The sequence below is a fragment of the Vidua chalybeata genome, chromosome 1 (assembly GCF_026979565.1).
Source record: "Vidua chalybeata isolate OUT-0048 chromosome 1, bVidCha1 merged haplotype, whole genome shotgun sequence".
Classification (NCBI taxonomy): Eukaryota; Metazoa; Chordata; class Aves; order Passeriformes; family Viduidae; genus Vidua; species Vidua chalybeata.
This window is the reverse complement of record NC_071530.1, coordinates 42,714,607-42,852,041: the sequence shown is the minus strand read 5'-3', so window position 1 is coordinate 42,852,041 and position 137,435 is coordinate 42,714,607. Positions and strand designations below refer to the sequence as shown.

The 137,435-nt window shown below is 40.5% G+C and overlaps 2 protein-coding genes across 6 annotated transcripts; one reads left to right on the top strand and one right to left on the bottom strand.

Moving 5' to 3' along the window:
• The first annotated feature begins 32,521 nt into the window (after positions 1–32,521).
• CAPN7 (calpain 7) lies at positions 32,522–64,576 on the top strand. Of its 5 annotated transcripts, none has more exons than XM_053954737.1 (21): positions 32,522–32,686; positions 36,673–36,781; positions 37,427–37,584; positions 39,764–39,831; positions 40,910–41,110; positions 41,513–41,599; positions 42,271–42,397; positions 42,723–42,808; positions 44,465–44,558; positions 46,111–46,257; positions 47,881–47,987; positions 49,524–49,644; positions 49,899–50,043; positions 51,551–51,650; positions 53,300–53,435; positions 53,871–53,946; positions 56,185–56,330; positions 57,062–57,124; positions 59,525–59,655; positions 60,836–60,928; positions 61,009–64,576. In XM_053954737.1, the coding sequence occupies exons 1-21, from the start codon at positions 32,585–32,587 to the stop codon at positions 61,151–61,153; spliced, it is 2,442 nt and encodes an 813-aa protein (XP_053810712.1). In that variant the 5' UTR covers positions 32,522–32,584; the 3' UTR covers positions 61,154–64,576. The 5 variants fall into 5 exon arrangements, with proteins under 5 accessions (XP_053810712.1, XP_053812286.1, XP_053813930.1 ...); XM_053955529.1 differs by lacking the exon at positions 32,522–32,686 and adding an exon at positions 35,766–35,795; XM_053956311.1 differs by lacking the exons at positions 60,836–60,928; positions 61,009–64,576 and adding an exon at positions 60,218–60,829.
• Positions 64,577–65,695: 1,119 nt separating this feature from the next.
• On the bottom strand, positions 65,696–116,900 carry SH3BP5 (SH3 domain binding protein 5). Its single transcript, XM_053959194.1, has 9 exons — positions 116,772–116,900; positions 114,527–114,589; positions 104,341–104,469; positions 85,292–85,456; positions 77,135–77,265; positions 73,224–73,266; positions 71,071–71,290; positions 67,833–68,093; positions 65,696–67,147 (listed from the first exon to the last, which is right to left on the bottom strand). Exons 1-9 carry the CDS (start codon positions 116,850–116,852, stop codon positions 66,966–66,968), a joined length of 1,275 nt encoding a protein of 424 aa, XP_053815169.1. The 5' UTR covers positions 116,853–116,900; the 3' UTR covers positions 65,696–66,965.
• Between the last annotated feature and the right edge of the window lie 20,535 nt (positions 116,901–137,435).

The following is a 137,435-nucleotide window of genomic DNA, read 5'->3' as shown; positions in this document are numbered from 1 at the left end:
TCTCTCCCCAGCTGTCAGAACAGAATGTTACTCACTGCCCAAACACAAGTTCAAACTTGCTTTTTCCTAGAGGAGTCAGAGTTGTATCTAATCTCTGATGCTGTTCTCATCAGTGAGAAGGGTCCATCCTGAATTGCTCCAGCTGTTGGAACTGGACTCCAGAAACTAGAACCTCTGCATCCCTAGGTATGTCTCTGGCATCATCTGCCATATAGTGACAAGTCATAATGTACACTGCTTCACATGGAGAAGCAAATACTCCTGGGTAATTCCACATGAGCATGAAGAGGCAGTGTTAAGTGGAAAGGTTGCAATGGGGGAGCTGTACATCAGGCCTGTGGTAGTAGGAGGCAGGAGTATCAAAGTGGTACTGTAATACCTTTAAAGCGAAGTGAGTCTGCTGCTTTCTTCAGGTCTTCCAGTGAATCATCCAGCCCATCTGAAAATACTAACAGAACCTGAAAGGAAAGGGAGCAATGACAAGTCAATTGTAAAGAAACTGAAAGTTCAGTCTTTGTAAGAATTACAGCTCACATTGAGAAATGGCTATGAGATGGTCAAATTGCACTACACTGTGGTAGACCTGAAATGTTTGCTGGAAAATGGTAGAGAGGAATAATGAGAACAGAACACAAAAGCCTCTCGTCCCTGATAGCACATCCATTTGAGGGATTTTTCTTTCTGAATATAGCATAGCTATTATATCTGTCGTCTTAGCATGTGAGGTAGGAGACAAATTCTTTTCTAACTTACCCATTGAAAAATTTTCTCTGATGTCTGAAGAGTTCTCTTATATGTGAATGTGGAGGAGAATTAAGAACAAATTCTCCCATTGGCTCCTGTTGGTTGTCAACTGAGCCACACCAGGAAGCGCATCCTCTCTGGGTCTAATCCTCCCCCCATGCAAATATTTATGTCCTTTTGTCCTTCCACACAGGCAGGTCATCACCCTTCTCCATTCTCTGCCCTATGTTTCTTTCTTAAGACATAAGGTTTAGCTCACCTCAGGATGCTAATAATTTGTATTGGATACATTTCCATCTTTTCAGGCCAAAGAATTACAGTTAAGTTTCTTCCAGTATGAAGGAAAAGCACAGTTTCTTAGTTCCCCTTCAAGCTACCAGTCTCTTCCAATTTCTCTCCACCAATTCCCTCTTCAAATCAACAGAAGACTTCTCAGGTCCCACTCACAGAGTGGATTAGTTTGCCCAGAAAGAAGCTGCACAAATAAATTGTGTCCTATCCCCAATGGCAATGACTTAAAAATCCTCCTAAACTCTCTGACCAGCAAGTGCACAAGCACAGCTAGAGCTTCTTCCCTCCTACCCTTCATATTTTACATTCCCTATGCAAGGCACAACTTTGACCAATGCAAAACCTGTTACTTCCATTACGGTAAATTTTTCCACAGGTGACAAAAGCAAATGAAGTGATTGCCACACCAAACATCCCACCTCTGTACTAAAGCAGCTAGGAGACAAGAATTTAAGCTGGAACTAACTGGTAAGTTACCAAACATACAATAGGGAGGCACTGGTACAAACTCTGTGCTTGCTCAAGCACCATGTGATACAGCGGAGAGCTGGACCATGGATGGGTAAACTCATCACAGATTGTTAGAGACAACGCTGTAGGCCTGGATTTGGTTGTTTTTTCTATGATCTTTCAATTTTAAAAACATGGGGAACAGGGAATGTGGGGTTTTATTGCAGGCATTATATGTAAATATATGTAAAGATATGTTATTATGTTTACAAATAATTTGTTTATATCAAGCTCTTGGTGGAACACATCCATTGTTGAAAATGCTGGAATTAGGTCCAACTTTTTTGCTACTAAGCAAGCATATAACAAAGAAAAGAAGAAATTCAACCAATAGATAATAAGTGTGTTTTATAACTAATAATCTTTACAGAACAAGCATGCTGTTGCTCAGGATCCTAGGAAGATTAAATTGTGATTTCATGTGCATTCTAAAGTCTTGTACTTCCAATTTGTACATAAACAGTGTCAGAGAAGAATATTAATCCACTGGTAAAGTGCTGATATATGCAGCATATTTATTTATAATAATAATGCCTAAGCAGAAAGAAGCCTTGCTTGATATTGATCTTCAGAACTGGCGATTAGGAGAAAAAAAACACTGCTTTTACTTTTATGTCAAACCAGTTCTTTCTCTGAGACTCAAAACAAGCAAAATCTTATGTGATCATGTTCCCTGTTCAGACATTTTAAGAAATCTTTGGAAAAAAACTCATTAAATAAACTTAAATTGGTGAGTCAAACATACCTATGCAAATGCTGTAAAAAATAGAACACCAACTTTCATCTGAAAGCAGAGGAATTTTTAATACGGTTTCCTCACTCCATGCCAGATTAAAATTGGTGTTTCATAAAAGTGAAAATAAAGTTGGAAGATGAAACCCCTTATGTATTTAGCAAGAACTAACCAGTCCTTCTTTAGTAGGAAGGTCTTCCTGCATGGAGACCTTAGTAAGTGCTAATATTCAAACAGCTACTACAGGACATATTCAGTGCTTTACACAGTCAGTGCCTTATCAAGAATAAACTGTCAAGGCATTGACCCTGAAACACTCCAATGAGATTTGAATTTCTTGAACTCAAGTTGAAAGAATCCCCATTCATTTCAGGAGAGATTAGATGAAGCTTTATGCTTCTCTCTTCACCTCACTTCAAGGTGGATAAATTAACTGCAGCATCTAAGTAGAATTTCCTGATCATCAGTTATCTGTAAGTAGAACCCAGCTTTGTTTTTTGAAATTATTTGACAAGATAATGACATGAATAAACTTTTGTAAACAAATTTCTCAGATGACCTTTTTCTGGGACTTCTGTTTTGAGCTGTCTCCATTCTGGACAAAGATACAGAATCAGGAATAAGAAAGTAATTTCCTTTTAGGAATAAGAGTTCCTGAAAGAAAACTACTTTCCACTGCCCAAAGTACAATCATTCCATGGTAGATATAAGAAGGTTATCTGTAGGAATACTCATCACATGTTCTGGGTACCATCTCACTACAGGAGTGCCTAGGAAATTGGAATTGATATATCAGGTTATATCAGGTCAGCAAAATAACAGGAAGTTCTATATAAACTTAAGAAAAAACAAGGGTGACTGTGCACTGGCACTGGTTGTCTGGAGACATTGTGGAGTCTCCATTCTTGGAGATACACAAAAGCCATCAGGACATGGCTCTGGCCAGCCTGCTTTAGTTGACCCTACTTGAGCAGAGGGATTGAAGAAGGTGACTTCCAGGGATTCCTTCTAATTTCTACCATTCTGTGATTTTGTTTATTAGCATCATCTATTCCTGAACTATTTTTTGTCTTCCTGCAGTACTCAACATCAGAGTCTGTAAATATTAAACTGCCTAATTTTTCCAAGATATCTGTTCATACCATTAAGTTACCTTAACTTTAGCAGAGGTCACATTAAAGAAGTTCTCCTCAAGTGCCTGCAAAAAGTCTGCATTCATGTAGGTGTCCACAGTGGTCTGTGCACCTAAGAACTTCTGGATGATCTCTTCATTATAGTCTTCAAAACCAGAGTCAAAGATTAATTGTTTGCTCTGTGCCAATACTTGGAACTTGAACCCAATTTCAACTGGAGCATTGCAGCTGGTATTTGGCAGTGATTTAATCTGGAGTAGAAGTCTAGGAAGGAATGCTTGCAGTCTCTGTTTCAGAAGCATTGTAGCTGCTGGCTGCACACTCCTTGAAATATCAATTGCTATAGAAAGATCTATATTGCATTCTGGAAAAAAAAAATATAGGAAACAGGGAACTATAAACATACATTCTTTGTGATCTTGTTTTCTGTCAGAATCATGGAACAAAATTCAACATAGTAGATTTAAAGCCAGAAGTAAGAATCAGTGAGATAGGTTTTCCATATACATAAAACATCATCAGCCCACACCTTTCAGTGTGGCCATATGAACTTGCAAATACTAAATTACTCGACACTTGCACACTCCCAAACTGCAAAACATGTCTGTTCTCCAGCTGCCCAGTGTCCTCAAAGGGCCTACTCTTGAAAATGTCTCTATGAGCTTTGCTAGCAACTGAGAATGTACAACACAAATTCCAGTTGTGAAGAGAACCTTAATGACTGACTGTGCTTTGTCACTTTGTCACAAGACCAAATGATACATGTAAACAGAACAACAGGCCAAAGAAACAAACATGAGAGAGAGAGGCAGCATTGCCTACATGAAATATCATAACCATTGTGAAAAACAGCTGCTGTAAGGTGATGGCTACCTCAGTTATGGAATTGCTTGAATTGTTCCTTGTAATAACAACTAATAGTATGACGTGGTTAATTCCTCCCCCTGTCCCAATCATCTTGCCCTCATTAAAACCTCAGCTAAACCACATGGTTTCTTCTTCTCTACCTTGATTATTCATTTCGCATGTTGAATTTTATTCTGTGATCCTAGATGCATTATTATTCATTGTTGTACCTCTGCAAGGAAGTCATAGGAATGCAATTTTAGCTGTATAACAGCACTCTACCTAATTTTTTCACTCATTGACTCTGAAACACTTAGGAATCACAAGATTGCTTTCTGTGTTTGCTAGTTTGGGCTTATTCCTATTATTCCACATAATTTTTCTGAGTTTTCCCTCTCTAATGAAAGAGATAAATGTGTTCAGTTCTTTAACCAAATACTTCTAGAAATAATGTCATCTCAGAGGGACCATGGTTATGTTTCAGTATTTTCACTTGTGGTACAAACTGCCCCCTAGAGGGTATGATCTGCCAGAAAGCAGTGTGAAAATATTTGAATGTAAAAGGTCCCATTGAACGAGATTTAATGGCTAAAAATATCTGACATTCAGACCTCACAGCAACATCAAAAATTTATGCTTCTAATCTTTTTAGCTCACAACAGAACAATCAGTCAAATATATCTATACATGCATACATATCTACACATACATGTGAACACAAAATCTAATGGATATTTCTTTCAGCATGTGTTCTTGTACAGCACACAGAGTATGTATATTCACAACAAGATTCTTTCAAGACCTGGGTCTTTTTAGTCACACAGTTTGGAGGCAGTGTGAAGGGTAAGCATGAACTCAGCAATTTTGTCCTGACAATTGGTCAGCCACACTGCTCAGCTCTTTAAACGTTCTCTGTAACGTCCTCAATGTACCAGCAAGAACAAAACAGCAGTAAATAGTTCACTTTTAGTGCTACTATGCTGTGCACTAGAATGTGTAAAACACCTGCTGCTGGGTATTCCATACCTTGTTGATAATCTCTATTTATTTGCAGGAATAAACATCTCTGTGTTGCCAAACTCTTTTTCTCACCCCCTGTTCTCCTACAAACATCCACATTGTTAAACTGTCCTATCTTACTGCTGTAAAGGTATCTTTTTTCTCCCGTCAACATGCTGTCCCTGAAATGCAATTCTCTAAATTGAAAAATCTGTCAGTTTAAGAGAAGGTGACTGGAGAAAACGGAATTAATAGATTTATTACAGGAAAGAAGGTCAGTGAATATATTAAAACAGATGACACGACAAGATAAAACAGGCTTCACAGAAAGCTGATCTTCATTTTATGAGACAAATTTATGCAGATCTTTGCAATAAATACGTGCATCACTGAGATGAAACCCAATATGCTTTCCTTACCTTCTCTCCCTCTAAACATGTATACCTGTGTATATATATATATATATATAATATATATATGCTGTATATAATATATATATATGCTGTATCTCCCATTAAATCTCCCTGTTCCCTGCCATGAAACACCAGGAGGTGCTACTGCGTCAGCTACGGTCATACTGCTGCTCCATGGCAGCACATTCCCTTCCACAGCAGCCCTCTCTCTCTGCTTGCAGGAGCCAGGGAATGTTTTTTCATCTGGAAGTATGCTCAGCTCTTGATGGAATAAAGAGTGGGTGGAAGTAGAGAGCTCATACTGAATCAGGCCCAGCTGTTCTCTTTGCAAACCACCTGAGCAGATATAATTCACATGGATTGCTTCTGTCTTTAGGAAGAAAGGTTCAGCTCTTCATTTGGCCCCCAACACCCTGGCAAACACCAGCCAGTTTTGGGGTGTTCAAGATCTCACTGGCCTAGGATGCATGAGAGGCTCAGCTGTTGTTACAAAATGCCTTAGGCAAGCAGTGTGGTCATCCCAGTGCTCCTTTCTCAGTAAGTTTCTGATGACAAGGGGAATGAAACCTGGAGGACTGGGTTTGATCAATTTTATGGCATAACAAGGAGAACAAAGATCATACATCCAACACGTGTAAAATATCGCCTCTATGTGAACAGAACACACAGGAACTTGAAAAACAAGGAGCTTTAAAGGACAGTCACAGCCCCTATAAGAATGAGCAAAGAGAGAAGAAATGCTCCAGAACTGTCTCTTCTTGCCATACCCAACCAACGCCATACACTTATGCTAACCAGAAGAGATCAGCTTTTTGATTTGTCATGCACTCCATTTTTCTTTTTTGCAACTTAACAAACACATCTACAGTATTATCAAACTATATAGCTGGCATGAATATGCAATGATAAAGAGCAACTGTGTATGTTCTATACTTCAGTCTTCCCACACGATAAGGCAACTGGTAATACAGCACCAAGTCAGAATAAACTCAGACCCAAAACCAGCATGTAATATTAGATAGAAGTTGCTATGTTAACTAAAGGCATTACTGAACCTTTATTTTCTTTGGGGTTGGCAGCCTTTCATGCTGTGTGGCATCAAAGCCATTGTTGCCATCTAAGAGATGTAGTAGGAGATTCCACTTTCTGTTTCTCAACTAGGAAAAGCTTTTTGGTAGCACCTCAGAATTACCATGGATTTACTGTAGACATCTTGCCAATACCTCCTACGTATCCAAGGATGGATTTCCTGACACCCTCTCTGCACAGTGCCTCTGTGAGACTTCAGTTTTCTTGACAGACAGTGGCTACTGACAGTCCCACTGAAGCAGTATGGTAGATGGCAAAGCTATGTTTCTAGGAATTCATTCAAATCACTGAATTGTCTGTTTCCCTCTTTTTATTAAGATATCTGCTGGGGGCATCTGCTCTGGCTCCTTTCAGACATTGAGGAACTATGAATATGAGGGCCTAATGTGAAGCACTGTCTCACTTCAGAAGCTATTTACCATAGCAAGGAGCGTAGTGGCTCTTGACAGAAGCAAAGTACAAGTTGTGAGTTGCAAACATGGGCAGTATTCTTTGGTAAAACCATTGCACTGCTGTGCAGTTAGCTCAGGTACTTTTATCAGGGACTGCAGAAAGCAATGTCAATATTTGTCATTATACACCCAAAAAAAGGTTTGTTCCTTACCCTGACCGGGGAGATGTCTGCATTAACAGACCTGACTGACATTATTTTTGATGGTTTTCAGTGCAGCAAGATTTTCCACTGTGAACTCTCCCTGCATCATCATTAAAACAGCTCTCAAGAGGGATTTTATCATCCTTATGTTAGCTTCAAAGTCATAGATCCCATTGCTCCTTAAAGCCATTGCTGCATCCTCTACGCTCTCAGCAGAGTACTCACTGAAAAAGGCTCTGGTCAAGCCTCTTTTTGGCTACCAGCACTTGCTATGAAGTGATTCTCTTAGTACTGTTTTGTGGCTCTGCCCTGTTTTGTTGCCTTCTTTTTTGTAATGTAATTTTTGTATCTTCAATGAGGAATCATTTTTGAAGTTCTTTGTCCCTATACTCTAGAACCTATCTACCAGGAAAACAATGTTTGTCAAGCTTTCCTGCTGACTGAAGAAATATGTTGCAAATTTCCTCTTTCCTTAAAGGTTGTGTAATCTAATAGAAAAGTAATTTTGAATCCTAATTGCTTTTCAGAATCCAAGACCTATTGGCCTTTTGCAGAAAAACCCTCCCATCTATTCTGCTAAATTGTCATCACCCACTAGCTCCTTCTTTTCCCCTGTTTATCATATGGAGGGCTGGAAGATACATCCTTCTGCAACATCATTCATAGGAAAAGGAAAGATGCTGAAATCCACAACACAATTTTCATTCACAGTCTGCTCAGAAATTATCTGTTGCAAATGCATATTAAACACTTCTGTATGCAAAACACAACCATTGGAATATGTTGGCCTGCTCTCTCTCAAGAGAGCAAAGGAAAAGTTAGTCATGCACTTTGAGTTCCATTCTGCATGCATACATTACAAATTAATATTTATTTTCTGAGGGGAAAAAATTAATTCACATCAACTTAAGGAGTACCAAGCACATTTCTTTGTAGTAGGTGTGAAACTCATGTGTTTCCACAAATTCCAGACGCATATAACACTAGCAGAGCATGGATGGAACAGTCATTATTTCCTCAAATCGACAGTCATGTAGAAATATCCTGCAACTGGGCAGAACACTTCTCAAATAGATCTTCCAGAAGACCTGACTACCAAAATGGAACTGCTAAATGGAACTGTGACTTATCTTGCTTTTGACAATCTTACAATTGTAAGAGCTTTATGTTACTTTTGCAAATATGAAACCTTAGCATGCATGAACAAACACAAAATTTAATGAGCTGTTGCAATAATTTTTGCATTTTTTAGGAAAGCTATCCTATTGTAGTTATAAGTTTCATAAAAACTGACCACATTATTCCTAATTATAATTCATAGTTAGAAATAAGTTTTCTTCAATTCTTCATCTCCCACTAACATTGGGTACAAATGGAAAAAAGAAATATTGCTATCAACTTGAAGAATAATTTCTTTAGTGTATTACCAGACTCCTCTGCCTCTGTTGAGAAGGTGAAAACACAGAGAAGAAAAAGTGGTTTCCAGGCATCCATTTTGAAAACCTTCCTAGGGAAAAAAAAATCAAAGCCAAAGATATAAGAAACGCAGAGCATAATTCCCTTAAAAAGAGGCTTTTAATTGTGGAGGAACAGGGTAAGTGCCTTTTATTAACAACATGCAGGCTTTCTAGCTGTATGCAATTTAAAGTAGCACTTTAAATTCATAATTTTTCCCCTTAGTTTTTAACATACAGGCTTTGAACACAGAGCTGTAGGCATTTGACACTGATGTACAGCATATAACCAAAAGGAACAGTTCAATGCTTCGCTCTCACGATCATGCTTTGTTCTGATTCACACATCTATATTTACCATGATCTAAAATTCAACTAAAAGCAAGCTATTCATAGTGTAAGATTAATGGGAGTTATGGCTTTAAGATTCCCTTCTAGCCTTGAAATTTCCCACCCCCACATCAATTTAAAGGAAAACTTGGTGGTGTTATCTACATATGATACACATAGACAGAATAAGCACTCATTTACAAATTAAATATACCAGTGGGCCAGTAATAAAGACAGTATAAAAACCTCCCAAAAGCCAAAACTCACTGCTGTGGATAATGGGAATTAAAATCTCTCAGAAAGTACAAAATTAAGGCATGTTGAGCTTAAGCACACTAAACAAATGAGAACAAAACAGCAGTGTATAACTTTCTATTCTTGGACATAAGCACACTTGATTCTGCCTTTAAGAACTCATTACACTGTTTATATTGTATCTTAGATCTGCAAAGACAACTTAGTAGAAAGGTTACAACTGGTCTAACATTATAGCACAGGGCTCAGTCCAGGTTCTTAGGGTAACAGCATGTAATATTACCCTAGGTCTAGTAAATAACAAAAGGCAATGAATAGAAATTATCTGATTGAATCTATATTCTAACCTCAGGCAAGAGCAAAACTTCATTTCCAAGTTTTGCCACATCAAGCTGCACTGAAGCTCTTGAAGAGTTCCTGGGAACCCTTGGGGGAAAAAGTACCACATTTCCTGTATTTCAAGACATTTATCAGATACAGGCACTTTTCGCTTTTATTACAACTGCAGTAACACAGAAATTCCAGCTGCAAGTGAGGTCCCTATGCAACCAAAGAGGTTCTAGGTATTATGTAGTCCTCAACAAGAACAGAAAGCAATGCTTGGGTTGGTGCATTGAGGAAACCTCCTTCATGCCTCTGCACACCACAATTTTCTTCCATAAGCATTACTAACATAAAGGAAACTGTTTTGCAACCATTTTGCATGCCATTTTTATAATTAAATTTTATCTTGAATTTAATTCATTTTTCTGCATATATTCCTGAGAGTTAATGAATCTCTTAAGAGTTCCCCTTGATCACTTTGACAGAGATGTAATCCTGTTATCTACTGGCACCACTACACCTAATTATATGAGCCTATTTTTTAGATGTTAATAAGCTAAAACTTTATACAGAGAGACAACTAAATATTTTCATGCTAGTCCCCCCAAAAAATAATGATTATTAATTTTCATTACTGTGTTACAGAGTTCCTGCTTTGATAGCACAGTTATTATGCCAGAGCAGCATTAACATCTTGAACTCTCTTGTTTGAATAAATTGCACACAGATCTGTAGACCCAGCTAGACATGTACTTACTCAAGGGCAGATAAATAAGCTGCTGCCAGTATTTAAAAAGCCTCCAATTAGTGCTTTGCTCTAGAAATTTCCATGACTATGAATATGTGAAAAACTCAAGAGCACCAAATAGCAGCAAGCCTCCAAGGTATATGTGCCTGCTCACACACAGATGAATAAAATACAGTTGGTGTTTTAGCAAGGGGCTAGACTTTCCTCCATTATGTAAATATTCAGATATCATACCAAAATCTAGCTCTTACTATCATAATATACAAAATAATCTGTGACTGTTTAGCTATGCAACTATTTCCATGCCTCCCAACAGCTGCAGTCTCTGCCTCCTTTAGCTTCTTCCAGCCCCACAACTCAAGAATGTTCCCTTAGAATGTTCCTTGCTCTTCAGGTCAGATACCCTAAACCAGAAAAATCTCTGCCACTCTTCCTAAACAATGAGTGCAGATGGGAACCTATTTACCACTTGCTTTGGTTTTCCCTTAATTAGTCCCTGCTGACATCAGGCAGCTTCTTTAAATACACAGAAACTCTGCAATTTAGAGACATGTGCAGACTGATATTCCTACTTGTACTATTTATTTTGCTTTATCTTCACACACAAAATTCCAATCATACACTACAAGCTGCACAGATAGAGGTGAATTAGGCCTTCTTCAGAGGTAAATTAGGTATTCTTCATTATTTACTAATGCAAAATGAGAAGTAATTTAATGGAAAATTCACATCATACAGCTAGCTCATAGATACTATGGATCAAATAGTAAATAAACTCTCAGAAACATGCAGTACTACAGAGCATTACACTGGCAATATCATAATTCTAAAATTTATTTGAATGTAAAATAGTATATACAAGGTCTTAGCATAATGTACTTATATATGCATATCGGTAGTTGCTTATATAAATATATATATAAGCATAATTATGCAAGATGCTAAGGCAGCAATTCTCCAAAATCAAAGACATCTTTCCACTTTATATTAGGAGATAAGATTTAAAAATTATTGGAAGTCCTTTTATAACAGTATAAAATAATACATATTTTAAAGCTCATTTTACTGACAGCATTGTTACATATTTGTTCCAAGAGATACAGATATATGTATATAAATCTCAAAGGAAGAAAAATATCAACAGTACTCCTGAATCCTTTAAATGCTTCACAAAGATTACTTTCCCATATATTTTGTTTTTCTTTTTTAACCAACTAATGTTCCAGTCTTATCCTCAGCTGCTTCAATGTTTTAGGCAGCTAAAAAAGTCATTCTGTAGAATTTTGCTGCCAGAGCCAAATGCACTCTCAAATGATAATATGTGTCTTAAGCATGCTGTCAAAAGCATGGAGATCTTGAAGCAACATCTCTTTTTCACCTATGATTTATAAGCATCTTGCATACAGGATTTTCCCTGCACACCTGACTGGGAACATTTTCCCTCTTGTGTTGGTATATACTAACTGAAGGAACACAATCTTTCTCGTTTTAACTTAAAATCTCATCTCTACCAATGCAAATAAATGTGATCATGTAGTTTTTTCCTACCTACTGAAGTATTCCAGTTAGATTACTTCAACTTCTACATCCTGATTTCATTCCTTCTGAAGTCTTTGAAATAAGATCAAGTCCTGGAATACAGTGGAGAGAAAGCTTCAACTTACATGCCCCATTTAGTTATTTCTTTCCTTCACCATCTCCTTTTCTCTCACAAAAGCAAATTTAAAGCCTGGTTTTCAACTGTGGAATTTCCTGGTTTCACCAAACAGTAAAACAGGAGGAGTCCATCCCACTCTCCCACCTTACCACTCTCCTCATATATCCACGTATTGAACTTTAAACACTGAGAAATCAGAGTACCAAAAGAAAGATAAGCGTTGCTGTAAACATAATGCAAAATACTTTCTAGGTGTCAGCTCTTTATCTAAAGGAAGAAATATTTTTTAGTTATCTCCTCTCTACAGTCACATATTTTTTCCTACAAGTACATTATCTTTTTGTTAGCGCTGAAATGTCTCAGGAAGAAAGTTGCTGCTTTACTCATGGCAGGTTTCCCAGAGAAAAAAAGATTATGATCCTTAATGATTCCAGTTATAATCACAGGGCAGGCACTGATTCAAGAAAGGACACCCTTGGTGACTTACCTGACTTAAGAAGTCAGTGTGAACATGAGGTTCAGTATGTTTCAAGGAGTGGCTTTGTTTAGAAGGACATGCAGACACAGCTGGAAAGGATGTGGCCACCAAGACAGGAACACCCCCACAGACAGACGTAAGTACAGACAAGCACACAACCAGCCCATGAGGAGTCTACTGACTGACACTAAAAATCAGTTTCATTTTAGTGATCAGTCACCATCAAAATCAGTGTCTGCCTGTCTGTGAGCAAATGGACTGTATGATTATTTGCCAACTTCATTTTAAAGAATGAAGAGACATAATGATTTTCCATTTCAGTATTTTATGCACCTTTTATAAGCCTATTGCATATTTTTCCATTTCTGAGTAAAGCTTAGTAATTAGCACATTATGATCCTGTAAGTAAACATTCCTTATCATTCATACTTCTCTTCCTGATGGTTTAAACAGAACAAATTGCAATAAGTACCCATTAATAAAATTTTAGAAATAGACGCTGGTATCCTGGCAGTCTCACACACTTCTTAACCTACCATGAAATTAAAAATAAAATTACAGTTCCTCTCTTCAGTCCAGAAGATCCCTCAAAAACAAATCTTCTGTCAGAGAGCCCACTATTTTTGACATCTCCGTATCTGAAGTAACTATACCCTTTTAGCATCCCCTGAAGTCAAATGGGTTGAACGTATCAAGTAAATATGTATATTCCCTTAGGATCAGGACAATTCCCTCAGAAGTCCTAAGCATTCTCTAAAACATCTTTCTCTATTTTACACACTTTCCATTTGCTCAGGATGAGCAACCTGCAATTCCCATAATGCATGATAACGAGACAAGCAGAGCTGTCCTTGCTGCCTGCCAGGTGTCAGAAGTAAAACTTCTGTAAGACTCAGATAACCAATTTTCTGACACTGTTATGTTGCCTGCCCCAACTCCCAGTACTTTGCTTCAGGGCAATCTTCACTGAAAAGTCTGTGGTTTCCACTCATAAAGCTATTTTTAACATAGAATAAAATAAAACAAATGGCTGAAAACCTCATTAGTTGAAAATTAAATCTAACCAGAATACTTAAACATCTACCTAAGACCACAGTTAGTTAATCTGAGAGCCTGATAAGCTTTCACTTCCTCACTTTGAACACTCTGTAATTAGCTATTTACTAATCACATCCTAATTTAAACTCTATACTCAGCTGGAATTAATTAAAGCTTGCCTCTAAGTCATGAATTCAACTAGACTATCCCAAGTTGTCAGTAATGAACATAACTATGCCCATTACTACAGCTTTAAACATTCATGTTTTAGTTTCCTCGAGAAAGAAGTCAAGCTGAAGGTTACATTTCACCTTTCATCTTAGATGGGGAAAAGAATTTTAAAACCAAACCCAGTAAATGGAGCTGTGAAACTTAACAGTCTTTAACCCTTGAGTAAAACAAGTTCTTACCTAGCAATGACTCATTTTGACCCAGAACTAGTTCACTTTCAAACTCCTAAACACTCTTTTTTTTGGCCGCAATAAAAGAAGTACAGAAGGGACCCTCATACAACAATTTGGGACTGTAACCAGTAACCTGTATATACATATTTCACAGCCAGGTGAATGTATCTTCTACCAAGGGATTTGTTAAAAGGGGTAAAGGAGGTCAAAATAGCTCCTTCATATGGTGGAGTAGTTTTCCCACATCAGAAAGTTCTTATGGAACTAGAGATGCATTTGTTATTGTTCCACTCTCCCTTTCCTATCTGTTCTGGCCTTAGACTTACCTTGCTGTAGTATCATGTCAGTATCAAAGAAATATCATGGCAGTGCCACAGATAAGTTTGTTTACATACAGAAAAGAGTATAAAAGTGATCAATAAAAAGCATTAAAGCAGGAAACCAAAACCATTTCACAGACCTTGTAAAATGGGCCAGCTAAACCTGGAGGATGATACAAGTAATTTTTCATATCCTTGCCGGTCCCTTTGACTGGAAAGTACACAAATGTCAACAGCATAAAGGCAAAACCTTACCCACATGTGCTTCACTGACTCATTTAGTAAAGGATATTAAGTGAACTAAACACAAGCATTTCATTCATGAAAGCAGCTTCTCAAAGCCAAAAGTTCTTAAGAAAACCAGCAGATGTGACTCTCCTACTTCCAGGAATATTGAGTGGGAAAGCATCCTATCCACAGGAGTAAGTACTCAAACTCATCTGGAACAAATTAATTTTATAACAATTCTTGTTTTAGAATAAAAATAGTATAAGTCCCCTCATGCTGAACTACCACAAAGTGGGGAATTTAAAATTGAGGACACAGTTTGTATGCAGCATTACACAATTTTTAAACCATCAATTATTCACTAACATATGCTAGATGTACCTTTGAGATAGGATTCTAAAAATAGAAGCTTCTTGGTGGTGGCAAGATGCAGATTCTTGCTTTATAAAAACTTAATGCTAGAAAAATCTTACCTTACAATAGTCAATAGAAGTAAAACTTCTGCCAACACACTTGCTTAGAAACCCCACCTAATTATCCTTTCATTTCTAGTGCTGAAAATCATGCATTTTTACCAGAATCTATCACTTTTGATGGCAGTAAAATAAGAAGCTAGGAAGAATCAAGACTTTTGCTCGTACATATCTTCACAAGACTACAATATCACCCATAATTAATTCAAGGCTCATGTTGTCTTGTCAAATGAAACATCTTTGTAAAATGAACAAAGCAAAGAGACATACACATTTCTGAAGCATCCTGATATTATTACTAGGTGCATATTTTACTTAGAATAATTTGGAAAAAATTTTGATTATCCAAATGTTCTTTTCTTATTCATTGACATGAAGGAGATTTGTTTGACTGAACTGTACCGTATTTGGATTTGAATGTGTGAAAGAATTATGTAAATGATTGTATGCAGGCCAATTAGAGCTGAGTAACTTATGTGGCAATCACATTTAAAACTGCAGCTGTTGTGAAACCAATTAAAATTAAACAGCATGTTTTATATACTGCCATACCGGGAGAAAAATCCATAATAAATTCTGGAAAGTAAGTGTGGAAATCTGACACTTTCTCAGGTGTCTGCATGCCTCTACAGGTAACTTAGAAAATGTGTTTTGTGATACTCGCCATGCACTAAAGTCACAATGCAGCAGATAAAATGTAACTTCATCCATATGCAAACATTCATTAATAATCCTCAGAAATGGTATCTCGCTACAGCAGACCTTGAAAAAACAGGTTTTGTGAGGAGCTAAGAAACTTTAAAATGTAGCTTCATACAGAATCAAAATAAGCCAAAAGTTCCAATTTTTTCCCTGAAGGCAAAAAAATTTAAATACAATTTGGCACCTCTGAAGTGTTGTGTTTTCTCAAAAATCAGTGTTCTCTGATTTTTTTTTTTTATGCTATAATGCTAGGCTTTTAAATGCTGAAATGAGCTACATCACACTTGCAAAATGAGGGTTTGTCATACGCAATTAGTCAGTACTACATAGGACTATTTTGGCAGATGAAAGAATATCACTTGAATCTCCAAACTACTGCTGAAGGTCTTGGGTTCTCTTCCTTCAAAGCCTTGTCTCTGATGTTCCAATCCAGCAAGAATTGTGCACATGAATTCTTTCATCACATTTTTTATATTGACAATGCCCACTGAAATTCACTTCATGCACACTAAATAACCTATGTAGAAAATGTATTTTGAGATAACATACAATTAATAATAGTAATGGAATTTGGCCTCTACAGCATCATCTACAAAAAGAACCCTCTGTTTCCCTAGGACCACACAAAAGAAAACAAGTATAGCATCAATGTTTTTTCCCTGAGCACTACTAACATTTCCTGGACAAAATTTCAGTTCAAGACTACCATATGCCTCTAATTATTTACTGATTAGAAGTCTTGCATGAGCCATTATGTTTCTACATTCTAATTTTGCTTTGAAGGTTGTAGGTTCAGTTCAGATGCAAAAGGGCTTCTAAACAAATGCTTTTACTTCATCTGGTGTCAGGAAAGCTAAAAAGAAGTGGAATCTTGCACACTGTCCTGCACAACATAGTGATACACAGATAATTTAATTGCAGTTCAATTTTTAAAATATGCTAATTACTTCCAAACACTGCAACCAGAGCTCCTGGGATCTTCTGAAAATTGAGAAGTGGGTCAAAATACCACCCAGAGAAACTGGCCTCAACAGACAATAAAGTTCCCTTCAATGAAAGGGAGACAGCAACCACTATGTTACCAAATTTATTTGGGGTCATCGTAGGTAAGAAAAATGCTTCTTCATGTTACAGAAATGTTTGAGATGTCTCAAACTTAAATGGGAAAAAAAAAAAAACCATTGAAAGCTCAATTGACCACATCAGAGACATTGTGTTTCCTGTTCCCTTCAGAAGGGAGTCTCACCCATCTTTTTTCTTTATGGAAGCAGTTTTGGTGCAGACAGTAGAGCAACTTAACCTCAGGGACACCTCCATGCAAGATAATCATTATCTTTGTAATTGTTCACTTCCACTTGTAGAGCCTCACACCTGTTGTGCAAGGGCATCTGGAAAGTGGGGGACAGAAGGCAAGGCCACCTGGAAAAAATGGGATTTGTGCACATTCAGGTTCCTTAGCTGGTCTTATACCTGATCTTCTCTTAAGGGGCATTCAAGTGGGCATTTTCCCTTTGGACTTTGGAATTGGGTGACATGACTGGAGCACTTGTTAGTGAAGACCAAAGCGAAAAATGTTGTTGAGTATCTCAGTTTTGTACATGTCAGTCACAGACAGGTCCCATTTCCCACTAGTCAGGCAGGGTCATCTCATGTCAACTGTGTACTACTGAGTAGGTACAGTGGGGCTGCCACTGAGCCTCATCCCGAATTACCACAAACTGTGCACCTACAAGGGTGCAGTTTCTTTCTCTTCCTTTTTTGTCCTAAGTACCTGAAGAAAAAATGTTATTTTTCATTTCCCTAGCCAGGTTCAGTTCCAGATGTGTCTTGGCTTGCCTGATTCCCTCCATGCACCCTGACTTTTTCTCTTCAGCATTTCATTTTATTTTCAATTTGCTTTAACCTTCAGCTGTGCCATCCATTTTTTGTTGTTGTTGTTTCCCTAGGAAACATCTTCTATGTATCACACAATATTAAAACCCATGCAATTTTGTTCTGTTTTATAGCCATCAGGTGTCTCAGGAAAGACAGGCAGTAACTTTGCTTTTTTTTTTTTTTTCCAATTTATTTCCTATTCTACATATCCCTTGGGATAGAAATCAGCAAAGAACCACAGACTTCATTAGCAAAGTTTACAGTAGATAAGGATCTGGTGTACAGATGGGGCTTTCATTTCAACCTCTGCAGTAATGTCTTCCCTTAGAAGGAAAAGGAAAAGCTATTGCACTTAGACTGCCTGGCACACGCAATGACTAGCTATTGTAAGAGTGATTCTACGGGTCACACTGCTTTAAGATACAAGAGAAATATTTTGCTTTATTTCCAGTAAAAGAGAGGTTTAGTAGGAAAGTCCATCCCTTCTGAACATAGTAACTGGGAAAGGTGTAAAAGCCAAAAGAAGGATGAGCTAATAATGCCATGGTAAGCAAGGCTAATGCTAAGGCTTATCACGTAATAACATTCATGTGAGTAATGTGAGTAACGATTCCTGCAAATCAATCCCTGCTCCAATCACAAGGAGCAGGGATTGGACTACATAACACCAACTCATGGGGCAATCGCCCTGTTTGGGATTTTTTTAGGGATGTAGTGGCTCTAAGTCTATTTTGTTGGACCTTTTACTGAAAAATTTATTTCAGGCATCAAATGTTTTGCTAGTCTCTCCTGCATTTGGGGGTAGGGAGCCCACTGGCCAGAATATGAGATGGACACTGCTGAATGTTTGCTTGATCCATCGCTCAAACTAAACCTACTTGCAGAATACCTGAAAAAGTTTCTGGATCATCCTGATCCTGTAGCACATCCACATGATGACAGTACACAGGTAGTGTACTTAATCCTGTACAGATAAAAACTCTTCACTTCCTAGGAAGGCAAGAATTCTTCATAAAAACAAATTTTAAAAACCTGACTTTCAAAACTTCTTACAAATATCTCGGGCTCAGTTTACAACCCTGCAGTGACATCTCATGGCTCCATAATAATTCCAGCAGTGAACATATGCTGGCAAACACAGACAAAACTGAGGAATACAAGTACCTACATGTAGAAAACTGGGTAGCTGGCATTGCTCTGGGATGATCTAACCCCATTAGTTGGCAACACCAGACTCATTTATCCTCCCAAACAAACCTAATACAAAATAGTGCCTGTTACAGGGTACTTATGTCTGTTTGTGCACTGGCTCACATCCCATATCAAGGATGCCAGTTTTAAATAAAAGGATGGAATGAATGTGGAAAATAAAATTACAAAAAACTAGGCAGGTATTAGTGAAGTTAAAGAGCAGGGTAAAGGAGCAGCAGTAGCTGCTGGAAAAATTGATTCCTATCCTTCCAAACACAGACAAGCTACCATGCCAAGAGGTTGATGCCTTAGGTAGCCACCTATTTCAAGGAAAAAAAAAAAAAAAGACAGTCTCAGTTTAAGAAACCTGGAGCCATCACATTAATATCATTACAGGGAGCTTTATACCTGCATTGCAGAAGAGGTGAATTAATTCCATGTATTAATACAGTTGAAATTTTCTTACAAAGAAAAACTATTAAAATGCTCAGTCAAAACTGAGGACTAAACCCATTCTAGTCTAACCAATCACTGCATCTGTATACCTTTTCAAAATGTAATGCAAGATAAGTCTTTATTCATTAATAAACTCTAAGCACAATATATTTTCCAGGTCAAAAGAAAACTACTATATAATTTATTCTCTCATGACGAATAGCAAAGCTTTTAACTACGTCTCTTGGGAATCCATTTTGGGGATTTTTTGCATTGCTGGGAACATTAAGGTACTTCATAAATGGAAACAAACCAGGGAGGTGGAAGGAAAGCAATAGGCAGGTTTACCTCATTGTAGCTGAGGGTAGTTTTTGAGCACAATACAGTTTTTGTGTAATTATTTTTAAAGGGATCAGACTCAGGCTTAAGGTGAAAACTCCATTGTCCCAGCATGCCACCCGTGCATCATTCATTTTTTACTCCAGTGGCTTAAATCTTCATCATGTCTTCAGGATCTTGATCTGAATGTGTGTGCACTAGAAGAACATACAGTGAGCTCTAAATAGGCTCTATTTCTGTTTCATTAATTTTGTGATCTACTACAGATATTAGAAAGTCTGAGTACTTCAAAACAGGAAATGCAAAAAAGTAAAACTTCTAAAGCTTTAACATTCAAAAGAAATAATATAAACTTTAAGGCTATAGATTCTGCATGACCTCTACACTCCTGGCTTTTGACACAGGTCCTTACTGAAGTCAAACCTTGCTGTGGCAATTTTGGTATTTAGTGAAAATTACTTGGATTTCAAGCAGAGGACACATGAAGAAAATCCTCAAAGACACACCCACCTTCCACGGAAATATGCTTTCCTCCTCTGACAAATACTAGTTTTCATACAAAACAAAGGAAATTAGAACATCTGGCAAAGTGAACTCTGCTATGTTTCTAAGAATGGAGAGTTCATTGAGATCTATTATAAACTGGAATACTTCCCACTTGGCTGGTACATAAAGATGAGATGAGATGAGATGAGATGAGATGAGATGAGATGAGATGAGATGAGATGAGATGAGATGAGATGAGATGAGATGAGATAAGATTAATAAAATGTACACAATTTCACACCTTTACTACTTCTCTTGATTTCCATTTATTAGTTCATAACATATATCACTCTCACCTAAGCATTGGTTTTCTTGGGTTTTACTTCTGTTCTTGTGACATACTGTTTGGTTTTGAAGATTTTGATCTATTGAAGAGCCTAACTTCACTGTAGGATGTCATGAGACACAGAAAGAAGCAGCAATTTTTGCATTTGACTGGACAACACAGACCCTTCAAGCCCATGTATTTCTTTTCCTGCTCTTTTTTTTTCTCTCATATGATCAAATACCAATGTCTCCATTGAAGTAAAGTAACAGTTTTTTCAGAGATCAGCAATAACTCTGCAGATTCATCTAAGCACAAAGCAGGATATAAAGGATAAACAAAAGGTATGGAAAGAGATCCAAGCATAAAATGACTATGCAGACTACTGGAGAAAATAGACAACTGAGGAAAGATATGATGGGTGTTTATAAAGCCATAAGCAACTTGGAGACAGTGGCTCTTCAACAAAAAGACAGGATGTCAACTGAAGCTAGATGCTGGCAGATTCACAGCAAGCAAAAAGGAGGCTCAAGTACTGGGTGCTGAAGTTGTGGAATGCTTTGCAGCAGGGTGTTGGGATTGCTAAAACATCAGATGTGCACAAAGAGCCAATGAATTGAAAGTAAATAAATCAGAGGGCATTAAAAATCCACCTTTTATCTCTAGAAGTCTCTGATCCTAGAATATTACTACCTTTCTGCTGGGTTTTTTTACTCTTCTCTCACATAGACTTTCAGGGAGAGTGGAAAAATTATTTGAAAAAAAATTTGATGAACCAAGGATTGGTTCAATTTTTTAATGAAAAATTTATCTTCATACAGAACACAATGATTCCTCTTGGGACTCCAAGATCATTGCAGAGAGCCTGAAGTTAAGTTCTAACAACAAGATCCACTTTAAAAAAGTGTACGTGCACGTCACTTGTAAAACACAGCAGAAAGACAATTTCCTGAAAGATACACTGGGGATGTTTTGCCTAAAACAGTTATAACTTCCAGGCTGCTCCAGTTCCAGTTCTAAGCTGCTTCTTTGTTTCTAGGCAGCAAAACAGTCAAAGAAATGTTCATCCACCAATACTGTTGGAGGTCCAGTTCTGTTTTCCAGACAGTGCTCACTGCCAACTTCCTTGCCTGCAGTACTTTAAAAATAAAGCAAGCACAGGAATTGTCTTAGCTCTTAGGGACCTTTTCATATCATTATGCTGCTCACTTGTCTGAGGCAGACACAATTTTGTTGAAAACGAATACCTTATTGCTTTTAACCTTGACAAATACAATGTATAAGTAAAAACATAATAAAAATGAGACAGTCACATGCAAAGCCACAACCATGTGGAAAGGTTATAGGATATGACAGCCAGATCGGAAGTGACATTTCCAGGTCATGGTTTTCTGTCCTTAATTCCTTCTGATTGTACTCAGCCATTTTATTTTGGTAACTCAGAGCAGACATGCTGCAACAATGCAGATTATAAAACCCACTACATGCTAGACTTTATTCAGTGTTGTTTTATCACACAGTTAAATCCTGCACAATGGTCCCATAGGACTAAAGGGAGACTCTGTGCAGAAGGAAAAAAATAATAATTGGGTTTTCATTTGAAATATGGACTAGATTTTTTGGCATGCTATTTTGTATTAATATCTGGAGAGTTATAGTTAGGTTAAGAGATTCACATGCAGTGTACCTATAATTTCTCTTGTTCCAGCTGTACAAACACTTATCCCCATGAACAACTTAATCCTAGTGAAATTTTCAAGGGTAAAGTAAAAGTTTAGGATATGCAAAAACTGAATGAGGTCCACCATTACATACACATTGGTGTCCTCAGGACTCCAATGTCATTATTTTTTTCTGCTGCATTCCTATGCAATATAAATGGCATTACTTTACCACTCATCATGGAATCTGCCTGCTGTCTGCCTAATAATTGCTTAGAACAATGTGTGTGGCCTCCTTCAAAAATACAAACTCAAATAATGTAATTTGATGATTGATGAAATCATGTCATTTGACTTAAAAATGGAAAAAAACTGTAGTAAAAACTGATTTGACTGAGCACAAGTGTATTTATGCACACAGGGAAAGACTGGAGAAAGCTGTAGATGTACACTTGGTATCTAGTCCAAATGCTATCAGATTAGTTCTCTGCATCAATTCATGAGAAAAAACTTTCTCAGAAAAGTGACAATTACCAAGATGGGTCAAAATTATCTTGAAGGAATTGTACTCCATCCTCCCATTACAATTATTCTGAGCAGTTTTTCCTCATTCCTTCATATACATTTCCCCATTCCGTCATACACATTTATTCTTTTCACCTAGATTTTATAGCTTAAGGACATGAAAATGTTTTTACCACAAAGCTATCTCCAAAATTCAGTCAGATGTCATTAATACAGTAATGAAGTTCATTCATGAAGGAATAGGTTCTTCAAGCATCCAATATCGTGCTCACCCTGCAAGACAGTTATAAAGAATATGGTTATTTGATGAAATCCTGCAATAATGTACTTTAATGGAAAAGCATTACTTTAATTAAAGCAAAATTTTAGCTTTTAATTAGAGTAAGCACATCAAGCAAAATAATTTAATTTTTACAGACCAACTTCATTAGCAGTATTGGCAGGAGGATAAACTACCCAGTCCTGCATCAAACCATCTTACTTAAAAGCCACAGAAACTATTTCTGTGATCTCCAGGATTTCCCAAAAAATCAGCCTCCCCACAGTCCACTGAGATGACCTTCTTAATCAAGTCCAAAGGATATGAATGTTCTTCAAACTTTCACCATTGTTGGGCATTTCCATACTTAGACAGGAGTTGAAATTTTTTTTAATTGAAATTTTGAAATTTTGAAATTTTTATAGATCTATATTTATTAGAACTGTTAAACTTGCTAACAAATCAGAGAGAGAGCAATCAGAACCTGAGTACAATGTGAGATTTGGGGGCAGGTGGGTGGGAACATAAAGAATGTAGTCAAGAGAGACCAATCATGCACCTGAAAGACACAGTCTCAATTAAGAGTATGACATGCAAACAAAATTACTGTTTGGGAAGGTCAAGTGCAAACTCAATGAACAGTTGCCCCATGTACATTATCCTCTAAAAGACAATATGCACAAAGCAGTTTTACCTTCTCACTGGTCTCACTATTTAGTATTGCTTTCACACAGTACTTGGCACAGCATAGCTGATACACATCAAGTTCAGAAATTTAATTTTGCTGGTAAAATGGCAAAAATACGTTCTTACATGAACCTCCTTCTAACAGGAGAAGACAACACTCTTAATATCCAGACCTTCATGAGAGCAGCAGCCACAGGAACATACAAACTGTACATGAAGGACAACCCACAGGAGGCATCAGTGGTTTCTGACCTAAGCCTCCTTGATCACCAACAAGGATCTTCAACAAGGGTCTTCCCTGCTAGATTCAGCAATTACCAGCTGAGGCAGCAAGGATTGTTTCCTTCTGCAGCTGTGGATTTAGTTTAGCCCAGGGTACACTCTGCAAATAGAAGAGGGTAACTCTAGAAAGGGAACTTGAAATCCATGTGTCCTCTATCTGGGTCTTGTTACCCTCCAACAGGTTTTCAGTTGTGCCTTGCAGTAACAAATCCAGGCCAAATCAATGCCTTAGTTTTACCAAGTTGCCTGTTAACAGATCTGAGGAGGAAAAATCCTTATTTGTAATAATCTCTTCTTTCTCTTCAAGCTGATCCCTTTATGAATATACTGGGGTATAAAGAACTGGGTTTTGGTAGTGGTAGTGGGGTTACAGAAGTGGCCTCAGTGAAAAGAGGTATGGGGCTGCCTTGTGTCAAAAACAGCTGACCCAGCAATAGACCCACTGCACACTGAAGCCAAGCCAGCCAAAGTTTGTCACACCTGTCTGAAAAATATTTTAAGAAAGGGCAGAAAAAACTGAGAGGACCAGTGTATGGTGAGCAACAAGGTCACAGTAGGAGGCACACCATGCTGGAGCAGGGACAACCCCAAAGGGAGGACAGTCAGTGGAGAACCCACAGCTGAGCAAAGCACACAAGTAAACACAGCAAAAGAATAGAGAAACAAGGAGCAGCAAAGAGGAATTGTTACATATTGACCTCTAACTCCTGCATCATACATCATCACCCTCTCTTAAAGTTCTACATGTAACATGAGGGGAGGGGAGGTATCTGGAGTGAAGTTAAGCCCGGAAAAGGGGGAGAAAAAGTGTTTTCACAAAGTGTTTAAATGTTTGCTATCTTTGTTTCCCAATGCCCAAATCACTAACTAAATGTTTATGCTAATGGGCAATAAATTAATTTAATTCCCAGCTGGAGTCTGTTTTGTCAGCAGTAACTGGTGAATGATTTCCTTGTCTTTATCTTAACTCATGAGTTTTCTCACTCTGTTCCTCTCCTAGTCCTGTCCTGTTGTGGAGGTAGAAGTGTGAGAGCTTGGCTGCCAGCTGAAGCCAACCCATCACAATGAGGAATGTGTCTAGAGTTCTAAATTTTTAATTACCTGGGAGTAAAAATTTGACAGTATAACAAGCTGTTTCAGTAAAGGACTTACTTGATTAAATTCAAGTTTCTTGTAAATAACATTATTCATGCTAATTAAAATGCCTTCATCGGAAATGAGAAAATAAATAGCACTAAAGAAACCTTTAAAAAACACCCATCTCACCCAATGCATAGAGTCATAATTTTTCTTCAAAAAGGTAATAAAATATCAGCCAATACTAACCCTTTAGGAGTTGCTTCTGGTAAAAATTTGATATCCTATAAAGAATAAGGCTTTCTTTACAGAAATGCTTTTCAACAGATGACAGAGAGCCATTTGAGCATCTATTTTATAACGTTTCTGTCCTTGAAATTGAGAAAATTAACTAGGACTATGTTAAATATTTTGATACATTATTATCAAAATATATTTCTCTCTTTTCTTCCCTCTTTCTATAATAAGGATCACAGTCCCTGTCACCATGACTGTTTTGAAACAGATGCCACAAATTACAGCCCAGAAAACTGAGAACCAGTGTTTTAAAAGTGTAAGGAGGAACATTTTGCTTTTAGAAAGTTGTATAAACAAACAAATAAATTTTGGAAGACTGCAATGATCTCTGTTGAAACTGTGTTACATACTAAAAAAAATCTACAGAAACTATAGTAACACAATTTTGTATTTCATACTGCTATTTCTCTAGTGTTTGGGGGACAGGGGGACCCAATATTTCTGACCAGTCTGACTATTGGATGTTTGACTATAAAAACCAAATCTAATTCTCTGTGAGGGAGTCAAGAAAACTTCAAAACCAAAATTAACTCAAGCAACTTTAACTACACTCATAGGTAAATCAGAGTAAAACTAAAAATGTATTTTTTTCAATTCCTGTTCCTTTAACCATACAAAAAATTCTAACTTCAATCTAATCGTAGATGGACACCTAGTGGCATAATATAATTGATCCCTTTATTCAAATAGTTTCATAAATCCAAAGCCCTATGAATAGAAGGGATTTCTACCATATTAAAAATTAAAATATCATATACAAACTTAAAGGCTTTATTTTCACCTATGCTTTTCCTGACTTCTTATTTTCATAGAAGTACCATCTGCAGCAATCAGAGGTCTGGGTTCATATTCAGAAGCCTTCCATCAAGGAAAATTTAATTTTGTAGCAAAAAGACTTTAATATAACCAATAGGTAGGGGTTCAGTCCTGAAAATACAATACTTAGCCTATGTAACAATAAATTTGTGGTACTTTGCACAAAAATAAACCAAGATCACTTAAGTCTGTTTAAGAAAACATTTTATGCACTGGAGAATATAAACAGACTTGCTCTGGAGCAGCCAAGCAAACCAGGCCCATAAATATAGATGTAAAGAGTTGCTCCTACATAGCTGAAAAATATGGGCAAAGTTTCCCTAAATTATTGCAGAATCCATTTAACACTTGTGTATATGCATTCAACAAGTTATTGATGAAACAGGTATTGCTATTTAAAGATGTTATGAACAAACAGCAGCCATCCTTTAGTGAGCTATTTTACCTTCCTTAACTTTGTGTCACTTTGCTCCACGCCTCTAAGTCTTAGATCTCCCCAAGTCTTTAAAATATAAACCATCACACGTCTAAAATAAATTAACCTGACATTTACTGTATTGATTCAAACTGGAAAACACAGACCTACAATCTTTTAGTGTAGGATGAAGAGATTATTCAACACACTTCAATTATTAAAATAACACAAATGACATTACGGGGGAAGAGGCCAATGGAGTGATTAGTTTTATTTATTTTATAGTAGTGACAACAACCATTATCTTGCTGTACTTGGAACTATAAAGGAAGAGATTACTTATAGTCTGACTACACATGAAACAGCACAGTCCATGGAAGCAATGACAGAACACTGTCCTGGCTAAGCAATAGTGTCAAAATATGAACAGTACTTCAGGTAGAAGGTTTGGAAAGCAACTTGTAAAAGGAGAGCACTTGGGAAAGTATATCATTCATAAGAGAGAAGAAATCTGGAAGGCAGTTCCATACAGGGGCATTTAAAGTATCCCACACAGTGGTCTTCTTTAACAAGTAGAGGGAAAAGTAACCATTGGTAAAATATATGGGATGCTGATTCTTAAAATTGTGAAGGGGGAGGCCCCTATGGAATGGGAACACAGCATATCCAGCTTCTGTTCTGAACAAAGTGGTCATCTATTGCAAAAATTCACAGGTTACCTAAAAATGGCAAGAAATAAAAAGGAGAAGAGCCAGTGCTGCATTACAGTATGCAATCTGGGAGAAAATAAACCCCCTTGAATTTCAGCTAGTCCTCAGAGATCAGAGGTGCTGGGTGCAGGTAGGCTGAATTTCTGATGATAACCAATTTGGCCCTGTAAGTCTAGTCACATTCAATAAGAACTTTTACAATCACAAATTCTTGACTGGTGCAGTTTATTGGAGCAACAGAAATAAAGATTTGGAGCAGCCATTGATAAATGCACTTATTACATTAGTGATAAATATATCAAGGCTAGCTGGCAATTAACTGAGCTAAATTAACAATTCAAGCTAAAGCAACAAATTCAGCTTTTCACTAAGCTTAACTTCACTGCTAATTAGCTTGGTTTCACCAGAGTATGCTCTGACACAGTCAGAATCACAAATCTTACCAAAAAAAGCTTACCTGTTTTGGGAAGGAGAAAGGAACAAGCCCAACAACTTGTCTGTGAACTGGGGTCATATTTTCATCCTCTCCATGGAGGATTCCAAATGTCAGTGTTATATTTTTGGGTAAAGGGGGGTGGGACTGTAGTAAAATATAACTGGTTGAATGTTGCTACTGTCATAGGTGGGGGGGCAGCCCCTTTCTCATTTTCATATTGATGGGTGTATTTTTTCACATGCAAAGGAAGGATGATGAGAGGCTCTTTGACCTTTGGTCAAGCTGAGCTATGGGACTTACAGAAGAATCAAAGGCAGAATCGAACATTGACACTTCAGCATTGATTCCTCTCCAAAAAGTCAAAGTAGCAGTAAAGGCCCAGTAGTCTGCTTCCATCAGCATGTTAAAACCATACATCATTGTCTCCTCAAAGGACCAGATACACACTTCTAACAAGGCCTGTTACACCTGGGTGAGGAGGATTCACATCTCAGGGTCAACACCCCTGTACAGAGGTGTCAGTGTTCTACTGTGCTTCACTGAGACAACTTTGGGCTGGGAGGCCTCTGCTTCACCCCACACATTATGTTGGTAAGCCTTGCTCTATCCAGATGCAAGACAAGTGTCTCAGCTCACACTGAGGCTCAACCAGCCTCAACAATTCTCCACAGCAAGCCTGGCAATTTTCCACAGCCAGTGATACAAATGGTCTGGTTTGTGACAGCCTGCTACAGAAAGTTGTGCAAGGATCTCTCCTGTCTGTGTATTAAACAGCCTGTGAAACTAAATGCTGTCAAATCACAGGGGAAAAAAAACCACATTAGGTACATAATGACAGATGCTAAACCATCAGTCCTTTCTCAGAAAAGCTGAGTCATTCTGGAGAGTGCTCAGAACTTGGGTCAATGCTAAGCAGTGGTTAAAAGTGCAAATAGAGTGTTAGGAATCATGAAAAAGAATAAAATTATGCACAAGGATACAAAATTAATAAGACAACTCTAATACTGCACACTATTCTGGTTAGTCCACGTCAAAGGAAACATTGTCAGATCAAAAAGAGATTAAATGTGTGACGAAATAAAATAATGGTAGAAAGATATAGTAATGAACACAAAATTATGGGCAAACTACAAAATGTGAGTGATAGGATCATAATTTTTTATAAGAAGGGGAGAAAGGGTGGAAAATGCACTGAGAAACAGCATGGAAGTTGGTTTATTATTTTGGTTTTTGTTTTTTTTTTTTTTTTTTTTTAATGGAATGTTGTACAACAAATTTAAACATTCCCACAAATATTTTGAATGCCAAAATCAAAATGTGCTAAAGCAACAATTACACTAATTAATTGAAAATAAGCCCAGCAAGCAGTAACAGAGGCAATAATGTGAGTTCAACCCACAGCCTATGGGAAGCTGAGACAAAACACTGCTTTGACTTTATCTTGTTCCTGTACGCTTTCAACAGGCACCAACTGCACTCCAGTCAGAGGAATAAAGGACCAGAGTAACTCTTGTTCTGACTCTGTATTGCCTCAACAGAGTGAAAGTAACTGTGGAGGAATTCACAGACCAGATCATATCATAAAGGTTTGTATCTTTGGGGTTTTCAGTGCCTGGGGTGGAGGGAAGCACTGAAAGCATTTTAAAGCATTAAAAAGCTTCGGCTGCAGTCAAATGAAAATAGGGATGGCAATAAGCAAAATTTAGGTAAGAAGCACCACCATCATGCAAATGTCTATCCCTATGGAAAAAATGAGGAGAAGAAGAGGCAAAGAAGCAAGAATCAAAATCAGGAGGCAGAGAGGGGAGCTGGGAGACAGCAAATTACAGCATTATGTGAGACAAAAGGAAAAGAGGGATGAAAGTATCTTCAGAGGAAGAATAAATAAGAATGAACTGATTCTATCTTCTTAGCAATGAAAAACTATGACACAGAAACAGAGACCTGAATTTGTTCTTCTGATACCGCCTCTGCAAAAAGGCATGGGCTTGATGGAATAATATTAAGATAACATATAAAGCTATGATCTTCCCAGAGAATATTGACTGCAAAAGGCAGGCAGGAAGGAAAGCAAGCAAGCATAAGATGAGATTAGGAAGGAAGGCACATAAGGCAAGTAAAAAGTGGGAAGTAAGGGATACTCAGAGCAAATATCACGAAAGGGAAGAAAAACTGAGGCAGAAGAGGACCTGGATGTGGAATTGGGATTTGTGACAGTGGAAAAAGGGATTTAATAATCTTAGTCAGTGGAAGTGGTTTTCTGCACAGTATCTTGGGAGGCAAGAGTTAACTATATAAAAATTTAAATGTCTAGGATATATCAACATGAGTTGAAAGAAATTTTTCTTCCTCATCTACTAGAAAGAAAATGGGCCAATTTTAATATCTGGTTTCAAAAGTAAAACACCACTACATGCAAAAGGCAAAAAATTTATATGTGTGAAGTCTTAGCTGCAGTCATGACCTTAATAACTTACTGTACTTTCTGTACATTTAAAAGCCTTTTGCAGAATTTTAGAGAGGATTAGTAAGAAACAGAAACACACCAGCCATTTAATATCTGAAAAGGGCCAATCACAGTGACCATCAAATAGTGAAAAAATAATTCTTCAAAGTGACATTTTTGATTAGCTGGAAGAGGTCTTAGCTTATGTTACAGAATAAGTGGTTTTGGCAGGTAGATTTAAGTAAGGAACAGCATTATCTGTGGTTTTGCCCAGTTCAGCCTCCTTTTCATCATGCATGTCACTCTGCAGAGTTGTATTTCATCCGTAAACGGTTAATCTGAAGCCATGATACACAAATTAACTTTAGGCTATGCAAGTTACACCACTATGCCTCAACATCAAATTGAAGCAGACCCTGACTGAAACTACTTCTTCATTTTCCTAGTATCATTAGGGAAATATGGAAGAAATAGAGCTTTATTCAGAAAAACCCTTTAGTGTAATGTGAATCTTTCCTGGGCTCAGACAAAAATCCATAAAATATACTTTGAAAGAAAAGAAAACTAAAACCAAGTAACTTTATAAGGAACACAGCCAAATAGGAAAGCTATGAAGTACACAAGAACTTCCCCCTACATGGCAGATCACAAAAACAAAGTTCCTGCTTGCACTAAACATTACTGTATTTATATAAACACAGTTGGTAAAGCACAAAAGGGCTAAGGAAGAGAAGAAGATGGAATGGGAACACTTAACTCTGTACTTAAGAAAATTATAGGGAGAATAACAGATTTCAGTACCTAGTACTCCTGCATTTAGCTACACCTCTAACTAAATCTGTAATCAAAAAACAGGCTGAAAAGAGACACACGAAGGAGAGCTGCAGAACAACTTGCCAGACAGTATTTTTATATCTCATGAAAACAATGCCTTGCAAGAAGCTGTATTTTCAGGCAGAAATAAAAGCCTGTAGAATTGTCCAGGTGAGAAGGAACCTTGTCCAACCTTCTGTGGGAAGAGGAGCATAGATGAGACTAGCACCCTGCCTATACCCTCTTGAAAACCTCCAGCAATGTCCCCAGGGAGGCTGCTCCAACAAATGGTCGATGCTTCTATAAAAATTTTCTTTCTTATCACAAGATGAAACCTCTCCCAGTGCAACCTGCTCCCATTACCCCTTGCCATGTCCCTCCCTTGTGGAGGGACCCCACTTCTCAAGAATCCCACCCCGGGATTTCCCCTAACTGCCTCTTATGGTAGAAAAAAACAAAAGAAAATCCTGAACATCCTAGCTATGCAATCTAGGTTACAAAACTGCTAGCCTGGTTTTTTTTTGTTTGTTTTAATTAGGATCAGTACAATAAAGGTGGGTTTTCTGTTTGCTTTCCACTTTACACCTATATGACAAACAGATGTGCACTGAAAATGCTCTCCTTTAAAGGCTAGAAAACCCTGCCGCAGGGGGATTAACCATCTCCACCTCTATTAAAAATTGAGAAATGGAAAAAAAAGAACAACCCCACTCTGCAACCTCTGGGCTTCAGCTGCTTCCTTCATCCGTGACTAACAACCATGGGAGACAAGGGATGGTAGAGAATCCAGGGAAGTGATTCTTCACCTGTACTCGGCAGTGGTGAGGCCACACCTTGAGTGCTGTGTCCAGTTCTGGGCCCATCAGTTCAGGAAGGACATTGAGGTGCTGGAGTGAGTCCAGAAAGACAGTGGAGCGATGGAGCTGGTGAAGGGTGTGGCACACAAATCCTGGGAAGAGCAGCTGAGGGAGCTGCGGCTGTTCAGCCTGGAGAAAAGGAGAGCCTCTCCTCTCTTCGGGGAGACTTTTCTGCTCTCTACAACTGCCTGAAAGAAAGGTGTATCCAGGCGGGGTCTGTCAGCGACAGGACAAGAGAATGTAGTCTTAACCTGTGCCAGGAGAGGTCCAGGTTGGACATTAGGAGGAATTTATTCACCGAAGGAGTGATTAGACATTGGAATGGGCTGCCCAGGGAGGTGGTGGAATCGCCGTCCCTGGAGGTGTTTAAGGCTGGACTAGTATCACAGTCTGTTTGACACGGTGGTGTTCGGTCATGGCTTGGATTCGACCATCTCAGAGATTTTTTCCAACCTGATTCTGTGATTCTGTAATTTTGTAATTCTGTAATCACCTCCCTGCGCGCGCTCGCCCCGCCAGCGCCTCAGGCAGGCGCGCGCTGCTCCCGCCCACCGCCTCACCGGCCCCGCCCGCCCCCGCGCGCACGAGCACGCGCAGCGCTGCCGGAGCGCGCGGGCGTGGGCGCGCGGTGGGCGTGGCCGAACGAGGCGGACGCAGCGATAGGAGCCGGTGGGCGTGGCCAAACACGCGACGGGGACGACGCGAAGGCGTGGTCAGGCATGGAGGCGTGGCCAGACATGGGGGCGCGGCCGACGGGCGCGGCGGGGTCAGGGAGGCGGGGGAAGAGGCCGGGCGGGCGCGGGGCTGCCGGCGGAGGCGGGGACAGAGACAGGGTGGGCTTCGACGGGAGCTGTCGCTGCTGCCGCCGGCACCGGGAGGGCGCTGGCCATGGACGCCACCACGCTGGAGCTGGACGCGGTGAAGTTCGCGAAGCTGGCGGTGCAGCGGGACCAGAGCGGGCGCTACCAGGAAGCGGTCTTCTACTACAAGGTACGGCGGGGACGCGCCGGTTCCCTCGGGGCGCCGCTGTCTCCTTCCCTTCGCCGCGGGCTGCATGATGGTCTTAAGCTGCGGGAGTGTTCGTGCTCCTCCCTTGGCCCCCCCGAGTGCCGCAGGGGAGTTTGGGCACCCCCGCGGCCCGGCACGGCCCTGCAGGCGGAGAGAGACGCGCTGGGTCAGCGCGGCCGCCCCCGCCCTCCCCCGGCGGGTGTGCCCCGGGAACGAGCTGCTCGGGCCGGGGAAAACGAGGCGGTGCCCGCCGAGACGAGAGCGGAAGGCCGTGCGTGAGCGTCGAAAGTTTGTCAGTCTTCGGAGGAGCCGCGTTCTTCTGGGCGGGTTGCGAAACGCCTTTTCCCTGCGTCCTGTTTTTAGGTGGGAACGAGCGCTTCCCGTGCGCTGGTGTTTACCGACCGGCTTAGGGGTAGCACTGCAGGCACTCTGCTTAAAAAACGGGAACGGGTGCTTGTTCCAGCTGCTGGAGACACAGCCCCTTCAGTGCTTCTGGGAAGATTCATCGTAACCTAAAAATGTCTCTGCCCCGCTGGTTCTACACGTTCATTCCTGGCCTCTCCCCAAGCCCTGCCAGGCCAGAAAGACTGATCAGTTTTATGCTGGCGATGTAGTCGCTGGGCATTTTGGAGAACCACAAGTGGGCATATTGCCGCTCCTGGTGTGCAGCTGGGAGCAACTCTCTTGTACAATCACCAAATAAATAGAGAGGTTTGTGGTGAAATATAAGATGCTCAGCAGTAAGACAGCTTCAGATCACAAGCTATCAGTGATAGGTTTTTAACGTCGTGTGAATATTCTTTCCATTAGTGACCAGATTGGATTGTTTAAGTAGAGTTTCAGGTTGGCGTAGCTAAGGGTATAATGAGGTTGGTTCAGTGTCCTGCTCGATATCTGTAGGCTTACTGCTAGTATTTAGTAGTTTTTGTGCAACCATTAGGAATTTTTCACCGATGTAAATTCTCATTTTGTTGTTTTATGTGTCGTAGAGTTACATTAAAATTCCCTATCCCATTGACTTCTCACCCACGAGAAGGGATCTCTGAAGCCTCTGTTTATCCTTATCATGGTAATCATTCCACAGATTCCATTATCCTGACAAAGTCATTATCTTCCAATAACTTGTTAAAGGATCTTTAGTTGGCCTTTTATTTAATGAGTACAAGGGGTCTGTGAAATGTTTAAAAAGCATAGTGTTAATATCTCGGTGGCCTATGCATGTAAGTGTGAAAGAATAGGAAGAAGAGTTTTGGGTTTTTTTTTTTAACCTAGTTGTTAATTTTGTGGGGTCTAAATTTATATATGTAAACCTTATAGATGCAAACGTTTTAGTTGCCCATAATAACACCAATAAGCTCTGTGTTCATCAGCAGCAGTGTGTGTGCATGGTCTGATAACCATGTGCAGTACTTCTTTAGCACTGTGTATTTCTCCTTTTATGTGGAAAAAATTACTCCGTGCTATTCAGAATGAAAATATCTTTTTGTGCAAATAGTCACCTTTGTATGCTTTTGAACATACATGTGTGTGGAAAATCTTCTTCACATACTGTGTACAGGTGATATTCTTGCTAAGTGGAAAAATGCACCCATGGCAGTCTTGGTGCACTTGAAGCTATGCGAGACAACAGGGTAATCTAGATACCTTTGGGTTTCTGGATGTTGCCTGAAGAATCACTGCCATGTTAGATTATACAAAATAGTTACAAAATGTCATTTATTATTTCAGGGACACTTTATTTATTTATTTATTTATTTATTCCAGCACAGTAGAAGTAAGCTCTGGCCTGTCACCGCCTTTTTTATCAACTGCTCTAAGTTCAGAGCCCACCGGTGCAATTACTAAGCATGTGGGAAAGCTTGGGTACTGAACTGGCTTCTGCAGGAACTTGACCTTAAGGATGAAATATGGAAAATGCTACAGTTGTTGCCATAGAAAACACTAAAATGTGTGAATGGAGTTCCTATGGCTAGCAAGTGTGCTTGGCTTCCTGCTACTATGTAACTTTGATAGAGGCCTAGCGGTGTGCTGCATGTAAGCCAGCTTCGGCCAGTTTGCTAATTAATGGTGCTCTGCAGAAATGTCAGGATCATATTTGGACACCGATGACTTCAGCCAAAACTGCTGAAGGCTGTTGCTAAGTCTGGCTACTGACCAGCCTTTAGCAGCTTGCAGACTGATGATCAGTAGTTTTCTTAGTGTGACTGTGGCATGCTACTTGTGACAAACAGTAGTGACATTAGAGGGATCATGAATGCTAAGTCTGAATTGCACATCCATCTGGTCATTGGAAACAGCTGGCATGCTGGCTCCACAAGCATTCTGTCATCTGCTTCAGTCCTTTGCAGGTTTGGTTTATAAAAGACTTTAAAAGTCTTATAAATCTTTATAAAAATTAAACATCTTTATAAATCTTTCTGTTATATTTTCATTTTAAAACCAGGTAAAACCAATTGTGCTTGAAATCACAGAAGCAACATCAAATATACACTGGTTTTGTAGCGCTGGTTTGGCGATCCATATTTGTTCTTTGCGTCTTATGTAGACCACTTACCTTTGTGATAACAGCACCTGTTTTGTCAGTCTGTACTTGCAGTATGTCACAGACAAATATACCCATCCCTTGAGCACATAACTGTAATGTACTTTTTTCCCCCTGCAAAAAATAGTTGTGTGCTAGACCTTAATGGTAGTTAATTGCTGCATATAAATGGTACTTCTGCTTACCGTTCAGTGGCTGTGGATGTTTTGTGAGATGTAACATGGAGATGGATGCTGGCAGGGAGCACGCAGACTAGGTTCTGTGATGTTTCTCAGTGAAAATTCATGCTGATAACAAATACACTGTATCAGGATTAGTTTTAAGTTTGGGCAAGCTAAACAGATGGATATGGGAGCAAACTGCTAAGCTTGACCAAAATAATGTACCATAAAATACACAAGGGAGCCATGGCCATGGTTCTGTGCTTGCCCTGTGCAGGGCAGCCCCTCTGAGCACCATCTCTGTGAAGCAGCTCTCTAGTTAATCTTTTGCTTTCTGCCTTCCCAGCCTGCCTGCTACCCAACCACCTCCTCTGCTGCTGGTGGGAAGGTGAAAATTGCCAAAAAACTGGGGGGTTTTCCCATGTCAATAATGAGGACAAAACAAGGTTTCTGTGGTCATTTTTGTGGGGTGATAAATGTTGATTCTCTGTATGGTTTGGAGACTGTGTCAGCTCTGGCTATTTATTGCAACCCTGCCAACCCTTACGTGTTTTTCATAAATTCAGTGAAGGGATAGACAGCTTATGCAACTGAAGGCGTTTTTTCTTAATAGATTTGTACAGGATGGAAAAAGCCTTAATGTGGCTAACGTACTGTGCTTCTGAGCCAGAGGCCTATGCTCCCTCCTGAAAGCAGACTTCCATCCAGTGTTTTGTGTACATACAAACATTTAAAAAAACAGGTTTGAGAAGCTAGGAAGCCTCACGCTTGTAGATGTTCCAGATTGGATAGCTTTATCTGGAGTAATAATAATTTAAAAAACACTTTCTATGCAAAAATTCTTGGCATTTGATTTTAAAAAGCTTATATATTTGTTTACTTTCATTATTACCAGATTAAATGCAAATAACTGGAATAGCTACTTTTTTCTCCTAACCTTAAATCCTCAACTTTAAAAGCAAACTGACTGAAAATCTCCTAATTTCATACATTTCTATATAAACAGGCCTAAGATCTGATCTTACAGAACTTCTGAATGTTTTTATAGTCTTATAGGTTGTCCCAGATGTGAGAAATTAAACATGATCTAGCTTATAACTTGAAACTTTTTCTTTTGAGCAGAATTTCCCTGCAGCCACTGAGTCTTTTTGCAAATGTAAGAGCTTGCTTTCATGCAACTCATGGCTGCTGTAGGCCCTCTGTTTATGGTAAGTAATTTTCTAGGCAGCAAACATTAACTTTGTCTCCAATTCTTCTCTCTGCAGGAAGCTGCACAAGCCTTGATTTATGCTGGGATGGCTGGGTCCAACTTGGAAAATATTCAAGAAAAAATAAATGAGTACTTGGAGAGAGTTCAAGCTCTCCATTCAGCAGGTGGGTAAGGAGCTTTCTAATTAAACCTCTGCTTAAATTAATTGAGTGGAATGTTGTTTGCTGCTGTGAAATACATATAAATGGTGTTTGCGCTGTTTTTCTTATTCTGATTTTCTTGTCCTTTGTGAAGAACCACAAATACAATGAGCACATCAGTGCTTTGAATTCTGATACATCATAAATTAAGCAGAGACTGACTTTCTAAGGACTTGGGTGTGGGTGTTCTTTGCTTTTAAATATTCTGAGGAGCCACATCTGTAGAGCAAATGCGAGAAAGGTGTCCATGCCACTTAATACCTTTATTAATGACCTAAGTGTATTGTCATAGGTGATGTATTTTCACAAATGATGCAATATTTTACATAATTAAACATCCTTGTCCTCCATGTAGTATGAAAGAGATTTTATTTACATTATTTCACATCTGAAGTATCCTGGAAGCTAACCACTGCTTCAGGGAAGTGTGATGATGTTTCCTTGCCCTTGCATAGATGTTTTTAGCAAAGTTTAGAAAGATTTTGTTACCAGACAGGAAATAGACATTAGTCATCTGATTAGAGCAACTAATGTTTTGGTGACACGTTCAGGATGTTTTTGCATGTCTGCTGCTGTAGAAGGCTAAAAACTGGTTTTTTTTGCATTTAGTTCAATCACAGAAGACAGACCCTCTGAAGTCAAAACAACAGTTGGACTTGGAGCGTGCTCACTTCCTAGTTACACAGGCTTTTGATGAAGATGATAAAGGCAATGCAGAAGAAGCTATAGAGTTGTACACAGAAGCGGTGGAACTCTGTTTGAAAACAGTATGTTAAGCTACAGGTTAACTTGGTGGAATTATGTGATGGTAAGAAATTCTTCCACTCTCACAAATGACTGACCCTTAAAGGCTGGCTTGAAAATGGAGTACCTGTATTTGTAAAAACTACCTTTTAAGGTTTTTTTGGTTGTTTCACTGTATTTTTTTTTTAGTGTTTCTTCCAGTCTTTGTTATGTTGCTATACAACACTGTAAATTTATGGGGACTTGTCATTTATGTGGGTTTTTTTCTGAACTGGAATATTTTTTGTGTTGATTTTTGCCCTGGAGCAAATACCACAAAAACAGAAATTAAAAGCTGTTAAAAATAAAGATGACTTGCCAATGTGTCAGCTGTATTAATTTCTGACTACATTAAAGGAAGTCATTTAAGGGAAGTTTGTGTGTGTAACATTTTCTGAAGACGTAACAGTCTACTGATGCCAAAACTATCAAAAATACTACTTGATTACTCAAGTGTTTAACGCTAAGGCTGTTATGTGTGAATTCAATTCACACTGAAATTAATAAGGATGAATTGGCCATTACATAAACAATGAAGACTATAATTACAGGTACTGCTTTTCTCCCTTAAGTCCAGTTGCCTTAACTAACTCATTACAAGAAGAGCTCACCATCATAATGTAACTCCACCAAGTCTGTTTTTCTTTCTCTTCTTTTCAATGTTATAATGTAAAAATATTTCTAGGTTATTGAGGATATTATATTACTGTTGCTACATGCTTGAGTAAATCCTTTCCTCTGAATTATGTTAACAGGTTTTACCTAGGCTAAAACCCCTGGTGATACAGTGTAACCAGATCAAGAGTTAGTAGAGCTGCTCTAGTTTTTCCACTTGAGCTGTTGGAGCAGAACACTTTCATTTTCTTACTGCAGCAGCATGCTCCTTTTTCTCTATGTTCCTCCTTCTTGTGTCAGTGCATGCAAATATTACTGAAGTTGGTCTGAAAATATCTCATATTAACAACTGCATTTATTGGGTATTTCATTAGGTACAAGATACTGATGAAGTTTCTTTAAAACTTGACTAGCATATTCTTTTGTTGACATGATGGTAAGGTTTGTCCCTTGCGGTGACCCAAAGGTACTTTCTTCTTCCCAGGATGAAAGGACATTTAAGGGACTCTGCTGTCTTGAAGCTTTACTCCTGTCTTTCTCCTCAGTATATTCAGGGGGAGAGATTTGTTTCTTCTTTACCCTTGAAGTACTCAGCAGCCATTACTCCTCTTTTGTGGCAGATTCCTACACGAGTGTGCTGGTGTTCTATCTCCACTGCTTACTTTCATAAATCTTTAAAAGTCTTTTCCAGCCAGGAACCACAGAGTGTTATTTATTTGCAAATTAAATTAGAGGATTTTTCTAGTTTTTTTTCTTGGGGTGAGAGTAGCTTGCTTTTTGTATCCTCAGTTGATGTCCCTGACCTGGAATAATTGGTCAAGGCACAAAGCTAGAACCTGAAACCTGCTTGTGGGTGCCACAGGAGAAGCCACACCTCATGTTGTGCCTCCTGCAGATTGGTTGGCTGCAGAAGCTGTGCTTCATCTGTAAGGAAGACAAAAGTATAAGCTGTCATAGATGACTTCCTAAATGGGAACAGAAGTTAACACTTCACATATTTGTCACCCTGTCCTAGGTTATTTTATGCTTTTGATTGCAAGTTAAAAATGTTGTTCTTGCATCTCTATCTTGTTTGTTTGAAAACAAACTTATTTTATGAAAATAAACATTTAAATTTTTTTTCCTAAGTTACCATGATCATTTTAACACATGTGGGGAAAAGAATCAGAACACATCCAAGCTCAGCAGTATATGCAGCATTTTGTTATGTCTTCTTTCTGCCAGTAGTGTTTTAATACAAGTAATTCTTCTGGCAATTCTTTTTGTGTATGCACTGTTTTCCATGCTGAAGAATTTTAGACAGAACTTCCATTTTATCAAAATTTCACTACAACAGCAAAATAGTATTTGCTTACATAATATTTTTTATGCTGAGTTTAAAAAAAGAAACAACAAACAAACAAAGCTAAATATTTGCTCATTTCAAAAAGAGAATTGGAAGAAATTGCTAGTTACTCTTTGCTGTAATCTAGAAGTATGACAACTGAGCTTATAAAACATGTTGGTGGTTTTTGGATGTGTAGATTTTTCTTTAATTTTGCACTTTAGGCTACTGAAACCTCAGAAACAGGCCTCCAGTCCAAACTGAAACAACTGGCTCGGCAAGCACTGGATAGGTGAGTACTGCTAATGTTAGTAAGCTGTCAGATTTAAGTGCACCCTCTGAGTTGGATTCTCAGTCTAACATGTCTGTGTGGATTCTGTGTAGACTAAGCTCCTGCAGAGTTCACCTTGGAGCTAGTTGCCAGCTGCTTCACTGCTGAATGTGGCAGCTGTTGTGACAACCCTCTGGGAATCTTGGGACATGCAGAAATAGGAAAGGATTGTGTTCTTGTTAGAACAAATGCAGTACTTCAGGGATATAATCCATAGTACTATAATTGGCCTCTAAAAAAGATGCTGAACTCAGGCTAGCATGAAGTCAAGGTGTCAGTGCCCCTCCATAAGGAAGACAACTTGGAAACTGGGAAACATTTTTCTTTACAATAGCAATCTAATTACATAGGATATGTGTAGTGAAATCTCTGAAACAATTTACACAAGTAGAAGGTCAATGTACCTCTTTTTAAATCAGCTCTATGATGGTGAATACCAGGCTATATTGGGCTAAATTTCAGTATAAGCTGGGTTTTTTCACTTCTCAGTCTGTGTTCAGGAAAAAATCCCAATATTTTGCATGTGTGTGACTATCCAGAAACTTAATGCAGCAGTAACAAAATATGGCTCCTGCATACACAGTGTTCAAGCAGTTGAAAGTCTGGGTTGTGAGAGTGCCCATGGATTTTACTACTATTGTACCTGCTCGACAAAATAAATCTGGAAAGTATGAGAGGGTGCAGATCAGTTTTTTCTCAGTGTTTCAGTGATCTTGTTCTGAGACTCCACATAATGAACACTTACACAAACTCTCCTATTAGCATAATTTAGAGGCAATAAAAATCTAATGAGTTCTGTCAAAAGTAGCTTGTATGAGTTGGAAATGCTATATTTTAATTGATTCAATAACAGAAAAATAAAGAAGTACCAGCATCAGAAATCTATTTTTGTTTTTCAGAAAAAGTAGTGTTGGTCAACTTGGGCATTTGCTCATTCCATTTAACATATGTGGGAACATGAACCAAGAAAATCAATAATTGAACTGTAATTATATTTTTATCACTGTTGTAAAGAAAATGCATTCATTATTTGCTTTAGAGCAGAAGCACTGAAGGAATCTATGTCAAAGTCATCACAGAAAGAAAAGTCAACTGCAGCCAAACCGAATCAGCCAGTCAGAACGTTCTTTCCATTGGGACCTGATTTTTCTTTAAATGATAAACCACAGACAATCAGAGCAGTACAAGCTAGTGAATCTCAAGGTCAGAGATACACTGCAGAGGAGATTGAAGTACTCAGGTAAGTCTAAGATTTTCCAAAATGAGTTCATGGAAGGTCTGGCTCTGAGAGGCCAAAGTGCAAAGTTGTTTTTATAGATTATACAACTGCTACTTCACTGGAAATAAAAGGAGCATAATATTTTATGACTCTGCCTTCTAGTCCATCCAGTTCCTTTTACTTTGATTTTTATTATAGGTGAAATAAGCTAAAAATAATCCATAAAACCATTAACTGAAATTGTGACTTTTGAAAACTATCAAATATATAATGTTTAAGAGGTAGTGGTCTTGTTTTCAGAAGCACTATGTATTACTAGTTTTTAAAAACTTATTTTATTGTTACCTTTTGCAAGTTAATCTTCAGAAGATGATTGATAGGTTTGTAACTCTTTTTTTTTTATGTTTTTCTTCTGACTTGCAGGAAGACTTCAAAGATTAATGGCATTGAATATGTACCTTTCATGAGTGTTGATCTGAGGGAACGTTTTGCCTTCCCTATGCCTTTTTCGTAAGTATGCTTCAGTTACTGAACTTCATTTTATTTTCAAAACCTTTCCATATTTGGTATTTCTGTATTTTCTTTTTCAGGGTTTAAAATTGTTTACATAGGCTTTTAAGCATAATTCAGGCAGAGATATTTAAATATTACCACCTCCTTCTTCCACTTGGAACTTAAAACTTTATTGTAAGCTGACTCCGCTCTGTAGTACTTTTGCACTGTGTCTTCAAGCCTATAAGGATAATATTATATTTGGCTTTTTTGATTATTGGGCTGGGCTGGCAGCTTGAGTCTGCTTTCTGATGCTCCTGCATGCTAATGAGTTTAGCTCGGTTGCCTGTAAAATGCAGGTGATAGCTGTTTCCTCTGTAAAGGGCTATTCCAAGGAAGAGTGATATGTAACAGCTAGATTTTCATTCATAAGCAATAATAATAAGTTAAGATTACATAGCCATAATAGACAAAGACATTTGGGGTTTTTAATGTTTTTGCCTTTTTCCCCCTTAAAAATCCCAAACTTAGAAGCAGTGTGCCTTGAAATAGCTTTTGTTTTACAGCTTTGTAATTGTTCTGTGCATATTTTGCACCATCTACCTGGCATATTTAAGACTGCACATACCATAAAAAGCTCTTCTAAACTGCTATTGATTTTTTCTACTTTTTATCTCTCTTGAATCTAGTGATAAGTGTGGGAAGCTACCATTATCCCCCAAACAGAAAGCAATGTTTGCCAAGTGGGTGCGACCAGATGACATAACAAATAACCCTACGATGATCTATACTGTATCAAGTTTCAGCATAAAGCAGGTAAATTGTTCCCAAGGAAATATGTGTGCTGCTAGTGGTTTTTCATGGGGCACTTCATTGTTCAAAAAGGAATCCCCAGATAGGACAGTGCTTTCCTTGGCTCTTATGAGGTTAAATAAATGGAAAAAAATTTGCTCTGTAGGGGCCTCATTTTGAGCAAGCATATTTTTTCTGCCTCTTTATTAGTGACTTTGCTTCTTTTGGTTTAAGTCCTTCCCTTTTGAAGCAAATTAACTGGCTGTTTTCCTTCCCTCCACACACTGCATTCATCTCTCAGTATCTGAGTTTTTAGTAAATGTTCTTACTGGTTTTCTTTTCTTTATAGACAATAGTGTCAGATTGTTCTTTCGTGGCATCACTAGCTATCAGTGCAGCATATGAAAGAAGATACAACAAAAAATTGATCACGAGGTAAGTAGCTGTTGCTTTGTAAGATCTTTTCAGACTTAATACTGCCAAGCTTTTGCAGTATGTTCTGTGACAGCTGTACACAGTAAAAAACAGCATTTGTTTCACCTTCATCTCCCTTGGACTCGTGGTTTCAACACTTCTAAGCTGGAAGCCAACTTCATATTGAAACAAAGGTTTTAGTCTAACAGTAAAAAGCTGTTAGACAAACATTCCTAATAAAAATTTTGAGTCAAAATTTGGAACAGATTGTGAATTTAGTCAACATAGACTTGTTCAAATAAACAACAGTTTTCAGACATTTATATATGCTCTAATATTCAAGATTTTTTATAGATACTCCTGAAAGTCTTCCCAATTGATTGCATTATGATATAGGTGTTTTGTTTCTTTTATTACTACCAGAACATCTCATCTATCTTTGTTTAATGGATAACCCAAGTTTTATCCAGCCAAGCAGCATTTTATTAAATTTGCTGTCCTGGTGAGATAATTACCATTGATTAAGTTTTCTAGGGTGTAACAAGTCCATGAAGTGGCTCGCTTAATGTACCTGCAGTGTTTTCTGGGGGGGTTTTGGCCTTTGACTCCTTAACTTGCTCAAGATAGCTTTCTTTTTCTATGACATCTTATTCATCTCTAGTTATATGATAACCATTAAACAATTCTTTATTGAATTTTATTCTCCAGCTGTGGATTGATTTCTCTAAGGGGTATGAGTTCATGGAGTTCCTTTCTTCAGGTGCTGTGAGATAATTCCTCAGGGTTTTCTTCTGATACTCAGCCAACACAGATTTAAATCAAAGCCAGCTAAAATCACAGTCAAGCATTCCTTAACTAACTAAGCATAGTTCATTACAAAATTTTTTAAAAATCACAGAACTCTCTAACTCACTAAGCTATAACTTGCTGTCAATATAGGTATGTATATAGACACTGGAGTCTAACTTCAGATGTGCTTTGAGGAGTAAGAAATAGTTTGGCAGGATTTTGTATTTGTTTGGGATTTTTAAAACATAAACTTTATTTATAATGCCTTCTGGTTTCATTTTTCTACTTTGTTTGCTGCTGTGCAACAGGTGGTCCATTTTACAACTTACTGTAGAATTAATGTTAACAACACTATCTCAGCTCCACCCAGTTGGCATCCTGTGATAAATTTGCCATGGATTTTCTGGACTTTGCTAGGATGCTGTTGCCAGACCAGTGTGTGAATGTTTTTTGGATTGTTTTGTTTTAACCTATTCTTTTTGGAACTGAATTTGTATTCTTTTCAAAGTTCTGTACTGCCTTCTCTTTCAAAAGTTTGACTTGTCATTCAGGCAAATATTGTATTTATATCATAGATTTGTAAATACTGCTTGTTTAATCATAAGATTGCTTCTGTTTGAGAAACAGTTAGGTTACTTATGTTCATTTTGCTACTATATTAAGTTGAAAGCTGCAGCAACAGCAGGGCCTGAAAAAATAAACTCTATTTAAAGATGATTGTTTTTACTAAATTTGAGTTGCTCTTCATTAAAAATCCCATATTTCTGTTCAGTGTAAATTCTATAAACAGATTGTGTTAATCCCACTTGTATCATTATGAGTGTAGGTACAGACAAGTCATTTATGTCATAATTTCCTCCTTTTCTTTTTTTTTTTTTCTGTTTACAGTATAATTTACCCTCAGAATAAGAAAGGAGAACCAGAATATAATCCATGTGGTAAATACATGGTGAAGCTTCATATCAATGGTGTTCCTAGAAAGGTAAATTTCTGGGGGGAACTTACTAGTGTTACTGCATAAGTCATGTGTTTTAAAGGCTTGATCAGCTTCACTATGAAGTGCTTGCATAGCAAAAACTTTAGGCAGGTGTTTTTGGAAAGTAGTTTTTAATTGTTAAACCTTTTTGAGATTCATTTTTGGTTTTGAAGTATGCTACCACATACTTCTGTCTGTACTTCTATAGACATTAATACAAGCAGCCTTACATTAAATTCATGTAAAAAAAATGCCTTATATTACTTAATAGAATTGTGAAAACCAAACAGGAACAAAGCTATGTATCCCCTATTTATGAATTAGATGTGCACTCCTCCACTCCCTATTAGAAAGAATTAAAAAATACAGAGGGGGATATCAGGAAGAGTATAGATATGAAATGACCATAGAGGAATAATACAACTGATAACTCTAGCAAGGCCTTGCTCTGCAGATTTTTAGTAAGAGGAAATGCCTGAAGATAAAACTTCACAAACAAGTTCATTTTCTTTTCAGTGTAATAAATAAGAACATAAAATAATGTATTTCTCCACATCATACTTAACTGTAGCACAGATCAAAGTGACTGATGAATGCTTATGAGAGTTCAGAAGCTGAGTGGTCATATTCATAGGGTTGGGAGGTCGGAGAAACTCCTCAAAGGCTCTTAATTGTTAAAATATAACCTCTGGGTTAGGAAGTCCTTGAGCTGCAAAATTCCGGAATCTGAATGTTCCAGGAAAGTATCGTTTTTGTATCTGCCTTGCTCTTAATATTCTTTCCAAAAGATCTCCTAATGGCTGCCTTTTGTTAGGATGAATGGCCATTTGCTCTCCTATGAAAAGGTCTATTCATTCCTGCACAGATAGGATTTGACCAGAGAATATGCTGTGTTGGTAGCCTGTATTTCTAATGGACTGGTGCCAACAGGAAACTAAAACATCTATTCACAGAAACTGTTTCAGATTACTTCAAATACTCAGTAAGACTCTGTAATGATGAATATATAGTACCTAATTTAAAGAAGAAATGTTAATACTGTCAGAGCTGCTGCTTTGTGGTGTTTTTCCTTTTCAGAGAGAAGAAACTTAAATCTCGAACTAGAGGCGATGAAAGTGATATGACAAAATTTGTTTCCTTAAAGATAAATAAATATTTATTTCTCTGCTGGCTACCACACATCATCCATGCTCTAATTAGATGAGGAAAATTGTTAGGCTTTTCTTTACTTTTTATGCTTGTAATTGCATGGAACCTTTCTGTAAGTGCCTTTTGCAGTAGCTATTGCACACTTTATAAGAGTGTACTGTCACGGTCAGTCAGGGCAGCCACTCACATGTCACCCAGTTAGACCACTGCAATCAAGAGCTGGCAGTGGAATTTCTTTTTCACTTGGGCAAACCACTACAGGATTGATAAGAGGTTCCATACATGAGAATAATGGTCAAGTCTGGTTGTGTCTGAAAAGCTTTGTATTAATGAGGATTTTGTTTTATTTTCTGATTACTTTCAAAATACTTCATTAGATTTGTGATGATTTTTCATTCATTTCACACAGGTAATCATAGATGACCAGTTACCTGTTGATCATAGTGGGGAACTTCTCTGCTCTTATTCCAATAATAAGAATGAATTATGGGTGTCACTAATAGAAAAAGCTTACATGAAGGTCATGGGAGGATATGATTTTCCTGGATCAAATTCTGTAAGTATGAGATTATTTTTAAGAGGAAAAAATCCACTTAAATAATAATGGGTAAAATAATTTCATTCTAGTGAAATCAAAGTGAACAGCTTAGGGAGACAAGTTTTTGGTTTGACATTTTCTTAAAGTTTTTTTCTGTTTCTTTCTTTCACAAATATTTTTAGCTGTACTTAATGAAATTATTCCATCAAAATAGAATGAGCAGGACATCTTGATGGTCAAAGTCAATCTTAGTTCTCAGACTTCAGTATTGATGCTTGTGGGTAGGAAGTGTTTATATAGAGTCTAGATGGAGGTATTGGGTGAAGTCAAATTCTCTTTGCCCATATCAGTACTGCTGATTTTGGTTTCTAATTCTCTCAATAAATAGGGCACTTCTCCCTCATTAGGTAATGGAGTCAGCTAGGAAAGGAACAGTCTAGACATTTAGAAGGTCTATACAGAGGAAGCAAGTGCTTTGATCTATGCAAGTTTGTTTATCAGATTGTTCCACTCATCTCCATAAATATGCATTGGGTTTCTAGAATGTGGTTACTAAAGAAACAGTAAACATACATCATACAAGTGACATGCAAGTTACTCCTTTAAAGAGAGATGGTTTGCTGAAGTGAGTAGCCCACATAATTTGGTACTTAGGACGCCTTTCTGATTTTAACTTTATACTATTAATTTTTTTTTTTAAATTCATGGTGTTAATTCATGTCTTGACAATCACATTCTTGGTGGATATTCTTGGCAATCATCAACTCTTGAAAAATTATTATGGAGACAAATGTAGCTTTTGTAAGGGGTAAACATGGCACACATTTTTAAGTGTCAGGCTGCTTTGTTTTGAAGGACAAAAGCTGGTGAGAATAATGGTGTTTTATTACCATTGGCATCCTCTTAACTTGCTATCTGGAAAAACAGCTTGACTGGTGACATTTAATCTCCACCCTTCCTGCCCCCTCCAGTTTCCACTGTATTCCAGCTTCCTTCTGTGATCGGGGTTACTTACAATCAGGCTGTCTTGTACTTGTAATTCCTCAAGTTCCCACACCCAGTGCTGGTTATTGACACTTCAAGCATAGACAGTCTCTGCTTTTGCTTTGAGGAGTACAAAGCAAAAGAATAGGAATTAAGCAATATTTCAAGGAGTTGGGAGATTAAAGCATGTTTTTATGGAAATACATGTCAGTGTCAGCTTTACCAAAAAGAATAAAAAGCCCAAACCCTGAGCTTCAGAAATAAAACATAAATTATTTAAAATGCATATATAATAACAAGGTACCAAATAGTGCTTCTGAATTAGGCTTTAAAAATCTCTAAATCAATGAAATAAATAGAACACATCACACAATTGAGCATGACTGATGATTCTGATATGCTTCCATTGCTCTGGAATTCCAATTTATTTCATCAGTTCACTTTCCAGCTTTTTTTTTTTAAGCTTCTTGGAAATGTTGTCCTTGTTTAATCAAAGAGTTTTTTGTTTGTTAGTCTTAATCTTGACCCTTTTATGTGTAGAGCTGTGTTGTAACTTATGTGTACTTTCTTTCAAGGCATTGTATAAGTTGTGTACAGACATCAAATGTTTATATATGGATTATCTGTTCTGATTTCTTTTGAACACTTGCATTTCAGAATATTGATCTCCATGCACTGACAGGTTGGATACCTGAAAGAATTGCTATGCACTCTGACAATCAAGCCTTCAATAAAGATAGCACTTTCAGAATGCTTTATCAGAGGTAGACATTTGTTCTTTCCTAAGTAATTAAAATGCTTGCTGTGTAGTAGCTGTGTTACCACTGTAAAAGCAGTACAGTCACCACAGATACTTCAACAGCGTTTTGGTACTGCTACAAATTGTGCTTTATAAAAACTCCATGTGCTTTCTGGAAGAAGAAAAATTGAGGTATTGGTGGCTTTGTTAGAACAGAAGATTAAAATACTGGGGAATTTTGTGTGATGGAATTCTTCTTCTATATGTATGAATAAAAAAATAAACCTTTCCGTGATAAAGAAAACAGAATATAAAGTCAGAGAAGAGCAGTTTGGAACTAATATACCAGTTATATTATAACTGGTACCAGTTATAATATATTCCCGTTAAGTGTTTAAAAAGAAGAAAGGTATGTCTTCTGTGTTTTCACACAGTTCCCCAGAACTATATTATATCTGCTGTCCTTGGCAAGCAGATATAATACAGTGTTTCTAATTGTATCGCAAGGTTATGCCCCATCAGTAAACCTCCTGGAGGAGCAGCAAAAGTCTATCAAAACTGAAATACTGGTTTTCAGACCTACCATAGCAGTAGCATTTGATGGTCTTAAAAGTCCAAAATAAATGATTCTATTATTTTGCTTATGGTGAAAGATACAGCTGTAAATCATAAATGCCAGGTATGCCAACTACTTTTATTTCAAAATGGCTCTGTGCAGCCAGTGTCTTATGTATTTCAATACAGTAGAAGGGGGTTATTCTGTTGACTGAAGCATCTGCATCCACGATAAAAGAGTCTTTCTACAGAATTTTTTCAGTTGCTTAGGAACTCTCAGAGCTGTCAACAATTTTTCAGATGTTCCTGTGTTGTAATTTGAAGGTGTAACTGAAGTTAGGATGGGATCTATCCATTGGAACATTGCTGTTGTTCACCTGTGCTAGAGTGAAAATGTGTTGACCCATACAGTCCAGCGATCTTGTTATCTGTCTAGGGACACCGAGTATGTACTTGGATTTTTAGCATAGGCTGGAAACATGTTAGTGTGTTTTCACAACAGTAATTGTTCCAAAATGAACAATTGCTATTTGGAACACTAAACTTGAGTATAAACACCTGCAAAAGTATAGAAGCAAGAACTTCTCCTTCTTCAGAATCCTGGGGGTGTGACAGACTTAATAATTTGCTATATGCAGTCATTTACTTAGTGGTGATGAAACCACATTTGTGTTCAGCTGTAGATCTGTGAAGAGTATCTTAAAAGTGACACAGGCTGAGCTTGAGGTTGATAAATGCTGAATTTTGTTTAGGAAGATATGAAATTATATTAAAATAATAATTTTAAATTTAAACTGTATACTTAATTGTGGAAGAAAAATAGTTCCACTTTTTCAGTTTTTTTCAGAAGTGATTTCTGTTGACAAAAACCCCTATATCCCAGTTTTTATAAAGCAGGGTCATGCTAATGGACAGTGTACAAACATGCTATTGCAGCGTCTGGCAAATGTTAGATTGCAACTTGTGGGATTTAATTAAGCTATTTTTTTCACCTCTTGTTGAACAGATTTCACAAGGGAGATGTCCTTATCACAACAGCTACAGGGGTGATGTCTGAAGAGGAAGGAGAGAAGTGGGGTTTAGTTCCAACCCATGCATATGCAGTCTTGGATATAAGAGAATATAAGGTATCAAATCAAACTGAAGATGTTTTCAAACTCCTGTTTGAAATCTACATGTGTTTCTAGGTTTACCCTAGATGGGTTGCTACTGATTTTTTTACTCTAATGGCTAATATATGTTATTTTGTCTTGGACTCCACTGGGAAATTTCAGAAAACTTAATGATTCTGTGTTTTTGTGATACATATAAAAGCCACTTTCAGTATGTAAAAATTACTGTGACAAGATGAATTGACAATTTTACTTTGTGTTTTTATTAGGGACTTCGATTTCTTCAGCTAAAAAATCCCTGGAGTCACTTACGCTGGAAGGGACGATACAGTGAAAATGACACAAGAAACTGGACCCCAGATTTACAAAAATACTTGAACTTTGATCCCAGAACAGCTCAGAAAATAGACAATGGTAATAAGATTTCAAAAGTCATTATCTTTTCAAATAGTATGGATCTTTGCGGTGTATCCCTGCAGGAAGGTGAAAAGGACTGCTTAAGCTCAGGGAGAGTAAAACAAATACTAGAAACTAAATAGTCCAAAAGTTTAGGAAGTATTTGTGTATTTAAATCTTTCTTTTCAGGTTTGTCTGAGGTTTAAGTAATCTAGTTAAATATTTATCTCAAATTCATTGACAAAAAAGTACCTCCTTGGTTAAGTGTGCTGTCTCAGTATGTGGGAGTTCAATGCAAAGAGAACATTCTGACAATAAGCTGTGTAATTCTGCTTTTTAATATGTGAATGGACTTTCTGTGGGTTTTTTCCCTCTGCAAATTTTCAAATATGTATCGACATGCTTACTGTAATCAGTATTTAAATCAGTCTTTCTGGTGCTGCCTCCACTGCATTTTACTTTCAGAAAGATGTTTCTGCTTTTTACTGTGTCCTAGTTGCTGCCTGCAAATCTCTGAGGGAGCCCTTTTGTTCAGTGCCACTGTTTTTACAACACTATGCCTCCAAATCCATTAGATTATAGCATTTATTGATAAGCCTTATGCAAATGCTTGGTAAAAACTTTTGATTCAAATATAAAAATACCAGCCCTGGATTTGTGACAGTTATGAGATAATAGATTGTTATTTATTTACCAATTCATTTAGTAAGTAATTTGTAGCATCTGGTTGTTAAAATTTTATATGAAATTACCTTAGTAATTCTAATGGAGTTATTTCTTCTAATTGGATTTACACTTTTTTCTTCTTGTTTTTGTGTAGTTATTATTACTGTTTTTTTAGTGCTGCAAGACCTGCAACTGCCTATGTCAGAGACATGATTTATAAGGCTGCTAACATTTTAAAAGTTCATTCCACTAGGAATTTGTTGGTTTGCAGGCACTGTTGTTGGCTGGAGTTGCAATTAAGGGAGCTATGGAGAATTAGAATAAATGCGTGAGAATGTTGCAAAGATAAAGCAAATTTAGGGTGCAAAAACAAGTGACAGGTGTTGGATGAAGTATCTTAGAAATACATGTAAACATACATGTTGGTTGAATACTTGATTGTGCTGGATGACTGCTGAAGTAGGTTGTTGAATTGCAGGAACCTGTTTGACTATGTATTTTATTTTTTTGATTTTAGAAACCTAGGAAAGGGGAAATCAGGTCAGAATCGCCTAATGATGTCTCTTTCAAAATAGCAGATTTTCTCATACCTTCTGCTTAGTGCTTGAGAATGGAGAAGCATTCTGACAGCTTCAGAAAGTCCCTGATAATAAGCAGAGACTAATTTGTTTTTTCTTGCTTTAACTTGGTTTGGGGGGCAAGTTTAAATTTAGCAATTTAGGCAGTGCAGACATTACTACTACATTTTGCAGAAATGTGTACTTATATAAGCTGTATCACTTGCTCAGAAAGAGACTTTTGAGAAACAAGTAAAATCAAGGTATCTGGTAAGAAAATAATAACAGCATTTCCTTTTCAGGCATTTTCTGGATTTCCTGGGAGGACCTGTGCCAGTACTATGATGTTATTTATTTGAGTTGGAACCCAGGTCTTTTTAAAGAATCTACATGTATTCACAGGTTGGTCCAAAAGATAAAATTTTTGTTTCCAAATCTCAGTAAGTGTTCTGTTGTGATGTTTCCTTCCTTCAATACTTCCAGGTTATAGCTAGGGGCTTGAATTCCAACCCTGTTCTTTTGAGCCTGACTTTACACTTTCTAAGCCCAGGCTTTGTTTTTGATTACATCTGTAACATCAGTGGAGCTCAGTGACCCTTGTGATGTTTCTGTGGAACTACAGCTGTGTAACCAGATTCTGACCTCAGTCCAACATCTCCCTATGAGAATAAAAATCAGATTTTTGTGCAGTCCATCTCTATGCAGTGCTCAGACAGTGCTTAAGTGACCTAGTTATTATCTGAAATTAATTTTTCTGGCCACTTGCAAGTGAGCTGTGTGGCGTGTGTTGTCTGTATAGGGTGTGTTCACTGACATCAGGGTAGTTTAACCAGTTCTTGGTTTTAGCAGTTGTAGTTATCATAAATAATCTTCCTTGCCTGCTGATTTGTTTTCTGAGTGTGAGTGTCTCTTACTAAATATCCATTACATTCAGGGAGTTTGTCTCCCAGTTTGGGGATAAGTGTATGTATCTATGTCTTGGTTTTGGAAAGCAAGGGTTTCTATACTTTTCCACTCCACTAGACTGCAGTTTACCACTTCTTCCACACTGTCCCTGCATGTGTTAGCTCTGCACAAACTCCTTCATCCACAGTGTGACTGCTGAGCTTATCTGTAAAGGCTCCTTCCATCTTTGCACTCCAATTATTTCTAAAATACACTGTGGCGATGTAGCAAGATGAGATGACTTGTATGCTAATGTCAGAGCTCACCTACTGTCTGTCTGTCCTTACATTATCAGTGATTGTCTTCCCTCTGTGTAGGGAATAGCTTTAGCACAGTGGCAGTTGCCATAAAATGGAGAGTAACAATGGCGATAATTTGAAGCTTTTTTAATGCAACCTTCCACACATGCTGTTCAGTTTTACAAGTGTGAGAGGGCCAAGGAGACTTAGGAATAGCTGTATACACTTCTGTTTCCAGTGTGCCACACTTTGTGTTCAGTCATCAGCACCTTTTGGTTTTTCTCACTGTATTTTTCTTGTCTAGACAGTTCACGAGGCAGCAGGCAGATTCTGCAGTAGGGCACCTCAAAGATCTTTAACACTTCCTGCAGGGCACCCTTCTAAGCATGAAACAGGAAAAAATTTAAACTAAAAATTGCCTCGGGGAAAAAAAAAAAGGAGGAAAAAATTTGGCAAGTTTTTGAAACCAACCATAGCAGATAGATAAGATAAGATAGATTTCTACAGTTACAAAAGTATAAGTGTTTTTCATTTAATATTGGTGTGTGCATTCATTGCTATGGTTGTGTAGCCCAGGCTGCTTAAATGGTTCAGCTTTTTCTGTGCTTTGTGTGGTTGCAGCCTGTTTGTATTTAACATTTTTTATCATACTTATATTGTGATGAACTCATTTAAAACAAGGTTCTAAGATAATGCTTCTGATATGACTGTGTTATGTAACCACTGCCATAGATTCCAGTAGAAAACTAGGCTTTGGTAACTTGTTACTGATAATATCACACTCTGCCTATCTGTAGGATTTAATGTTCGTTTCAAAGCACAAATTAGTTTCTTACTGGTCTAATGACATGTCTGTATCATTTTCAGTACGTGGGATGCAAAGCAGGGCCCGGTGAAGGATGCCTACAGCCTGGCCAACAACCCTCAGTACAAGCTGGAGGTGCAGTGTCCACAGGGTGGTGCTGCCGTCTGGGTCCTGCTCAGCAGGCACATCACTGACAAGGTGCTGGCTCTGCACTGCGAGCTCTGCCACAGCTTCTGTAAATCTTACTGTATGGCTTTCTCTTATTAGTGTATTACTGCTCTCTTCAGCTGTGTATGCCTGTGGACATGTGGGATTTTTTTAATTCAGCAGGTACATGTACCTCCAGTTGAAACAGAGTAAAATTTGAGCTAAGTGATTCTATTCCACTGTAAAGGGTCTGAAGTAACTTTGAATCCTGGGACCTGAATAAGTTAAATTAGTGGATGTTTGTTTACTTCAGGCATTTGAAAAAGAATTCTGTTGGATATCCCAGTAAATACAAATATCAGATTGTATTGTGTGCTGATGAAAAGGGATGGTAGAAGGTGTACTAGACTCTGATTAAGTATTTATGATGTTTCACAGAATTGCACAATTCTGATTTGTGTTTTTTTGTGGGTTTTGTTTTTATAGGATGACTTTGCACACAATCGGGAATTCATTACAATGGTTGTATACAAGACTGATGGCAAAAAAGTTTACTATCCAGGTTAGTGTACCTTGATTGTCAAGAAGCTGATGTTATAAATAAATAAGGAAGCACACAGAATTTTGTGGAGTGGAAAGGCACTTTTTTCTTTAAAATTAGATGCCTCATTAAGAGGTCAGTCTTTTGAAATCATTGTTTTACTCTGCTTGATCCTACTTAAAGTCTACACTGAAGCAATAGGCCATTCTAAACATGCTGTAAGCACTCTTAAGAGGTCTACATAGTCCTGCTGACACTTATTTCAATGCAACATTTTCTGTATTTTTTCTGGTTATTTTTCAGTGCCAGTAGTTAATGCTTAGAGGGAACAGATGTTGTGTGTTAATTTCTCTGCTAGCATAATTATTTCTTACATTTGTGAAATTATTTAAAGGTCTACAGCTTCCACAAAATGAAAATAATCAGGGTTAATTGTCCCATGAACTTGGTTTAGTAAAGTAACTAAGCAAGCATATGAAATATAGGTGAATACTTCAACATATTTCCAAGTATCATGTATGGAATGGTAAAAATGTTCAAATTTTATCAAAATCTCACTCTTGGTCATTATATGTCAGATTCTTTTCACCTTGAGGAGAAGAGGTTTGCTGTAGCTGTGAAGTAGCCAAGTATGCTTTATTTCAAGAGAGATAGCAGATCTGAAACACAGGCTGAGAGACAGTGTAAAGGTAATGCCCAGGTTGAATGGATAGACTGAAACTTTAAGGTAGAGCTAGTAAGATCATCTTTTTATTTATTCTTTCTGTTAAGTTAGAGATTGCTAGAAATATTCCTTGGAATTATTCAGTGAAGATGCATCCTAAAACAAGTGGGATTTGTCCAGTTGCTTTTACAGATAGGAACCTCTTTAGAACCAGGTTTGCATTCAGGTAGCTGCTCATGCAACAACTCCCTTAGTAGATTTTTAAAGCTTTTTTTCACCAAAGAATTTATGGGACTTTTTGTATTGGAATGGCTAATAAGAATTGCATTTTTCGCATCTGATCTTGTTTAGTGAACTCTGCAGACCAACTCCCCCAGAACCCAAGCTTCCCTGAGAACCCAAGTCTTTCTGTGGAAAGATCTGTTGACACCTGACATCATCTGGTTTTGCAAGAGCTCCTCTGTGAGGAGAAGTAAATGCCCAAGTTGCTTCTGGTGTTCCTGGTAGTTGTAGCAGTGCTTATTTTACATGTGTGTCTCACTGAAAATGTTCTTAAGTGAGCAAACCCAAACACAATTGTATAGTAGAGGGAATTGTTCAATTGTGCTTGAAGGAGACAGCCTAGCAAGACCAGTAGCAAAAACTGAATGATTCGTATGTTGTGTCTTGCTACACAAACTCTTTTAAAAACTTCTGATCTCACGAGCTCAAACTTGTTTAAAACCTTTTTCCATGGAAATAGATTGGTCAAGCTGCAGTATTATTTTTAACCATCTGTTAAAATGAGATGAGAACAAAGCAGCTTAATCCTTTGGCAGCAAGGCCGAGATTTCCCATTCCTAAGCTTCTTATTGTTTTATATTAATCCTTTCCCCTCTCCCATGTTGCTTTGTGGAAGAAAATAAAAGGACCTGATCCTGGGCCTATTGAAGTAATTGGCTAGACTCGGTCCTGCTTCACTGAAATTAAAAGAAGTCTGGAAAGAACCAATTAGAGGCCAAATAACAAATTACACTGTCTAATTATAAAAGCAAACATTTGGGATCTTTCTAAGTACCACATGTGCATTGGTATTGGGATGCAACTACATCTGTGTAATGATCACAGGGATTTGAAGAGAGAGGGACAGAAAGCGTGTGTGATTTAGTTAAAGGAATTAAAATGTTTTGAAGTGTTGTTTACGAGGTGGCCAAAGTTTTGGCAGCTGGCATTCTGGGACTGTCCAGCCAATGGAGAAAGAACAGACACTTCAGAGATTTTCAAAGAGTGCTTAAACGTGCATTATCTTTCTCTTGAAATTTCAACATAATTACAGCAGTCTTCTTTGAGTAGTGACATTGGTGGGAAATGGATAAGCAGTCCTTGCAAGTCTTGGGATTTAAGCTGTACTTTCAAGCACAGAATTTGTGTCTTGTCATGTGTGATGTACCTCTCCTGAAAACAGTAGTTGATGTTAAGACTGTCCTTTCTATGGGTAAATCTTGAGGCTCTCATCTGTTCAGAGCACTCGGGTCTGTTCAGTCTAATCTTAGAAGTTTACCAAGATGGGGGGTTTTTTGGTCAGGGAAAAAAATGTTCATACTTTTCTTTTTTAGCTGATCCTCCTCCTTATATTGATGGTATTCGGATTAACAGTCCTCATTATCTGACCAAGATAAAGCTGACCTCTCCAGGTTCCCATACATTCACCTTAGTGGTGTCCCAGTATGAGAAACAAAACACCATCCATTACACCATCAGGGTATGTGCTGTTGTTTCATAATGAATGTAAGCAATTAAACTGTAAAGTGTCCTTTGTTTTTAAATTTGATAAAAAGGGTATTTCTGAATTAATATTGCTATCCTGGGGAGGGAAGCTGTGAGTGATGGAGCAGAACCACTGGATGATGTTTTTGATGATGTTCTCCATTTGTAGTAACAAAATTTTAGTAACAAAATCAGCTGAAAAATACAATTACTTTCTAGAATAAAAAAGTATCTATGTACAGACAGATCATTCGCTCTCTATGTATCCAAAATAAAACTATTTTAGATCCTGGTTAAGATTTAAAGGTTTTTGACTTCTCTAGGTCTTGACTTAGGATTTGGGTTTTTCTGTTAACTGCTGAGTCAAGTAATGATCAATGCTAGATTTTTTTTCACTGAAAAAAGAATAAAATGCAGATTGTTTCCATTTTGCTTTTTTTTTTGTTGTTGTTGTTGGTTGGTTTTTTTGGTTGGGTTTTGTTTGGTTGGTTGGTTGGCTTTTTTTGGGGGGTGGGGAGCAGGGTTGTTAAGAAAATTAAGTAGAATTATGTCTTAGTCCCAGCACTATTCTTATTTTTTTGAGTCATCTGATGGGTAATACAGACATGTAGTGAACAAGTATCTAAAAATGTTGTGTAGGCAATTCTGCTTTCTTTTAATTTGTCATGATTGCCTTTGAAAAGTGCAAGATGAATGTGTGACCTGCTGCTTCTTTTTACAACACAGGTGTATTCCTTATGCAAGTTCACCTTTTCCAAGATTCCTACACCTTACACCATTTCCAAACGGGTAAAGAAACATTTTCTTTTATGCATCACTGGTTTGGCTTTTCCATATTTGAGATGTACAAGGTTTTTAAATATGTTTTTGTATTACTGCCCCACCTCCACCACAGAATGTATTATTGCAGACATGCTGCAAAGCCTTTGTAGAACAGACCGGCTTTTGGAACAACAACCCATACCCTAATAAGTCATTGCTCTGCAGAAATCAGGTTGTGCTAGTAATGGTAGAGAGTGAAAACCCCCCAGAAGTGTTGCTCATTTCTCCTTGGGAGAATTGCATGATTTTCTTGGAAGAACTCCTGGCATTATGGGACAAAATCAGCAATGCCAAACCAAAGGCACCAGTAGTGAGACCATAAGAAACAAACTTAGGATGGCAATATCACAACACATTACTGTTGCTAAATTTTGCAAAGATACCTCAAGGGTCTGTAACAATTGGAATAAGCACTCCTGTTGCCAGACAGAATCAAGGAAGTATATCCAAGGAAGTATATCCATTGTACATTTCCTGAGAAAGTATATCCATTGTACACTCCCTGAGAATATAGGAACGGGGGAGAGAGTGAAAAAGTTCACTAAAACTAGGTCAGAAGCTCAGGCAGTGTTGGGGCCAGCTGCCATTCGTATTTCAGCTGTCAACATGAGCTGAAGTGTAAATATAGCCAAGAGCTCACAGGATAAAGTAACTTGCATGTATTTTCATGTTTTAGCAGTTTTATCCTCAGGAAAGAATAAACCAGCAGCTTTACCACTGTACCTACCATGCATACCCTGGGGAATCCTATTGTAGTCAGAAGTCTTCTGTCCAAACAGCAACTTGTTTAGGAAGAGAGAAACAAGGAAGTTTGAGCCACAGTGGAACAGTCTATTTTCTAGGACACTCGTGCCCGAAGCCCAGGACTGCATTACTTTGCAGTGTGGCCAGGGGGACATGCTGCTTGCAGCTTGGCTCTCGATTTCAGACAATGTTCCATACCAGCTGTTATTACTGGAACAGTCTCTTGAAGCCTGTTCTAGAGAATGGTGAAGTGAATAGAGAGATTCCTGGGAACAGCAAGATGATTTGTTTGGTTCTTCCAAAAAACATTGTCCTGTATAGCTGTTAAAAACTGGGCTTACTTTGAGGAAGTGTTTCAAGAGGTCAAAAACATATTCAAGGTGAAAAGCCTGTTTGAGGAGGGAAATCCATTTTATGTTGTAATATGTTTGAAAAGAGAAATAAGTATGTAGAAAGGAGTTAGAAAACTCCTGTTGATTATTTGACCATGTCTGTCTAGTATGCAAAAAAAAAAAAAAAAAAGTTCTATCTATCCAATGCTAGTTCTGTCTTTAGGATTGAATAGAAAAAGTTAGTTGCTTGTATTTAATGCCTGTTTGATGATCGCTTAGCAGTCATCACACTCAAAAGCAAGCAGAGAACTAAATCACAGTTTAGCAGTAAAAACAAGTTCTGTTAGATGTCCTATACTGGAGTCAAGTGGTCACCTCTGGAGCTCACCAAGCCCTGATGGAATTCCTGGAATTAAGTGCAGCAGAAGTGGAAAAAGGGCTAGAAAGCTCCACAGCACACAGCAGTTTTAGGTTCCTGGGTATAGTAGCATGGTAGGGGGAGAAATTCCCCTTGCTTCCATACTTGCCATGTTTGAGGGGTTTGGGCAGTGATTGGAGAAATTAAATTAAAAGGGAAAATGATGCCCCTTGCTGATTCGACAGAGACAGGAGAGAAGTAACAGGAGAGATGGATCTCAGCTATAAATCTGTGGGAATGCCTGGCATGCCGTATGATCTAACCTTTCAGTTTAATGACTAGCAAGAGGAGCTTGGAAATAGATGGCCTGCTTCTCAAAGTCTGAGCAGCATTTTTCCTCTTGAGTGTCTTTATCCTTGCAGAATTTGTCCTTACGGTTATCTTGTCATTGCAGTGCTGGTTCACAGAGTCAATAGAGGTGATGGACAGGGGTGGAGGCAGAGATCTTTAAAAGCAAAGGTTACCACACTATTCGTGTTGTACTGCCTGTATTGCTGCTGTTTCTCATTTAACCCAACAGAGGAGTGTCTGAGGACAAAAAAGATAAACTGTGTAGTCTAGTAGGCATGGGATAGATAGGAATGTGGGTCTTCTGTTAGCTGCAGTTTGTCACAGTCAGAAACAGTCACTCAGTGCTTGTCTAATGTAAGCTGGAAAAATACGGTACATGTATCAGGGATGTAAGGCTTTGATCAAGGGAGAGGGGGAACTGCACAAGACTTTGTGAATGCTTAACACCATCTTTCACTTCACTTTAAAAATTAGGATAGTCAGTAATATCTAAAGTGAGAGGACCCTCTAGTCTTGTTTGTGTGTGTATATAAGCAATAGAAATCCTCAGGATCTGTTTTCTGTACTTTTGACTTCTTTCAGGTTAATGGACAGTGGAAAGGTCACAGTGCTGGAGGATGTGGAAACTTCAGAGACACCTACAAAAATAACCCCATTTATCAATTCCAGCTAGACAAGAATGGACCATTGCTAATTGAACTACGGGGGCCAAGGTTTGTAGAAAGTAATTATGCTTCAATACAGTGAAGGCATTGCATACCAAAGTGAAAGCTTTGTCAGTATCCCCTTGGGGAGGGTGGGAAGCTCATGGAAAATCCAGAAGACAAAGTGTGGGAGTTGACTCAGATTTACTACTATTTGTTTCTATCTTTACCATCAATAGTGTTTTAAATCTACACATTAACTACTGAGGGAAATCCTTGACCTATAAGGAAAGCAGCAGCCTTAGTTTCTTTTAAGTTTTGGGGTCTGAGCAGAGCTAGGGAAGAAGGTGTAAAGGATTTTTTCTTAAAACTAATTATGATCATAATTCCTTTTTTTTTTTTTTGTAGTAGAGCTAACATGCAAGATACTAAACCCTTACAGCTCTCAAACACCTCTGAAAGTGCATTTACTCTGCTACTAGCAGGCCAGGAGAAGTGCTGGATGTCAATGTCCCATAAAATAGACTTATGCAGGCCAAATTCCTTTGGCACAATTAATGATTACCTCAAAATACCAGTATTCAGTCCTTCTGAATCTCCTGACCTGCAGTCAACTGTTTATCCTTTGCAGAGCTGTACAGTGGGCCCTACAAAATGGCAGAACTTTTCTATCTCTCCCTCCCCTCTTTGAGGAAACTCCTCTCATGAAATGAAGATGAAGGCAGAGGTGTGGCTGCATGGTTCCGTGAATTGAGCAGTTCTTTGTTTGCATTTTTTCCTGCACTTGCACATCATATTTGGGTAGTTTGAAGAACAGGGGCAGTGGTGCCTGTCATATGCATTAACAGGAGCAGATGAAGTATCCCAAGTTGTATTGCAACATGAGAAATTCTGCTGAGGGCACTGACACCGAGTCCTCCAATGGCAATCTGATCACCCTCCCCCAGGATCTCTGCCATGTGGCACAGGAGTGTGTCACAAGCTTAACTACTTGAATTCTGCTTGAGTGTACAGGCAGGCTTCTAGCAGGCATTTCCCTTACAGTCTAGTTCTAAACCTGAACTGAGTTCTCTCTTCCTCCAAATACTACATTCATGTCATGGTAAATTTAACTTAACATTTTTGTCACAAATGTGGCAAAACTTCTAGCTGTCTTTCAGTTATATTGTATAGTTTTTAATAACTAGCCCTCTTCATGATAATCCTGATGACCCAAGTATCTAAAGCAAGTTTGTCATGTCACTTGCAGGCAATACAGCGTTGGTTTTGAACTTGTCACTGTCTCAACAGTGGGAGATCCTGGTTCCTATAGCTTTCAGAAAAAAAGCAGTGGTGACTACAGGTAATATTTAATGAAGTCTGTATAGAGGTTTGAAACATACTTTAGATCCCATTTCTAACAGGTAGTTTTCTTTATCATAGGTGTGGATTTTGCTACTTGGAGGTGGAGAACACATTTGCTGGAGTTTACAACATTATCCCCACGACATTCTTGCCTCAACAAGAGGGGCCTTTTTTCTTAGATTTTAACAGTACTACTCCTCTTAAGGTGTCACAGCTGCAGTGAGGAGACAGAACTGTGCAGTGCTGTTCAAGGGGATGGTTTTGATCTGTCCAACAGCCTGAGAACAGGTGAACCTTTACTACACATGCACAAAAGAAAATTACATCCTGAGTTATAGCAAAATGCATGGAATCACAGATTGCCAGTTTATTGTGGCAGGGAGTTAGCTGTGGGTTTGCTGCTGTGGTCCAGGAGTGAGCACTGTTCAACAGGCTTGGGAATAGGCTAAAATGCATATATTCAAATGAACCAGCAGAACTCAATTTATTGCAGTTTTTCCACACTTTGAATCAAAGTCTAGTGAGTTACAAGAAAAACTAGCATTGAAATTCTTAAAAGTAAACATGTAAGAAAAAAATATTCTTGTGTATTCTGCTTATTCAGTCTCAGGACCAAATAGCTTTTATTACATACTTGTGCTGCTATCTATAATGTTTCAGCACTGAACTGGTTCTCACATCTAAATGTAAATGTACTACTGCTGAGCCAATAGTATTCCATGTGTCATTTTATCTGGAATATGTATATAGGAGTAAAGGAAAAGGAAGGTTCCAGCTTTAGCTATTTCTAAAAGCAAAGCAAGTGCTTTGCTCATGTTATGTGTACCTTGAGAGCTGTTACTTCATATCTGTATGACTTTAGTACATAATACAGAATGAGGTTCTGTGGCTTTCTTCCTGCCATCTGCCAGACCTAGGTTGATCCTGAGGAGCAGGAAGGACAGGAGGTTATCCAGCAGTAGTGATCAGGCAGTGCAGCACAGCTTTCCATGAGCAGTTGTGGAAGGTTTTCATCTGAAGATCCCCTGTAAGATTCACTGTATCTACAGAGAGAGGGTAGTCTCAGTTGCTGGTGCAGGGAGATGGGGAACTGCCCATCATCAGCAACTCAGCAAAGAAATGTTTTATTTTCATCACTTTTGTAAGTATGCGTCATGTAGGGAAGGATCATTTAAACCTCTCTCCCAATACACCACAGCTTTAAGGAATGCACTTGCTGATTCCATTATGCAAGACATCTTTGAAAAAATACTTTTTTCCTTTTAAATTGAAACCAGTGAAGGAATTGAGCACAGGGCCAGTGTCATCAATAGAAGCAAGTAGTGGAGGTGGGATTAATGCAGAACAAGTTATTTTTTTAGAAGACCCCCCCCACATGTGTTCTTCCTCTAGATCTGTATAAATTGTATCTGAAAAGGATTCAAGATGAGAAGTTTTTATTTAATACCAACTGCCTCACAGATCCTGAAATAGATTAAATTTTGTCATTTTTACAAAATATACAATATTTCACAGTTGGGGGAGAGGGTATTTTTAAAACAGCCATGGGAATTTTGCTGCCATTCACACTGGTTTGGCAGTTTTCCAAGCAAAAAGGTAGCATTTGAATCTTGCTTTAGATTACAGGTGTCACTTGGCCATTGGGAAACTGAACACACATTCTACAGTAGCACCAGAAATTGCTGTGGGCTAAAATTATTCCTACAAAAATCTGCTATTAGTCCTCTCCAGAAAGTAGTACCTTTTATTCTGTTTCCTTCATCAGACAGCTGCTAAACAAGTGTCTGGCACTGAAAGGGCAGGGATAGTTCCTGCCTTGGAAAGCACATGCCTTGCTGACTGCAGTTCTCTGAGACTATCTGAGCTAGGGAATTTGTGACAAGTTTGTCACAGAGTGACTTACCTTCTTTTGCAGGCAAGTTTTTGATGTTTAGTGCAATAAATCAACAGAAGAAACAGCATGGGTGCAAGCTGAGAAGAAACCAGATTAGGTTCTCTGTGGTTATGCTTGGCTTTTGGAGTATGTGCCAAGGACTGCTTCATCCCTAAAATATGAACATTTCATTCAGCTCCCATTTTCCCTACAGATTTCTGTTAAGTTTTTAGCTGAGGCTAAACCAGAGTAGCAGTGGAGTGCTCCATGTGTCTTATCACCTCTAAAGTTTGAGGTAGTCAGGAAGTATGAACTGAGTATCTTTTTGGCAGTACAAAAGGCAGATGCCAGAAGTGCCAGTTTTCAGCACCAATTTCTTGCACATTCTCTGCTGTTTGAGATCAAGCTGGTAGACTTGCCTACAGGAAAATCTGTTGTTCTTCAGTAGTTGGTTTCTACTCGACAGGAAGGAGTTTTTCTTTCTCTTTCCCCCTGAGCACAAGTTAGTGCCAAAGCTTATGCTGCATGAAATAAGCAGAAGGCTCAGCTTCCGTACTGTGCTGAACTTAAAGTGAACTGAACTGAAAAGTAAAAAATGTACTCACTTTCCTAATGCCAGGCAAAGACATTAAGGCCAAAGGATCCTGTCCCCACCAGGATATGCCAATATTTCTTACACCTTCAGAACAGTCAGTGGATTGGGCTCACCCCCATTAGTGCACAGGACTTAAGTTTACTGTCAATCTTATATATATATATATATATATAAAGCAAATTCTATTCAAATATTGCATCTGCATAGGCTGCTAGAATGCCATCACTGTGCATTTCCCTTCAGATATAGGACAGAACACTCAGGTGAAGTATTTAAGAGGTACTACTAAATATCCATATGAATTGCAGCCTAGGGATTCTGGTTATGGCAAATTTATTTTACAACAAAATTTTCTTGCCCTTTTTTTCTTAAGAAAAAACATTGATGTAAGCATTTAGGATTTGCTTTAGTATTTTCTGTCAAATATATACTTTTATATATTTTCCACAAGTAAGTCTGGAAAAACAATTGCAAAGTGAACTGATCCTTAAATTTTAACACAGACTTAGACAACTAAGTTAAGCTTTTCTTTCCCCTGTACTGTTTAGCATTTTTTGAGCCATATGACAGAGAACATAGTTTGTTCTGTTAGGAAGACAGAGGTTAGCCCTTGGTTGATCCAATCTCTCAGTTCTCAAAGATGCAGTGAGACATAGTACCATGGATGAATGCTATCAACAGCTTCTATCCCAACTGCCCCAGACCGTGAGTCTGAGTTCAGTCCTAGTCTCCTGCTGCAAGCTTCATGTAACTCTTTTGTACAATAATTATGCATTTAACCACACAATCTCTGCAGCCTTTGAACAGCCACCTATTTAGAACTAAGTTTGTGTACATACAGTAGAGGTTTTCATCGCTTCATCTAAAAGGACACTGAAATTGTTTGATAATACCAAAGAGAAGTAGAACTCCTAGGTTAATATTTGCTTTATACATTCTCACATCAGGGCAGATGAAGCAATCATGTATACTTTGATACACCAGAGGCTTATTTTTATACCCATGAAGGCAGCTACCATCAAGTTACACTTCAGAATCCATGAAGAGCTTAAGTAAAAAGTAACTGGAGAAAGCTTGTTCATTTGCTTGTACTACATAGCAATGTGTGTTCATTTAAGTCTGTCATATTTATAATTATGGCTTTTATGAAGTTTAAAATAAAATGAGTTTTCCATTAATTTATTAGACACACAGTTCTGCCTGTTTGCTTACACATTTGAAGGGTGTTTTACCTGCCAAGTCCGGGGCTCACCAAAGGAGGAATGCTGCACTGTGATCTTTCAGCAACTCTTGCAGCAGGGTGGTAGAAAAGGAAGGGCAGAGTGGGTTCCACACCCTTTCAAACTTCCAAATCAGTGGTTTACCCAGCTGGGAGCTGAACCCAACCAGGACATAGCCAAGGCCACACACACACACACACACAAAATTAATTCATTGCACCCAAGTGAGGGAAGTTTGGGTGTCCAGTTGAAACTGGCAAGATGAGAAGAAATTTGATAACAAGAGAGGTTAAAAAAATAAAAGGGGAAAAAAAATCACCACCAAAACAACCATTCAAAGAACCCAAGAAAATATAACAAGTGTTGACTGGGAGGTCCGCAAAAATGAGATTCAATCACAAAGACCTCTGCCAGTTTTTCTAACGAAATGCAGCACAGACAATAGCTCAGCTATGAAAGTGTAAGTAAAAACACTTAATACAACGTGGCACTCCTGTACTGCTTTTCATATTTAATACTGTCTATCCCAACTTCTTCCCAGGTAATGGTCACATCAGAAGTTGGAACCACAGATTTCTTTCCTAAGCATTTTCTGGGCCTGGGAACTGCTGGCAGTGAAAGGTTTCAGCCTTAAAGTCTTCAGAAGATGCAAATATATAAATGTCTAACACAGTTACAGCTTAACAGCTATAATGTGATGAATCTATTTTTCTATGAAAACAAGATTCTTTGCCTCCAATTCTGCACGGCTTTACAGCAAATTTCAGCAGCATTAGGTACAGAGCAGCATTATGTAACAGAATACCTCCCTCCTCCTGCACACTAAGGAGGTTTTGGAGAGCCTGACTGAAGCTCTGGTCTTATGGCACAGTTCAGAATAAAAAGTGAGCCATGCATGCAGGGATTTGGCAAGCTGGAAAGAGGCACCAGTTGCTCATGTATCGCAATGGATTCTAACACCAGTGCAACCTCAGCCTGCAGTCTTCACCTGGAAGTGGATATTTGAAGGCTAAACTTGCTGTGGGAGAAGGTTGGTTCCTAGCACTTGAGATAAACTTCACTTGCACAGACTCAAAATGTGGAAAACAAAAATGTTTACTGTAGTGTGAAGAATTTTACATTAACTTTGAGAATAGATACACAAGCTGTAGCAGGGATGAAATACAACAGGACTGCAAAAACAGAATAGAAAATACTGTGGGCAATACTAAGATTCCCATCAAATTAACAATATAAACTGACATTTTAGAGAAAATGGTGCTTTCAGAAATGCTTAGTCACCAAAACTGAAGAGTCCTAGGATTTTTACTACCACTTATTAGCATAATTATCAGACACTACTACTGCCTAACAGCTGCTGGCAAAACATGCCCTCTGCCCTTTCTAGTTTTATTGAATGCTTTGTCCAGGGCATACTAAAATCCCAAGTCCCTTTGACAGTTATAAACCCCCACACAGTACAACCTACAGAGAAGCTTAAGAACACACTGTCAATCTACACTGGCAATTCCTTTTCTTCATGCATATTTCAAGGGAAAACCCCTTATCATAATCATCCTGAAAACATCTATGATTCCCATTTTTGAGGAAAAAAAAACAAAAAACACTTAAAGTGCTGAAAAATAATTCTTCACTTCTCAGGGAAGCAGAAGGGCAAGGGGCCAATCAACTCTTTTTTGGTCACTGGAATCACCTGCAGAGTCCAAGCCAGACTCAGGAAGGTGTCTAGAAAGGGCCTCCCACTGCTGGGCGTTAACATTCCCTTCCTGTCATCCATCTGTTTTATAGGCTTTTAGAGACATGACTAATTTTATCCTTTCTGTGAGCACCAAGGGAAGAGTGAAGGCTTTCAGACCCCACACATGCAACAGCTTTCCTGCATACAAAATATTTCTACAGTTTCAGCATAATACAGACCAATACAGATGTTTAAAGGTTATGCCACCTGTACTCAAGAGATTGGTTGTATCCAAAGATTTCATTCTACAAAACCGAAGCCAAACCACTCTCTGCAAAAGTCTGGCTTGAATTTCAATGCCCGGCTGGCATGAATTTACATGGGAACATTACTAGTTATTGCTTCAGCCAGGCTGCTACAAAACAATTTACAAAGTCTGTGAAATATGAGCACAGCTTAAACATTTGATAACTCGTCCGGCCTACAAAGGATTTACTGAATAAAAACTTCAGCCCTCCACATCAGTTAAACTTCTTAGTGCATTTTTAAATTCTCAGAGTAAACGCTTAAGATTTGGCATATATTATTGGCACAACGTTCTTCAAACACTTAGAAGTTCATGTATAAATATTTAGACTTCCATTATTCAGGACGGGGCACGAGAAGGCCTCAGCCAATCTGGGCAGCTTTCCTGCCCGCGCATATTCCCTCTTTGATTTTCATGCACTGAAGGGAGAGCTGCTTCATTCGGTTATCCAGAGCCAGCCCTTCAGTGGAGCTGCTCCTGGTGCTGCTCCTATTCTTGTTCACTCTGTCGCTTGTCTTGTTCTCAGCACCTTCTGCCCTATCCCCTGCAAAGAAAGGATTAAACTGAATGTTAAAACCCAGATTTCATTCTGCAAGTTAAACTTCAAGCAGGTGCCTCTGCAGCCTCCTTTGCCAAAGCACACAGAAATTACAGAAGCAGGAGCAAGATGCTTTAGCAAAACTAAGTTGGCCTTCCAAGCCATGCTCATCTTGGGCACTGCATCAGCAAATTAGTGAGAACAGCCTTAAAATGGAGCAGACAAGGGCAGTGATAATCCTCTAGTCTGAATTAGTCAGCCAGGGCTGGCAGAGCCTGCATGAAGCTCCTTCTGGCATGTTATTTTTTGTGGGGATTTTAGTTTGGTTTTTTTCCCCCTGGAGAGCAAGATTTTCAAAAAGCGGGACAGTAATTTACATAAATAAACTCAGATTTTCCTCCAAATAAATGTAGCATGAGAATCCCCCTGATCACTTATTTAGTGAGAAATCTCAAACCCCTGCACTAAGACAGAACTGGGGAATGTTCCCAGCCAGGAGAACAGTAATGAATACATTACAGACATCGCTGTTGACTTTGAGATACAGGGCCTTCCACAATTGCATTCCCCAAAGAAGCACCCAGCAGCTCTGAGCATTCCCTGGCATATGCCTAGGGGAGCTGGGAAGGTTTTCCTGCTCCCTTTATGAAGCTGAAGAACACTGGCCCAGGGTGTATCCAGCTGTGCATACCTCTTTCATCTTCACACTCAGGGGAGGAGGCCCCACTGCATTCGCTCCGGGGGCCCAGGACAGGGAAGATCATCCCAAACTCAGAGAGGGAGACAGGGCTGGGCAGATCCAGGCTTCCAGGTCGTGTCACTGGAGGACACTGAGTGGGCACCTCACAGGGACTTGTAGGACCAGAGCTGAAGCTCGACACTGACTGAGTTTCTGAGTCTTCTTCAGACACAAAGCTGCTGCCGTTATCATCCTCAAATACTTCTGAAGCCACTGCAATGTTCAAAGAATATTCCAGTTAGTAATTCAGCCTCCCCTCCTGCACCTTCCCAGGCAAAGGCAGTTTTTCAGGTTTGCATCTTCCATACACGGACACAACTGCTGACCCATGGGCTGCCCCCTCTGTTTTTCTGCCCCCTGTGCAAAGCCTTAGCCTGGTTCTGCTCTGGGCAACAGCACACCTGCCAGCCAGGCCCTGCAAGGCCAGCTCTGCAGTAGCTACTGCTCCTCATGCCAAGAAGCTCTTGGATTTTTACTGGCCCTGCTGGCCTTGTTCATTTGTGGTCTTCAGTAGACAACTTAGGTTACAGCCTAATTCCCTGTGTCTGCCTCCCCTAGCACTATTTTGATCCCTGTGCAGCCTCCTGGTTATTTTAAGATGCTAGTTAGAAAGACACAGGTCCCAAGATTTCTTTTTGAATGAGGATCACCAAACAACACCAAGTTACAAAAAAAAAAAATTATTTTCCCTGCTTGTGTTTGCTCAGATCTGAATTCTAAATAAAGCAAACCTGCTCTAAACTGTCTGGATTAAGCTGCAGGGTAATTATGAACAACCAGAGGAAAAAGCCACTAAAGAAGGCTCCATTTTGTGCAACACAAGGGTGTAGATTTTGCTGAAATTCAACACACTTCAGAGGCTCACTGCAGGATGGGGACCAAAGAATTCTGCACACAAGAAGTCACACTGGGATCAGAAGCTTCTCTATACACATCAGCCTCTATACCACACAAGGGTGTGCTGGAATCACACTGGCCTGAAGAAGTCCCAGACACAGCAAGACATCCACAGTGACCTGAGGTTATCTTCAATTCCTCCTCCTTGTGATTCCTGCCATTGTTAGCAAGGCTCAGAATCACCTTGGAAGAGCAGCAGGGGCAAAGCAGCAGCGTTAACAAAATGGCTCAAAGGAAAAGCTTCAAAGAAGTTCTCCTGCCACCTTGGCAGCCTGGGGCTTGCAGGCACCACTTGGACACAAAGGTGCCAACAGAGGTTGCCATTTTTATGGCAGAGATGTTCAGCCTCTTTCTGATGGACTTGCAGATTGCAGAACTGCACTTACACATTGCAAAATTGGCCCAAAAAGCTTCAAACATAAAATGGATAACAACACTATCCACCTTCCTGAGTCCTCTCCAGGGCACTTCATACTCAGAGACAGCTTTTCTTATGGTTTGGGTTTTCTTGTTTTGTTTTTAATGAAGTCAAATCTAGAGACTGGAGAGGGGCCTTTCTTCTCACTTGCTGCGTTTCATCAATATATGGTGAGCAGTAAAACTCCTGCTGATGACGAGGTATTTTATCCAACTCCGGCAGACAGAAATCAAGATATAAAAAGACCTTGGTGGAAACCTTCCCCCACATTACAATGATAACTTAATCCAGGCTATTTCATTATTTAATCCAGGCTGCTAGTCCTGCCCTTTCATAACCCACTTCTGTGTTGGCACCAGACACAAGCTGATGTCCTTCCACTCTTGCCAGCCTGTGCAATTCAAAGAGAGGGATGAGCCCACACTGCTGGTCCTTGCCTGCAGCCTCAGCAGCAGCCAGGGGAGCCAGCAACTAATACTAATTAACATTAGCTTTCTTGGCTCTTTCTGCCTCCATATCCAAGTCTCTGAACTCCTTCAGCGCAAAATTCCCTAAAACTCCGTTATACCTAAGGCTTTCAGGAGGCCTTCTGCATGAGATGGGGAACTTGCAGGTATCTCAAAGAGGCAATTTCTGCCTAGGTTACAAAAGGTCCACCTCAGGAATTAAGGGTGGCAGAAGATAAGCAGCCATACTGAAACTTGGCTGCATCAGCTGTCCAGACACAGCATTCCCTTGCTGTTGCAACTCAGGTCCCAGCTGCACAGTACTGAGTGAGAGCTCCAACACAATGTGCAGAAACTCCTGCCATTGCAGAGGGTGGAGGCCAGCCCAGGGCTGCCTCCCAGCTCCCACAGCTCACAGAAGGCTGTACCATGGACCTACACAGCCTCAGTGCCAGTACACACTGGTGTTTATGGGGAAATTGCATCTTCTGCCTTTGGGCACCAGGATTGTGCAATCATGAACTCCTGCAATCCTGACCTAGACTCTTCCCTGCAGAAACATAGCTGAAATACAAATTAAACTGGAATTTGTGGGACTGGGCAGCAAAAGAAGACTTTCTGCATCAAGAAGGGGGAAGAGTGTCCAGGAAGGAGGCAAAAGTAGGCTACGTGTAATGTCCATCTTATCTACTTTCACCCAGAGCCAGGACAAATGCAAACTCACCATACACAGACTTTGCAACACAAGGTCCTCATGTGCCACCAGAAAGCAGAGTTTAGCTTGCTTGTTTGGAGCTTCCTTGGAGGTTGTTGCTGTCACACATTTTTCCTACAGAGCTTCTCAGCACACTGCAGCAGCATATTGCTGCTTTTTCACAGCACACATGCTCTGCTGAAATCACACCTTGGCAAAAGACTCTGCAGCACAAAGGAGCTTATCCTTACACACTTCCCTGTGAGCATCACGCCTTTCTGTACTACTGTAGCCACAACTTTAGCTCCCTCTACCACAGGCCCAGCACTGGAAGACAAGCACTTGATCCAGAAGGTCTGTGCCCAGATTGGCAGAATGGTCTGCCAGAACCTGCAACCACCCCAGGTGAGTCACTGCCAGCAGCACCACTGGTGTAAAATTAGACACATGCTTGGGAGTGTGTTAATTTTGCTCCTTTCATACAGCACAGTGCAAAAAACTACAGGGATGTTAAGGGAATGGCTGATGCACTTTAACTCATTACCCTTTCCCTTGAAAACTGGCAATTAAAGAATGTAATCAACTCCTGCAATAACAAGAAGCATCACAACTTAGCCACAGTCCCACAACAGCCAGCAAATTTCAAAACTGCAGAATACACAGAACAATCCTAACGTCAGCATTTCTTACAATGCCCACGGGACGTTCCCAAGCACAAAAGTGCTCTGTACTCACTGGAGACGGTGTCTGACTCTGGTTTGCTCGCTGACAGGTCTTCCACAGAGGTGTTGCTCCCCTCAGCACCCACACCACATCCTCGGGGACCCATGGCAGTGGACCTTCTCCTCTCATGAATCTCATCTGAGATCATCTCCAGATTTTTCAAGGCAGTCTTATACTCTCCCTTTGCCAGGGCCAGTTTGGCCTGCAGGTCATCCACTGTTTTCTTCAGTTGCTAACAAGGCAGACAGGTATTAGATGGACCTTCACTACAAACAAGGCACAGCACACAGTTCCCTGTTACATGCCCACATGCCTTGGCTGTGCAAAGGCAAGCACAAACCAGGGCTGGTATCTAGGGGATGGGAAAGTTCAGAACTCAGAAACACCCTGGCCCAAGCAGTGCCACTTGTGAAGGAGACAACAGCAAAGCAAACCATGGGAGCCAGGGGCTCGAACTGCCTCTGGAGTGTGGTTGTAGACCCTGGCTAAGCACAGAGCAGAAGCCCTGTTAAGATGTGAGCATGTAAGATCTCTCCTTAACAGGAAAGCAGCTCTCAGCTATGTCACTGCTTATCCCAGAACCATCCCTAAGGGTTGCTACAGCCCTGGTCTGCAGAGCACAGCAGGGCTGGGGGTCAGCCTTGAGGGGGCTGAGCCTCACTCTCTGCTGAACACCAAACCTGTCACTTCTGCTCACTAAACCTGCAGAGCAGAAAGCAGCAAACCTCAAACCCTGACAGCTGTAATACAGCAGTTCCTGTGCCCCCAGGCACAAACACCACCCTACAGCAAGGGCCAGAAGTGTTGTGCATCCTATTTCCCAAAGGGGAAACACTGCTTGTGTGTCTGTAGTTCTCTCAATGCCTGCTTTTAATACCAAAAAAAAAAAAAAAAAAAAAAAAAAAAAAAATCTGTGCTTTTTCATACAGTTTACACAATCACCTTGCTTCAGGAAAGCACTGAGCAGCTGCCATGGAGAAGCAACAGGCCCACAAACGGTACGCCTTTGCCCATGGAAAAAAGGGAATTTCTCAAAAGATGCTTCTAGGCAGCAGGGATTATTGGCCTGGCACCCAGCCCAGGGCAGGCAAGGGTTCCAATTGATGCAGCAGCAGCTGCAGGCAGGCAAGGCAGCGGAGGAGAACACACCCAAGCCTGGAACCTGGCAAAAAAAAAGGTGCACACCAGAGTCTCTGAGGCTTACAAAATGCTGTTAAATCTCAAGCAAGAAAGGGCTCACAAAACCTTGCACCCCTGACAAGGAATGGGAATCCTTTTCTAGCTAGGGTCCAACTGACCCAGCACCCCACTGAAGCCTTCCTGCACCCATGGCGAGCAGTCCAAGGCAATGTGCTCCACTCAAGCCCTGTGCCCATCCCACACAACAACAGCACCAGTCACTACCCTGCAACTGTGAGGAGCCAGGCTCCCCACTTTGGGGGCCACATGCAGCAAAAGTCACTCGAGCAGCAGGAGAGTGATTCTTCCATTTGAATTTGTAGGGCTGTTCTGCCCTCCCATCCCTAGCAGCTCCAAGACTGGCTGTAACAGCAGGGATTACCATCCCACACAGAACTGCCATGCCCACCCCAGAGCCACTGTGCCCTGCAAGGCATGTGCTGTGCCCAAACACTGGCCAGACATCGCTGCACCACACAGAATGCAGTGCAGAGATGCCAAAAAGGCCTGGAAGCCTATCCAGCCAAATCCCAAATCCCTCTTATGCCAAACCCCAAATCAGAAATTCACATCTGCATGATATTTGAGCACTACAAGCAGGTTACTTATTCTGTTAATTGATCCAGCCCGTGAACATAAAGGGGCATCCCAAGCACAGTTAAACTGTCTGAAGCACAAAACATAGGGGGAAGAAAAATGAAACCCACAACAAACAAATAAATCCCAGACACATTAAACGACAAGAAACAAAGATAGCCAAACTGTACTCTTTTGGTTCTGACAGAGTTCAAACACTCTTATTTCACACAAGGAAACAAAGACTCTCTTAGTCTTTTATCTTTAAAATGTGCTTAGCAAATTGCTCAAGAGGTTTTGAATTGGTTTTGTATAAAAACACAACATAGTTGTCAGAGCACTTTAGATGTAATTTCAGTATTTACTGTAAGCAGTAAAGAGTTTCAGATGGATCTGAATTACATACGTACCTCTAGTTGGACATAGTACTTCGCCTTGAGTTCAAAATAAGGTCTGTGGAAAAACAAAGAACAGTTGTTTACAATCACTGGGACTGAATGCCATGTACCGGCGTGGGAGTTGCTCTCTTTGTAGCATTAACACAGCTATTTTGTGTATCACTGCAATCCCAGGAGACCACTATCCAGATGATGGAACACCTACACATGCTCTCAGTGTCTCTCTCTTACTCCCTAATGCATCTATTTCTCATGGGTCCTTTGACCTAAATACAAATTGCAAAATTCCAGTTTTTGGAGTTGACAGCATAATTCCTCCAGGCCTAGATTCTGCAAGATATTAAAATGTAACATCCAACTTCAGGCATAGGCATCCTCTCTCTACCCAGCTAATTTCTGAGCCCAGTGCACATGTAAATTCCTACAGAAGGTGAACCTTCTCTGTGTTCAGGTGTGGGGGATGGAGGGGCAGTTCTTGGGTTTTTCAGTGAAGGAGAGGGTGTGAAGAGAGGTCAGAGCACCACACACAAGAGCACAGCACTTCCCAACAGTGGCCCACCAGACACTTCCTAAACTTGCTTAAAAGGTTGCAAGAGGACAGGGGTACAAGAGGTGCAGTACAAAGCCTAGAAACCACTTTCCACCCTCAAAGTTTTGAAGCCCACAAGCCAGTATCATCTGATACAACTCTGAGCAGGAAAAAAAAAATAGCCCTGTCATTTAGCAGGGCTCATTACCTCCTCCCTTCTCAGAAGCTCTCTGGGAAAGTAGCGGAGAGATAAACAAACAGATATGCCTTTACATGAAATAGAATGTGAACTACCCCTGTTTTGTTTCTACCCTGACAGCAAGGCTCTTCTGAGCCCTACTGCAGCTGCATTTTGGACTGTGCACTAGAATTCAGGAGTGCAACTGTGGCTTTCTGATCCTATATTCTTTGAAGGGTTTAATTCACTACATGGTCACAGACAAAATAACTGAGCTGTGTTTCCATTAGAGTAGGTTATTTCCAGCTCTGATATTTTTAAGCACCCTCCCACCATCACCAGGAGCACACAGCCAAGTCTCAATGCTTCCAGTGACAGTGATCCAGCCAAAATGCACCTCTGCCTTCCCTTAGTGGAACATCACCCTGCCAAAGGCTACACAGATGCACCTGCCAGGCCAAATAAAACACTGCAGTTGAGAATTTGGGTCCAACAGATAAAGGACTCCTACAGCCATACCCCAAAGCCATGGTAGCACACAGATACTGACAGAATGGTGTGGCAGGGAAACACGCACAGGGAAAGCAGTGAAACCCACTCACCTCAAATGACCTGATTCTCAACCTTCCTTACCCTGGTGCCAGTTGGGAGGGAACAACCAGCTCAAGTCCTAACTTCCCACCAGCTTCCACAAGCCTTGGGAAAAGTCCCCTCTCTATCAGCGACAAGCACAAGTGTGTTTGCATGGTGCGAAAAAGCAATGCACACATGCACGTGTGTGTACACATAAACACACACCCATGCACACAGGAGCAGGAATGTTTACATGCAACAGGTGAGAAAAACACCACCTCAGCAGCAGAAAGGAAACCACGAGCCTGACATGCAGCAGCTCACACATGAACACTTACGGCTCACACACAGCTGGGCACCTGGTGCCAACAGGAACCAAGACACTGGCAGAGGAGGAACTCCCATGTCCCAGGGTCCCTTCATTCCCTGACATCCATGGCCCTGTAACCACTGAGGGCTGGTCTGTAATTCAGCAGGGCAGGAGAGCCGCTCACTGTGTCCTACAGCACCGGCTGGCTGAGCCAGGGCACTGCACAGACAAAGTGCTTTTCAACTCAGCGACAGGAAGAGTGAAAGGCACTTTGCCCAAGTCACCAGAGCAGAAAGTCACTTCCAAAAACTAGCTAACACAGGCAAGTTCATTATCCTACAGCTCAGAGGCACTGAGCCAGAAGATCTGGTAACTGTTAAGAACATGCAGCCGTATGCACATTCATAGATCACAAGCAAGTAAGCTCCCAAAAACTAAATTAAAAGCAAAACCAAAACAAAACTATCCAATAATCCTTTGCTCATCAACTTTACCCAGCAAATCATCTAAATTACTTTCCTCCAGGATGTCCCAGTCTTGCTTTCAAAATAGTAATGCTTTAAGCATCTTAATCCCAACTGAAGCAAGGAGCAAATGCAAATCACTTTCTGCCCAAAAGAGAGCAACTCATTCAGTGTGTCTATCCACAAGTTTAAAGAGAAGATGAACAAAAGGCCAGAAAGGCCTAAGAGTTACAGCCAGTGCTGCCCCACCACCCAGGGAGGAGGTCAGAGCAGGATGCTGGTGTTAAATCCTTCCTGAAAAGCTAGAGGCCAGTTACACCCTACAATACAAACAGCTGCAAATTCAGCAGCCTCATTTCCCAGTCTCTGTAGCCACTTGACACCACTGATGTTTTCAGCTCAGTTGCAATTTTCCTTGATGTGAAAATTGCAATGCTGGGAGACAACTGACCTTTCCAACATCCCTATGTAGCATAACTTCAAAGACACCCACACCTATTTGTGCCACCAGGCATCTTTCACATCAGTTGGAGGTGGCATTTCTGGACACCCTTTATTAAAGGATCTCCGAAACACCCTACCTAGATGGTTTATGCTGCAATCAGCCCTGCTGTGAGACAAAAGAATACACTGGGATCCTTCCACAGAAGTGGAAACCAGCTTGGCCTGAGGAGAATGACACAACACACCCCTCTGAGGGTAGCTCCAGCAAAGAAATGAAAACGCAGAGGCACGTCACACAAGAGGCAGCTGGGAAACCAGGCTCCACACCATCATAAAAAGCTATGTAGGACCCCACTGACAACTTAATCATGGTCTTTATTTTAAATCTTATTACAAGGAAGGAACTCCCAGCAGCCAAAACTGTTCTCAGATATTGCCCTTATCCAGATCTGTCGTTTAGTGATTTGATGATGGATTTCACAGCCCCTGTGCAGTGCTAGACAAACAGCATGCAGCTCATTCTAGGAAGTCACACCACTACACTGTTTCGGCAAACATGCTTGAATCTTGCTTGAGAAGTGCTAATCCTTTCTTGAATTGAGCAAACACCAATCAAAATAAATTTTTAGTTGCCTGATTTCACCAAAAAGTCATTTTTAGATGGAGGGGATTAAAAGCTAAATACAGCAAGCAGATTGTTTAGACAAGCCACAGTCTGGAAATACCAATATTTAAAAAAAAGACAGTGAAATATAAAGAGGATTAAGAATTGGTTGTAAACAGGGCCAAAATTTTAAACAGGTTCTGAGCAAAAAGCTGTTTCACTTCTCTGCAACAGTACCAAACCGCACAACAAATGCAGACACAATTAGTAATGACACAAGCTGCTTCGCTATACCTTCTGAAGGGTGTTTCCTTCCCCAAGAACAGCTCTCACACAGCTTTGCCATGGCAGCAGCAGGAAGTAAACAAGCCTCATGTACAGCACCTTACACCCGTGCAGTCTTGCACCTTTCAGCTTTCTGTCACTTGCTTTGTTACTCTCCTAACTAAAAATAAGAACTGTGAACAATCCTAGTCTGTGAAACATCCACACAGAGCTCTGCAGACAGCACTTGTATGGATCCCATGTGCCTGTTCCTCAAATCACATACCACCAAGGAGTTCAGTGCACTAGAACAAGACCAAGATGCTGCTTGGAAAAGGTTTCTTATCCCAGTTCACCAATCCGCCGCGTTAGGCGTTTCAAAAGACACTGAGAAGGACAACAAGGACAAATACCAGTACCAACTGTGCTGTGAGGCTGCTACACACAGAGAGGAACCCAAAGAACAATACACTTTCACAAGTCCAAAAACCCTGTAGGACAGGTATTTCCCCCAAACAGTTTTCACCACTAAACTCCTCTCCAAACATAAAACATACTTTGATTTATTGATGGCTCTTTTCAGCTTCTTCTCCAGTTGTTTCATCCTTCCCATGGCAGCATTGTATTTGGCTGCAGTCTCCTTGTGAACCAGCTCGCTTCTCGTTTTGGTCTGTTCCGCCTCCATGACCTTCAAGAGGGGGAAAAAAACAGGTTGAGCACCAAGACACAATGATCCACTTCTTATCATTTCAAATAACAGCAACCTTATAATCTCTCCAATCAGCTCATGTCAGGAAAGTGAGGGTATAGAAAAAATTACTTCCAGTGAACCTGCTTAAAAGTCTTTCCTGAAAGGAGCAGCAGGTCTTCAAACACTGTTTAAATTATGACAAAGGTGTTACAGCTTTTCACGTAATCTCTCTTACAGGAAGTTTAGAAGACTCTCAGCTTTTTGGAACATCCATTTTTTAACCCAGTTAGATATTCACAAGTGGAGCAACACTAGCAGAAGTCACCCAGTTGCATTCAACAACAATGCTTCTGTTTCCTCCTGCTTCTCTCCCAGGAACCTGACTTCCCCAGCAGAGAGCTTGCTGGTTGCTCAGCTCCTGGCTGCAGCCCCATCACTCTGGAAAGGGCTGGACACCAATCACAGCAGAGGGAGGACTCAAACACAGTTTGGCTTGAATAACCAACCACTAGAAAACTCTGTCCAAGATGGCTCTTCTCTTAAAACAGCTGACATGCCTGAAATCAGCACTGAATATGCAAAGGTTCAAGCCCTGAGCTGACACTCCTGCTATGCAGACAAGAAGAGTTATGCTGACGACCAGCCCCCTATCCTCATGTATCAAGACATCTAGAACATAAGTCTGATAAGGAGCAGCTGAGGGAGCTGGGGGTGTTCAGCCTGGAGAAGAGGAGGCTCAGGGAGACCTTATTGCTCTCTACAACCCCCTGAAAGGAGGGTGTAGCCAGGTGGGAATCGGCCTTTTCCCCCCAGTAACAAGCTACAGGAGAGATGAAAGGGCTTCAAGTTGCTCCAGGGGAAGTTTAGATTGGATATTAGGAAAATATTTTTTTCACTGAAAGGGTTGTCACAAGCATTGGGAGAGGGAAAGTAAATGTCTCTCCATTAGCTGCACTGTTGGTATCCAACAGCCATGCTTTCCCAGTAATTCTATCCAGGGTACTTTTATTGTCCATATTTGAGCTGTCAGAGATGTAAGTCAGAAAATGTGTTTTATTTGGTGCACTAGCTATCAAGTTCCAGACAGAGAGGTGACTGATTTTTTTTAAGTCAGAAAAGTGGTGACACTTCTTTGTAGGTCTGGCAATGAGAGGAAAGCAGGTGATTTTTTTAAGCTTCCTGTTTTGCAGCTATGAAGGTATTCATACAGAAAATGGCAGGACTTAATTCTCTCCAGTATTGGATTTTGAAATGCCTCAGCTGTGATATCAACTACTGCACAACTTCATGCAAATTTGCTCTACCTGGCTGCCACCACCAGACTGTGCATCTGAGCTCTAATATGCAGAGAGAATATTCAAAATATCTTGATTTTAAATAACCTCACCCACAAAGCCCTATTTTTATTTTTTAAGTGTGCTAGCCCTCCCAACCCTCAGGCTGAACTGAACAAGGAAAATAGATGGTCAACTCTGACTCACTTGGATTGCTGTTCCTCTCAGGAAAACTGTCATATTGTCCTTTCTGATGCCTAAATGAAAGAGTGAAACTGCCAAAGGCATCAGCATCAACTCGGAGCTCTTGCTGCCCCAACTGGAGGCCACTTTTTGCTCATCTGCACACACCACTCATTATTAAAGAAAGGAATTGCTAGAGAACTTTAAACTATGAGAAATAATGATTTTCAAAGGATTTTCTGATCACATATAAAATAATATACTCAACTCCAACACCCTTCAACATTCTCACATATATAAGGCATCCATTTTCAAAGAAAGGGAAAAAGAAAAAAAAAATCTATCAGGCTCATAACATATTCTCTTCTGCATCTTGAAAAACAAACTGCAGCCTCTTATCTCAAACAGCTGTTTTAAAGTCAGTTGATGCAAAGACTTGCCTTAGTGAAACATGTCAGACAAGGCTGGTTTCAACGTGGAAGTCTCTTAAATTAAACTGCAGTCTCCAAAGACTGCACAGAAGGTGGTTCATCTTCTTTCTAGCGTGGCAAGGAAAGTGCAATTTAAAAATGCCGTAAGCTACAAAATAATGGAGCAACTGGAATTTGCCAATGCTCAGCTACATGTCAGTCACTCACATCCATTCTTGGGGCAAAATTAGCATAAACTTTGATATCTGGGATAAATCACCTGATAAGTATGACCAACACCGGGATTGTAAAGCAGGTTAGGTGTCCAGTACTGTGCTGATTTTTCAAATGTCTCATATCAAACGTCACAGAAATGCTGAACCCTGCAGAACTGGGATTTGAGGATGACACATTGCAAACTCCTCAAAATATCTGACAAAATGTGGAATTTGCTGCCAACCATATATACCCACGTTCATTACCTTGTCCAGAAAGAAAGGGGGAAAAAAGGCTATATACTTCATCCTTTTGAGAAGTCAGTAATGTAAGAAAATCTCTCTCTCTCCCCTCACAGCCTTGCTTCCCTGTGGGAATTCTGTCCTTATGCTCACATTATCCACACAAGTCTGCAGAGACAACCTGTCCCCTTTTCCTGGGACAGCAGCTCAAGGTTCATGCCCGAGGCTATTACCTGGGGGATTGTAAGGTACCTCTGCAGAGATCCATCACCTGCCAAAATGTATTTATGCACTTCATTCAAAAAAGAAGAAACAAGAGAGATCATCCACCCCTCCACAAAAGCCAAACAGCCTTTAAATGGAGAAGCTGTCTATCAGGGCTGGTGGACAGAAACAAATTGCAAATGATGCTGCCACCTCTGCAGCTGGGAAGTTCAATGTAAGAGCAGCTAGCCAAACTCCTCATCTCCCTAAGAAGGCTCAGAAAACGAGAGACGGGCTTGTGTAGGAAAGAAGTACTTTTTATTAGAGCTAATAATACATTTGGTGAAAAAATTGCAGTGTCATATGGACCTGTAAACAATCTCTTGGTCACAGTTCCCAAATAAACTGGTTTGTCTTACCCAAGGGCTTCTACCACCCACCTTGCACTGTAGATGCTCCTGAGCCATCACAGATGCAGCAGCATCACTTAGAAAAAGGCAAAAAAAGAAGTGAGGATGACACCTCTTCAAACAAAGGCTGCTCAAGACATATCTCACCTCCTGACATTGTACCTGCCTTTCAGCTCACCCTTGGGGTGAGCAGGGGACATACTCTTGGACAAAAACACCAGGATGGATGAACTTCCAGGATACCCACACAACCACCAGACATTTGGTAGCCCTTGCCTGTCCCTAATTACTGGACCATCTACCCTATGTAGAAATCACCCTCCCAGGTAGCACAGGCTATAAGATACAAGTAATGGGAAACAAAGCAGGCAAAAACCCCCAACACAGGGATTGATGAATTCCTCTTCTCTCCTCCCCTACCCTCTATTTCCTACCCAGTTGTCTGGAAAAAGAAGGTCAGTGTAGAGGATATATTCACCATCAATAGGTCTGTACAAGCAGCTTTGTTCTACCCAAAATGTTTCCATATCGGAAGTAAAAATGGACTCCAGGCAAAATTTCAGTAACAATAACAGATGCAAAAAGAACAATTTTATCAGTGGAGCTGAGCAAAGCTGACCATCTAAGCCAGAGAATTACTCTGAAGAACTGTTTCTTTAACAAAACATTAAATTGATTGTTCTTCTATGGGAAGAATTAAAAACAGAAGAAGAAAGAGACAATGCAGTATCAATAAACCCAGAGGAAAGAATCAACAATATGAGGGATTGCAAAAAAATCACTGCATTTCCAGGAGAAACTGACAGAGAGATCAGGACAAGGCAAGATGTGGTTTGTTGTTTCTTTCACAGACTTCTCCTCTCTCCTTTTTTCCTCTAAGCTTTTCTAGCTGCAGGAAGTATCTCTCCTCTCTACATCATGAAAGCACCCACACATTTTACACTGACAGATGGTACTTCACTGTGTAATATCAAAGGGAGCTTCACAAGCCAAATTAATCCAAGAGGGAGCATGCCTCCTCCCTCTTTACTCTCCCCTCATCCTCTCCTTTTTAAAATGTCTCATGATCAAGAGCCAAAACATTTCTTCTCCCTGCCAGAATTTATGAACTCAACATATCTCAGGGAAGACTGTAAAAGCAGAACTGTATTAAAACTGCAGATTGCATCAGCAATTAGAAATTAGCAATTTCTCTTGAAATTCATGAAGTGTCTTCCTTTCTGCTCCAGCTTGTGTCAAACTAGATGTAACATATCTGTCAATACTTTCCTTTTGTACATCTTTATGAATTATTTTTCAATAGGAGCACAGATGTGAAGATCTTTTTCTTCCATCCCTCCAAAATTCAATATCCTTTGGTCCTATCACAGGACTCTCTTTCATAGCCATGCTCTCTGCACCCCAAAACTGCAGCATTACAATTCAAGGTACAAATAGGCTGGTACCCGCTAGCAAAAACATCAACTCCAAATTTTAAAGAGACACTGCAGCTGCCAAAATCCTGGTAAGCCAATGGCTAAGAGTGAACAGTACTCTTCCTCCCCAGGCAGCTTAAGAGCTCATCAAGCCTGTCTACATTTCCAATATAATCAACAGAGAATTTATCTTACAATGAACTTGCCCCTGGGCCACATGAATTGCTCTCCAGACACCACTTATTGATCAGATCAGTTCCTAATGGAACTTTTGGCAAGTAATGGTGATACACAGTCAGGTTCTAGACATGACACCATGAGCTAAATGCCAATCTAAGTGTCATTACACTTCTCAGATCTGTGGAAAAATGGACACTTAGAAAAAAACCACAGGACTTTACACCGAAATACACATCAAGTTAAGAGTAAAAGTGGGCAAAGCAGCTGCCTGACTTGCAGGATTGCACCACAGTCCAGTGCTTTTCTGTTGTGAGCACTTAGCTCAAGCACAGACATTTGCAGGGATTAGTTGCATCTTCACAGGCAGGTAGGCAGGAATCCAGCTCCTATTTATGCTCTGAGCCTCCTTTGAAAACATAGCTCAAACTGCAAGGGGCAAAGAAATTTCTGACTGACAGCCTATACTCCATGTACATGTTCATCCTAGTTCTGCCTGTTCCATGAATAAAAAGATTTTCCACAGGTTATGTTCCCAGCTCACCCAGGAAAAACAAAATTTCAGTAACTGTCCCATTTTGCATCAGTTGAATTGTACGATTTTCTAGATCAGTGGCTACAAAAGTCTTGTTTGCAGAAGCCCAGTAGCTAGTCACATTAAAAATAGTGTTGATAGCTTTTCAGACTATCAAGACATCAAAAAGCAATTACAACATACAACCGTTATCTCTATTTCCTCCCAGTGAGGGTCTGGAAACAGCATTTCCTCTTTGGTACCCTGGAACCCAAGTCTTTGTCTATATCCATTAGGTCAAGTGCAAAAGTAACCTGGCAGCATTTCCACACATGGCTGTATAAGAAATCAGTTTCTCGTTTGTTCTCTAGCCTACCCTTCTTCTTTATGCATTCTGTGTACAGTGTTTGTCAAGTACCAAGCTGCTACAGGGCTCAGGTTTGATTCCAAGTTTCCGATTCATTCAGTAAAGCCTGCTCCCTCTGCCTAAGAACAGCAAATAAAAACACTTGACTCTGGCCTGATATTTCTATCAGAAAAGAAACAAATGAGTCAGTAGCCCACTTCTAACATTTAGCTCAGAGGTGCTTTTCTGCACTTAAGTCCTTGCTGTAAAAGGCCTGGTGCAAGATTATTCTCTACCCACTACAACTGTCATTTATAAATGCATGCAAAAAAAAGCTAGAAAATCCAAACAACAAGAGTGCAAAAGCTTTCTCCAAGAGAAATTTTATATGTGTCAGTAGATGTCTGTTTCTTAACCCTTGGCCTTCACCAACAGAAACAGGTTTTTTTCCATTAGTGATTTCTAATGTAATTCATAGTTAATGATCTGAGTTGTCAGCAATGCTGTGGCAGTCAAGGAGAACTTTTGTTCTATAAGATCCCATGCCCTAACCTCTTTTCATCCATAGCTTGGTAGGCAATGCCAATGTTTCCTCCTCCCAGAGATCCCAATCATTCTGTTTGCCTCACTGAACACTGAGCACTTCATTAATTGCATGCACTGAAGCCAAGTGAAGCTTTCACCCCACTCTTAGAGAAGACACAAAACTCAGTCAAGCACTCCAAACAAACTAATGCTGGGTGTGTTCAGTCAGGACTTCCAACAGCATTTTCACCCTTCTTGGCTCTGGCCTTAGCCATAAGACCGCAATCACAACCAATGAAAATCATGAGACAAACTTCCATGGAACTCTCCCAAAACCTGCTGCACCATGGAAAGGTGCAGATGGGTGCTTTCTGGGAACTGAGTTCACCCAGACTATTTTAAGCACCAGGAATTGTTGGACAACAAATTTTCCATTCATGGAGCCCTTGGCTGCTCTATACAGCCCACTCAGTGCCTAGGAGATTTTACAGCTGCAGTGAGTACACCTAAGTGCCCCATTTACTGTTCAGCTGTAACAAATCAGAGACATTTTGGCTTGAACCAGCCCCCAACAAGCAGGTGTCCTGCAGTCACTGACAGTACCTATCAACACCACCAGCACGACTCCAAACACTGCCAGCAGCCAGCTGCTGCTCTGAATCACTGGGTTTGCTCAAGTGCACACCTCTCACAGACTGTCAGGGAACGATCAAGGGTTGTACAAGGACACAAGGATGCCTTTGAAATAGCCAAGGAAAAGAAGAATTCATTTGTACTCTCAAGTTGCCATTGTTTCTTTCGTCACCCAACACAAGTTTTTGTTCTGCCAGCTAGATAGAGGTAGGTGGCAGATGTGATTGCTGTCACTGTCCACCAAAACTCAGCAGTTTAGCAGTCAGGAGCTCTAAGCAACTCCTTAAACACTTCTGGTTTTCTCATCTATCAGTTCTGAGAATCAAACATTATCTATTTCTGGACTTCATTCATAGTGAGTAAGGATTACAGCTAGGGAAAATGACAGCTGGCACACACACAGCAAAGTGTGTAAACACAGAGGTCACCACATCTGCAAATACCAAATTATAACAGGGACAATAACACAAAACAGTACCCTGGAGTTCATTTTCTCATTTATATATACCAGGTTTTCTCTCTCCCCTACACACAGCAAACATCCTTTCTGTTCCCTGTTTCTTCAGCAGGCAGCTGGATTTTAAAATTCACTCTGAAATTGAGGCTTTCTTATGACTGAGAAGCTTCTGCAACAGAAGAGAGCAACTGTTGCACTGAGGACTGCAAGACAATATAGGCATTGTATGGCATGATAGCATGTTTGGAATAGCAAGTTCAGCTTCACTGGCACATTAAGGAAATGACAGAACAAAGGCTTCTAACTTGGATTTTTGGTTCTTTTATGTTAAAAAAAGGCAGAAAGGTTTATTTTAACAGAGAGAAGACAAATGACAGAAAAATTCTTCCTGACGTCTGCTAGAAAGAATACTGTCTTTCTTTGTTAGTGCATCTCTTCTGTAGGTTTAAAAAGACTTTACAAAGGAGATAGGACCTTGTCTGAATTCCAAAGTTAATTCAGGATAAAGCAGCATGCAAGCTTAAAATGCAACATACAATTTTGAGTAATTCTACATTCAAACACACATTTCTGAAGCAAAGTCACTTGTTCAATTTAGTCCATACTATAAGAACAGGATATACTAAAACTGGAACATGTCCCTGTTTTGCCAGGGTAAACACTCCCATAGCACACATATACAGGCATCCCCATGCAATTATTCTGGCACAATTCCAAATGCAGACATGACTTAGGACATTGTTTATCCCTGTAAAATAGATGGTGATAACTTTTTTTATTCTCTGCAGAGAGCTATTCCACTACTATAGCACCACCAGACAGAGAACTAGAGTTATCCCAGAAGCAGCCAAGGCCCAGACCATTTAACCTTAGGCTTCATCGTTTTCATAGCTTCATTTCCTACATGCCATGTACCTTGACTAAAAGGAAAATATGGTCTTTCAGAAACTGGGCCTCATACACCACAGGGGAACACAAAGTATGGAAAAGGCAGATGCTGGGGCAAGTTTGTATTACCCTCTGAGTAGCATGGTTGAGCATCTCTTGCCAGGCAGAGTCGAATTGACGCTTGTCATCTTCCAGCAGCCTCTGCTCAGCGAGAGAAATGGTCTCTTTTGCAGCACGCAGCACTTCAGTGGCCCTCTGAAAGTCCTGAGTAGCCCGCTGAGCCTCCAGCTGTGCCTAAAGGGAAAAAAAAAAAAAAAGGCTGGGATTAGAGACAAAGGAACCCTCACAGTCACATTTAGAAGATCTAGGACACTAATCCCAAGACTTTTACAAAGAGCCACGCCAGCATCACTGTTTCCCAAACATTTACTTGAAATGGTATATTTTTCACTGCAGTAAGTCCTGCTAAAGCAGCAGTTCCCACCCAAAGAGGTCATTTGCCAAAAAGTTTAATTTGTAGCTGATGGCCTTCAAACAAGCATCTGGCAGAGAGATAATACCAAATGATGCAGGTTTAATCACTGATAAACAAACCAAAAGAAAGTGAAATAGCAAACTAGTGGCATGTCAAGAATACACTAAGAATGGCACTCCCTGAGATTAGTCAGGGTGGATTTTTATCTGATACACCATTAATCATGCTGAGGAAATATTCTGGAATTATTACCTTGCTATAAAGAATAAACAAGTTCCCCGAGATGAGGACCGCTTAATTCTTTGGGTGTTTTGTACTTTGCTATTGCTGGTACACAACTGGTACAGTAAGTCCCCAGCACACAGACACAAGAATAACTAAGGCAATTTTTAAAAAAATCTTTATCTGAATTTTTCTACATTATATATTTCATAGATGTTTATTTAAAGGAGTATTTTTGAGCTGTTTTGCTCAGAAGTACAACCCTTCCAATATAAGCCTCACATACAATTAATTGAGCATCCAGCACTGTGAAGACAGTTTTCATTTACACTTCAATGATTTTTCAAATATAAACTGGAATTACCTAGTCCATACCAATGAAAAATATCTTTGACCAGACATGACTGACAGAACAAAATAATGAATAAAGCTTTATGTATCATGATATACACAGGAGTTTGAGAATCAAACATGAGAAAGGACTCTGACATACAGAATACTACACTGAGGAAAATAAAGTCTTACGAATAAAGGAAGAGGTTTTAGCGTGAAGAAATGGTGGTCATTTGGGATGTGGCTAAAAATTCCTGATACAGAAGTGGAACAACAGTGCATTCTTCAGCAAACAGCTGGCTACACCCCTTCAATACCCGTTGCAAATACCTCCACACTTGAGACACCACAGTTTTTTGTAAAAGCAATGGAAAAAAACCCTCCCTCTCTGCCCCATGGCAGGGAGATGGACTCCTAATTTAAACACAAGTCTCAAAAGGAAACAAAGTGCACTAAGTTTCCCTCTCCATGTCCTGAAATAGCAGAAAGCTCTTCTTACTTCCTTTCCTCTCTCACATGGAGGTACTTCACCCCAAGGTAACCAAGCTAAAATAGGAATTATGTGTCAGAGGTCCTTCACTTAGTAGCTAGAGAGGGAAATCAAAGTCATCACAATCAGAGCAGTAATTTCCTTCCAACCAACGTCCTTGATGCATTTCCTTCTGAAGTGGCTGGTGACGTTTTCCACAGAGAAGTTCATCTAACCATGCACTTTGCTGTTTTCAGGCAGTTTACACCATATCACCCTGCCTACAGCCTTTGTGAAGAGCCAGGGCACTAAAGTGTTAATTTCCATGCAGAACTGCATATTCCAAGGCAGCACAGATCCTTTGGCCAAGGTTAGTGGATGCACAGCATCCTGGTACAAGTTCAATGCCAACATGATCTCTTCTCCTCTCTGACAAAAACCCCCACATGTTACATCTCCTCATCATCCCAGTCACCAGCTGCCTGTTTCAAAATGTACTAATACATTTTATAAATTCAGAATAAGCCTAACTATAGAATATTTTTATTTAGTCACTAACTAACCTAAACCATGATACCCAACAAGTACAAAAATTCGCCATTACAAAAAAAGCCGTCTGAGGAGCTTTAAACAAGGTTCAACCTGGGCTTCCAACAAAGAACACAGCAAAAAGCCTGAATACAGCAAAAAGTCTGAAGCTAGTCCCCAAAATATGTACTACATTTTCTGAAAATTCACAACTTTTTTTTTTTTTGTCCAGTAAGTAAGACCTATGCTAGTAAAGGAATCAAATACAAATAAAGGCCAAAATTTTCCCATAAAAGTAGTTTGAGATGGGATTTTAAGACGGGATGCAAATAAAATGCAAGACTCCAGTAAGAGCCTGCACCAAGTACTGCAGAACAATGCTGAGGATGTCTGGAGGAAGAGCAAGACCAGTTTTCATGGAAGACTCTACAAGAGGGAGCCAAGTCCCAGTAGTTTCCAGCAATAAGGCTGTGAAGGCAGCTTCAGCTCCTTGGCTGCCCTGCTGCATGAGAGGCCTGCCCACGTGAGAAATGAGTTACAAACACACAAAACCAGACTGGAGACCATTCCTAGCACAGCCAGAGCCTCCTCAACAAGCAACTGCTTTCAAAATTCAGTACAACCAGATCCCAGGGGCAATGCAAGCACAGAAGTACAGTTTTCTCACCATACTGCATCAGCACTTGAAAGTTTCTGTTGGCACACATACCTGGGCCAGGGATCAAGATCTAAGCCAGCAAAAAGCCTGCAGAGCATTAGGAGCTGAGATACTTAATCCCCACAGAAAACAACATTTAGCGGTAGCTTGCAGTACTAGTAGCTCTTCTGATGAAGGCCTTAACAGACAATTGACTCTAAAACAGGAAAATTGTCTTTATGATAAAAAAAAAACCAGAAGCCAAATTTACAATTCAGTTAGATTTCTGCTTGCACCTGGGCCTGTAGAACACTGACAGCTGGAGCTGTTAACAGGCAGGCCCACAACTCTAGGCCTATAATCCATTCCAATTCATGCCCTCTAACTGTATGGGTAAATGGAAAACTCAAACAAAACCATACCTAAACACTCCCTCCCAGCTGCATTTGTTGAATATTGCTCTGCAGTGGCAATTTGGAAACACTGTTTTTTTTTCTGAGCAACATAGTCCAAATAGCAATTTAGCTTCAACAGTTCTCTTAAGTCAGTCTACAGTCTTTACTTTAAGCAGCTTACTGAAAGATTGAGAAAGAAAAAAAAAAATGCTAGGGTAAAGAAGGATACATTTGTCATTAGAAAAACATCAACAGGTTTGTGGCTTTGCCAACGTGAAGAATACTCAAACACTTTTTTTTGTGTTCTAGTACAGTTACCCAATAATTAGCCTTCATTTAAAACTCCCTCCAGCACGTACAAGTTGTTCTGCACCATCACCAACGGGTCGCTCTCAGTCCTAAGCCCGCAGGTCACTCCATTGGAAAAGAGAGTAGCCATGTTCTTTATGTGCTTTTAAAACCACAGAGAAACCATCAGGAGCTCGCCTCTCCATCCAGCCTCCTTATATTGCACACAAACGTTACTACTTTAGACAGTGGCTGTTTCTCCCAAGACTAAAATCCAAAATTCAAATGACTGGCTGAAAACTAGGTTGTCTTTCATCACAAACTTGTGTTTGAGTTGAGCAAGGTTTAGCCTGGGGTAGAACAAGAGAAAATGTATTAGGGATGAGGACAAAAACTGCTGAAGGAGGTTGGAGTCAAGTAGGATGTCAACTTTCTGCCTGTCATCCACATCACTGGTGTTTGATGGAGTCTACCCAATACAGAAGTGAGGATCTCTTTCATTGTAGTCAGAAGAGCCAGTCCAGTGAAGCCTCTCTTTGAAAATAAGCAAGTCCTGACACCTTGGGAACTGGGGGACCTATGCTCCAGGTCCTACTGCCATGGTGACACAGCTTATTGTGGTTCATGATCAGTGCTTTTTGCCAGGAAATTCAATTCAATGCCTTCACCACTGCAGATCCTTCCCGCATCAGTGTAAAATATAAAATGGGAGGTCTAAAGAAACACGATTAGGCAGCCACAGAGATTGAAGCTAAGGAGAGTCCCACTGTCACAGCACATCTATCACATACTGTCCACACAGAGCATCAGCTCTTCCTGCCACTCTGTCTTCTATAAGCAACCAGCTACAAACACATCTCCCATAACAGTAAATCTCTTCCCTACAACCAGCTGTAGAAATCCCGCTCTGCCCACTCAGCCCCCTCCTCATGGCCAAGAGCTCTCTTACACCACTATCCACCCTGTGCCATTCTGCACATGTGACCTCCTCTCACCAGCTCATCCGCCTCCCTGATCTCCCTGGCTCTGACAGGCACAGCCCTGAACTTCCCAGGCAGCTCCCATAGACTCAGAAGTGACATGCAGTAGCAGCACTCACAGAAGCAAATCGTGCACTGTGGTATAAAACATGTCAGCTTAGAAAATAAATTATGTCAAATTAAAGGGGTACTGGCAGGGTTCGTAACTGCAAGCTATTAATATATTGCTGAAAGATGCTCAGTCCTGACAAATCCCTTTTGAGGGATAAAAGCTGCACCCCCATGGGCAGTTCTCTGCTTAGCCTACACAGGGCCTTGCACAGAAGGGAACCAAGCACAACAGACAGATTATGTTGTCAGCTAGAAATTAAAAAAGCGCTAGGCCATGGCAAGCTAACAGAAGAAAACAAAACCAGGCACTTTTAAAATGTAGTCCTCCTGGAACTGGCAGCACCATACAGACATCTGCTTGTCTACTCTCAGAGCAGAAAACTGTGCACTCTTTTAATTATGAAATACAATTTTCTGATCAGTCCACATTAGCTTCTATTGACCCAAACCCTCTTTGTAGCCAAGATCTTGCCCATTTGCTAATAGAAGATTTTCCCCCACCCTCCCATATATATCTTGAACCTACGACATATCTCCGTTTCATCTCATCTCTGATTTGTGTTTTTGTTTCTGCACAGTATCACTGACACTGAAACATGGTACCACACAGCTATAGCATTCCTCTGAGGTTAGCCAATGTCTAATGTACCCTGGTAGGCACTGCTCAGCCTCTGACATGTGAACACACCTGCACACAGCCCAGCCAGGCTTGCCCAAATAGAAGCAGAGGGCAAGCCTATGCAGAATTTCTTCCCTTGGCCAGCCTCACCAGAAGCCAGACCTCAAGTATTGATAATGAATGAAAAGGGCATCACAGCACAACTAGAAATTTTCCCACTAGAAACATCAGCTATTTTCAAAATTGGCTTCTCATTTATGCAAGTGAATCTATCCCATCCTGCACTGCCAAGACCTCGACATCCACTTTATTTCAGCATCTCTGAGTTACTGCCAATGAAAGACACGAACAATTTCTGTTTATGAAATCACCACAGGCTGGAACGTGAAGGGAACACACAGCTGTGCTGGTCAGAACAAGGCACCAGCACACCACGTGCTGGCCCAAGGCCGTTGCTCTAGAAAGCACTTGTTTGTTACTGTGAAATCAATGTTTCTCCCACCCATTAATCTTTTAAACAATAGGTTAATTGCCACCAGCAAACATGTACTTGCTTACTAGCAAATAGATAATGATTAACTGTGTTCCAGTCCCACTCTTCAGAAGGAATCAAGTTTCAGATGTTTTCATTCTGGTCCCCTTCTTGTATCAACATCCCACATTAATTTGCTGTGCAAAGTACAACAAAGGAACACGTTTTGAAACAGGAACTTTACTCCCTCAATCGCCCACCAGGGCTGCTGCAGCTCTGCCTGTCTTCAGGGATCCCTCTGACTGCAGGGATTGCACCAGGGCAGTCTGCAAGCTTCTGGCAGGAATGAGGACAGCAGGATCACCACTCATTGACCACAGCATCCCCATCTTACCCAGCACTGCGGCAGATTCAGTGATTCAGAAGCCCCCAAGGTGAAGGCAGTTGAGTGCTTGCTGCACCACTCACAGTAACCACCCACTGAGTGCTGCTATTTCAGCTGCAGTTTTCCCCAACCTGTTTTAATTCAGTTGGCAGGAAGGAACAAGAGCAGCAGCCCAGATGTCAGCACAAGGGCTCATAATGCTCAACATCCAAACGAACAACCTTGGCACTAGCACAGCTCCATCCATGGCAAATCTGCAAATGACACTAAGTCAGGAGGTGGCTGAAAAGGCAGAACCTCAACCTAGATGGACCTTGGGAAACTTGACTGGGCCAAGAGACACTTTACAACAAGGAGACCTGTGGAGTTCTGCACTTGGGGTGGAACACTCCCATGGTCAGCCTCGTTTAAAAGGAGCTGCACATTACAACAGGTGTCAGGCTGAGAAAGCTGAGAAGGTGCAGTCTCACTGGGAGTAATGCAAACCATGTCCTAGGCTAAACTAAGAGGGCTATGGCTGGCCAATCCTGCAGACAGGTTACACAGAGAGGTTCCAAATCCCCATCTCTGGCAATCTTCAAGACTTGGCAAAACCATGGCTGATGCAATCCAGCAATGTGACAGTTCTGCTTTCAGCAGAAAGTTGGGATCTGATGACCTCCAAAGGTCCTGTACAACCAGTATTTCTATCAAATACCATCATATTTTTCCTAGTTTCACAAAATCTGAAGAACATTTTTGCAAAAACTTTGCAGTGATGCTGAATGTTCTCCTAGATACTCAGATGCATTTATTTTCCTAAACAAACAGACTAGTGGTACAACTGGGGGGAGAGGGGGGTGTAAGGGTTCTGTTCGCTTTTTTTAAGGACCATGACCTTCCTTTCCCCTCTCCCTACAGCCTAAAAACTCTGATACAAACCAAAACTGAAAAGTAGTAAAAACACCCCAGAAACCCCTCCTAGCTATGCTTTTATAAACAATTTCTAAAATCCAAGACCTTGGGAGTGACTTCATTTTGACAGATCTACAAGCCCTGAGCTATATAATCTATGATGACTGTTCATATCAAAAAATATAGTCTCTCAAGAGTCTGAAATGCTTTTGTGTTCTTTAAGCAGTTTATTATAAAGCTATACAATTGAACATGGGCTAGAATTTGTTTTTTCAAAAGCAGATTGAAAGATTTTTAACTGGATGGAGAAGGCAGAGGGGAGAAAAACGTGAAAACAAGCCCTGCTAGAGTTTTGTGAAACACAAACCATTTCCTCCCTTCACTGCATAACTAGTGAAATGCCTATGGAACACTAAAACCATGTGAAGCTTAATCTCTGCTTTTGATTAGGTGTTTTATTCTTGTGCTGGGCATTTTGGTCCCCTACATGCATCCACCCCTTCTCTTCTAACAGCCAAGTTGTTGCAGAACTGACCCAACTCCGGGTTGTGTGTTACATTCCTATGTAGTCTATAAAAAGGGTCAGGAAATAAGAGCAGACCTACAAAGCATGCTTCAAGAGACATCTAGCTCTGTGCTAAAGTTAGGTGGTATGTGTAATTCCTTTAAGACAGGATCACGGGTGTGTTCCAAGACTCAGAAGGTTCAGGGCACAACCAAGAGCTCATTCATTAGCTGCTTCTTTTACCAGCATGCAAACAGCTGGACTTCTCAAAGGCAGTATCCCACCTCCCTTCTTTGGGAGCTGTGGAAAGAAATAAAGAAAATATCTGAACACACAGTTCCCTTAAACACTGTTAAGGCCAGTGTTGGACTGGACTGAACAATCAGCTGCCAGCCCTTCTCTGCTCTCTGGCAGCTCCCATCTAGGTTGTAACCAGGATCTCGTGAAAGGAGCTGATCGAGCCACAAACCCTCTGATCGCTGCCACTGTGCAGTCAGTCATCTGAAACCTGCTGGTCTCCTCGCTGGTTTTAATTGATGTAGCTCCTCGCCTTACAGGAACAGGGAGGTGATGCTCACTTGGAAGCAGAGATTGCATGGGGACATTACCCCAAGCCTTCTTTGCCCCTCCTTTGTTTTTCATGTGGTTGTTGAGAGATGCTGGTGCGCTTGGAGTTACTCACACTAATTAACAAGTCTGTGGCACCAGAACATGATCAATGGTTCAGTCTAATACCATCCAGGCACAGCCTTCTTGGGCATTCACTGCCATCTGCTTGTTAGTTGTGCAATTGTCTGTGGCCAAAATTATTAAGCTGCTGCTTTCTGGAAGAGGGAATGATAGAGTATGTCCAGGTTTTGATCTCAAAGGTCAAAGATCTTATTAAGAGAGAAAAACACCAAGATAAATCCTCCCTGCTCTATGCACCTGCATTCTGAGAGCTTAGGCAGTGAGTCAGCAAGTCCAGGGCTTACAGCTGGTTTCCAGAGGCTCTACATGCTCATCTGCACCTGGCAGCAGCCTGCTTTGCTGGAATAAATATAGAAGCAAGGAACAACTCCCATGAATACACCCTGGAAGAGGTATACCGCCTGCATTAGTGGCTTTTTCTAATTATCCAAGATAATCAACATTCACACACAGATGCAACAGGTATGTTCAGGAGAAACACTGGATCCTTGTCTCATGCAATCACCACCAAAGCAGTAAATGTTTTTAAGTAGAAGTTTCCAGAGTGCTGGCAAGGGATTGGCAGCCTGGTTCTGAAAGCACATCTTGTGCATTCGTACTGGCATAAGCAAAGACAAGGCATGTGGCTAGGAGTTTCACCTGGCTGATGGGCTGTTCTGGGCATGTTCTCACTGTTCCCAGAAAGCCCCACACCCCCCAGTCTGTCCTCAATACCAGGAATACGCTCTGGAAGAAAGTTCTAGGCTGACCTTCTCTGCCTTTGCATGCTCACAGATACATTTTAGAAAGTCATTCTCCTAAGGGACATGTTGAAGATAACTATTGACCCTTCAACATTTTTTTCCTAGTCAAATTACACAACTCCATAGCACAGGTGAATAACAGGCTTGCTTCACTTAATCAAAAAAGTTGCAGGCGGTGTCCTGGACTAATGAAGGGCTAAGTCCATTCCTCGAAGGAAATAGTCTAGGTAGCAGCAGGAATAGGGAATATGTCAATTCCACCTCACAGCAATAAAATCCTCCTTTGAGAACAAGCCATTGGCGCACTTCACCAAATTAAAAGAACCTACCAAGACAAACCAAACAACAACAACAACGAAACAAAAAACAACCACCAGAAGCAGACACAGCTAAAAGAGGTGGGCATTTCTCCCACATTCTGGCAGCAAAATTTCTTGTTGAATAGTACAACTTTTTGTTTGCTGCAATTGGGATGTATTTCTTACAGAAACTAAGTCAATGGAGAGCCATTCCCACATGCTAATTTCCTAATACAGAAATTAGAATCTTCAGATAATCTTTTCCAGCAAGAACATACAAAAGCTCCAAAATTCATACTGTTTTACTAGATGTCATAATGAAACCCATCCAGAAGGCAGTAACCAGCATCCATATCACATCTGTTTTGGCAGCAGACCTTAGCATGAGTATTTATCACTCCAAAATAAACTCCCACCTATTTAGACCACTGTACACAATAAACACTTTGTTGGCTGAAAAAATTCCCCAAAGTTGCAAGACTTGTGCTGCCTTCAGAAGTCATCCCTGAGCAATTATCACAGAAAACAGGTACACAGGATATCACCCTGACCTCAAGCCACCCAGGCTGAAATGCCAACTACTATTTTTAACAGATTATCCTGTCTGTGGTTTACAATCTCTTGAAATAGACTTTACTAAAGGCCAGAAAAAAAAATCATGGGAGAAAATGGTGAGAGACAACAAAGCAAAGCAACCTTTCCTTTAAATTGTTAGGGTTGTTTTTTTTTTTTCTGTAGATTGGTGTTCTGGCAATAGCTGTGCAAGTGCTACAGTCACACAAAGGAATGCACAACCTAATCTCTCAGGGTTTTCCAAATGGAAGGCAATGCAAAATGATGTCACTCAAATCTTCATACAAGAGCAGAGGAAAAAAGGGATTCTGTTCTATTTTCACATTTCAGCATTCTTTGAGAGTTTGAGAGAAGCTTACACCTTCCTACCAGTTCCAGCATCTGTTATTGTATCTGTGGCTAAACATAATAGCTGGATCACCTATATCACTTCTTTCTGCCTAAATCAGCTGACATCTATCAAAAAAACCCAAATTTTTTCTGCACCAGCCTTCTCCTTGTTACTCCAAAGAACTGAGGGTATTTCCACATCAACTGAACCCAGTATTCCATTACTTCAGACCTACTTGCACAATACTTTAAGTATTTCACAACTTAAAGTAAAGAAAAAAACCCACACTCTTAAAGGTAGGAAAAATAATTAGGTCATTTGATTCCCAACAATTAATGGAGAGGAGGTTGAACAGCTATCTGGCTTTGATCTACTGCCATCCACTATGGCTGGGAACTGATGGAGGCTTTGTAGGGCTGGAGAAAGTGGGAGAAAGACACCAAAGGAGAGAGTAAATTTTTTCATCTCTCCTAGATAAATTCTTCCAAACAGATTATACAGTATTTTCTTCTACTTCTGCAAAGAAAAGCAGAAGAGGGAAGAACCTCTAATTCAGAGTGTACAGTCAAAAAATTTACATGATGCAGCCATCCAAGGCACATCAGCAAATAATAACAGGTTGTTTTTTTTTTTTCCAATAGCTTATACAACCATCCTTCAACAGAATAGTGCTCACACAAACCAGAAATGTAGGGTGTATGAATACCAACCCAGAATAACTAGACCCATAACTGAGGCACAGAGGCTCAGAGAGATACAGGTGAGCTAACTTTTAGAGAGGGACATGCACACACACAGAACTTACTGACACAGGTATTTCAACAAGCAAGTGGTTAAAATTAGTTCCCACTATCCAAATGTGCCAGGAACATTGTACTTGCAGATGATATTGTCACAGATGCCACCTCTTCTGCAGGAAATAAAAGCAACAGAGCACTAAATTTGAATCAGGTAAGGATTTTTTTTTCCTGTTCATCTGAGAAGTAGCAGTTGTCAGTGCTCCCAAACATGAGACAGATTAAGAGGGTAAAAACCTGCCAGCCACACTAACCTACTGTACTATTAGTAAGGTTGATGGGAAAACACATTAAGGAGCTTTCCTTCAAAGATCAGATCTTAGGCACAACTTTCCCAAGCCGACCAGGCAACATCTGTCATCTTCTCGAGAGTTTAAGGACACCCAGTTTGACACACTCCAATATCACACTGTTCAACCAGGTGACAGAGCCAGAACACAAAAGTCACATTAAGTCAGGCTTTAAGTAAATAAATAATGTTAATAAATCAGCCAGGCAAAACCTAGCTTGTTGACCCAGGTAAGTGACCCTGAGTTCCCTGCTTCCAAGGCTTTGTTGGTACTTTGGCCTCAAGGAAAATGCAACAGAACCACAATTCCAGACTTAAAATACAATTTTCAAGTTCTAAGCATTCAGGTGGAACAAACAGAGCACACCAAGCACAAGCTCTGTGCAGCAGCAGTGAGACACTGAGCACTGATGTCAGGGTAGTGACTCCCACACACTGCTCACAGGGTTTCAGATGCCAACTGGGCAAACATGACAGGAGAGCACGAGAGGCACTCCATCAAACTTTGACCACGGCAAAACATTTGCTTGACTGAATCCAAAGTACATCCTGCTTTAGAAAAAGCTTACAAAATTCAGTGATTTCCCTGGTGAAAGTCCAGGAAGTGACTCCTCACCCTCAATAACAAAGTTACAGATTCCCTTGCTTGGCTTTTGCCCTCTTCAGCCCCACTGCCAGCCATGCATTGTGTGGGAAGGGAGATTAATACAGTGAGAATGCCTTTTGGGTTTAACAGCAGTGGGAACTCCACATTTCACCACAGGACTGACGTCACATTTATATGGTTTCCCCAAGATTTAATGATGTGTTTTGTAATAAAAAAAACAAAAATATTGGTGGGAAGAAGGAGTTCAGACCTAGAGCAGGCCCATAGGGAGCAAAAAGGTAAAAAGGATACACAAAACTTCATAGGCAAACAGGTACAACACACAGCCTCAATGCTTCATACTTTCAGGCACTTCTTACACAGTTCATCTATGTTTCATTCTTTACCATTTCTTCACAGCACAGAACTTCCCAATTTTTCACACAGCAAGATCCATGTCTCTTTTCCCTTCAGAACACACCAGTCATCTGTTCCCAGGCAAGGCTTGTGCTGCCTGCCTGCCTCCCTCCCATGCCTGGCCTGCCACAGCGCCAGCCGAGGCCATCACATCAGCCTCCATGCCGTACAGGTTGGGAGCAAAGTCGCAGTTCAGGAAGGGAGCTGCTCCCCTGCCTCTCCAAGTAATCTAAAATTCACAGCCATTTCCATATGGTTGATTTACAGACCCAAGGAGAGTAGCTTCTCACACCATACATTCAACCTTCCTAATCCAGGCATCATTCCCTCCCATCTCCCACTGCCAAGAGGCTCCCTGAGACCCACCAGGGCAGCTGCAATGCAGCATCCTCAGTTAAAAGGGCAAACAGCATAGGCAAGGCACAAACAACACTACACTGCCAGCCTAGACTGGTTATTGTAAAAGGCCAGAGCAGCAGCATCCATCCAAACTACAAATAATACAAAATGCAAAACAAAAAGTCCTAGTGATCAGACAAGGGGAACAGTTTTAAACTAAAAGGGGAAAGATTTAGATTACATGTTAGGAAGAAATTATTTACTCAGAGAGTACTGAGGCACTGTAACAGGTTGCCCAGAGCAGTTGTGGATGCCCCATCCCTGGAAGTGTTCAAGGATAGGATGGCTTGGGCATTGAGCAACCTGGTCTATGGGTGGCACCTATGCCCATGGCAGGTGGGCTGGAACTTGTTGATATTTAAGGTCCCTTCTAGCCCAAACCATTTCATGATTGTATGATTACTTAATAATAACAGCACTGAACTATAGCCACAGAAAGCAGTCAAGTGCTCTGGGCATTTGGTTTTTTCCTTAAACTGTTGGGAGAATTTGAAGAAGGTTTGTCAAGGTTTATTTTCAAGTCTCTGTATTCCTTCCTTTCAAAATGTGAATCCACATGATACTTATTTGGTTTATAAACAGTTAACCAGAAACACTCCTTAAGCCAGGAAAGGTCAGCTGGTTATTTCACTGTAACTGTGCCAATAATTTTGCTTTTTACTAGCTCCATGGCAAGTCTCCAAACAGGAATGCAAGTCTGTCACAGTTCTGCTGACATTTAATTTTTGCTTCTCAAGTTTCTTTTCCCTCCACCTATTTTTTTTTTTTGCCAAGATAGGCTTACCAGATTAGACAAATCAGTCTTAACTCCTTGTTGTCCTAAACATGAGCATCAGAACTTCAGCTCCTAAAAGTAGGATGGAGAAGGAGATCCTTATGACATGGGAAGTCAATATACAGATAGATAACACATTTAGTGTCTAGGAACCAGAGGGAAAGACCTGGATATCTACCACTGTTGGAACTGGACCCAGGAGCTGTCATCGACACTCAATGCTGCCCCTTCTTTTCCCAGCAGAGCCAGCTGGTGCTGTGATCCTATTAACTCTCACTCACTGAGTGAATTTGGATAGAAAACTTGGGTGCTGTGGGAACTGACACTGGCAAGACCACGATTTCCAGTTCCTAGTATGTTCGGCAGTTTTGAACCTCCAAGTTACATGAATTTAAAAAGCTCTTGTTTCCTGAGCTAAGGAAGTTACCATCTCTAACTTTCCACACTTGCCACACTATTTTCAGACATCTCAAGCTGTACACTTAGAAGCCAGTGTACACTTAGAATACAGTGGCCACCTCAGAAAGTTTTGTTCATTTACTGGCTTGATCTCTACAAAGAAGGGCATCAGTCTCATCTGCTGAGGAAGACTCTTCCAGCTAGGTAGGTGTGCTCTTATCTGCTTACACCCCTCCCACCTTCACCACCAAGTGGCTCAGTTCCTCCTCCATTCCTGTTCTGCAAGATTACAGCAGCTACTTTTCATCCTGATTCACTTTGAATAAAAAAATTCATTGAATCACATCAAAACTCACATTTGAGAGAGGAAATAATTTCCCAGTGATAACTGGGCTCCCCTAAGTTTTGTGAAGACAAGCAGAATGGAGGTGCAGGATCTGAATATCTGAAAGCTCACCTCAAATAATTCTTTATTCTCCCAGCTGATTTCTTCACACAGGTGTGGCAATCCAGTTATAAAATATTACATGAGCAAAAGATCAGTGAGGTAAGAGAAAGGAGCTCTACAACATAAAAAGTTGCAGTGAACAGGATGGGACAGCTGTCCCTGCTCGTCTATCAACTGCACTTCCTCTTGGGTATGCCTGGACATCAACGGAGCTTCCATTGAGAAGACAGAAAAAGAAGAAGAGAGAAGAACCACTGTAAATACTCATTCCAGCAGGTTTTTCCAAGCCTTTTCAGACAAAAGAGTGCTCCTTAAGTATGCCAACATCATAAAAAAAAAAGAATTAGTTGTAAAACCTAGGAAGACTGACCCAAGCAGAACATGCATATCCTCCAACATATTGCTGAATGAACACATGGTACAGATGGGTCCTTTACTGAGACATACAGACAGGTACGACCTAGCATGGATCTTTCATCTATTTTTGCCTGAAGCAAGTTTTCTGACACTTTTTTGTAAAAGCTAAATGAGGCAGGGGGGCAGAGGGGTGAAGGGAGTATCACAAAGCAAAACCATGTCTCTCCCAAACAGGTTCAGAACTAAAGCTAAGCAAAGCATTCTTGCCTACTCCCAATCTGAGCTAATAAAATGTAACCCCTCACCCTGCCACAAAACCAAACCAAACCAGCCCACCACCAAACAAAAACCAACCAACAAAAAAGAACCAAAAACAAACCAAAAAATGCTGAAACTCAATTAAAAGCAATACTCCCAGGGCTTTTAGTCAGGTTAGGGTCACTAAAAGTGTATGGACTGTTTTATTTGTAGGGGTGGGAATACACTTTTATCAGATTCTTTTTCTAGCAGAAGCAAAACAGAAAGGCACGTCTCCTGTTCAATTTGTCTATGGGTTCACAAGTGATGATATATGGACAGCAGTGTTTTAATGGCACCTCTCACCCAGTGACCCCAAAGTGCTTTTACTTCCCTTAATGAACTCAGCTTCACAGCAGCATGACAGCTTCATTTTACATGGGAACTGAGAGACATGAAGTCATTCATCTGTGCCATGCAGCAGCACAAAATCAGCTCCTGCCAGCCCAGTGATTTATGCATTAGACCACACTTGCTTTTGCACAGCATCCTGTCACCAGGGCTGTCACTTGCTCTGTCACTTGTTCAGACGCTACTGTGAACACCATTGCATAGGCACTTTCCAGCCCCAGCCCTGCAAAATGTTAAGTCAACAGTGGCTTAAGATACTCCTTACCTCAGAGGCTCAGGACTTCTGTTTACATTATTAATGTTTCCTGGCAACTTCACCCTTCTTCCCCATTAGCTTTGGGTAAGAGAAGTCTAATTCTTTGACTAGACAACTAGGGAAGCAGCTACTAGTGGAAAAGAAAATTAAAAAAGAAAAAAGAATAAACCACCATCCAAACCAAACAAACAAGTGAAGTTTGATTTTCTGAACATTTAGAACTTGAGTCACCTTCTGGGTTACAGGAATTTCATGTTGCTGCAATGTGGGCATTGCTTGTGTATATGCACAATCCTCTACCAAGGTTCTTCCACTGAACATGGGCATTACTGCATAAGTTACAAGAACAACATGAAAAGACAATATGCCAAACAAAGAATGCTCTCACAGCACAAGTACTTCAAAATTTAATTAAACAACAAATTGGAATCAAAGTGCTCCAAAACAGTAAGGTGGTGTCTGCAATCAACAGAAAAGGCCCATTGCTGTACCAAATGAGGAATCACAACAGTTCTGTCTTGGCAGAAGTTACATGAAATCTCCTTGAACATGAATATTAGCTAGATCTCACTTGAGTCTCAGCAAAAGCCAAATATTACTGCTTTGGTACCAACAGACAGCATCCTGACTCCCTGGGCCACCATTTCAGAGAGCAAAGTACTCAGATCGTAACACTAAGGGACCAATGTTCTGGTGAAGCAAAGTTTCACCCTGAGATAGGCCAAGCAAGCCATGGCTCTCTTGGCAAACATAACACAAACAAGATCCTACAGGACTTTTGCATAGAAGAGTTAATTTGTTTTAAATTCCCTATCTTATGCCAACAGAGGATTGCACAAGATCAGGATAAGGGTGAGTAGACAAAAGGGCTCAAGATCCTAAAGCTTCTCCAGTGTTATACTATAGTTGGTGACCTGGTTTTTGGTGACCCCACATCACTGCCCTCACACCTTTTCAGTGGGTTTTATCTTAATAGATGAAACACATTTCCAAAAGAGATTCGTGCTGGTGCCGTGTGAAAGCAAACTCCTCCATGTGACTTACTACAGCTTGCATCAGGCAACTTACCCTGCAGCCAACATCTTAAACCCAAGTAACTCTGGACAACTCCTGCATTTCTGCCAAACTAAGAGTCATTAATTATGCAATTCTGTATTTCCAAAAGGCTTAAAATTTACAAGGTCATAGTTTTACTTCCCTTTAGTGAGAACAACAAACAGGAATTTACACTTCCCTTTCTCTTACTAGTAGAGTCACTCAATTTTCCCTTATTGTTTAATTAAAGCTGTTTCAGGCCCCAAGAACCTTGTACCTATATTTCTGGATGCAGCCTAATGGCTCTAAAATAAGTGTAAAGACAGAAGGAGGAAGACAATTCTTCATAGGCCAGATGATGTTAATAATTTGAATAAAAAATAATAACAAGTTCTTCCCATGATTTCTCTACAGTTTTGCAAATCAAAGTAAAAAAAGAAATGCAAACTGGCACCTAACCATGTTAATACTCTGGTACATTCCTCCAGTTTCATATTTCCCTACCTATTCACCCCTTCTCCATACTTTATCATAGTGGATTTGCTCCCAGTTAAGTGGACCTTTTCTAGATTAAATTAAAACTAGAAAAACTCTTTAAGCAGATGCTTTACTGATTATTGGCACCAATCTTTCCAATCTCCCAGCTTCCAGATAGATTCACCATTGTTCAATGCTTGCAGTCCTCTTTTCCATTTTAAGATGTTACTAGACAAAGGGCAAAAGAGACCATCTTCTGTCTCTGTCTGCTGAGCATATACAAAGTGGGAACTCTGTTCCATGATCAGATCCATTAAACAAAATGAAAAAAAGTGAAATGAGTGGTTAGAAGGGCAACCCCTCTTTAAAATAAAATGCTATCAAGGAATTAAAATACAAACAAATGCGTAGCAATTAAACAGATCTGGGATAAATAGCATTTAAATCTAGCTAGTGACAGAATAGATTGGGAGAAAAATATGGTTCCCCCTAACAAGCCTACTACTGGAACAGTGATTCTACTAATTTAAGGACCTTCAGGAGCTTGGGTTTCTTAGTGGTCTTCCAAAGTACCTTTGAACCAGAATGACTGAATGGATTTCAGGGGTAGCAGAGACATAATACAAAATTCCATTTCCAGAACATAATCTGCTGCCAGCTTCAGGACAGAGGGCAAAGTTCACTGCTCCAAGTTTGTGATGTTACAAACCTCCAAGTCAATTGATATTTTGATTTTTTTTTTTTTTTCTGTACTGCAAAGTGTGTGCTTCTACCATGAACTTTTCCAAGTGTAACTCTTGAAGTCCTACGCATGCTGTGCCATACCCAGCTATTTATCATAATAGAAGAATAAGATCATGCTCAAGGCAGGGTTGCAGGGATTGTTTCTCCAAATTGCACATACTAGTTTACACAATTACTAACTTCTGATGCTCACCACTGGTTTATCTCTAGCACACACCATAGTCCTCATGAGCAGGGTTTCAGAGCAGTTACATATGAGAGGTAGATACTTCAGAGCACAGCAAGCAGGGCAGAGTTTACCTATTTGTCACAGTGCTTCTAATCTGCAGGATTAAGCCTAATAGCTCTTACAGCTCATCCCCATCCCCTGAGACAATGGCTCCAAACAATGCTATGCAATTTAAAGCATCAACATAGTCACATATTATCTTGTATGCCACATGCCATCAACCCAGCTCCTGCTTCACCAACTTTCAAGGCAACGAAGCTTGTTCATGCCTCCCTTTCCTGTGTGCTGTTCTGAGGACACATTCTCTTCCCTCCCCTTCTCTTACCCTGAGAGTTTACTCTCGGCCTCCTGGTACACACCTACCCTACTTTTCTCAACCCTCTACCTATTTTTATGAACAAAATCCTTCTGCAGTTTTCATATATTTCACACATGCCACCCAATCTCTCACTCTCCCCTTGAACACAATCACATCCCAGCTACCCAGCCACAGATGTCGCCCCACACACATCCTTCCAGCCAAGCACAGAAGTAGCAGCTCTAGGCAGTTCTTCCTGACTCTTCCTACCTCAAGAGAAAACAGAAATACCAACCAGGAACATGCTTCCCTTGGGGAAAAAAACAAAAAGCCTCACCCACCAGCAAGCCCCACCACCACAAACACCCAGCAGAAGCACTGCCTAAGCCACTACACACTCAACTCTCAGCAGCTTCTTCCATAAAATGAGATGCTGCCTGACATGTCACAATCTTTCTGGCTTTCTCTTCATCCAGCAGGTCTTCCTTCCACACACCTCATCCCTCCCTGAGCTACACAGGCCTAACAATAATCAAGCAGTAGTCAGGGCATGGGAAGTAAGGCCCTGATGACAGAGAAAGCCAAGGTCGGTTTGTCCCTAAACCAAAACACTTTAGAGACACATTTAGCATGTTCCTACTTCTGCACAACCCAATCAGCACCAAACCCTGCCCCACTCCAGCCTTTTTCCCTGCAGCTTCCAGCTGCAGCCATTTAGCTGCTGAGCATTTAGCTTTAAGAAGAAAAACCACATACACAAAGTCTACACTGTATTTTCAAATAAGTAACACTACTGATAGGAGAGAGCTCTGAAAGGCCATTTAGAATGAGAGAAGAGATCTAGTCTTTTGCTATTGTGTCTGCTGTAGCTGTTCTGGGTTTGAAGAGCATGTGCAGCTGTGGCTGTGAAGAAATCCATTTTGCCATCAATTCCCATGGCTGACATGCAACTGAAGACACAGCCCAGTGCCAGCCAAGTGCATATGCTTAGGATGTTATTAATAGCAGGAAAGCAACACCATCGGTGTGTGCCCTCCAACTACAACCAAAAGCTTGTAAGGCAGAAAGTTCTTACCTGCCTGGCCACCCTCCGAGCTTCCCAGTAAGGTTTAGAATCTTCTACTGCTTTTCCAATCTTCTTTACCAGCTCATCCAGTTTTACTGTTGCCTCGACCAGCACAGAGCGGAACTTCTGGCGCGCATCCTTCAAAACGTTGCAGGAAAGGAAGAAAGGACAGAGGCAGATTAGAGCTTTAAAAATTATTTCTACCTGTTTACTCCTACCTTCAGGTTCCTCTTCAGATTCACATAGGAGCTGACACATTCAAAAGAGTTACTGGCATTTGGACTAAGAATTTTTCAGCAGAGGAACCCTGGAACCCAGAGCCAAATCCTAAAACCAGCATCCTAGACACCAAATCTTTCAGTGAAAGCTGTCTTTCAGTGACAGCTTTTATATAAAGCCTACAACAGCCTGTTCTAGATGTTACCTCTGGCAGGGTTTCTCAGGGAGGAATTGTTTGTAAATTACTCACTCTGTGAGGAGGTAAACAGCAGTGTAACAAGCTCTGAGAGGGACTTCACTGGCAAAGACATCTCACATACATAAAGCTAGAACGGTGCCAGCAGGCAGGCAACCCCCCACACACAGCAGGCTGGCAAATCAGCTAGAATTGGCACAGAAAGCCCATCTCTTCAGCTGTGGTTTCTATCAATGGAGAAGGGCACCTACATTCTACTTCACTGTTAATATTTTCTATATTTTAAAAAATCCAGCTATTTCCAAATGGGATGTGTTGTGCTCCTCACATGACTAGTTAAAGTAATTAAAATATTTTCTCTGCTCCACTGAAATTTCCACACATGTAAGCAAAGTGATTCTGATTTCAATCTCAGAATCCACCACAGACTCTAAATATATGAAATTATTGCAGATTGATGCAAATTCAGGCTGGGACCTGGCCCAGGATTTAAGGAGATGAAGAGGAAAGGCCATGTGAGCTCTCAACAAGGCTTGTAACTCTAATTAAAGTGCAACATTTATGCAGACTGCTGAAGTGACATGTTGATAATCAGGAAGCAGCTGGCTTGAAGAAGTGCCCTAATTCAGGAGGGTTTTGTCATTATTGTTGATGATTTCTAGAATGCAAAACTGCTTATTCACTGGAAGATTTAAAATACATTCAAAGCTGCCACTGTGCTCTCAGAAGTGGAAAAAAATGCAACAATATATCAGTTTTTACAGAAAAAGCAACACACTTCTGTAAAAGCTTCTTTGCTTCCTTTTAGTGTTATGTAAAACTTGAACCAGCATCAGCATTATCTTAGTCCAGGACAAATAGCTTTGGATTCTTAAGGTGCTCCAATTTATTCTAAGGAATTATTCAAATGGGTAACAAGGTCAAAAATGGAGAATTAAATGGACATTAACTTATTATTTCATTAACTCAAATCCAGTCAATAATCTCATTTCTCAGTGAAAGCCTGAAATGTATCATTGAAACAATATTTATTGAGTCAATGATTTTCTCAGTGAGAAGAATTTGAATATTTCCAATTAAATTACTGGACCATACATGGTTCACTGCTCAAAATGAGTTTCATAAGTAACTGAAAAAAGACTCCAAGCATGATGACTATATTGCATGAAAAATATTAAGTACTGAAGTATATTTAGCAAAGAGAAAAATTCTTTGCAAGTGTAGGAACAGAATTAAAAGCTCATTTCTAAATGAACAAGCCGGAAGATTTCTTTTCACTCTGTGAAAGCCGCATTTAAGGATATTAGTTAGGCAAAGCAGATAGTTTAAGTAAAAAAATCCCTATGCAGTGATTCATCCAAAAGATTCAGTTCCCATGTTTGTAAGATAAGCACTTGGAACAAAGAAATCATCACTACAAATCTGTGCTTGGAGACCTACCCCAAATTTACTCATGTAATAATTATATACAGTCTTATCCCACAGGAAAAAGATGACTAGTCCCCACTTGGAGTTTAAAAAAAACAAAAGAAAACAAAGGACACTATGAACAAAGCAGTCAAATTAACAGCAACTTCTGTACCCATTCATTTCCCTTTAACTCCGAAGCAGATACAAATTACTGAACTCCAAGTGCTCCTCTAACTGCTGCCTGAAGCACAGGTCTTACAAATGGTGAAACAGACATTTGCCCATGAGCAAACTCCCATCCACACAGTAGTCAGTTACACAGAATACAAAGCTTCAGCTGAAGAACACACTGGTGTGAAATTCCAGTTTATCATTTTCCTCCAAAGATGACTGGTTCTTCTTTTAAGGCTTAATTTAGGTCTGACCACCCTCATTCTTGCAGTGAAGAACAATAACGAAAACCAAAACACCCCGGAACTTTGTATCATCCATCACAACTTATTTTAAGTGGCATTTATTCTCAGGCTCCTGACTGCCAGGAACACAAGCCTGCAGGCTCCAATACCTGCATGACAGAATAAGCAGATGCTCAATTCTCTGCTGGGATTAGTCCCCCTACCAAAGGTTTCCAGCCATCCCCTTCAGACCCAGCAGCAGGATGCCAAGGTCTCTGAGGTGGAATGCCAAACACACGCCCTCTGCAGCCCTACACACAGCATTTTACTCTCCACCAGCCCCAACTACACTACAAAAGCAAACAATCCCACATTGCATGTGTGCTTCTGTGGGAACCCAGTGTCTCCACACCACCCAGCCTCCTCAACCCAAAGTGCAGGGGCACAGCTCCCCCCTGCAAACACTCAGCCACGCTCCTGGGTCTGGGGTGTGGGCTCTGCCACATGCTGGCAGAGCACCTGCAGAAGACATCACCCTTGGAACAGCACAAAACCCCCCTGGCAGGTAATCCTGGGGAAGTCTGAGTTAGAACTACAGGTGCAGCAGCTATTTTTACACCTCACGTGAAAATGGGGAGGTCAGAAGCAACAAGGCAATTGCACCAGTCAGTAGGACTGGGCTTGGTGCACTTGCTCCTTATGGGATGTGAGAAGCACATCTGTTGCTCATGGAAATGAATGGGCCTGTGGTCGAGGCAGTAACTTGGGAATTAATTCACTGTTTTATGTCTGGCCTCCCACGGTACTGTCAGTGAGACACTTCGACCCACATGTGAAGTTGTTCAAAGCTATAAATCCTCCTAATGCTGATTTCTGTAAGGACACATCAAAAACTTAGAGGCTCAGAACAGCGTATCACTGCAGCTCATTCGTGGTCCCCAGCACAGGGTAAGTCCTACACCCGTGTTAGAAAGACAACCATGACAATTTCAAGCTACTTATCAAATCCTCTGGTGTGACTTGCCCCTCCATGCAAGTGTTACTATTTAACTGCCAAACTCTTGCTTCATTTAGACCTTTATGTAGCACACATGGATAACAGAGAAAGGAAAATATGTCAATTCCTGCAACTTGCTGTCATGAGCAAAATCAAGACAGGGCAGCATATGCCACAGAAATTTTCTAGCACAGTCCTCAATCTCTAGTTTCTGTATTTCAGTTTCTGGAAAGATAATTCATTCCAGCAGAAATGCTATTCATTGATAACAGCAGCCTTAGGTAATATGTGAGTCACTCTCACCATTTCTGGGCGAGTTTCTATGTTTTGGGGTTTTTTGTTTTTTAAAAACACATTTTGTTTTTCTCATCACTGCACTGAATACATACAGAGAATCTAACAGAAGCAATGCAACTGACATGAGACATCTCAAACACCCTGGAATTTTTAAAGCTTGTTTTCCCCTCTACTCACTCCTAATCTTCTGTGATCATTTTTAAGAACACCTTGCTTCTGATTTTAGCAATAGAAAGGTGACATTGAAAACGTTAGCAGTCAGCTTTCAATGTTTTTTTCCTCTCCTATTTGCTCAAATGAGATGATGATAAACCCTTTCCAAGCTGCACAAAAGCCAATTAAGGCATTTATCCTCAATGTGTGTTGCAAGGTTAAAAAAAATTTTTTAAAAGTAGCAGGAGAAGCTTCTCACTTAAATTACAGCCTTAACAAGTAGACTCTCACTAGCTAGGTGTTTGTCATACACACACTCTAGCAGGCAGAGCACTTAGTGTAGCACGTGGACAGCTGCAGTTTACGTTTCAACATCTTGTGCTATGGCTGCAAGAGCTCCACACTCATCAACTTTCTTCCTGGAAATCCTTAGCATTTTTCTTTCAAAAGAGATTTCACTAGCACTGTCTTAAGGAGCATGTCAGACATCTACCTCATATATAGTTTTGCTGCAATAGCTCATTATTAAAAGCAGACTTTGTTTCCAGTGACTTGCTGCTGGGCAGCTTTTTGATACTGCACCAGAAAGAGGGACCACACTTAGGGATAGGTCATCCTTACAGCAGCATTTTGAAAATCCATTCTCAAATGTGGGGGAAAATAACTAAAAAGCTAAAATACAATTTTCAACCTATACAGCACCTGTCAGATGAAAAAAGCATGCCTGTTTTCCTCACTCATGAGTGATGGTGATGAGCTGGTGTTAGATGCCAGATGACAAGCAAATAACTATTTCTGCCCATCAAATGAAACATGCATTTTCAAACAATTTTATTTTTAAAATGAGCTTTATATATCAACCATGTCTGAATCATCTTAGTACCAAGCACATCTAAATTTAATTTACAAAGGTTGTCTCATGACCGTTCTGCCAGTCTGGTGTGCAGAACCTCTGGCAAGCATGGGAGGTGCATGGAAATGGAATTGCTGGCTGAGACAGGCTTCATCTATTTCCAAGAGGCTGACAGGAACCATACCCATCTTTTCTGCTACAAAGACCTACCAGCTCCAAAAGCTCATCTCCAAGCTAAACCAGCATCAGTATCATACATACACACCAAACAGATGCACAAGGTGTGCTCAGAAAATGACCTTCAAGCATCAAACCAGTTAAAAACACTTTTAACATCTCTTTGGTACCTGAGTAGTTCAAGTAAGCCAGACTGGCAACCTAACCTTAAAAACAAAGTGCAAGGAAGGGGATAAGTGGTGTCTCAGTTTTTAAGGGATAAGAAAAGTCTTTGGTTTGTGGGTTTTTTGGGTTTTTTTTTTTTTTTTGTTTTTTTTTTTTAAGGCAGCTAATAATTTGCTATCCAAGAACAATTAAAAAATCAGTACCTGAAAGTTGCTCTAACCTCCTGCTTGCAGACAGTTACAAACTGAGATTACCAATACTTTTTACTACAAATGTTTTTAATTATCTTAGAAGAAGAGAGAAGAAAGTAGGCATGGGAGGGTATTGGGTGCTCCTTCCAAAGCAAGATTTCTCCACCTAACCCTTCCTCTCTCAGGCTGGAAACGCATCTTTACGTCAAGAACATGAATCAAGTAAAGCCCTTTGACTCACTTGGTTGACAAAATCTTTCCAGAGCCACAGCAGAGGAAGAAGCCTTCCCTTACTCATCCTTGGATGAAAGCAGAAGGCAAAACAACAAGCAATTCACACACAGGAGCCATTTCCTACGGAAGCAAGTAGATCATAAAGAAATGTGGAAAGATTTGTCCTGATAGTGCTGGATAAATCCATCCCCCATGTACAACCTCCGCCAAAAGCCAGCAGGAACACCAGCCAGTGAGCTGCTTTGCCCTTATCTCTGCATTCTTTTGTGGACACTGGAAAATGCTGCACAGGGATACTGATAAGGTGGCGGATGTTTCCACAGATAGATGTTTCCTCAAGCCAAGCAGGCATGCTCAGAATGAGATTCCAGACACTGAGAGGTCATTTCTCTAAAACCTGAAAGATGGAAGATTTTTTCTTTTAAATCTACTTACATATTTTATATGTGACAGGGTCAACAGCTCAAGTTTTTTTCCTAAAACCAAGTATTTTAGTGAAGAAGTAAGAAGCAATTCTAAATAACCGGTGAATATCTGCCTGCCAATGGGAAGCAGAGAATTAATTCCTTGTTTTGCTTTGCTTGTGTGTGCAGCTTTTGCTTTACTTAACTGGCTTTGTCTCAGCTCATGGGTTTTCTCACTTCTACTCTTCTGGTTCTCCTCCTGTCCCACCGGCGAGGAGGGAGCCAGAGGCTGTGTCATGTTTAGCAGCCAGCTGGGGTTAAACCACGACAGAAAGCCCTTCCCCTTCTGAGAGGGGCTCAATCGCTGACAAGGCTCACAAGTGAAAGAGCACCACAGCTAATAATCTCCTTTCCTTTTATCCAGCAACCCAGGGTGACCTTTATCCAGGATTAAAACTAAGATGAAGTCTTGCAGATCAGGACTAGAGGATCTAGGCAAGCACAGAAGAAGGATCCCGACCAGGCCCTCTGATAAGGCGCATGGCTGAAAGCAGCACTGTTCAGCTCCAGTTTTCCTGTGCATTATCTCCCATGAACAAACATTGGCAAGCTCATAGCTCCAGCAACACAAAAAAACTCTCTCTAACAAAAACCACATTTGGGATAGCTGGGATTCCAGTGGTAACATTAATGGTATGTGCTGCATTTCCCCTCCCCACAAAGCTGCCAGAGGGTCCCCGGGTTAATTTGTTACATGAGTTGTACTTTCAGAGCCAGTCCAAGTTGCATGTGAGCTGGCTGGACAGACAAATCATGCACATTTGTTAAGTACATTCACAGCTCCTGATGCGAGTTCAGATGGAGATGCACTTCCAATAAACAGGAAAAAACCTCTTGCATTTGGCCAAAACACACCTGTATCTCCCTTGCAGGACGTTTCCCTCAGCCCTTCACGGACACTTCAAACATAAACAGGGACATTAGCGAAGCCAAGTGTTAAATCCCTCAGAGAACCCTTATCGTCCTTCTGCTGTGTCAGTAATGCTCAGTGTTGCACTTAGGATGAGCAGCATTATGGATTTTAAATCAAGTCTAATCAAAGATTCATTAACAGGCAATACATTAACGCAACATATAACTACGAGCCACTCAGTGCCCTTCAGCCGCTCTGCAACTCCTGAACAGGCAGAGTGTGTCAGCAGGTCAGGATATTCCTTCAGGGTTTAACAGGATAGGTCAAAAGAGCAAAAAAAGAGTAATTTTTCCAAGTAAAAGAATAGATGTAGCCAACTTCAACGTATCTGTTCAAGTCATGCTATGCATGTATATCCCGTGCTCTCACAGGCAGTATGGGTGCAGAACTTATTTTAGAAGATTAAAAACCCAGGCTGTTCAACTTAAAAACAGATCGTATGGTAGTTTCAGAGCAGAACTTAAAGAAGTGGCAGGCTGGTCAACTTAAAACAGAATTTCCCATTTTATCACCTCTGTAAGCAATAGACACCAGTATTTTCTACATTGCTCAAACAAGGACATTCCTGTGGCTACACCAAGCCAGTGCGGTCTCAAAATCCTAGAAGCCTCTACTGAATTCAGCCCCATAACATTTTCCACTGGGTAACGCAGCATTATTACTTCCATTCTGCAGATGCAGACCTGAGGCACAGCAACAACAGAAGCATGGGTTTAGAAGGATTTAACAGCCTTTTTTTCCAGTTAATGGGAACTGGAGACAGCCAGCAGTCCCACTTAGAGCAACTCACACAGAGCCACGTACAGGAAGTCCAGAACAGTCTTGCAGAATGCAGATGCCACAGGGTTACCCTTCCTGCTTATCAGAGAGTACATCAAGTCACAAAAACATGGGTGTCTTTTTCTGAACTTCCTTCAAAGAAATATACCTCCTACTCAAACACTCCCATTGCTTTTCCAGATTATTCTGGGAAAAATTTAACAGTGGGAATGTACGGACCACAAAGTAATATTACAGGAAGCTGGCAGTCAGCAACTTTTGCTCTAAATAATGTAATGATACATCTATGTATCCATTAAAGACATTGGAAAGATGAAGAAACTGATACTAGAAAAACAGGATAAATATAACTCCATTGTCTGGTTAAAAAACACCCACACACATCTTTCTTTTAATGAAATATAGCAGGAACACCACAAACTAGGAAGGGGTAGCAAGAGGGACCCAAAGCAGCTAATAAGAGCCAAAAGTGCAATTCTTCAAAGGGAAACTCAGCATGGCTCTCCCAGAAGCTCACATTTTCAACAGCTTTCATGGATTTTGGAACCCTTTGAAGCAGAATGATCCCAATTCCAAACTCCTCCTTCCAAACTTTCCTGTAAGGCTGCTTGGCAAATCTTTCTTTTCTTGTGCAGAGTATGAATGCAGAGGTTTTCTGCTTACCACAAGTGTTGGGTGTTGTGGGATTTTTTTATTCCTTTCCCCTAGAAAGGTTTTAAGTCCATTTAAAATGCATTTATCAACCTGTATATAAAAAAAGCCTTGCCTACATCATCCAACTGCATTTGTCCTCAATATTTAAGCAGATCAAGTGTAATGAAAATCTTTACGGATTAAAAATTATGCAGTTGCATGATACCACAAAGTGGCATCCATCCAGTAATAAGATTTTCGGATGAAAAGTGAAGAGGAAACATTCAAGAAAGCACACTCTCAGTGGTATTTCACCTTAATTCCATCAAAAACTGCTTACAGTAACTACTACAGACAGATCTGCAGTAAACACATAATAGCAAAATGCAGAAAATGATTATATGATTTCTACTTAACACCTGGTCTTTACTAGGCTGAGTAAGCAACAATGTAAGACCAAGTTAATGTGGAAATTCTGCTCTTTTATTTACAGTTATATTTCTAGGAGCCTTTCAGCCTCTACAGCTCAGCATGTGCCACACAGACAGTAGCTACAAATCTGCAGGCTTGACAAACACTTGATCACATGAATAATTTTAATCAAGCAGCAAAATCCCATCTTAAAGTCACTAGGATTTATTTCATGAGGATGCCTTTGCATTATTATTACTATTCCATCTGGTTCATAACATGTCCTCAGTGCAAGGTTATAACAAAATTAATGAAATCCAGGCAACTATCCATAACACCATCTTTCAATTTCAGTACCTCAGCATGAAATAAGGAGACTGAAAAGATACATATAATGATTTTTTTCAATCTATCTATATAAAGATTCCTGAAGTCCATTTAATTGCTACTGTTGCAGACTAGAATACTGATTTTTAAAGTTCACTCATAAAATTTAAATCATGCTAGTGACACTGAACAGTTTTCACAGCAAAAATACTGTTTCATTTTGTGTAGCAAATAGTTCCCCATTTAACTAAGTTTATTAACCAATAAATTCATGATCTACATGCTACGAATGACAGAATATGCAAACAAGTTTGGATAAGAAAAAAGCTACAAGACAAAGCTTGTACAAAGATCATAACCCCATTTTCTGTTCAGTGCTTTCAGTGGATACTCCAGTATTTTAAAATTCTACCAAGAACCACCCCATGCTTGAGGTATCCATCTCATTAAAAGACACACAAGACAAAAAAAATTTAAAACTTAAAACCCAAACAAACCATACTTTGACATCTTGAAGGTACAGACAGAAATCTACAGATGCACTTTTATAGTATGTCCCTCACTGCAGTCTCAGAATGTTTTAATACAGTATTCAAAACTTTGTAATAATATCAAATTAATTTAGGATGTAAAGTTATATTTTATGCCAGGTTTTTTAAGCACATATTCATTTTATACTTCCACTGGCTTTATCTTCTTTGTTTTTCAAGTAAAAGAAAATTTAGATGCACACATAGGATAGTTTGTTTTGCTTCACTATTAGATCAATAATGTTGAGCCTTGCAGAATAACCACCAAGTAGAAGAAGCTCAAATTTGGGGATTTAGAAACAATTTCTTCAGAATTTGCTATTAGGTTTTTAAGTATCCACGAAAACCTCTCTGTATAACCAGGAAGTCTTTAAGTCCAACTTTCCTTCATCACCTTCCTTGCTCAGGAAGTGATGACAAAAAAGGCAAAGATAACAATCTAAAGAAACCCCAAACAGCCACCAAACAGAAGAACCTGGCAGATAGTTGTATGGCAAAAAACTCTTAACCAAATAACTTTCCCTGTCTATAATCAACAAACACAAAACAGTGACTTGTAAAAATAAAACTTGTCTAAGCTTAGTGTCAAAACCTAAAAATAAGTTCTGGCAGTGGTTGTGTGTGAGGTTGTCCACACAGGGTTTTTACACTGTCAGCATACCTCTATCTTTTCCCTTTCTTTTCAGCTGTTAGGTCAATTAATATCTTTAAAAACATCATCACTTGACTCTTGCTGCAAAATTACCATTCAGGATGCACAAAATCAGGAGGCAACCTACTCAAAAACACTGTCCTTCTGTTCACAAAATCCAGCATGCACAAAAGGAAAACACAAGGATAAATTCTGTACCTCCAGCTCCGTCTCTCTGCGATTGATATCATCTGTAGATTGATTCAGTTTTTCTAGCTCCCCCTAGAAGGAAAGAAAGTCAGATGCATAGTAAGAAATCAGGGAAAAAAACATGTCTGAGAAAGCTCATTCAGCATCCCCACTGAAAGCTCACAAGAGCTTTGGCTAATGAATTTAGTGAAAAGAGAAAACCTTGAGATGCTCAGCTTAACTTTGCCACTGGTCTTCTACTTTGCTACTTCAAAGAAAAAATAATCAGAGGAGCTCTATAGTTTTATGTTAAGGCAACACATTTCCTATTCTGGCTACTTCTTCACTATTACAAATAAACACAAAGTACAGTAAGCTGTCTCATTAATCAATATAGTCAGTATCAGCGAGGTGCTGGGGAGACAGACACACCCACCCCGAAAGATTAGCATAAAGTTTGTACTATCACAGGAGACACCCAGTGAAAGGACAGAACTGATAAGAAACACGTCTTGGTGCATGAGAGGTATTTTATTTTGGATTTTGGCAATCCATTTATTAACCCAACCAGTCCAGGGGACATACAGTTATGTTTACATAATTTGCCTTCCTGCCAACATTTTGATCCCGTAACAGCAGAAACAAAGGTGTTAAATCCCTTGAATAAATATGTAGTAGCAGTGTTGCTGGCATGAATGAAGTTACTGTAAAAATAAAGCTCATTCTTACTGTCTTTCTTACCTGAAAAAGCAACCCTTAGGAGGAGACCTGATAGCTTTCTTTATCTGAACAACATGTTCCTTCATGCGAGATTATGGGATTTTTAACAGGAGTGTTCTCCAATTTAAACGTTATTTAATTGTCAACCAGTGTAACAGAACACGCCTTGCAATGTTTTGCTGTACAAACTGAACGTTGTAAATTGATTGTCACTTGAGCAGTTCCCCACTAGACTACAAGAATTACTCCAGTTACAACCAGAAAGGAATTAATTACAACAGTTTAGCTCTCTTATCCTCAGCGGTCAGATTTCATTTCCTTACTCCTAGGACTTGGAAAACACCTATTTGGGTGTCCATGTTGTCTGAAACAAACACTCATCCAAAAATTACCTAATTGTCTCTTACTGTAAGGCTCAAAACCTCATGGCTCTCGCGGAAGCAGACACAGCAGGCTGTTTTTCAAACCAAACAGAAAACTGAACAAAACCAATTGTTTTGCCAACAATTCACAAATCATATATGTGGAAACGTGTTGCAAGCTGAAGAACCTAAGGCCGAAATTAGATCAATAGACCAACAAACCAAGCTCAGCCTCTTAAAATCGGGGCAGTACCAGGCTAGCTTTTGGCTGAGGGCCTCGCTCTGTGTAACCATGTTTTGAGAATTTTGCAATGGCTCTGCACAGCCCTGGAAAACAAAATGTTCATGATGGAGAAAAGAATGACAATTACAGCATGCAGGGACCTACGCCAAGGATCCTCTTAGCAATGTACACACGTGTTATATTCATTCATGACAAACAGTACCAGCAATGCTCCAGGCAAAAGCCATAAATCTGCAGAGACCTAAAAATACATTTCATTTCAGGGACCACAGCGTGCTTCAAGTTTGCACCATGCTATTGGTTGAGACACGATTTTGGGGAGAAAAGCTTTGTTTAGAAATCATGCAAGAATAAAAAGCATTGCAGAAGGCATTCACTAAGAGGAAACACCATATTCCACTAAAGCTCCTTTTTACAAGAAATAAAAAAAATAATGATAAAAATAATTAAATAAAATTTTAAAACCCTACATTTTCCCGCATTTATGAATTTCTAAGCACCAGCCCCGCTCCACGAGCAAGGTCACGCTGTCATGGTCAAAACTAAAAAGCGTAGGGGGGGATTTCAGCAGGAGGAGAAGGAGGGACGCCCAACAGAGCCGGGCGCGGAGCGATGCCCGGGGTAACAAAGGGCTGGGGCGCTCCGGGGGCGCTTCCCCCCGCTCCCGGCGGGCGCCGGGACACCCAGGGCTGCTCCGGGGAAAAAATATATTAAAAAAAAATATATATATATATATACATATATACATATGTGTGTGTATATGTGTATGCTTGTGTGTATGTATATGTATATATATACATATATATATGTATGTATGTATGTATTTATGTGTGCACATACGCAGCAAAAGCAATGAAATAAAAGGCAACCATTATTACACAGAGCCATAACGTACACATTAAAACGAACTTTAAAAAACGCAGCCGCCCCTCGGAAGGCAGGCCCTCACCTGGATGCGGGGATCCACCTCCTCGTCCTCGGGCCGCGGTGGTTCCTCGGCGGGGCGGCCCCGGCGGCCCCCCGGCTCCATGGCGGCTCCCGCTGCCGCTGCTGCCGCCGGCGCCTCCCGCTCCGCCGCTCCCGGCCCCGGCTCCACAGCCCGGCCCCGCCTCCGGGGGAACCCCTCCCTCCCCACAGCGCCCCCCGTCTCTTTGTGCCTTCGCTGCGCAGGCAGGGAAGCAGCGAAATTGCGGGGTTTCCTTTTTATTCCCCCCTTCTTTTTTTTTTTTTCTTTTTTTTCTCTTTTTTTTTTTAACCCTCCCTCACGCCCCGTTTTTCTGGCGTGCTAATTCCTGGGTCCCCCCCCCGCAACGGCGCTGCGTGAAACCAGGATGAGTAGTTCCAGGTGCCGGGAAACGCTAAGGACACCTTGCTGGCTTTTTAAAATTTATTTTTCCCCCCCTTCTTTTCTTCTTTCCTATTTTCCAAGCTCTGCTGGAGGCTGACATGCCCACGGAGAGGAAAAAAATTTTATAAAGGGAGAAAAGAAATTACTAAAGGCACTTTCAACAACCTTGAAAATTCAAATGCAACCCAGATTTCTATTGTGTGGCAGCTAAGCAGGCAACTATTGTACCTGCTTCATGCAGAAGGAAAAGACATACTGAAAACACATCCTTTTGTTGTCAGTAAAAAGGAACTTCGAACAAGAAATATGTACATGCATGGCCCATGTCTAGCAGAGCACTTCAGATTAGTGTCTCCCTAATCACAGGGGTGGATAACAAGTAATTTTGAACAGATGAGGAATAAATTTCCACCTTTAAAGTATCACTATTAATTTAGCCTCTTTTTTTGTTTGAAAAATCCTCAAAAGGTAATAGAAAACAGAAAGTTTAGATGTGGTGAAGAAAGAAGCTTCCTTTGTGAGATTGAGGGTGAAAAAGAATCCCATATCTCTTTATAAGATAAAAATAAGAAGGAGGTAAAATAAGAAGATAAAAATTAACATTGCTAAGGTAACTAAGGTAAAAAGGGAAGCAAAAGGAAAGCAGTCAAGCTCTTCCAAATGCTATAAAGCGACTGGGGGGAAAAAACAAAATATGGGAAGAGAGTGACATAAACATTTGAAAATAGTATGAACATGCAAAGTGACACCAACAAACTAAAATAATCAAGGAACAGAGGAGGTGTTGCAAAAACGCAGATGGGTTGTTTGCAACATCTTCACTGCTCACAGCAGAAAAAATCATGTAAAGGGAGGGAAAAAAATAAAAACAAACCAAAAACCAAATTAGCCAAAGCCAAGTGTTTACTCTTACTGCTGTCTGTTAAGGGATTCCGATGTGTACACACAGCCAGAGGTTCCCAGGGCCCTGGCATTTCTCTTCCCTGGTGTGCTGTGGCTCATGCCAAGACTGTAGACTGGTCAAATATTCAACACTCCCATCATCAGCACAGAAAACTCAAAGCTGCACATGGAAGACTTAATGTGGACAGTCCTGCTGTTACCACTTCGATTTCTAAAGCACAAGACTATGTAAAAAATTCACTGCAGCTATGCCCTGTTCCTCCAAAACCTGCACAGGCTGACCCATGGTGATGCCACAAAAGTCACTGCCCACTGCTTGGGGTACAGAAGTGCTCCTGCACACACATGCTCTCCCAAAGATATTTGTTATGTTTGCACAAAGGACCCTCTTCTTCCATTACCACTGTGACAATCCCTGTGATTGTTGCAGCTCGAAAACCTCCAGCCAAACTCATGAATCTGCCACCATCAAGGCAGAGCAAGCTGTCTCTCTCCTTAGCTGCACAGTGGATTTAGAAAGCTGGGAGACCTGCCTACAGAGCTTAGCACTGTGCAAGAGATAGTGTGGATACACAAGTCTCTTTTCCCATGAATCTGAAATCTCTCACAGAGCCCTGAGGACATTGAGATCATTTTATATCAAGGCAATATGTTGGGAAGATCTGGATATAATACAATCAGTGAAGAATGCACATCTGTCATTACTGCAGACATCACTAAGGCATTAACAGAAAAGTGGCCTGAAGGAAAAGAATTGACAGAACAGGGAAAGGGAAAGTATTCAGTACAATAAAGATCAATAAAAGACTCAAGGCTATTATTTACATGTTCATTTTCTTCTCTTCGCCATGGAATGGTTTTTGCTGAAACTGCTGTCCAATGCGAAGGGCAGCAGGACCCGAGAAACATCTGAGGAACAAACCTGCATATCGCATAGGCAGGCCTCACACACGGGCATGCTCTCCACAGGTTTGTTGGTGACAGCAAGCTGTGTGGTGTGATTGACAGGCTGGAGGGAAGGGACGTCATCTAGAGGGACCTTGAGAGATGTGAGAGGTGGGTCTAGGCCAACCTCTTGAAGTTCAACAAGGTCAAGTGCAAGGTGCTGCACCTCGGTTGGGGCATCCCAAGCAAAAATACAGGCTGGGTGGAGAATGTACTGAGAGCAGCCCTGAAGAGAAGGACATGAGAGTGTTGGTTGACAAGAAGCTCAACATGACACTTTGTGTTTAATACCCTGCATATACATCCAAGAAATTTAAAATCTTCAATAAATGCAGCCTAGAAAGCCAACCACACCCTGGGCTGCATCAAGAGAAGCACGAGCAGCAGGTGAGGGAGGTGATTCTCCCGCTCTGATCCACTCTGGTGAGAGCCCACCTGGAATGGCGTATCAGATGAAGTTCTTTGCTGTGGGGCTAGTGAGGCACTGGCACAGGTTGCCCAGAGAAGTTATGGATGCCCCATCCCCAGCAGTGTTCAAGGCCAAGTTGGATGGGGCTTTGAGCAAACCTCGTCTAATGGAAGCCATTGTTGCCCATGGCAGGGGGATGGAGCTAGATGATCTTCCAGGTCCCTTCCAGCCCAAACCATTCTATGGTTCTATGCTCTGCTTAGGTCAATCCTGTGCAAGAAGTGAACTGCAGTAGATGGCATTTGGGCATTACTTTTGCCAAATCATGAGTGATCTCATCCCAGCAAATCCCTCCTACACAATCTGTTAAAGGCCAGGCTGCTCCCCAACTCCACCCCAGCCCCAGAAAGGCAGTCATGCTGACCTTTTCCTTCCCCCACAGGCCCTGCATGCGCCAAGGCATCTGAGCAAAGCTTGCACGAGGCCTGACCGAGACAGTCTGTACTTTCTCCTGTATCAATATTTCAAAACCCTAGTCCCAAGTATTCAATATTTGAACAAAGCACTCTGAAGTCAAGGCAGGAAGAAAATGCTTGCTCTTTCACTAATAGGATTCCAGAGTCGCCACAGCAGAGAATTAGTCCAGACTTGTCAGGCTGGGTTGCAATGTAACATGAGCTATGCTGAAGAGGGTACAGCTCAACTAAAAAGCACAAGGAGAGGTTCTGGTGCAGGAAAAGCCATGATCTAAGCTGCTTCAGCAACCAATTTAAGTGTACCAGGCAACACCTCTGCCATGTGGCATTACAGCAGGCTTTTAGGGCGGAAGCTTTATCGTTAACATCATGCCCTGGACAGAAATCCCTAGGCAAGGGCGATGTTCTGGCTGAGAGAACTGCTACAGCTCTACTTTTGGGGGAAGTTGCTACATAATCACATTATCTGGTCCCAAAGAAATCCTCAGTACACAGGCAAGGGAAAGATTTGGCAAGGGAAATGTCTGTACTTTGAGGAAGGAATACAGAGAAGAATTCTCTTCCTCATTCTGGAAGATGGTTTGTAGATTCGGTATTACATTGCTGAATAGCCATTGGGGAACTAGAAGTTGCATTTTAAATAAAATCAGCTGGAAGAAGCACGCATCAGTGAAGAATCACCTGAGGAAACATCCTAATGACTACAGTTAATTTAGGGATAAAATTCAAAGGGAATGGATAGTGTAATTTTACATATATTTGATAATGGTAGGTTCTGAATAGATTTTTAGGAAGATTTTTTTTTTCCCAAATCTCATCTTACATTCAAATTTCTGCTCATACTTGCCCTCAAAGCTTGCTTCTGCCCCAGCACTAGAGGCAAGAGCCTAAAATACAAATCAAAAGTTGCATTTCCTTCCTCATAAACATGTAACTTCTCTTTCTGAACATTGATAGCAAATTAAGCAGAGTTCAGGACTAATTAATGCACATTTGATTACTGAAGACACATTTCAGCTCACGGAAATGTTCAAGGAGAAAACAGCCTAAGAGACAGAACCCTGCTTACAGAATACTGCCCCTCTCCTCATGGGGACTGGAGAAACAGTTCTGCTCTGAAAAGTTCTTCTGCTTCCGTTGATGATGGTGCTAGAGGCTAACTTTCAATTGGCTTCAAATGTTGAAGTGCTGTTGCAATTTGGTTTTAAATAATCTACCAACAAATGAACACAGAAGTATAAACAGTCCAATTCTGAGGAATAACAAACACGGTCCTCAAAATACATTTATGAGCATAAAATCTGTCGTGCAGCTTCTTAGCTGAATTAACCCTGAAGACCAATTTACTACAGTGACTTTTGCAATGTTACACCAGAAATTAGTTTAACTCAGGGAATGTCTCATTTAAACACAGAGCCACCACCTCTATCTTCCAAGCTGCAGCAAAGACGTTGCTCTGCCAGTGTTCAAATCCAGTACTTTCCTGGTTTTCAGAAGTCTACTGCACGTGTTGGAAACATTTATAAACATTAAGTGGGATCTCACCCACAGTTATAGTACATTTGAAGATCTGGGCCTCTATCACTTAATCTTTTATAGGAGGCTAAGTACAAAATTTTTATGGAAGATATGCACTGCATTTATTGAAGATTTTAAATTTCTTGGATGCATGTGCAGGGTATTAAACACAAAGTGGTCAGAATCAAAACTTCCCCCGGCTTATTTCTCAAGCAATTTTTCACGCTTCCATACTCACAGTGGTCGTGGCATGTTTGTGCTCTGCATTTTAGAAAGCACTAAAAATCAATTATCTCTCCTACACCAGTTTGTAAGATGGTATCGCCTTGTGAACTTGCACACAAAGAAATATTAATGGAGCTTGAGCATCTGTGGTACAAAAATCTTGTAGATTTCCCCACCTACAAGGAATGTATTTAAAGAAAAGGCTACATTCCAAATACCCTTTGATTTCACTTCTCTTTAACAAGCACCATTTAAAATTAAAAATAACCTCCAGGCTTCACAGGGCTACAAAGAAAGGAGGCTCATTTTAAAGAGGTACAATCTATTTTCAAGCCACACTAATCATAGTATCTTCCATAAAAACTAAATACAAAGATTATTAGCAAAATTATCTGCTGGGCCATCTTCTATTTTATATACATTTATCTCCCACCATTTCATGAAATACTTTTCTTATTATTTTGAAATGTGAAATTGATGATGCTTCATACAGAGAGTATGAGTGCACTATAGATTTTTATACACACACATAGACACACTCACATGCACTATGCTATATATATATATGTAAAAATGCATGACTCACAGCTTGATGGATTTCCCTGCTTGTTCTTATTTCATTGGGAAAGAACCACCATCATTACAGGAAATTTTCTCCTCCTCCAAGCTGTCTTCTGGCAAGGCTGTTGGTGGTGGAATTTCCCACTGGAAAAAACCATCCATGCAATGACACTACACTTGCAACAGTCCTGCTGCTCCTCTGGCCACAATGCAGAGTGTGCTGCTTTTGCAGATTTAGAAAATAACAGAGTAACATGAGCCTGTTCCTCAGATCTGCTGCTGAATGATAACGAAGATCCCTTTTACAATGCTTCATACCTGAACAGGGAAAAACCCTATACTGCACCCTTTTAAGTTGAATATATCCACCTAGGATCCCAGTCTTGCTACCTGCTTTCCTTGATAAGCAGCCTCACATCAGTTTCAATGGCAGCAGGATCAAATGCAAAGGTGTTAGTCTATACTCAAAATGAGGCCATAGACAAGAGGTATAGGCTCGTGAGAGTCAAAATGAGATGCAAGTGCCATTCTCCTCTACCCAGCCTGGCAATTCACTAAGGCTTTGCAGCGGTGTGGATACATCATTGCTATTCAGTACAAAAACACACACCTTATCTTTCATTCTTTATACTTAGACATCTATGCAAACCACATCTAAAGCATTTATTTAAAGAACCACCTCTGACTCTCAAATAATGTCAGCCATGTGCAAGAATACATCTCATTTTTTCAGTAGTGTGCTTAATGTTCAAATCATTTACATATTTGTGGCTATTTAACTGTATCAGTAAATTTCTCACTAATAAATGAAAGGATAAAATCCATTCACAGGTTTCTTGCCATCAGCCCATGCTGCTCATGATACCGAATGCAACACTGACAGATGAAGGCAGGAGTTCCTGTGAAAATGTAAGGACAAACAAGAAACTCCAGGTAGTGAAGTTCCTGTGGGGCCGGTTCAGGGTATTCGTGTGTCTTGTGCACTTTCTGTGAGAGAGCCAGGAAGGGCTGCTTCAAGCTGGTGATTTCCACAACCCTTCCCTCATGCAGCATGGCTACTCTGCGTGTTTGGCACATTCCAGCTCACCAGGAAAGGGTCTCCATGTGCCTCCTGGTCCCAGGCAATGCTCCTGACAGATGCTTTGTGACAACCGCTCCTTGCCATGAGTCATCTCCAATGGAGCAAAGCCACCTGGTGTGTGCAGGCTGGAGCACAGCTCTGTGCAAAGGCAACCAGGTGACCGCTGAAGGCTCTCTGACCACAGACTTTGCTTCCTACTAATCTTGTTATCAGGCAGGAAATTCACTCATATCCTATTTTAAGCTGCTGAGCATACAACATCAAAATCTTGAGCTTCCGTCAGAGGTCTCAGAGCATTCCTTCAAGCATCAGCTATCCAGAGAACCTTTCCCTTTGGTTTCCAGCACAAATCCCATTTCTTATAAGTGCCAATTGATTAATAGAGGGAAACAGTATAGACATTTCAAGTAAAAGCATGGATGAGGGAAACAAATACCTTTTCAAAATGAGCTTCCAAACAGGGCTGAGTATACCAGGTAGCTACAGGAAGATTTGGGATCTCATTATCATCATGAACAGCTCAAGTGCAATGAAAAAGGCAGAATCGTGGTCTATATCTAGGGAAAATAAAAAAGACAGGGATGGGCAACCAAAGGGTAACTCCTGCCTGTGAGTTGTGAAGGCAGACTGGCAGCCAAGAGGGAGACAGCTGGGAAACCCAGAGATAGGGACAGGCCCTTCCACAGCCAAGTCTCATTAGCAAGATATTAAGAAAGGTCTTTACACTGTCTATTTGCTTCCTAACCACATTTGACTGCCTATAAGCAGTGACAGGAGAAATAGGAAATGTTTTTTATGCCCTCCTCTAGTTTTCTTTCCAGGCTGGTTATAGCCTATTTTACCTTGTGCCAGAAAATATGAAGCTTATGAAGTATTTAGATACAGAAAAAATTGTCAGTTTAACAAATCTGAATTTGATGCCTGCAAGATTCTAAGTGTCCACACTTCAAATGTGCCCTTCCATCTATATATAGGAAATTCAAATCTTTAAAATATTTGAATTAAAAATATCTTTCTTAGATTTGTACAAGTGAAATGCTTCCTGTACGAAGCCCCTTTTTTCCCTCTCCCAGCATTAATAGCTAGATTTTCTGCTCTGGCAGAATCAGACTTTTCAGTGCTTCCTGTTACATTAAAAATGGAATGATTGAGCACATTGTGTGTAGGAGTGAAGCAGAGTCTGTTTTAGCATCCAACTTTATATGTCAGGAGAAGTAGTGATTAACTGTGATCCCTCTCCTGCCTTCTCCCATGCCATAACCTGCAGGAGCATGCTGCTGCAGAACCACATCCTTGTGTTTCCATCTTGGTGCCCAAGAGCAGCCTGCAACAGCAGCACCAAGGCTGTGCACCAAAGGCAGTCGCCCAGGGCTGGTTTTGAAGCCTCCCTGGCACAACCATGCTGCAGCAGTGCCTGACCAAATGCCTCACATCTCCTAGAGATTAATAAACACTTTGGATTGCAATGCAGATCTCACCTCTGCTCCCCACTCCCCAAGTCTGTCATCTCTACTTCTCCCTCACCATCCAGCTCAGGCTTGTTTAGTCCCCAGTCTCAATACCTTCCCCTTCTTTCAACCACTGCAAGTATAATTTAACCCATTGTTTCCCTCCTTCCTTAATTTGTCTTTATCCTTCATTTCTCTTTTTCCCTTCTTTCATGTATGAACTGTTACATAGCAATTGCCATTAGCTATGCTAATGGTTCAACACCACCATTTATCAAAATGATGCAGCTTCATGATTTCACCTCCTACTTTGGGGTTGGGTTTTCTCATCTGTTGCAGAGACTGAAAAACTTTTGCAGTATGTTGATCTCCCCCAGAACAGAGCAGTCTCTTTTGCCACAAGACACATATTCAACCCTAGCAGCAAATTCCTCTCCACTGAAGTCTCTCCAATATGAGTGCAGTTTTGCAGTCCCAGTGAATAAGAGGTCATAGGGACAGAAATGAAACATTTTATTTTGAAAGTCCCTGCAACTCCCCCAGTGCTTAGAAATTTTTCTGTTTTTATATGCCTTCTAGACCTCCAGAGCGGGATTCACTTTGTGCAGATAACTGGATTAAAAAACTACTCCCTTTTGTCTAAAAGGGCATTCATTCTTTGGTTTTCCTTGTTCTGTTGACACAAGAAGGTAATATGACAATTCCTTTATTCTCTTCTAGTGACTATATCAGAACAGCAATTTTCCAGCTCAAATTTTATTTCCTAGATGTAACAGCCACTACATATCTCAGGAGCAAGTTCCACAACTTGGAACACTCATCAGCTCTTTGGAAAATCCTGCCCAAAAGGATCATGTTGAGCCTGACAGATTGTCCTTTATTAAGATGCAGATAAACACAAATCACTCCACACTGGAGACTGTGTTCCTCTGATCTAAAATGTGACCCCTGAGCCTCCTTTTTAGCTCCTTGGTCTTTCCTCCAATTTCCTCCCATCCCTTTTTTTTTCCTACCCTCCCACAGGGTAACTCCTTTCAAGTGAGCTGTTTACACCAGAAGCCACAGGTACACCCCTGCACCCACACTTCTGTCAAGCCACCAAGGCACAAACAAATCTCCTGTGATGCAAAGTATCTGAATTGCCTGGAAGTGTTAGGTATGCTGAATACATGGGGAAGATTCTGAGTAGGACAGTGGGATTTTATATGTCTGAAATATGATTTCTTATGTCCAAAAAAAGGCTACCAACATTTCTCTTGAGTTTTTCACATTACTTTTTGTGAAAAAGGTGTTCAGGTCTTGAAAAGAAAAAGCTGCCTAAGTGTCAGGCTGTCAGGCCCATTTCAGCAAACGACTTAGGAAATCCACGTGGAGGAAAGTAGTTGAAGGGATTTGCATTTGATGGGTGTGTGAGGATCATCCAGCCCTTGTTTGGAGACGGATACACACATTGCAAAATAAGTTGAGAAGATGTTTGGCATATCAATCTCTCAACAGCAAACCTACTAGAAAGGAGAGGGATCTGCTTCCTTGGTCACAAGAAGGTTTGGTGTGCTCAGCAACCTGGGACCCAGAAGGTGTCTGTCAGATTTCCCAGACAAATTGGGAAACCTGTCAATAATGCAAACAAAATGCTGATGCACAGGGACAAAAGCCGCTCCAATGCAGTCTGGCATCCACACTGCTCCCCAGTCCCAGCAAACAGGAGTGGGAGAGCATCCCAGTATAACAGCAGGGGCAGATTCAGTATTCCCAGTGCCATTGCACAGTGCTGGGATGAGCAGTGAGATACCAGCACAGGAACACCCTCTCCAAACAGCAGGAGATGAAACTGATTTTCAGGTGCAGGCATTCTGCAGACAGAGCAAAAGCAACAAAGCAGATGTCAGGCAGTCTGCAGTATGGCTCTCCTCTTGCAGGCACCCCTTTGAAGCAGTAATTCTTTCAAGGGGGGAAGAGGAGAAAAAACAGCCACCCAGCAGTGTGTTAATCTTCACAGATGGAGCAGCTTTAATGCTGTCTAATCCTCCAGAGGGAGGAAACAGCATTTCCTTTGTGCCAAGCATATCAAAATGGTTGAAGATGGCAATCTCCACTGACATTAACTTTATTAAAAGAGGGGTATTTCCATGAGCTCTGAGAAGGCTTGGTCAAGAGCCAGCTGGAGATGCACTGTGTGTAAACATCTACTCGTAACAACAGAAAATAGCAGGCAGTCAGGAATTCCTGGAAGAATATACAGGCACCAAGCATGCACACAAGCTGGAGATTGCATGTCACAGCCACACACATCAATTATACAGCTATGAAAAAATGGCATAGCAGCAGCAGTGTGAGCAGGTAGTTACTGCTTTTTACTCTTCTTTAATTTTGGCTCCTGTATTATTTTGCTGCAGCTATATAACCTACTTGTAGTCTGAAGAGGGAAGTGGTGCCCCTGGATTGTCATAACAAGAATACCAAACCTTCTTGAGCCACTTCCTTGGCAGTGAATGATTTTTACATGTAAATTGGATGCAGAAGTGAAAGAAAGGATAAGCTTTCTCAGTAAATTTTGAGTATCAGGAGACAGCACTTAATTAAACTTTACTCTAAATAACAGTAGTATTTACATTCCACTAATAGATGCTTTCTTGCATCTAAATATCAAACAACTGTCACTTCACAATGGCCTTGCATATAAAGTCAGTTCTTAAAACAGTTTAGGTAGTGTACAATTCAAACATCATCTTGGATGTCAGTACATCTCACCCAGCCTGCTTGGGAAAAATGGAACATTAAAGCTCTGAATCAAGGATCCGAAATATAAAGCTCTACTATTGTAACGGAAGCAGAAAATGCCCACGCATTCATCTCCCCTTCCTGGAAGACAGTTCAATTATCATCATGTCCCCAAGCAGATTTTGCACTGAATCACTGTGACATCTGCTAGGGAAAGTAACACAAATCTATATCTGCATGCAGCAAATACATTGGCAAGGTTGCAAAGGGAGGAAGGGAAATAAATGTCACTTTTCACACAAACTAGAAAATGACAGCTTGTCACATCCATGAGTAAATACTAGCAGAAGTGAGAGGAGGCAAGATGCTTCTTCACCTTTTCCCCCCTCCATAGCATTACAAAGGTACAGATTAAGGACAAAACCAGGGCTTCTTCTTCCTTGCCTACAGTAACAGCATATGGAAATCTCACCATCTGGGAACACTAACCATAATGGATCATATCTGCCATTGGCACAGGTTAGCTGAGCTCCTCTGAGTGCAAGGGAGCTGTGCCTCTTTCCTAGCTGAAGGGCCAGTCCAAAGTGGCAGAGCCTTTGGAAAGAGAAGCTGGAAGAGCCCCAAAGAGTGAGGGTGCAGAGCAACCTCCTTCAGGACACTTCTCGCAAAGAAGACCTGCCCATTGCCTTGTCAGCAGCAAGGGACAATTTTATGATACAGAAGCAAGGGGTTTAGTCATGACTTGCATACATACAAAAATCATGATGTAATGTAGTACAACTCTGTACAGACAAAAAAAAACCCAAAAAAAACCAAAAAACCCAAAAAACAAAACAAAACAAACAAAAAAACCCCTCAAAACAACAAAAGATAGAAAAAGTATAAAGTTAGCTTGAATACTCCTGTATTTCCCCAAGGAGATGAGTATGCCCATGGACTACTGCTTCCAAACCACCCGCACATTATAGCTGGTCTGTCTGAGCCCATGGGCATCTTTCCTATCTTCTTTCAGTCCAGTACATGAGGCTTCACCAGTTGCATCACATGGCAAGGCACAAAGTTGACTCCCAAGTGCAGGATGGAGGAAAGGCCGTGGTATGAAGTTACTGAGAGAAAACCACCTTCTAGCAAGAGATCCTTTGGCTCCAAAACCTAACACAGCTGCACCATAACACTGTGACATCTCCTCCACTGCAGTCACACACAAGGCTGGAGATGAAGGCAGCACAGCAGAGCACACCTGAGACTCAAATACCTTAGTCTCATGCAGGATGTGCAAGATGGATCTGACTTTACACACAGAGAGGAAGCAGCAGCGTCATTCTAAGCTCCTTTTAAGCTAATGATACCTTTTACACAGGGTTACAGTAGCTGCAGCTGTTTTAGAAGGAAACAGGCTCTCTACCAAAAATACATAAATGGGTACAAAACCTCTGCATATCACACCTTCACCTGTAAAAAATGTATTACATTAACATTTAACAGTATGTCACTACTAGAGCAGAGCACCCTTTCATCAATTATGGCTTGTTTTCTGGTGCACCTTCCCCACACCCAAAAGCCTGTGTTCAGATATCTCTCTCTGGATGTTCCCTGATTCAAATGGCAAGATTAACATGACTGTAAAAAGGGTATCATTAAAGTTTATTTTTAAGGAGATGTACAACCTTCCGCCCACTCTTTCTTGTGCTTTTGCAGGGAGAATTTCTTCCTAATTGGTATCCAAGTGTGCAGTCAGATCAATTTCTCTTCAAAAAAGAGTGCTGCTTTTTATCCAGATGAAAACAGATACTACAGACTTCACTTACAGGCTCTGATTTAAAAAATTCCTCTAATCAGACTTTGATAGAACCACTCTGATAACACGTGTGACTAATGTGCTTCTTAATGTTATGATAATTCAAGTACTAAATAAATAAATAAATGATTTAAAATAAGAAAAACTTCAGGAATTTGGACAGTGGCAATGAACACCTAATTCAGAGTTCAAAAGTCTCCTCTGAAATGTTGCTAGTTCATATCCTCCTACTTTTCCATAATCCTGATCTTTAAAACTTAAGATAAAGAAAGCTTTAAAATTTGGACTCTTCATCTGAATATACTTTTCATGTAAGAAATAAACTTTAAGCTTTCAGGAGTTACATATTTAGCGTCTGGTCTCACAATAAAGAACATTGATTCTTCTAGTCAGTAGAAAAATAGAAACAGTTTCTCTTGAAAACCGCATTACATAGTTTACAACTAGGAACTGCCTGAAAAAAAAAAAAAGGGAGAAAATAAAGATTAGAGGATTTTTTTAAGCTATGTAAAGGAAGGTTATTATTAGAACTGCCAGAATTCTTTACATTGGCATAATGCAGTAAAAACACTGAAATACTTCTCTACTAAATTATGGTTTTCAGCCAGGCACTTTAAATTGCTATTTTCACAAATCCACATGGTCTAACTGAAGGGATGCTGGCCAGAGCCATGTCACTGCCTGTTCCAAAGCAGAGGTGGAGAACAAGTGTATGATCTGCCAGGTACCTCCTTTTGGGCTTGCCACAGCCTGACCCACAGCCAGGCTGCTGCTGCTGCTGCTGCCACCCCTGCCCCAAGCACTGCCATGGAAGATTGCAATATGAGCAGGTACAGAGACAGCAAAGGAACACCTGTATGCCCTGAAGGGAAAAAAAATGCAAGCAAGAAAGAAAACGTCAAGTTTAAAACTTACCTTCCTTCCAAAAGATGCATTAAAATGGTCTCACAGCTATCTTACACACAGACATACAAGCAATAAAAAAATCATTGAGAAGTTCAGAAGACACTGGTTGCTTTTATCTGTCACACATTTTACTTTTGAGCCTGCAGTTCTGTGGGGTTTCTCAGATGAGCAGACCTCTCTTCTAAGTATTTCTAACACAATTATTGCCTTAGAGTCCTATCCTGCAAATCCTAACAGTCATTACATGCATGCATTCTTGTCTGCAGTATCAAAAATGTATTTTATATCTATTTTATCTATCTACTATATATTATATCTAGGACATCTTCAAAAATTACAAGCACATGAAAGACAACAGAGTTTTGTAAAGTATTTCTGTCACAATACAAAAAGGTCAGCAGTTTTTAAATCAAGAATTCCTAGACAGGTTTCCACCATCAACTCCAGGTAATCTGGTACATTTCCTACTTCTTCATCTACAAGAACTGTAAGTGGGGGAAGAGAAGGAAGAGAATTCTGCAGCTTCTGCATAATATAACCAAATCTCCTCCTCCCAAAATGGCTTAAAATAGATTCATAGTAGATTGTCCATTTGAGGGTCTTACTATCATGCCATTGTTTCAAGCTCTGCAACTCAGAGGACTGGGAACTGAGGTTGTATTTCTGGTAATGGGAACTGAGTCTGTAATACAACAGCCTGAACCTGTACTCCAAGAAGAAAAACAAAGCAATGAAAGTGGGGCTGCATATTGGGAAGACAGCGTAGAGATTTGACATTGCACACAAAGGCTTATTTCCACACTCCTTGCTTATTTTCTCTTCTACTGATGTCCAAATTTAGTTTTTGTCTTTCTTCTGGCTGCATATGTTCCCTACTTTAAGGCAAACTGAGCAACTTTTCTTTGTAGGGACTTGAGGAACTCAAAGTAAGACAATGAAAGTTTTCTTAAGAGCTAAAGCCAAGCCATGCCAAGTGAGCAATCCTTACTATTTATACTGATTAGGAGTTTGAGCCTCTCACTACTGTATGGTATGTTATATAGCCTTGAGTCAGATAGAGATGCTTGGGAAAAACAAGAAGAAGGGAGTCACCTCTGACTGCCTGAAGCTCTCAGGTCTCACATGAAGTCTTTCTCTACGCTCTGCCTGAGAGCACAGAGAACAGAGCTGAAAGCTCTGAAAGCCAAGAAACTCCAGCCTCAAGGAAAACCAGAGCCTACCTCCCTCTGGTCCTCTTTTCATATCCTAAACAGACTGCAAGAGTGGCCAAAATACATCCAGAGCTGCTTAACTCGGCATTTTCTTCTTTGTCTATGCCCTTATAGCCATTTAGCCCTAGCTAGTCTCAGTATCTTAGCTCCGTGATACAAATCCCTTAGTGAGCCTGTCCATCACTCTCTACTACTTAATCCTCCTCTGCCTCAAGAGACTGAGGATGGGACTTGCAGTTTTAAGTTTCTCCAAACAGATTTTCTGTGTGTAAGACACTACCATGCTTTTCCTAGCCAACTTTATGAAAATCCTGTACTATCCAGGTAACTCTAAGGAACAAAGCAAACTTATGTTGTCTTACACCAATGTTGACCTTTGTGTTTATGTCATAGTAAGGATCCTCAACCAAATCAACTCTTTAGGCAATGATTTACTCTACCTGTGCTTCTCTGCTGGTTAAAGATTCCATGGTTTTTGTTTTTTGGAACCAAAGCAGAAGCCCACCAACCTCTGTGCTTTTTCCTCACACGTGTCACATGTGGGAAACGGATTTGTAATTCAAACATAATTCTCCTCTCCTCAAATCTCTCGCTTCTTTACTTCAGCTGGACTGCTCTTCCTCTCACGCCTACTTTCTGAAGGGAACATGACCCAGAATTGGGAAATAAGCACTGGGACTGCATCTACAGAGCACAGGTGCTTTCTTTGCATAAATATCTGTAAGCACCACTTGGCTAAAAGAAATTAGAACATTGGTTTACAGGGAATGAGGTTTCCCCTCTTTCTGTGCAGCCTCACAAACCAGGCTGCATTATATGTCAGCTCACAGACCAATTAATGCAATTTAGGATCTTTTTTAGACTAAGAACTTGCTGAGATGGGAGCAAATAGCTGAAGGGAAGAGGCTGGATGACATACTCTGCTGAGCTGTATGTGAAGAGTGATGTGAAACTGTTTGAACTCACTAGTCAGCAGAACAAGACAGAGAAGGCTCTTGCACTCATATAAGAAAAATAATGTGAATTGTCTACATTTTTGTGAGGGCTTAACAGAAAAAGGAGAAATTAAAAGAAAAACAAAAAAAGAGAGACATTGAATAAAGGTATAATAAAGTGCAATTAACTCCATGTTGTGTGTAGAGCAATTTCCTCCAACGCATCCTCCACGCAAATGAGGCACAGCAGGAACCAAGGCCAGTGGAGGAAGCAGTGCTTTTTACAGAGCATTTACCTGTAGAACTTATCTTTTATAAATGATAAATAAGAATAAGGGTGACTGAATCCTGATAGTTTCAGCCCAAATTTGGATTCTGCTGTTCTAAGTACCATGTAAACATACAGGAAATCAAACCTGCCCTCAAATATCTGCAGTCTAAAGACAATAAGGTAGAGAAGGAAGGAAATGTTTAACACATACAGATAACAAGTGCTAGTCACATGGTAGCTTGCATCACTGAAGGGAGAAAGCCAGGCAAGTCAATTTACTTAAAGGTAGGAAGAAAATAAAGAAGGACATTATGGAAAATGGGGAAAAGGGCTGGATAGGACATGCCTTGTTGATGGGCTTGATTTCCTGGTTCAGAAGTCACCCTGAGCCAAGCAGGAACAGAGGTCTGTCTTGTGCAGTCTGCTGGCTGCAACCATGTACCCCTGTGCAACATGGGACTCTGCAGAGGAATCTCCCAAAACGTGCAGCACTGCTCCCTTCCCAAGCATGCACAGCCAGAGCTCCTCAGCATCTACACACTGCACAGGCCTGATCACCCAGAGCCTGCATCACTTAGCAGAATATCTGTCTCTGAGAGAAGGAGACCCAGGCAGTGACCCAGGCTGCCAAAGCTCTGCTCTGTAGAAACATTTGCTCCCCTTACCATTTACTGTTCTTCGCATTTTCCGATGAAATTTCTCAGGAGCCAAGAAATCCCAAGTGGCATCTTAAGGCTGTCAGGATGAGTATTGTCCATAATACAAGGGAATACCCATGGAGACCCTCCTGTCTTTCTCCCTGCCTGCACAGCTATTGTCCTTTTTAATGAAAACAAGGACTTCGAGAGAGAAAAGGGGAAATGGTGCACAAACAAGCCTATCCCAGTCATTTGGGGGCCATGCTGCAGGTCCAAGTCCCACAGTTTATCTGAGAAAGCAGTGTCCCAGCAATGCACAAGGTTTAAATGCATGTATGCCCTCTTTTTAGGCTTTCAGAACTTTGCTGGTGCATCAAGCTTAAAAAAAATGTTTGAATTCTCCAATCTAAATGCTTATTAAATTTCTTTGGGTTCATATATGAAGTGGATAATTCTGGATTTCTACCTTCTCTCAGAACAATGAGCAAATGAGTATCTATGCTGTTAACTGCCCTATTGATTTTGTGATTCACAGTGTAATCAATTTGCCTGTCTCTCCCCAGACTTCTGCCTCAGGCCAAGGAGAGCTATACTAATGGTATGGGACAGTGGGGCTGCCTCTGTTTGCTGCTGTTACAAATACTGCTGATCTGTGAACACACACTCTCAATTTTTTTTTTTTTTTTGGCGTCCTTCCTCTCTAATGGCACATTCACCTTAGGAGGTCAGCAGGTAGGTAAGTCCCAGATTCCCATAACAATTAGTATCCTCCTCATGTCTATACTCAGCAAACTAATAGAGCCCACTCACAGCTTACCAAGATTGTCAATTTGCATCCCTTACCACCACTACTAAGGCTTTCTTTTTCTCTTCAGTCATATCAGCACTCTGTCTATGTTGATATTCCTGTATTTGTGGATCATATCAGCTTGTGACTCACTGGCTCTTTGCTAACACAAATATGTGGTTTAGGAGAGATTTGCTTCAGCTGAACCAGTATCCACTTTTTCTGTCTTCCTGAAGCTCTCTATCCTCTAGTCCAACCTATACTCTTTGCATTCCACTAGCAAGTAATACAACCCGTGGGTGTTTTTTCATCCTTCTTTCAAATACTGCATTGTCTTGGCTAACAATGTTTGCCAAAGTCTCTACATCAGCACATTTTGAGTTCTGACATGTCTTTCTGCATTTCTTCTAGTTTTTAGATTTCATTTTCTAGTACCTCCACAGTACTGGACACTTGCTCAACCTTCTTAAATTTTTTAAACCAGCCTGAGGGTTTCTCTCTGCCTTGCAAATTATAATTGATCAATATAATTGGTCAGTTTTGTGTTGTCCAGTTAATAATGTTCTCTGACCCCACTCAGTGCATGGCAATTCATCAGGGACCATGTTAACTCCCTTGATGGAAAAAGCTGGTGTCTCAGTTTGCATTTTCAATTTGTATTCACATACTAAAAACAGAACAAGAAAATGCACTCTTCACCTCTTCTCTTCACTTGGTCACAATTCAGAAGTCTGAGACATATCAACTGATTCAGAATGGGAGGAAAGAAAAAGTCTTATGACTGTCTTCATCTTTTGCTGGTACCCACTGCCTGCATAAAAGGCTTTTTCAGTTGGCCTCTGCTTTTCCAGAGCCACGTCAGCTGTGGTGCCATTTTTAGCTGTGACATTTTCCCCACTCTGAATATTTTCTTAGTCCATTATACCCCGTGTACCATCTGCCATACAATAGTCACACAGTGCCAAGAAGCCTGGTCACAGTCTGCTTTATTCAGTGGAAGAGCCCTAATTGCTTAGCCTGGCACAATATGAGCCTCCACAGAGCACAGCACCCCATTCCAACTGCTCGTGCCACGGCTTCTCCGGGGTAAAACAATTCAGCCCAGCCCCACAGACAGCTGTGACCACCGATTCGTTCCGACACAGAGCGGTCATGCTCCTCACCTGCTGTGAGGACAGGAGGGAGCAGCCACGCTGCAGGCCACCAGATGCCCTTTGTTCCCAGCGTCACGCTGAGAACATGGCAGACAGGGAGACTGTGAGACTGGGAGCCGAGGAAGGCACTGCACATCCCAGATGCAAATTGTCCGAGGGATTCTGCTGTCCTGCCCGGTGCTAAAGAGTGCTGGAGGGGTGGGGAATAGGAAGGCTGAGCTTGTAGTGTTGTCTCTAGCTTTGTATTGGATGCAGCCTCAGTAACATGAGCCAGGATCATCTAACCTGTTGAACAAAGGGCAGATGCCAATTTTAGTATCTCCCTTGCAGGCTGTACAGTTGTTGGCTCTGAAAACCTTGGTGCCAGCACTGTAGAGTGCAAATATCCAGTCTCATCCTTCTCCCCTGTGAGCTGGCCACAGCTCCTCAAATCCACAGGCAGTGATACAGACCAGCCTGCCAAGAGAAACACCACTTGGTAACACTCAACACCCTTGCTCCACCTCTGTTTCAGTGTGTAGTGAAAAAAGATGCCAAGGCTGAACACAATCCTGATGTAACTAGGGAAATCTCACAGTCCCACAGCTGTGACGCCCCGTCAGCCTGTGTTAACCAAGGAGGGAAGACTTCTTGTCCTGCCCAAATACACCAGTACACTCTGAGCTGCTGCTCTCTATGGGTCTGCTGCTCTCTCAACCTGTATCCAGACAAAGGAATGTTTGATATGACAATGACACATTTTCTTTTCAATCACTGGGTATTTAGAGAGGAAGTGGTAGGCCAGGTGTTACTTCTATATGGTAGAAATCAGGATAAGTTTGGTAGAAAGGGAAGGAAGAAGAGTATAATGCACCAGGAGCCCAGTACCACAGTATTAATACTCACTTGTTAACCCCTACTGTAGTTCCCAATCAAAGTAACTTTTCCTTGAAATGTGTCAAGGCCCTCCATCAAAGTCAGCAGAAACTGATGGCACAATGCAGCATTGTGTCTGTTTCTGCCTATCATCCAGTTGCTGGGAAGGAACCATTTGGATACAGCCTCTGAACTTTGCTTGGTGATAGGTTCATTCATAGAAGCCTTTCCATGAAGTCATTTATTTCGGGGTTGGCAGATCCCATTCACTTGTACAAAAGGCAAGAAGAAGCCAGCTCTAAACAAAGGTAAGGAAAGGTGTAAGAAAGGCAAGGAGAAGAGCTATGTTCTTACAAATCAGTTTCTGCACTAGCAGCTAATTAGCATTTATACTACGTCAAATATTTAATATCCAAAAGAATTACTGTTCTTAAAATGAAGAATTGAAGAAGAATTACTGTTCATAAAATGCAGTTGAGACAATTTTACATGTAGCTTATTAGCAGTAATGGATTATACTGAACACACCATGCTTAAAGTGAGATATAAAGCCAGCAATATGTAAATGTAATTTCATTCTATTCTTCCTCTTTCCCTTGAAATGAGAAGGGCTTGCCAGAGACAAAATGGGGATTACTAAAGTAGAGAAACTGTAAAATGGCAAACTGAACTGCAGCTGACTTCACACAGTAATTAATGAGAGAGATACTGCCTCTCTGGTCATGTGCATCCTATGCATCTCTGCTTGAATGGCTGCTCAACTGGAGAGCAGCTCATCTGTAAAACAAAAGAAGTGGGGAAAATGGGAGCAGTTAATATAAACAGAGATTTGTCTAATATTTTTGTGGAATTATAGAAATATTGTATTAAGGCACAGCATATTGAAATTTATATAAAGCACTGCAGTTTCTAAGGTATCAATACAGTGAGACACAAATGAAAAAGAAACAAACAGCAAGTTGTCAATGCAACAAATTACTGCCTCATAGCTAGAGACAATTAGAATCCCAGCTGCCATTAACAACAATAGTATTTCACCATACCTTCCCTCACACTGTGCTAAGAACATTCCCTCTAAATAACAAGTATCTCTGAGATGTAACTATATTTTCTTTAAAACAAACAAACAAAAAAAGTTTCCCTTTCTTTGATATCCAACTGCTATTTAAGTAGACAAAAAAGAGGACTTGACTGAATGTAAGAAAACACTCTTAGTTGTCTGGTCTACATTTAATCGTTTCCAGCTCTTCCTACCACCCTGTTAAAGATTTAGACAATTCAGTGCTGGGACTTAAAGGAAGGTAGCACTGGTTAGTGGCTAGTGCCACCTTGTGAACAAAATCCCAAACACCCTTCCTTCAACATTTTTACCAAACTACTTATGCAGCAAAGAAGAGTAAAAAAATAAAATCTAACTTTTGCA

Coding starts and splice junctions, on each gene's coding strand:
- CAPN7 (XM_053954737.1), top strand. CDS start 32,585: ATGGACGCCACCACGCTGGAGCTGGACGCGGTGAAGTTCGCGAAGCTG. Junction 44,559..46,110: donor TCAATGGTGTTCCTAGAAAG/GTAAATTTCTGG, acceptor CATTTCACACAG/GTAATCATAGATGACCAGTT. Junction 53,947..56,184: donor CAAAAAAGTTTACTATCCAG/GTTAGTGTACCT, acceptor TTTCTTTTTTAG/CTGATCCTCCTCCTTATATT.
- SH3BP5 (XM_053959194.1), bottom strand. CDS start 116,852: ATGGAGCCGGGGGGCCGCCGGGGCCGCCCCGCCGAGGAACCACCGCGG. Junction 77,266..85,291: donor TCAACCATGCTACTCAGAGG/GTAATACAAACT, acceptor CCCCTCTTGAAG/GTCATGGAGGCGGAACAGAC. Junction 67,148..67,832: donor TGAGTGTGAAGATGAAAGAG/GTATGCACAGCT, acceptor CTTTCTTTGCAG/GGGATAGGGCAGAAGGTGCT.